The following is a 144,179-nucleotide window of genomic DNA, read 5'->3' as shown; positions in this document are numbered from 1 at the left end:
CCTCAATGACTGTGAAAGGATAAAACACTACCTTGACAATATTAAACAACCATCCTGTTGGACTTCCCCTTCTCCTTTTACTCATTTATTCCTGCCACCTGTTCTTGACACAGAACTGTTAGATCTCTAATTATGACCCTTGTTTAGATATCTATTCTGAATATTATAGGTCAGTATGATTTAGCATGATAATCACCAAGGCCCAGCTTGTACTTAAACTCATTCTGAAATATAAGAGTAAGTGAATTGTACACTTAACTTTATGTTCAGGTCTTCAGCAGTAATAACTAACAAATCAGTAAGAAAAGCACAAACAGAAAAATGCCCATGGAAAACTGGCAAAACTTCCAGTCAAGACGGTGTAAGTAAACACGGTACTGTCATCCCCCCACAACCATATCAAAGCTAAAGCTAAGCTACAGAACAACCCTTGCTCAGAAGCACCTGAAATCTAGCTGACTGTAAGTCCTAAAACTAGGGATTTAAAGGAGCCACATAGAGATTGGTAGGAGGGGTGGAGACACAGAATCTGCTGGCCCCACACCCATGTGTGGCAGATAATAATCAAGAGGGATGTCTTGGCTGCAGAGGTCCCACCTGACAAGCAGGGGATCCCAGCCCCACACCAGGTCCCAAAGCCCAGGGTTCTAGTGCTGGGGAAAAAAAGTTCCCATAACTTCTGGCTATAAAAACCAGTGGGACTTGAGGCTGAGTGAGATGGAAGGCTACTGGAGTCCCAGGCAGTTCCTCTTAAAGGGTCTGAGCACAAACTTACTTTGACTCACTACCTCTGAGATTCAGAGCTAGGATGCAGCTCAAAAAGCACGAGAGACATCTGGGAAGGAACTGAATTGTTTGGCATGAGGGCAAGAGTTTGGAGTGGGGCAGCTTTCTCCTAGACAAAAGTACTGGCAGAGGCCATTGTTCCTTTGATGAATCCTCTCCCAACAGAGCTGGCAGACGGGTGCCATTTCTGAGTCTCTATCAACCTGGCTGTCACTATTTGCCTTGGCCTGGTGAGTTCCTGAGACCTTGCCCCACCAAACTTGCAGGCCTACCCGAGCTGTTTCCAGTGGCTTTGCCATAGGAATGGCCTGTCTTGGCTCATGCTTCAGATTTTCCTAGTCTCTCAGACAAGCAGCATCTGGCCTCAGTGTGCCTCGTACCTCTCACTAAGTGGCACCATGCTTGGCACTAGAAGCAGCCACCCTTGGTTCATAACTTGGCCTCACCTGGGCACCTCCAAGCCCAGCACAAGTAGCAGCTATCTGAAGATCGCGTTATAGCTCATGCTAGGTGGCCCTGGGCACAACACAGGTGGTGGCTGACCTTGGCTTGCATCTCCCAGGAGGCCCCAGAGTCCTTGCACATGGTGGACAGCTTCAGACCATATTGAATCGCCACCCAACAACCTCCATGGCGACACACTCAAGAAGCAGATTCAACCATCACCAGAGCCCTGCTGAAGTAAGTTCTGCTCTGTGGGGCAGGCCCCTGCACAGCTGATTCACCATGGCGGTTGTTGGTCATAGCCAGTCTTGAAGCTGATCATCCTGGAGGTAATCTCTCCCATTGACGTGCCAGTATCAGTCAAGGCTCGACTACAATAGGAGGCTGTATATCTCACATGGGTGAGGGAGCACACCTCAAGTACCCAGTTTGGGTGATGAGGGAGTCTATGCCACTGGACCTTACAGAACAACTGCTATATTAGGCCACTCTACCAAGCCTGGTGGACATAGCAGCTTTACTTAATACATAGAAACAAATACAGGGAGGCTGCGCATAATGAGACAAAGAAACATGTCCCAAATGAAAGAACAGAAAGAAAGAAACTCCAGAAAAAGAACTAAACAAAATGGAGACAAGCAATCTACTAGATGCAGAGTTCAAAACACTGGTTATAAGGATGCTCAATGAATTTAGAACGTCAACAGCATAAAAAAGGACATGGAAGTTATAAAGGAAACAGTCAGAAATGAAGGATACACTAACTGAAATATAGAAAAATTTACAGGGAATCAGCAATAGAGTAGTTAAAGCCAAGAAGCAAATCAGCAATTTGGAATGTAAGAAAGCACAAAACACCCAATCAGAGCAGCAAAAAGTAAAAAGAATCCAAAAAACTAATGCTAGTGTAAGGAATCTCTGGGACAACTTTAAGCATACTAACATTTGCATCATAAGGGTACCAGAAGGAGAAGAGGGAGAGCAAGAAATTGAAAACCTATTTGAAAAATGACAGAAAACTTTCCTAACTTGGTAAAGGGAATACAAGTCCAGGAAGTGCAGACAGTCACAAATAAGATGAACACAAAGAGGCCCACACCAAGACACATTATACTTAAAATGCAAAGGGTTAAAGACAGACAATCTTAAAAGCAGCAAGAGAAAAGCAGTCAGTCACCTATAAAACTGTCAGCTGATTTCTCAACAGAAACTTTGCAGGCCAGAAGGGACTGGCAAGAAATATTCAAAGTGATGAAAAGCAAGGACCTACAACCAAGATTACTCTATCCTGTAAAGCTGTTATTTAAAAGGGGAAGACAGATGAAGAGCTCCACAAACAGAGAAAAGATAAAGGAGTTAATCACCACCAAACCAATATTATATGAAATGTTAAAGGTCATCTTGAAGGAGGAAGAGGAAGAGGAAAAATAGAACTATAGCCCTGGCCAGTTTGGCTCAGTGGTTAGAGCGTCGGCCTGCGGTCCTGAGAGACCTGGGTTCAGTTCCCGCTAAGGGCACGTACCTCGATTGCAGTTTGTCCCCGGCCCCATTGGCATCCTCCTCCCTGCTCCTCCCACCACCCTTCTCTTTTTATAATAGCCATTTTAACAGGTTTGAGGTGTTATCTCTTTGTGGTTTAGTTGTGTATTTTCCTGGTGATTAATGATGTTGAGTACCATTTCATACACATGTTGGTCATCTGTGTGTCTTCTTTGGAAATTGCCTATTCAGACCTTCTGTTCATTTTTAAGTTGAATTGTTTGATTGTATGTTTTGCTAATGAGTTTATGAGTTCTTTATGTAGTTTGGATATTTACCACTTATCAGAGATATGATTTGCAATTTTTTTTCATGTGGTAGGTTACCTTTTCATTTTGTTGATGGTGTCCTTTGCTTTGCAGAATCTTTTTAGTTTGATGTATTCCCACTTGTTTATTTTTGTTTTTGTTGCCTTTGCTTTTGGAGTCAGATCCAAAATATCATCACCAAGATCAACATAAAGGAGTTTATAGCGTATGCTTTCTTCTAGGAGTTTTATGGTTTTAGGTCTTATGTTCAGATTTTTTATCCATTGAGATTAATTTGCGTGTACGGTATAAGGTAATGGTCCAGTTTCATTATTTTTCATGTGGTTGTCCAGTTTTTCCAACACCATTTATTGATTACAGTACTGTTCTTTTTCTATTGTATATTCTTAGCTCCTTTGTCATAAATTAATTGACCATATATAAATTAATACTGACTTTTGAGATAACCCTCTCTGAGGGCTGTTAATTGTGTTAACTATTAAGCTAACTAAGTTATCATTTTAGCCCACATGAATTAGAGGATAAGGAGATGAGTGGTAGAAGTAAAATATTAGGGTCAAGTTAGAATTTATTGTTGGTATTGCTAAAATTTCAAAATTCTGACTTCGGTGTAGAATTGTCAAAGAGACTTTTCATATAACAGTAACAATGGTTATTACTTACTTCATTAAAAACAATCTAACAATGTTTACATGTGCAGAAATCTACACATCATTCAGGTCTTCATTTGTGCAGCAAGCAGTTACATCTAGGATTGAATAAATAACCTCACAGGATATTTGGTTATTTGCCTGGAAGTCTTGCCTGTGTCCTTAGGAAATGGAAAGAGGAAACTGATAGAAGTACTTATGTGTCTGATTTCTGGCTTTAACTTTCATTCATTTTACTCCTAATCCTGTCCTTTTGTGGCATCATATAAATAATCAGCAGCATTTAGATGTATGTTCTTTGAGAGCAATGAAGGGATTGTATTCAGTTTGCTAGGTAGTTTCTGGGCACTCTCTCCCCATCATGCCCCTCTCATCTGTTCTGTCTACCTTTCCCAGACCCCACAACTACACTGCCTGCTCCACTCTATCAGAATACAGTGAGTGATGGTTCCTGGGATGCTGGTCATTCCAAGGAACAGCAATCTGAAACAGGGAGTGATCATGATGGTGAGATGCCTCTACACTAAAAGCATCAAAAAATAAAATAAAACTCCTAAGACATTTGAAGTGGCTAAATACCAAATACTTCTTAGTGAGATAGCTTGGAATAAAGGGAGGGAGAGAGGGAGAGAGGGAAGGAGGAAGGGAGGGAGGGAGGGAGGGAGGGAGGGAGGAAGGAAGGAAGGAAGGAAGGAAGGAAGGAAGGAAGGAAGGAAGGAAGGAAGGAAGGAAAAAGAGGAGGGAAGAGGAAGCAAGCTAAGTTACTAATATAAACCTGAGAAATGACTTTTCCCATCAGGATCTGATGTAACCCTGCTTGCAGGTATGTTTGATGGGATAAGTGAGAGTGCTATATTTCTTGAATACAAATAATATATGGGAGTTAATAGTGATACTTGTAACTGGTACATTTTTATTTTTCTTAGTGAAGCTAAAATTTATTCCTTAATGTTTTATGGCTGTCTGTTCATTCTGATATATGGTGTGTTAATCAGCTTGGTCTGTTGTAACAAAATATCATAGACTGGGTGGCTTAAACAACAGAAATTTATTTCTCACAGTTCTAGAGGCTGGAAGCTTTAAGATCAAGATGCTGGCTGATTCAGCTCCTGGAAAGTTCTCTTCCTGGCTTGCAAATGACCACCTTCTCACCATGTCCTCACACTGCCTTTCCTTAGTGCTTGCACATGGTTCTTACAAGGCCACCAATCCCAGTGGACTAGAGCCCCACCCTATGCCCCCATTTAACTCTAATTTCTCTATCTCCTAAAAACTCTATCTCCAAATATAATCACATTGATGGTTAGGGCTTCAACATATGAATTTGGGGGGGAAGGGACACAATTCAGTCTTGTCATATGGTCTTATGATAAATGTTTGATTATTCCCTTAAATTAAATGATAACTTGGGTTAAGAATCGTGTTTCTTGTTTTGATCTATACTGGTATATCCATTGAAAATAACTGTCTTGCCCTGGCTGGTTTGGCTCAGCGGTTGGAGCATCGGCCTGCGATCCAGAGAGACCCGGGTTCGGTTCCCGCTAGGGGCATGTACCTCGGTTGCAGTTTGTCCCCGGCCCTGGTTGGGTTGTGTGGGTGGCAACCATTCGATGTGTCCCTTTCACATTGATGTTTCTTTCTCTCTCTTCCTCCCACTCTATCTGAACAGAATATCCAAAAAAGAAAAAAGAAAATAACTGTCTTAAGGAAGTATACATTTCAAAAGAGTAAAATGCATAAACCTAGAGTCAGATAAGCACAATGACATATTTTAAACATGAAAATAACAGGAGTTTCAACCAAAGCCAGCAGAATTCACCAATATGCATCATATATCTTTTATACAATAGCAGCCTTGACGGGTTGCTGTTTTCTACATAGTTTCTAGTGTGCTGGTGCTGTCCCGGCAGAAGGAAAACCGAGTTTGTCTAGGCAGCGAAGCCACACCTAAGTCCTCTGGGATGGTACCACTGTGCTGTGGCTCAGAGCAGGGAGGGCAAGTTCTTCAGGCACTCTTTACATAATTGTCTTTAGTATTAATGACTGGGATAGGAAACATTCATATGTTTGTGTTTAGCAAGAATCTTGGCATAAATTGTATCTGATAGTGAATAAAAACTGGATATACATTGGGTCCTCTTGAGAGGAGTGTCCTTATTTACACAAGTTCAGAGGTCTTTATTTGTACTAGAAAGTTAAGAACAGGTGGGGAAAAGGCAGTTGTAGGATTCGTTCTTTGCAGAAAGATGGAGTGGGGTGTTAGGGAGACAGTCCCAGCAGACATATCAAGGACGGGGGGCCATGCCACTTCAGAGGATAGCCAGCAGCCTGGGGAAGATACCTATTGTGGTGGAAAGAAATGATGCAGGAAGATGCCCCTCTGTCCCTGGGACCTGCTCCTGGTGTCACTGCTGATTCGGGCCTCCAAAGCCTCTCATCCACACTCCTAGCACAGCCTGACTCACATTGCCATGGTGACTTGTACGTCTGTGCCCTCCGTCCTCCACCTGTCTCTTCCTCTACTCCTTAACCACTTTCTGGCATGAGGCAGGGAACACACATGATCCTCTTTATTACGCAGCTGACTTGAGATTTTTATTCTTGCTCAACTGAGTTTCTGAAGCTCATCAAGTGCCTGGCTCCTAATAGGCAGGTTAAAATTAATCAGTGATTGGAATAAAAGCTTGACTGGTGATATTCTGAAGGGGATATCGAAACTACCTTTTGAAAAAAAGTACATCAATGATGAACTCACAGAAAGAGAAACTGAAAAAACAATCCCATTTACCATCGCGCCAAAAAAATTACGATACCTAGGAATAAACTTAACCAAAGAAGTAAAGGACCTATTTGCAGAAAACTACAGGTCATTGAAAAAAGAAATAGAGGAAGATATAAAAAAGTGGAAGCACATACCCTGTTCATGGATTGGAAGAATTAACATCATTAAAATGTCCATACTACCCAAAGCAATCTATAGATTCAATGCAATCCCCATCAAAATACCAACGACATATTTCATAGAACTAGAACAAATACTTCAAAAGTTCATATGGAACCAAAAAAGACCCCGAATAGCCACAGCAATCTTGAAAAAGAAGAACAAAGTAGGTGGGATCACAATACCAGATATCAGGTTATACTACAAAGCGACTGTAACCAAAACAGCCTGGTACTGGCACAAGAACAGGCATATAGACCAGTGGAACAGAACAGAGAACCCAGAAATGGACCCAAGGCAATACGCTCAATTAATATTTGACAAAGGGGGCAAGAGCATACAGTGGAGTAAAGACAGCCTCTTTAATAAATGGTGTTGGGAAAATTGGACAGCTACATGCAAAAAAATGAAACTAGACCATCAACTTACACCATACACAAAAATAAACTCAAAATGGAAAAAAGACTTAAATGTGACCCGTGAATCCATAAAAATTCTAGAAGAAAATGTAGGCAACAAAATTTCGGACATCATACGGAGCAGAATTTTCACTGATACATCACCTAAGGCAACAGAAATAAAGGAAAAAATGAACACATGGGACTACATCAAACTAAAAAGCTTCTGCACAGCAAAAGAAACAATCATCAAAATGGAAAGGCAACCCACTGTATGGGAGAACATCATTGCCAATGATGTATCAGATAAGGGGTTAATTTCCAATATATATAGAGTGCTCATACAACTCCACAAAAGGAAGACAAAGAACCCAATTAAAAAATGGTCAGAGGAGCTGAATAGACACCTCTCCAAACAGGACATACAAATGGCCAAGAGACATATGAAGAAATGCTCAACATCACTAATCATCAGAGAGATGCAAATTAAAACAACAATGAGGTATCACCTCACACCTGTCAGAATGGCCGCCATCAACAAATCATCAAACAACAAGGGTTGGCGAGGGTGTGGAGAAAAGGGGACTCTAATACACTGCTGCTGGGAATGCAGACTGGTGCAGCCGCTATGGAAAACAATATGGTGCTACCTCAAAAAATTAAAAATTGAACTTCCATTTGACCCAGTGATCCCACTGCTGGGAATATACCCTAAGAAGCCTGAAACACCAATCAGGAAGAATATATGTACCCCCATGTTCATAGCAGCACTATTTACAATAGCTAAGATCTGGAAACAGCCCAAGTGTCCACCAGTAGACGAATGGATAAAAAAGCAGTGGTACATATACACAATGGAGTACTATGCAGCAGTAAGAAAGAAAGATCTCTTATCGTTTGAGACGACATGGAGGGACCTGGAAAGTATTATCCTAAGTGAAAGAAGCCAAGCAGAAAAAGACAAATACCACATGATCTCACTTATATACGGAATATAATGAACATAACAGTCTGAGGAATACAGTAGACCCAGACACATGGAAGTAGGGCACAGACTGACATCCCTCAGAAGAGGGTATGGGGGGTGGGGGGGTGGGAAGAGATAAACCACAGAACTTATATGCATGTATGCATGACCAACGGACATGGACAACTAAGCCGGGGACAGGGTGGAGGGGGGGTGGGGTGGGGGGTGCCAATGGGGTGAAAAGGTAAAATATCTGTAACAAAAAAATAAATAAAAATTCATAAAATAAAATAAAGAAAACAAGTAAGGTGCTAATCCCTGAAAGTTGAACAGACAGGATTTCAAGTGGCACAACAAAGCTGTGGCCATGGGAAATCCCAGGATTTTGCTCAGTTGTATATTCCTGGAATGGGAAATAAGCCTGGAAAGTTATGTTCGAATCAAATCTCTGAATGCCAAGCTAAAGAATTTGAAATATACAGAAGGCTTAAAGAATTATTTGCTTTTTCAGTGCTTTCATTGCTTGGGTATGCTGCAGCTAAATGCAGTAACTGTTTATTTATCTGAATATTAAAAAATAAGAAATGGCCTGTCACGAACCTTTGGGTCATTCTTTCTCTTTTTGAGCCTGCCTGCCTTGTGGCTAGATCCCTGCTGGTTAGGATGGAAGGCGAAGGAGAAAGGAATGGAGATAATATGTCATAGGCAAATAGATCAATATTAATTTATTACAATCAGAATTATATTGCTTTTAGCCAAAGGCTGTCTTAAGACAGGCTAAGAGTAGGGTAATTTAATTTTGAAAGTAAGTTATAAAGATCAAGGCAGTACAAAGAGTACATTTCTGAGTGGAAATTTAAGTAACATTGAGAATTAGCTTTATAAAAAGAGTAATGTGATAAATATATAACCATTATGTATTAACCAGTGTCTAAAGTATCTTTTACTCTGATCTTTAAAGCACAAATGCAGTTACTGAGTATAATGGGATTTTGAATCACATATGGGTTGTATTTATCCAGTTTCCTGTTGGTCTGATCAACCCTCAGAATCTAGAATACCTTTAAGTACCATAAAATATCACATACTAGATGCAGAGACAGAGTTTAAACTGGTTTCCACATGCCTTCACTACAATATAAAGAGAAAATGGAGACTTGCTGCCAACACTTAAATTATAATGTGCCAACATGAAAATGCTCATTATGAGGTCCCAATCTGCATATATCTGCCAATTTTGTTATTTATTGCATTTCTGTTTCCATGATGATGTCTCTCTAGCTCTCTTTAAAAGCTAGGTGATTGTTTAATTAAGGGATAATCATTTCCCAGTATGAATTACTCACGCATGATGTAATTTTTATCAATTCATGATGTACCTAACCATATGCACAAGGACCAAAGGTGACTGGGTTAAATGGAAACATTGATTTGATTAAGTGATGGGATTGTAGACAAATTCTGCCCTTGTTTCTTGCTAATTTTTTATAATAAGGTAAAATGAATATATATTTTTTTTAAATTCCAAGCTTGGAAAAATATTCATGAATTGATCATTATAATACATTGTATTCTAAGAAACACTTTGCTATGATGATAGTGAATAATAAATATTAAATGATAATAGGACTTTTAAGTCTGCCATCTCTTTCATCAGTGCAGAATTAGCAGCCACAATAGGAACCACCATCTGGAGGTGTTTTAAACAGCACCATTACATGCCTTCCAGAATTCGAAATGCATGAGTTGTAAGAAAAGATTTAGAGAGAGTGGCCCATTTAAAAGGGAACAAAGGCTCTGGCCAGTTTGGCTCAGCGGTTCGAGCGTCGGCCTGCGGTCCAGAGAGACCTGGGTTCAGTTTCCGCTAAGGGCACGTACCTCAGTTGCAGTTTGTCCCCGGCCCTGATTGGGTCATGCCAGAGGCAGCCACTCAGTGTGTCCCTTTCACGTCGATGTTTCTTTCTTTCTCTCTCTCCCTCCCACTATCTGAACAAAAAATGCAAAAATGTCCTTGGGTGAGGATAGACGGGAACAGTGTCTCAGTGTGGCCACAAACAGCAGTCCTTGAGGAGAAGTATGGCTTTCCAGTGGGGAAACAATACTCAAATCCCTCCTCTGCCGTGTTCTCATAACTTCCCAGCCCGGCACTCTGGCCTCTCCAACCCTCCATCACATTGCCTTGGACCGTCTCCAGTTTTCTCCTTAAAACTGTTGCTGAAACCTCTGGTAGGGCCCATTGAAGTCATCCAGCATGCTTTAATATAATCTAAAAGTGACAATGTGCGCTGGCATGTACTGCCTGAAAGCCACCCTCTCAGGGCCTAATTTAAGGTGTGTTTAGAGCAATAAATGCCTTTCAAATCTGCCGTTGAAAATCATCATGTGTCCTAGTTGAGAAGAACTATATGGGCCCTCTAGTGCATGCGTCCTCAGTAGCACTGTTCACCCCTCAATTCTAGTATGACTTAATGTTCAATGTTTACACATCTGTTTCTCCACACCAGATTGCCTAGGGCCTACCAACACGTTCCTGTCTCTGTGACCCTGCATCCAGCACAGTCCTGAGAAGAAAGTAGACCTTAGTAAATAGGTGTTGTATCAGCGAGTGGAAAGCAGAGAAGCATAAATTTGGAGGCAAGCATATGTGGAACCCAGTCTTGGCTTTATCTACTATGTGATTTGGGGCGGGTGCCTTCATCTTTCTGAGCCTTGTTTTCTAAAAACAGGATACAGTAGCCAGTTCACAAGTAGCTGGGAGGCTGAGAATAAGTAATGTGGGAAAAGCGCATATTGTAGATGCTTAAGTACTCACTGGTTGTTCATTCATTTAACATAACAGAACTTTGCTGTTTATTGACTATGCACCATTAGACTTGTGCTAGGTGCTGGAGAACTACAGAGATGAAGATAGGTTTCTCCTCTCAGTATCTGAATAGTCCAACATTTTGATTTCTCTTCTAAGTTATTATTTTTGGGTGAGGGAGCTATCAGGCTTAAACTTAGGTGGAACACTTATTAAAAGCATCAGTTGGTTTCTAACCCCTTGTTTCTTCTGCATGGACCTCCTCACCCTAAGAGAGAGCACCCAGTTCCCATTGTTCCTGTTGTTCATGGTACACTACCAGCAGTTTTGCCAAGTTCTTATTCTCTGCTGCATGCTAGGATGGGGTGATGTCATATACCAGCAGAATAAGAATCAGGAAAGCCTCCCACCCTAAAATTAGAAAGTAGCATATTTTGTTATTATAGTTAGTTAACTATTCTTTATGGGGAAAGGCAGCTAACTGAAGCCATCCATAGGGAGAGTGAATTCAGATGTTTTCCAGGGCACTTAAAAGTGTATCCGATGGGACTCTGTGCTCACTGCTAGAAGTGAGCTGATTAGAAGACTTAAGAGGTTTGTTAGAACAATGAATTCCATTCCAAACATTCTTCAAGCTCACCTTAAGCAAGAGAGAGAAGGAAAGTGGTACCTCAGAGAGAGTCCCTAGTGTCAGATCATGTGGCTATGTTAATGGGATGGTAGAAAATCCCAGCACGTGTATAATTTTTATAAAACTCATGTAGCTTTGATATCAAAATACATAATTAATGTTTGACAATGTTAGGATGTAAAGAAGGTTTTTCCCCATGTAGATTGCCTGTTAAATGGTAGGGAGATGTGTGTGTGCACAGGTGTGGGTGCACGTGTGCGTGTGCACAGGTGTATGTGTGTGTGTGCGCGCACGTGCATATGCACGTGAGCATGCATGTCCTTGAGTGTGTATGTACTTGGGCATGCATTGTTTAGATTCACAGTCCCTAAGCCCCAAATGGAAAACACTTCTAACTAGTAAGCATTCACTCTAAATATTTTTTAATTAAGTGCTTTGTTGATAAACCGTTGATCACAAGTGCCATTAATGACTCCCCTTTCTATAGCTAGGTCAGAAATTTGTTTTGTTTTTTTTCATCAAATATTTTAAGTTCCTACTCTGAGCAACACTTGTGCTAGGAGGGAAGCAGAGGTACAGATAGACCCTGGACCTTTGGATGTTTGAAAACTTTAGGAAATTCCCAAAGTCTAAGAAACTTCATTTTGTTAAAAGGAACATGAATTTTCTCAACTTTCACTAAATGTTGATCATCCCCAGGTTTAGTTCCAGGTCCAATTCTGTTCTCATCCTCTCCACGGCTTCAGTTACCATCTAAATGCTTCTGTCTCGCAGATGTGTACCTTTAGCCCACTCACCTGCTTTGAGCTCCGGACTTCTGCCCCACATTAAATCTATACTTGAATATAGACGGTACCCCAAATTCACTGCATCCAACTAACTCTGGGGGTGTTATCCAAGTGAATTAACCATTTATCCAGTTCTGTTTCCTTCATTCCCAATGTCTGGTTCACCACCAAGTCATGCTGATTTTATTGGTTAAATATCTCTTAAATCCACACACTTCTCTCCTTTTTCATAGCCACTACTCTAGTCTTGGTCACCATGATCTCTTGCTTGGATGACTTCAGTGCCTCTTACTGGCAGCCTGTCTCCCGTCTGGCTCATCTCCAGTACTCTTCAAAATGTGAAACTGATCAGGTCACAGTCTTTGCATAAAACCATTTAGCAAGTCCCTGTTGCTTATACACAAAAACCCAGAATCATCAATATGGCCTTCAAGACCTACTTGGCTTCCTTGTGTGTCTTCCTATCAAAGGGCCTAGAATAATCTTCTTCTGACTTTTTCATCTGGTTAATTCCTGGCTGCTTTCTAGACCATACCTCATAAGAACCTTCCACAGTAAAGCCTCCCCTAACCCCTTAAAGGGTCCATAGCACTTACCAAAGTGTGCAGCTGTACATTTAGTTGTATGATTACTTTTCATTGTCTTCCCCATAAAACTGAAGGTCCACAGAGCAAGCGCCATGTGTGTTTACTCACCAGTGTATTCTTAGCTGGAGAGCTAGCCGGAGCTTTGTACTCAAGGATGTCCTACGCCGAGTGAAGCTATTTGGAATTTATCTTAAAGGCAGTGGGGAGTCCTTGCAGGATTTTAAGCAGGGAGCAGTGCTTAAATTGGATGCTCACTTTGGAAGAATCATCTTGGATGAGGTATAGAGAAATCCAGACAAATACTCCCAAGTCAGAAATGAGGCAGAGTCACAGTAACTGCAGATACCTGCCGTTCTTTCTCTGTTCCACCTCTCCAGTCCCTCCTCTCTAAATCCAGCCCAGCAGGTTACCCACCGACCCTCGCAGACAAATGCTTGATCATATTGAGGCTCTTGAGCATTGATTGAGTTCCTAACTGTGTGCTTGACCCTAGGAATAATAAAAGGAGAGGTGGTCCAGGCCCTGGTGGGAGAGACTGCTGGATAAGCAGAGAGTCTACTCCAGCATGGAGAGTGTTACAATGGAAGTTTGAACGGAGTTCTCGAGTGCAGGGAGGTTATAACTAAAACAATTCCCTGGTAGAGCAAGAAAATGCCTCCAAGAGGAAGAGGCATTTGAACCGGAATAAAGTAGGTAGGAATGGTGGATTTTGTCAAGTAGAAACAAATGGGAAGGGCATTGAAGTGGCTGGAACAGTGGAGTAAGGCCCGGAGCTGAAAGGGCGTGGCAGACTTGGGGATGGCGTGGCCTTGCAGTGTCACAGCTGCAGAGAGGATGATGGGACTGGGGAGGAGGAAGATGGTAGGAGATGGAAAAAGACTGGTACGTTGGGCTACTTTGTAAAGGGCCCGGTGTTCTTGACTCTGGCATCGGGCTATCGTAAATCACTGGGCCACTCTTAATATCTCTGGATTAAAAAACAGTGCATGAGCCCTGGCCGGTTTGGCTCAGCAGTTAGAGCGTCGACCTGCGGTCCAGAGAGACCCAGGTTCGGTTCCTGCTAAGGGCGTGTACCTCGGTTGCAGTTTGTCCCCGGCCCTGGTTGGTTGTGCGGTGGCAACCACTCGATGTGTCCCTTTCACATCGATGTTTCTCTCTCTCTCTGTTCCTCTCTCTCCCTCCTACTCTACCTGAACAAAAAAATGGAAAAATGTCCTCGGTGAGGATGATAAAAAAACAAAACAAACAAACAAAAAACAGTACATGAGGAAATACTTTATATTAAAGGTCGAATGGTTTATTAGGAAAGCAGTGACTGAGCCAATGAGAGTGATGATCTTCTGAACCCAAGAAACCCAAGAATGACTAAGTCCTGAGGGAAGTAAATTGGGATCCAGGCCTCCAGGGAAGAGAGGGCCATGGTCCCAGCAGGCTGGCCGGGCCTGCCATGGAGAGACTGCCTGAGCCTGGCTGCCGTATGGGCATGCTCTGCCGTGACAACAGTCTGGATTTGTGTTTTGCAGTTCCCTGGAGAATGGGAGACCACCTGATCCTGCAGACTGGGCCGTGGTGGATGTCGTCAATTACTTCCGAACAGCAGGATTTGAGGAGCAAGCTAGTGCTTTTCAGGAACAGGTAACTAACTGGGTTTAGAGAAACACATGATGAACACAATTACCTCCCTTCCCACAGAGGCAGAAGGGAGCGAGGAAGAAGAGGACCAGAGAGCATGAGGCATCAGTGAGGCCTCGTGTCCTCCGTACCAAGTCCTAATCATATCAGGCCCTGAGAAGCCGAAGAGGGAGGGAAAGGGAAGAAGAAAAGTGACAAGCTAATGATTCCTCCCTGCAGGAGAAAAACCCAAGCCCTGAAAAATAGTTGCAGCTGCAGAGAGGAGGGCTAAAGCTTATTTACATCCGTATATTCTGAAAGATGGAACAGCCCTTCCTTCAACACAAACACACTAGAAAGCAGAAACAGAAAAGAATGAAAAAGGAGGGATAAATTGGACTAAGAGACATGCAGCCCTCTTCTACTACTGGCCTTTGCACCAACTGAGCTTATAGCCCCCTCCAATTTGCTTTCTGGGTGCTTAGCAAAGCACAGTGGAAAGAGCACAGGATTTAGTTAAATCTTGATTCTTCTAAACTGTGTAACCTGGACAAGTTACAACACCTCTGAGTCTTGGTTTCACATCTATCACATGAAGCTATCAATACCTCACTTGATGGGGTGGTGGTGTGAGGATTCAAGGACAAGGTAGTCACAGTCCCTAGGATAGGTCCTGGCACAGTGTTGATAACCCCAAAATGTTAATTCCCTTCCCTTAGGTCCAGGGTTGGTATTAGAAAGAGGGAGGGAGAAGCAGGGAGTCCTTCCCAATTGTCTGGGAGATTCCTGGCCCCATTATTCAGGCTGGGTCAGATCTGTGAGGATGGTGCTCCAGGGGCTATGACCACGAGGAAGCAAATTAGGGAAGCACGTTGTGGTCCACACCAGACCAGCTCTGGGGGGAAACAGAGTTTCTGTCTCCCTGTCAGTAAATGCTGCTGTTTTCTGAGCATTAAATCTAATATTATAATATAATGGAGAACATTATGAACTGAAGAATATGTCTGGCTGCTTCTTCAATATGCTTTTAGCCCTTTCTTATTCTCTCAAACCTGATCCCTATTTTTGTTGTTGTTGTTAATTTGGAACATTTGCCAAAATAGCAGCTTGAGTCACCTCACACCCATCAGAATAACAAAAATTAGAAAGATTCACAAACCCAAATGTGGGTGAGGATGTGGAGCAACTACACTCTGCTCCATTGTTGGCGGGAGTATAGCATAAACACTCATACATCTATCCCATGACCCAGCAATTATCTTCCTATTTACCAAAGGGAAATGAAAACAGTGCCCACAAAAGATTTGTTCCAAATTGTTCTTAGTAGATATATTCATAATAGTCTAAAACTGGGAGCCTGAGTGTCCTTCAATAAGAGAATGAAGATACATACTGTGGTATAGTCATACAATGGAATACTACCCAGTAATAAAAAGGAACGAACTGATGAATATACATTTGGGTGAGTCTCAAAACATTATACTGAGTGACAGAAGCCTTACACAAGAGAGTTCGTACTGAATGATTCCTGACTCAGTCCATTTGTGCTGCTGTAACAAAAATACCATAAATGGGTGGCTTATAAACAACAAATATTTATTCCTCACAGTTCTGGAGTCTGGGAAGTCCAAGATTAAGACACCTGCAGATTTTGCATCTGGTGCACGTTCACTTCTTTGACAGCTGTCTTTTTGCTCCGCTCTCACCTGGAACAAGGGGCGAGAGAGCTCTCTGAGACCCCTTTCATAAGGATAGCAGTCCCATTCCTGAGGACTCTGCCCTCGTGACCCAGTCACCTCTCAAAGGCTCCACCTACTAATATTATTACTAATACCCCTATTAGCTGATGGGGATTAGGTTTTAACATGTGAATTGGGAGGTAATTAGATTTAGACGAGGTCACAAGACTGGAACCCTTCTGATGGGATTAGTGCCCTGAAAAGAAGGGGCCAGAGAGCTGGCTCTCTCTCTCTCTGGTGTGAGGACACAGCAAGATGGCAACTGTCTGCAAGCCAGGAAGAGGGTCCTCACCAAGAATCCAACCATGTTGCCTCTGTGATCATGAACTCCCAGCCTCCAGAACTGAGAAATAAATATGTGTTGTTTAATCCACACAGTCTACGGTCAGAGCAGCCTGTGCTGACCAGGACACGGACCCTGGTACCAGACTGCCCCGTCAGGTAGGCTCCCTTCAGGAGAGTGTCTGCTTCCTGCTGTGGTCTCACAGCACATAACTGGATACTGTGTTGCTGTAGCAACCAGACTCGATGTGGCTTTCTAGCAGCATGCTCCCTTGGAAGATGTCAGGCCATTCAGTGACATTCCTGCAAAGGACAGGAATGGCGCCCGTGTTCCTGTGGTGTGGAGAGGCAGCTGGAGTAAGCTGGTGGTCTTTGCAGCCTCCTTTCTCTGCGCAGGTAAACTGCCACATGACAGGTATTTCCCCTGGCACAGTTATCTCCATGAAGTTCTCTCTGGCAAACCTCTCTGTAACCTTTTGTGTGAGTTATGCTACAGACCAAAAATACTGTCAAAAGGAAGGGCCTGGGCTCCTGTGCAGCCGCCTCCTGCACCCTCCCGGTGACCCCGTGTCAGTAGTTGTGTATATTGGGCTGCGGGACAGTTCTGGCCAGTGTGCTTTTATGATCAGGGATGTCACTGTCCCGCAGGTTGGCATGTGGTTTGTGTCATCCAGGGAGTTGGCCCACTGGCCACGTCAACGCTGTGCTGCAGAGGGTTCGCTGCCCCCGGAGCAGGAGGCAGGGCCCCCCTGAAGAAACTGCGACTCCTGCACTGTCACTGCTGCTGCTTTCCCGCAGGTTCTCCCCCGTGGCTTCTGGTAGACAGACCTCTTAGGCCGTGGCGAAGGGCACGGGCGAGAGTCATGCCTCCTGGCTTCTTTCCCCCTGACTGACTCAGACTCACTGGATGGTCCTGTCTTTCTAGGACTCAGATATCTATAGTGAATGTGGAGTTAAACAAGCAGAGTATTGCACAAGCTCCTGCTTTAGTAGGCAAGTGTGGTTTTAGGACTTGTCCTCATGAAGTATGCTTTCAATGCACAGCATAGGACACAAAACCACTTCAGATGTTGTATATACACAGTTGAATTTTCATGACTAGATGATAAAAATTGGCACTTGTCCATGGATATAGGTTGGCTGGTTTTCAAGGGTCAAAGATACTTAGGAAATTTTACTTTTTTAAGAGCTTTAGTTTGTTGTTGTTGTTTTTTCCTTTATTGATTTTACAGAGAGAGGAAGTGAGAGGAAGAGAGAGATAAAAACATCGATGAGAGAACATGGATTGGCTGCCTCCTGCACACCCCCCACTAGGGATCGGGCCCACGGCCTGGGCATGTGCCCTGACCAGGAATCGAACTGGTGACCTCTTGGTGCATGGATCGATGCTCAACCACTGAGCCATACCGGCTGGACATAAGAGCTTTAGTTTTTAAGAGAGAACCTTTTGAATAAGTTCATTAAAAAACCTTGCCACCTTCCTCACACAGAGCATCAAGGACCAGATTCATTTTGCCAGACTCTGAAGGCTAAATGAGCACCATTCTTTGGCATAAAGCCGCCTCTCCCAACAGTGCTTTCAGTGTCCAGTGAAGGTATCTGGCAGCACAGCAACTTCCCCACCTCAACTTGACCCCAGCTGCGAGCCACAAACACAGTCTGCCCATTGGTAGTGTAGTCACTGCATTTCTGCCTTTATCTGTCTGACTCACATACTCATAATGTATATACTGAATACATACTCAGAAGCTAAGAAGGAAGGTGAGATAGAGATCTGCCATTTAGTCAGTGTCATCTACCTTACATTGTTCAGATCCGTTGAACTTACAAGTGAGTGACATCAGTGATTCTGTTTTTAGATCAGACAATTTTTTTCTCAGAGCATCATGACAAAATAATATGCAACTCAAGGTGACAAATTAACTTTACTCTGTTATCTCCTCACTTTCCCCAGATCACATGAATAAGAATAGTATTTTACTCTGAAATGCCCAGCTGGTTGTTTAAGCCATTTATTTGAAATGCAGAGATTGGCATATCTTTTCAGATGACTTTTTTGCTATTTTGATATGTTTCTGAGGCCACTGACGTAATAAATCTAAGTAAAACTTTTTCCTGCTACAAAGTGCCAAGTAACACGAACCAGATGGAGTAGTCAGGTGGGAGGCCCATCCGGCAATCCTGAGCATGTGTTCTAAGTCATGGCCCGATGGATTCAGCTCACTGCTTTCAGACAGGTAATTTCTAATAAGACCCAGGACAAATCCAGGCTTTGGAGGCCTAAAGTTTATACAATTCCAACAGACTGCCTTGGGGGAAAAATTAGAAAATTACGAACACAAAATTGCTGAGGCAAAACTTAAGCTTCATTAGCTTCATGGTAAATCCAGCTCCGAACCAGCAGCTGAAACCCCACAAGTTGGAAATACCTTGTATTACTTTGTCAGCATTTCATAGTACCTAGTACTGAAAATATTTCTTAACAATTGAAGGCTTCTGAAATGCTTAAAATATTTTGTAGCATAATGAAAAGGGGAAGTGGCGACTTAAAACTGCCGATGTGTCCTTTCAGCCTCTGAACATTTACACGAGAGTTCAAAAACAAACATAATACTAACAGTAAGAAAATGGCCAAGAGAATTGAAAGCAAAACAGATAAGGAAAGAATCTTTTGAATTTTGATTAAAATAGATTTTTTTTAATCCTCCCTGAGGACATTTTTTGATATTTTGTTCAGATAGAGTGGGAGGGAGAGAGAGAGAGAGAGAGAAACATCGATGTGAAAGGGACACATCAAGTGGTCGCCACCCACACGACCCAACCAGGGCCAGGGACGAACTGCAACCGAGGTACATGCCCTTAGCGGGAACTGAACCCGGGTCTCTCCAGACCGCAGGCCGACGCTCTAACCGCTGAGCCAAACCAGCCAGGGTGAAATAGATTTTTATAAGCCAAAAATCCCAAAAGCTGTTTAAGTCATTTATTTGGAATGAGAACAGTTGTAAGATGTGATAACATGGACAGGTGTGTGGTGCTTCTTTGGCTTATTCACATTGTTTCCACAGCTTTTTCTAACATTCATTAAAATAAATATGACGGTTATAGTAAAAGGATGCTCATTATTACAAGTATTTTTTTAGTTTAATAAAGCCACCTGAAACCATTATAGGTATGAGAACCACCTGAAGGAGGCACAGAGGATTTCTGGCAGAAGGAGGATCAAATACCAAGGCATGGGGACATGAAATAACAGATTATCTTGAGAACACCAAGTGCTGTGGAGTAAGAGAAGCGGTCCAGGGAATGCCAAGGGATTAACTGAAAGGAAAATAGGGGTCCAGGTAGCAGTCTGGTTTGCCTGGCAGAGAGGGCTTTACCTGATAGGCACTAAGAAACCACTGAAGGATATAAGTTGGGAGATAGTAAAGGCAAGAAAGCTGCTATAATAGTTCTATTAGGGATGGAAAGTAAGTGATAGATTAGAGAGTCTAGGAAGACAGTGAAAATAATTTAGTGGATCACTACCAATGTAAGTGAAGATTTGTCTCATCCTGCTTCTCTGCTGCAGCCCCAGGACTGAGCTCAGTGCTCACAGGTGGGAGACCATGGAGACTTGCTGACTGCCAGGTTTCCAGGTTTGGTGGTTATAAAGTACTGCCATCAACCAGGATGTTTGTGGGAAAGTTTGAAAGGGCTGTAATGAGCACAGTTTGGGGCACGTTATATTTGAGGGACTGTAGGTCATGTAAGTGGGTATGTCCAGTACACAGCTCAGAGGACAAGTGAGGCCTAGACACAGAGATGTGAGAGTCCTTAGCTCATAGGAGGGTTAAGAATGAGAGATGTATTTATAAGGAGATCTTAGAAAACGGCCAAGGATGCCCGGCCTGTGTGGCTCAGTGGACTGAGGATCGTCCCATGGACTGAGGCGCTCCAGTTCAATTCCCTGTCAGGGCACATGCCCGGGTTGAGGACTTGACCCCCGGTTTGGGGCAAGCAGGAGGCAGCTGATTGAGGTATCTCTCTCACATCAGTGTTTCTATCTCGCTCTCCCTTCCTCTCTCTCTAAAAAAAAAAAAATCAATAAAAACATATTTAAGAAAAAGAAAAAGGCCAGGTAGGACACCAAGCAAGGTTTTAATTGTTAGGAGGAGAAAGGCAGCTAGCAAAAGCAACTGAGAAAAAACACTCAGGGAAGTGGAGAGAGAACCAGTAATGACAGGCTGTATAGAAATTCATAAAGGGAAGAGTTTCAGGGAAAATGCAATAATTAACAAGGTCAAATACCTCAAGTGAAGCCAGTGGGGTCTGTGCATAACAGTGGAACGGGAGGAGGAATATGGATGACCCTTTCCTCCAAGTTGAGGGAGTGGGAGGCAGGCAAGTGGAAGAGAACCAGTCGCTGGAGGGTCATGTAGGCATGAGGGCGTTTTCCTCATAAGAGAGGAGACAAACTTATTAACATGCAGGAAAGAAACCAAAAATTTGGACAGGTTAAAATTGAATGGAATTGAAAACAGTTAAATGAAGCAAACTCCCTGAGGATAAGGAAAGGGGTGAGATCAAACAAGTATGGAGGGGTAAGGACATGGAGAAATTGAAACCCTCATGCCTTGCTGGTGGGAATACAAAATGTTGCAGCTGCTGTAGAAAATAGTTGGGCAGTTCTACGAAAAGTTGTGTAGAATTGCTGTATGACCCAGCAACTCCACACAAAAGAAATAGAGAGGGACTCAAACAGATACTTGCACACAGTCGTCATTGTACCATTATTAACAGTAACCAAAAGGTGGAAACAACCCAAGTGTCCATGAACGGATGAATGGATAAGCAAAATGTGGTATATACAGACAATGGAATATCATCGGTCATTAAAAAAGGAAGAACTTCTGATACATGATGCAACATGGATGAACCTTGAAAGCAAAGTAAAATAAGGGAGTCAAATTGTATATGACTTCATTTATATGAAATATCTAAAACAGGCAAATTCATAGAGACACAAAGTAGAGTAGAGATTATCAAGGGCTAAGAGGAGGCAGTTATTGCTTAATGGAGTTTCTGTTCGAGGTGATGGAAGAGTTTAAAAAATATTGATGATGCCCTGGTTGGTTTAGCTCAGCAGTGAGAGTGTCGGCCTGCGGACCAGAGAGTCCCAGGTTTGGTTCCCACTAAGGGCACATACTCAGTTGTAGTTTGTACCCGGCCCCAGTTGGGGTCACAACCAGTCAATGTGTCTCTCTCACATCGATGTTTCTCCCCGCCCACCCCCGCTCTATCTGAAGATAAATGCAAAAAAGAATACTGGTGATGATTACACAACATTGTGAATATAATTAATGCTACTTACTGAATTATACACATGAAAATAGTTAAGCCTATTTCATGTTTTATGTATTTTTCCACAATAAAATGTAATGTTAGCCATAATATACATGGTGGTTCAATTTGGTCAATAAAAAGTTTAATAATTATTTTTTTTAACAAAAAGAATATAAAGGGATTAAGTCTGAGCAAGACAGGGATATCTTCCTCTCTTCGTCCTATCTTTTTTCTCTCCTTCCAGTGCTCGGGGGCCTATGTGAGAATGTATGTAGATACAGCTCAGATTGCCCTTGTCCTCAGGGACATTGAAGTCGTTGCTGCAGTCTCTGTTTCCTTTGTTAAACAAGAGGTAAGCTCCTCTGCCTAGAATGGACAGGATAGGTAGATGTTTAATGAGGAACTAGAGGAGAGCAAGTGAAGGTTAAGAATGGCCACCAAGGGAAATGGAAGAGGGAGCTGACCAAGGATATAATAAGAGAACTGTTGAGGTATTCTACACCCAGCTGATACCAGTACACGGCACAAGTATCGTGTTTCATCTCCATGGTTTCTTGATTCCACCCCCCACCCCCCGCTGCACCATGTATAGAAGTCAGAAAAGCTGCATTGCTCCTGGATGGGATGTGTGTGGCATGGGTACAGTAGAGGGCTAATAGTCTAAGAGGGCCAACCAGGGGGTGCAAACTTGGTACAAAAGAGGATCCTAAGGGGACTTATGACCCTACAGAAAGTAGAGTTGAGATGAAAAGGTGGGTGTAATGGGAGTGAAGAGTGAGAGAATAGATATTGAACTTTCAGTGTTGTAGGAGTAGGACTCCTTGGGTTGATGACATTACAAGAAAGAGCAGGCTCTAAAAGTGAAGGTGAATTTATGGAAGCAGTTGGTGTATTAGAATAGACTAACCCCTGTCACAAGTAGATGGAAACATGTATAAATACCTAATTACAGTAGAAGTTTGTTTCTTGATCATATAAATAGTCCAAGGTTGTCAGTGGGGATGTCTGCTACACAGTAATTCAAGGACCCAGGATAGAGACTCTGTCATCTTCAACTAGTAGCTTTCAAGATTATCTGAGCATTGACATCCAGTTAGTGTAAGGAAAAAGAGCCAGGAGGAGTTCACGTAGGTGGTTTTATTGGCCAGACCTAAAAGAGGTGCACATCATTCCCTTCACATATCATTGACCAGAATGTGGTCACATGACCACACCAAATTGCAAGGAAGTCTGGGAAATGTGTAGTCATGTGTCCTAGGAAACCAGCAGCCCTTGCTACCTTGAGCTTTAAAGACATTTTTAAAGCATTTGTTATTGTTATATTGCTACTTAGTTTTGTTAAGTCCAGAGAGAAATTTCAAAAAGGCTAACTTTAAAAAAGCAACTGAAGTGAAGAAGCCCATCTGACCATATGTTCATTTCTAATTCTGTTCCTTAAACCTACTCTTCTTTTTTTTTTTTTTTTTAAATCTAGGCAGATATCTCTATAACCCTGTTACCTCATTTGATGAACTGTTCCATTCTTTTTCCATCATCAGAAATGTGTACAAGATTTTTTGTGATAGAGCACCTTTATCTCCCACTTTGTGCCAGCAGCAAATATTAAATAACACAGGGAAATACCCATTAAGTCAGTGAAGGCATTAGCCCTTACAAATGATCCAAAATGAATTCTGTGCCTGATTTACATGCAACACCCATTTTGCTTCAGACTGTTACTTTAACAAATGAGGTAAGACTTCTGTTTGAGCCACACAAAATGTTCTCTCTCTGTTAACAAGTTGCTCAGTGTTGGATTTTTAAACCCAGTGAAATCTCCCCAGCATTTATATACTATCCACCCCAAAATTTCCACCAATAGGAATACAAGGCAAGCACAACATCAGCTGAGCGTCACTGGCTGCTAATGTTCAGTCACAATCACTCCACCTGCAGTGAGCTGCAGCGAGCAGGGAGGGGTGGAGGCACTGCAGAGGACACCTACACGGAAGAGGAATTTCTCCCCCCAGAGAGACTTTGTCCCAGGAACCATGTGATAAGATTCACAGGGTCTTGATGTATACTTGAGTAATTCACCATCCTACTTTTCAAAATTATATGGAAATTTTTCAGAAAAGAAACTGTGTCTTGGTGAGGAAAGGTCCTTTAAAGAAACATGGTGAATTATTACAAAGTATTAGGGGTGCCTCAGAATGCTTCCTCCTCTGATATTAAGAAGGCTTATCACCAGTTAGCTCTTCAAGTACACCCAGACAAGAACCCAGAAAACAAACGGGCAGCTGAGGAGAGATTTAAACAAGTAGCCGAGGCCTATGCAGTCTTGTCTGATGCCGAGAAACGCAGCGAATATGACAAGTCCAGAGGGAACCACATCAAAAGGGAAAACAGAGGGGATGGCAGAGACAAAAACAATTTGGAGGAGGAACTGTGGTTTGAGAGGCCAAACTGTGGCTTTCAAAATACCTTTGAAGATGAAGACCTCTTCTCGGGGGATTTTTTCCCCAAGAAAAAGTCCGGCCATGTGGGTAGAGCCAGGAGAGTCCGCTCTTCCTTCTTTGATGTGAACCCCATTCTGGACACCGGATTTTCCACTTTTATATCCCCGGGCTCCAGACCAGGTGCTCGTTCCTCTGGGACATTTGTCCCCTTTGTGAGCAGTGGAATGGGAAACTTCAGACTGGTCACCACTTGTAGCCAGATGGTGAATGGCAAGAGAGTTGTTACAAAGAAAGTTCTAGAAAATGTGAGAGGGAAGACTGAAGTGGAAGAAGAAGGCCTGTTTCATCAGCTTCCACTACGTCACTGGTAAGGAGTTGCCGCTGTTCTTCCACAGGCAGCCTTTCCTGTGAGGCTGGCGAGTCTGTGCCCATCAAGGACAGAACTGGAATCTGAGAGTGTGTTGAACTGGAATGGACAGAGGTCAGCTTAGTCCAAACATCCCATTTTATAGAGGAAGAGAATAAAGGGGCAGGTGTTATCTAAGGAACTAGGAAGCATCAGAGTTTGGCCTTTAGGACTAAGTCTTCTAATTCTAAATTGACCCTTCCTACTTGCACTTTTGGGGACAATAGAGACTTCCACCACCACAAATATGACCTCCTGAGCCAGGGCTTTCCCATCATAAACCCCCCTGACTTCTCTTCGACTCTTTTCCTGCTCTGCCTTACTATTGTGCAGTTGCTGCTTTCTTGATGGTCACTCTCTTTCTCTTTCTGACCTTTCTCTTCCCACCTCATCTTTCTTCCCATACGTTTCCAATGGACCATGTCACAATTAGGCTCAATTGAAAGTTACCTAGGTATAGATTGTTAGCACAAAGAGTGAAAAGTAACTGGGTTAAGATTTTTCATATACTTTTTTTAATAGCATTTATTGAGTGCTCAGCAGATGTCAGGAATTCTACTTCACATGTGTCATCTCAATAATACTTCAGTATTGATAGACAATAACTCCTTTCCCCTGTCATACAGATAAGGAAATGAAACTTAGAGAAAAATAACATGCCCAGGCCCCGCCTAATAAGCAATAAAATAGTGTCTTACTCTAAAACACATGCTTGTCTACTGAGCTATAACATCTATGGATCCTACTCATTTACATTTAGATCTAGGGTCTTGCTCTCATTGGAAATTTACTCCTGTCGTCTCTAAACCTTACTTCCATGCATGAGTACTTGCTAGAACTTATTAAGTATGCAAACATTTTTAATGTTGTTGCCCAACAGGCACTTGGTTACTCTTACATGAAAACAGAAGACAGAAGCAATGTAAACAGCCTCACTGAAATGATTATCCCTTAACACAGACATATAAACAGGATCCCAAGATGTGAATTATCTTTTTGTTTGGGCTTTAATCATGATGTACGTGCAATCATGAGATTTTTTGTTTGTTTGTTTAACTAGATCTGGTCACACTCTAACCCTTTCATTTACACTAAATGAATAGGGTCCAGAGGAGTGGTTCCTTATGGAAAGTTACTGGTGGAGTCTACATTAGAATGTCTGTATTCCAATTTCCACTTCAAGCTCATTCTAGTACACCCTGCTGACTAGCCAAATTTGGATTTCATTGGCATCACAAACTTTTATACAAGTTATGTAACAAATGAGTAGCTTTCTTTTTCTTTTTCTTTTTTATTATGCAAAAACAGGTTTATTTGTACACATGCTAATGAAGGAAAGCAGTCTTCTGTCAAATGGAGATTAAGATTCTTAAGTAGCTGATTTTGGGACCTACTACAATAGGAAGACTTGCTTTGTTGCCTTCAGATGTTATGTCTCTTTACCTGACACTTGAGCAGGCTGTTTAAATAGGTTTTCCTCCTGGGCCTGCTTTTCTACTCCCTTATGATATACAAGCTGGTGTTCCAGGTAGCTTGTGTTCCTCTTCTTTATCCAGGTACTTGCCCTTGAAGTGTAAGAGATCAGTTTCCTCGATGGCAGAAGCCATGGTCTTCAGGTTTAGCAGGAGGTTGGTTAGCTTGTTCTCCAACTCCAGAGCAGACTCTAGAGCTTGTACTCCAGTTCCCCAGTTATCAATGTCAGGCCTCTTCATCATTGGAAGGCAGATTTTACTCTCATGTTTTCTTAGATATCTTAGAAATTGCTTTGCATGTTCCCTCTTCACCTCAACTTGGTCTTCAAAGACTGCGGCAAAAAGAGGTGCTCCCACATCTTCATTGTAATAACAGGCCTTAGATAAATAGGCATCACTCATGTGCAGCTCATAAGATGCCATGTGATTAATAGCAACCCTAACATCTTCAGAGAGGAGGTTGTGGCCCTGGGATGCCATCTCAGCATTAGAGAAAACCAGGTATAAACAGTGCTCATGAGTAGCTTTCTTAATTCACGGCACATTTCCTGTGTTTGAGATTTTTTTTATTAATTTATTTTTGTTACAGATGTTTCTCCTTTTTTCCCCATTGATACCCTCCTCCTGACCCCCCCCCGCCCCACCCCATCCCATCTCCAGCATTGTTGTCTGTGTCCATCGTTACGCATACATGCACATAAGTTTCGTGGTTTATCTCTTCCCCCCCCCCCCCACTGCCACTCCTTCTTCTGAAGTTTGTCAGTCTGTACCCTACTTCTATGTCTCTGGGTCTATTTTGTTCATTAGTTTGTTTTGTACATTATATTCCACAAATAAGTGAGATCATGTGATGTTTGTCTTTCTCTGATTGGCTTCTTTCACTTAGGATAATACTCTCCCGGTCCCTCCATGTCATCTCAAAGGATAAGAGATCTTTCTTACCTACATAGTGTTCCATTGTGTACATGTACCACAGCTTTTTTATCCACTCATCTGTTGATGGACACTTGGGCTGTTTCCAGATCTTAGCGATTGTAAGTAGTGCTGCTATGAACATGGGGTACTTATATTCTTTCTGATTGGTGTTTCACGCTTCTTAGGATATATTCCTAGAAGTGGGATTGCTGGGTCAAATGGCAGTTCAATTTTTAACTTTTTGAGATAACACCATAGTGTTTTCCATAGTGGCTGCACCAGTCTGCATTCCCACCAGCAGTGTATTAGAGTCCCCTTTTCTCCACACCCTCGCCAGCACTTGTTGTTTGATGATTTGTTGATGGCAACCATTCTGACAGGTGTGAGGTGATACCTCATTGTTCTTTTATTTTGCATCTCTCTGATGATTAGTGATGTTGAGCATTTCTTCACATGTCTCTTGGCCATTCGTATGTCCTGTTTGGAGAGGTGTCTCTGTAGGTCCTGTGCCCATTTTTTTTTTTTTTTTTTTATCATCCTCACCCAAGGACATTTTTCCATTTTTTGTTCAGGTAGAGTGGGAGGGAGAGAGAGGAACAGAGAGAGAGAGAAACATTGATGTGAAAGGGACACATCGAGCGGTTGCCACCTGCACAACCAACCAGGGCCGGGGACAAACTGCAACCGAGGTACGTGCCCTTAGCGGGAACTGAACCTGGGTCTCTCCGGACCGCAGGCCAATGCTCTAACCGCTGAGCCAAGCCGGCCAGGGCTGTGCCCATTTTTTAATTGGGTTCTTTGTCTTCCTTTTGTTGAGTTGTATGAATACTCTATATATTTTGGAAATTAACCCCTTATCTGATGTATCGTTGGCAATTATGCTCTTTTATATAGTGGGTTCCCTTTCCATTTTTTTTTTTTTCCATTTATCTTCAGATAGAGCAGGAGGCAGATAGGAAGGGAGCGAGAGAGAGAAACATTGATGTGAGAGAGACACCTTGAGTGGTTTCCACCCATGCAACCAACCAGGGCTGGGGACATACTGCATCCGAGGTACATGCCCTTAGTGGGAACCGAAGCCGGGACTCTCCGGTCCATGGACCAATGTCTAACCACTGAGCAAAACCAGCCAGGGCCCCTTTCTATTTTGATGCTTGTTTCTTTTGCTGGGCAGAAGCTTTTTAGTTTGATGTAGTCCCATGTGCTCATTTTTTTCTTTGTTTCTTTTGCCTTAGGCATGGTATCACTGAAAATTCTGCTGTGTGTGCTGTCTGCAATTTTGTTGCCTACATTTTCTTCTAGGATTTTTATGGATTCATGAGTCACATTTAATTCTTTTATCCATTTTGAGTTTATTCTTGTGTATAGTGTAAGTTGGTGGTCTAGCTTCATTTTTTTTGCATGTAGCTGTCCAATTTTCCCAGCACCATTTATTGAAGAGGCTGTCTTGACTCCACTGTATGCTCTTGCCACCTTTGTCAAATATTAATTAAGCATAATGACTTGGGTCTATTTCTGGGTTCTCTGTTCTGTTTCATTTATCTATATGCCTGTTATTATGCCAGTACCAGGCTGTTTTGATTATAGTGGCTCTGTAGTATAATCTGATATCCGGTATTGTGCTCCCTCCTACTTTGTTCTTCTTTTTCAAGATTGCTGTGGCTATTTGGGCTCATTTTTGGTTCCATATAAACTTTTGGAGTATTTGTTCTAGTTCTGTGAAATATGTCATTGGTATTTTGATGGGGATTGCATTGAATCTATAGATTGCTTTGGGTAGTATGGACATTTTAATGATGTTAATTTTTCCAATCCATAAACAAGGTATATGCTTCCACCTTTAATATCTTCCTCTATTTTTTTTTTCGATGACCTATAGTTTTCTGTGAAGAGGTCCTTTGCTTCTTTGGTTACGTTTATTCTAGGTATCTTAATTTTCTGTTGTTGTTGTTCAGATAGAGTGGGAAGGAGAGGAAGAGAGAGAGAGAGAGAAAGAAAGAGAGAAACATTGACGTGAAAGGGACACATCAAGTGATTGCCACCTGCAGGACCCAATCAGGGCCGGGGACAAACTGCAACCAAGGTACATGTCCCTAGTGGGAACCGAACCCAGGTCTCTCTAGACCACAGGTCAACGCTCTAACCGCTGAGCCAAACCAGCCAGGGCTAGGTATCTTAATTCTTTTGCCACAATGGTAAATGGGATTTTTTTAAATTTCTCTTTCTGTGAATTCATTGTTGGTGTATAAGAATGCCATCGATTTCTTGAGGTTAATTTTGTATCCTGCTACTGTGCCAAATTCATTTATTAAATCCAGTAGATTTTTTATGGAGTCTATAGGGTTTTCTATGTACAATATGTCATCTGCAAATAATGAGTTTTACTTCCTTCTTTCCAATTTGGATCCTTTTTTTAAAAATGTCTAATTGCTGTGACAAAGACTTCTAGTACTATGTTAAATAAGAGTGGCGAAAGTGGGCATCCCTGTCTTGTTCCTGTTCTTAAGGGAAATGCTTTTAGTTTTTGCCCATTGAGTATGACGTTGGCTATAGGTTTTTTATATATGGCCTCTATTATGTCAAGATATCATCCTTCTATTCCCACATTGCTGAGCGTTTTTATCAGAAATGGGTGCTGGATTTTGTCAAATGCTTTTTCAGCATCTATTGATAAGGTCATTTTTATCTTTCATTTTGTTTATGTGGTGTATCACATTTATTGATTTGTAAATATTGTACCATCCTTGCATCCCTGGGATGAATCCCACTTGGTCATGATGAATAATTTTTTTGATGTATTATTACTGGATTCAACTTGCTAATATTTTGTTAAGAATATTGGCATCTGTGTTCATCAGGGATATTGGCCTGTAGTTTTCTTTCTTTGTAGTGTCTTTAATTGGTTTTGGAATTAGGATTGTGCTGGCCTCATAAAATGAGTTTGGAAGTCTTCCCTCTTCTTGGATTTTTTTTGGAATAGTTTGAGGAGAGTGGGTGTTAGATCTTTGAATGTTCAGTAAAACTCCCCCATAAAACCCCCTGGGCCCAACCTTTTGTTTGCAGGGAGTTTGTTGATTACAGTCAGCCGTCGTTTATCACGGTTAATCAGTTCCAGACTCTACCACGATAAATGAATTCCCTTGAAGTAGGATTCTTTATTTATATACAGTCATCCCTCGCCACTTTGCGCTTCGACTTTCCTGGCTTCACTCTATCATGGTTTTTTCAAATACTTACTATACGCGATAGAGTGAAGCCAGGAAAGTCAAAGTACGAAGTGGCGAGGGATGACTGTACATCCTCAATTTTCTTAGTTGTTATTGATCTTTTCAAGTTTTCTATCTCTTCCCAGTTCAGTTTTGGGAGACTGTGTGTTTCTAGAAATAGGTCCACTTTGCCTAGATTGTCCAATTTATTGGCGTATAATTGTTCACAGTATGTTTTGATGATCCTTTGTATTTCTGTGGCGTCAGTTATTTCTTCTCCTCTTTTGTTTCTGATTTTCTTCATTTGGATCCTCTCTGTTTGTTTCTTGGTGAGTCTGGCTATGGGTCCATCAATCTTGTTTATCTTTTCAAAGAACCAGCTCGTTGTTTCATTGATCTTTTGAATAGTTTTTTTAGTCTCTATGTCGTTTATTTCTGCTCTGATCATTACTATTTCTTTTCTTCTGCTTGCTCCGGGTTTTTCTTTTTGTTTGCTTTCTAGTTCTTTAAGTCTGTACTGCCATGAACTTCCCTCTCAGCACTGCTTTCGTTGCGTCCCGTAGATTTTGTGTTGTTTTCTGTTTTCATTGGTTTCTAGGAAGTTTTAAATTTCTTCCTTGATCTCCTTGGTAACCTATTTGTTATTTAATAACATGATATTTAGCCTTCAAGTGTTTGAATATTTTTGTTGTATTTGATTTCTAGTTTCATGCCATTGTGATCAGAGAAGATGCTTGATATGATTTCAGTTTTCTTGAATTTGTAGAGACTTACTTTGTGTCCTAAAATGTGGTCTATCTTTGAGAATGTCCCTTGTGCACTTGGGAAGAATGTATATTCTGCAGCTTTAGGGTGAAATGTTCTCTAAATATCAATTAAGTCTAACTGATCTAGTTTGTCATTTAAGGACTGTGTCCCTGTTAATTTTTTGTCTAGAATATCTATCTAGTGGTGTCAGTGGGGTATTAAGTCACCCACTGTGATTGTATTGCTATTGATCTGTCCTTTGAAGTCTTCCAGAAGTTTTGAAATATATTTTGGTGCTCCTGTGTTTGGTGCATATATGTTTACCAAAATTATATCCCTTTGATGGATTGATCCCTTTAATATTATGCAGTGACCTTCTTTGTCTCTTATTATAGCCCTTGTTTTGAAGTCTATCTTATCAGATATGAGTATTGCTACACCATTTCCATTTGCTTGGAAAATTTTTTCCACCCCTTCACTTTCATCCTGTGTGAGTCATTTGTTGTGAGGTGGGTTGTTTTATGAGATAGATGTTTTATGTAGTCTTTGAATTTTAAAAATTTTAATAAATGTATTGAACTTAACAGAAATATTCCTGTATCCCTCTAGCAATGGGCAGCATTCAGGCAGAGAGTGGTCTTCCCCAAAGGAAGCAGAGATGGATTTGGATTGAAGCATATCTCGTTTCTTTCAAAGCGTATACATTTCCACTTAGTAGTCCTTGAGAACCTCCTCTGTGTCAGGCACTGTGCTAGTTAGTTGCCTTACGTGATGCATCATTTAAATCTCCAAACCATTTCACAAGGGAGGAAACTGAGGTGCAGGGAAATTAGTCCCTTACCCAGGGTCACACAATAAGTTGTGGAGACAGGGTTTATCCACACTGTGGTTTGCTTGAGCTAGAAGCTCACCTTTCCATCATGCTGTTTTCTACTCTTATTCCTCTGGCTGCTGTAGTCATGATTCAATAGAAAGTTTTGTTGTATGTGTGAACTCTATTCATTTCAAAAGTTTTAAAATGAGGATTTCCGAAGAGAGCTTTCTTTAAAAACCCTAGTCTGAGGTGAACTTCATTGTGGCTACTGAACAAAGGGAAAACCAAATTGGAGCGTGAAACATCATTTTCCATTTTGTCTTAAATAAAAATCCAAATTCCAGCATTTTCCACAGACATACTTGGCTTTTGACAGAAATGCTGAGTTGTAGAAGCACTTTTTGCCAGCAAAGATTTTTTAAAATTCACTTTCAGTTAATCAAGGAAGTGTTCTCGTTGTATAGAAATGAAAGCAGGGTCATCTCTGCCTGATGCCTGTTTCAAACATGTAAGAAGTGCAGTAGGAGCAAATGCCAGCCAAGGAGAGAGGGTGAGCAGGAGGGGCTTTGCGGCTTTCTAAAGCATCCCGAGTGAGTCAGCGCGGGTCTCCCTGCGGACGTTGGCGCGTGAGCTTTGAAGTCCCCCGATTCAGATTCCAGCGACCTCAGTGCCTTCAGAACCGCCACCATGACTTCCTCTGCCAACTCTCGTCCTTGCAGGTTTTACTGATGGGCCACCTTTAGGATTACTGGCTGCTGAAATAGAAGAAAAATACCTTAGGATTGGGAATTCAATTCCTGTGTCCTTAGTCTCCCCTCTTGCTCTATCACCCAACTGCTTTTTCTTGCACTATGGTTTTACATAGTCTCCTCCTTTTTAATGGGAGACATTCTGTGTCCTAGTAGATGATGAAATAAAGGTCTCCAACACAAACACGCCACAGACCAGTTAGAAGTAAGTCCTTGTCCTTTTGCTCTGGTTCGTTTTGGGTGTTTGACAAGTGAAATGAGGACCCACGATCCTGTCAAGAAATAATAATGTTTGTATAACTCATAGCTCGGAGCATTTGCAGGGTGTTATCTCATGGAATCCTATCAGAAACCCCTTATCCCCCACTATCCACTGAAGAAAGAGGGGAAAAGGGCTTGCCGAAGGTCACGAGGTGGGTGTTTCTTCAGCCCCCCAGCCTAGTGCTATTTCTCCCCCACACAGAGACATTCAAAGCATATTTTCTTCCCAGCCTAGCAAAATACATGAGAGAGTTTGGAGAAATGACTCCTTTGGTCATGGTGTATGAGGGAGTCACAATTTATGTAGCTACAGTTGCACATTGTGTCCCTTTGTCTGTCCACCTGTGAGGAAGGTGGAATGGGTGTATGTGGGTAGAATGATGAAACAGATATGTCGAGGCTCACCAAGCATGCACAGCTGGCCCATCTCTTGAACCCAGGTTCCCTAAGAACTAGCTCAGCTTCTCCCCACAATAAGTGATAACAAAAATAAGGTGGTCGCCCTGGCCAGTTTGGCTCAGCGGTTGGAGAGTTGGCCTGCGGACCAGAGAGTCCCAGGTTCAGTTCCCACTAAGCCCTAGTGGCTAGGGGCACGTACAAAATAAAATAAAATAAAATAAAATAAAATAAGGTGGCACTCAGCATTCTCAGTGCTTCCTTTTCAGAAGTGTCACACCGCTTTGCATGCTCAGGGTCCTCATGTCTTTCCTGAGAAGCCCTGTTTTATTTCACCCCAAAGCTCAGTCTTCAGGGTAGCTGGAATGCAGGACACCTGGTTGAATACCTAAAGGGTGGGGGAGTGGACCTGAGGAGAACAGGGGAGGGAATCGGGAGTGGGCAGAGCCTTGTCCCTCACTACCTTACTTGAAATCTCGAGGATCCATGAAGAGGAAGTATGGTCAGGCCCTCAGCATGAGAGGCTGATTTTCAGATTGAGGCAGGATGGTTCTCCTTTGAAAGGATAGGAAAGACTTTGTTCAACGTGAGTGAGTCATTTCTCCAATGTTCATTGTTGTGATTGACAAGATTCTAGAAAACCTAAGTCCCCAGTGGTCCATCTAAACAACACATAGGTACTCCTAAGTGTCGAGAGAAACCGGAGGAGTTATGAAAAGAACATGGACTTTGTCTCTGGGCAGGTGAGAGTTCAAACCCTTGGCACCCTTTCCTCACTTCTTGATCTCGATTCTTGACAGGTTCACTTCTTGCCTTGATTCTTTGTTTGCCTGTAAAATTAAGGTGACAATCCCTGCCAGTTCTAATTTGCAGAGTTATTTTAGGAACTAAGTACCCAAACTTCTGCATTAACTATAATATATTTTATAAATGGAAAGTGTCATTATTCCTTTCGGAAGAAATATCTTTGATCCTTAAGGGTACATACACCAAGCTTGCTGTCAGTTTCTTAAAGCATATGTGATGTGATCTTGAAAATGAGAACAGCTATGAATTGTATGTAATCCAAAAATAAAAGTAGAAGATGGAAGATAAAAATGGAAGATCCCATTTTTTTCCATTTTGGCATAAGTGAAAAAGTGATAATTTTAGCTTGGAGACAATCAATATGACTTTTTCCTTTGAACTTCCTTTTTGCTTCATTATTTTTGAGCTTTTGGACTTACATGTTGACTTTACCCTCTGCTTCCATTATAGGAAATTGATGGAAAATCCCTGCTATTGATGACAAGAAATGATGTATTGACAGGACTTCAGTTAAAATTGGGGCCTGCTCTGAAAATCTACGAGTACCATGTAAAGCCTCTGCAGTCGAAGCATTTAAAGAACAACTCTTCCTAGTACCATCACATCGGGGTCTCAGACCTCAAAAATACATAATGACATAATTTAGTTTCATGTGATGAAACTTTGTAAACAGAATACATACATGTGTATATGTAAAGAATTTCAACCAAATGAAACGTTATCCTATTGGATAGACTAGGCAACCCATCAGCTGGCCTGAATTCAGCTAGGAGGAGCGAGGAGAACAGGTGGGCAGCATGGTTTTCCTGGTGAGTTTGTCAAAGAGAGTAAAATAAATTAATGTTTGGCATGATTAGATACCCTTCCCCAGAAAAGCTTTGAAGTCACAAGGATTTTCTTCATTTCTTCATAGATGGCGTTCCCAAAATTCTTTTAAAATTGTAGTGGTGTGAGCATCTTTTGGTTAGACTTGGGGAAGGGCAGAAAAGAGAAAGGAATTGCTGTCTCCCTTGAATTCCTCTGCTCCTTAGAGCTTGTGTTATTGGGATGGACTTGCCGACACCCTTTTTTACAGAGGGTCCTCACTTGACCTTATTAAGGTTTCACTGGGATATGCTGCGATGTTGGAAATGAGCGTGTATCTTGGCCCCTTCAGAAGCAGACCCGTAGCTCTGAAAACAAAAACCGTGTTGTGTATTGGGGATATCCATCCATGTTCAGCTGGCTTTCACAGGGGGTAATGGTGTTTTCTGCATAGAATTGCGTTTAAATTGGTTCTTTGTTTCCGAAGAAAGCATTTTTTTCACTTTATGGTTGTATTTATAATAATTTGTTTCTGAAGAAATTTGCCAAGAGTTGCAGATCAAAAGGCCTTGTTACTAGTACAGAATATTTTTATATACATTCCTTCATGATGGTGTAATATTTTTTTAATTGCTCTGATGCTTTGTTTGATTCCTGGTTTGAGTACTTGTTTAAAGAACTTGAAGAAGTCAGCTTGCTACATCTCTGTTCAAAGAGACATTTGTTCAATCTCTGTGTGTCAACGCCTTGTTGGATTGGTGCTTCGTGGTTGCAATAAAGTTGCTTCAGTTTATTCCTGGTGTACGTTTGATTTCTTCTGCAATTAGGATTAAGCATTAAAGTTGCTCCTTAAAACCATGGTAAGTTAAACCTTAAAAAAAAATACTATATATATATATATATATATATATATATATATATATATGAGAAACATATAGATCTATATGTGGATTTAACTTCTTTAAAAATGAAATTGTCCAAGTGTGCTTTGTTCCTTCTCATCTCCACCCAACAACAGATTTTAGGTGTCCTTTCAGACAAAGTTTTTTTTCTTTTTTGCTGTAGGCCATTTGGGGTGTGGTCGTGATTTGGGAGGATATTCTGATGAAAATTATGGAACATTCTCCAGACAAATGCCCAAATTCCCACATACAAAAATTTGCAAAGTCGATGGATTCCCTGAAGTTCCTTCTTCCTTTTTCTCAAGTTAGGAATCACTATTTTAAAGAGTGTTACAGTTCAGTCCCCTCCTGCGGTCATTTTTCTAAAGAATACAGAAAGTCTGAAGATGAGAGTGAAAAACATAGCAAATGTTAGTGTGAGTGCGGTTCAAGATACATTCCAACTTAATTGGAATATGGACTTTATGGAGTATCTGAAATTTAAGGAATGCTTTCTTTTACACTTTAAATGGGAGAGAGCGTCACAACAGAGACATTTTCTATCCCAAGTTCTCAGTCTGCCTGAGACACCAACCAGAAGCATAAGAGTGAAAGGCAGAACACAGTTAGCATTGTGGAGAGAGGGTGGTGACAGAGAGGTGTACCTGCGGAGACCTCGGCGGGAAAGGAGGAGCAGGAGCTCGGGCAGGAGGGAGATGGAATGCGGAACTTGGTTACCTTCCTGCGGAGTTCCCCACAAGGGAAATGGTGATGACGTTCGAACCCTCTACCTCAAGGTGATGGCGTGAGGAATGTCCAGGCGCTGCTTCGGTGCATCCACCTGACACCTCTCTCAGCGCAGACTAGGGCTTGGCTGTGAGTGATGAAAACTGCCTCCCCTGCTCTTACCCCACCTGGACAGGTAATGTAAACAAAATAGAAGCTTGCTTCTCTTCGTGTAAATGTCCAGATAGGGGACAGGCATTCCTTGGTATGCCCTCCCATGACGTTAGGGACACAAACTCTGCCTTTCTTTTTGCTCTATTATGCATGATACTCATTCCTAGAATTTCACAGCCCAGAATGGCTGCTTCGTCTCTGGCCATCACTGCTTAAATTCCAACCAGTGGGAAGACAAAAAGGGGAAAGGTATATACTTCCTTTCTTTAAGGATGTTTCCAGAAATTGTACTTAATACTTCCTCTTATATCTTGCTGTCAAGATTCAGTCACATTGCCATAACAAAGCTGCAAGGGAGGCCTGAAATATTTCTTCTGAGAGACCACGGGCTCAATTAACATTCAAAAGTTTTATTCAATTTAATTTTATTAATTTTATTCAATATAAAATTATTCTATAGATAAAGGAGAAAGAGTATTAGGGGATGATTACTGTCCTCAGTCAGCTGGCCGTTGAACACTCTGGACAAGTGACACTGAAAGTGTGTCCTTAGTTGTACTTTTCTCTAGATTTGAACTTGAGCTCATACTCCTGGATGGTTTTTTATCACATTCACCTTTCACAACTATTGGAAATTTTGTTCACTAATCCCAACCTAACTCAATGAAGCTTTAGACCTGTACTGCTCTATAGATGCCTGTCAGAAAGGGGGTGAGGGGAGGAAAGTAAAATATCTTAATAGAAATGCAAACTATTGCCCACATTCCTCTCCGGGCACGCAGATCCATGGCTTCAGCCACAAAACCATGTGTCTGGGGGTAGATACAGAGACCTAGCGTCCTACTGCCCAGGACTGCATTTCTGCACTAAATCCCCTATTGAACTCATTAACCGACAGGCTGGACTGCCTGCCTCATCCTTTGGTCTCTCGGCTCCTTTGGTGTTTTGAGGTCATTTTGCATTTACAGCCCTCTCTCAAAATGACTATTAACACCATCAATGTGAAGACAACTTGATAAACTACATATTTTTAAAAATTAAATGATAGAGAAAATTGCGAACCTTGATGTCAGCTAGGAAATGCGGATTCTGAGGTCACGAGATGACAGTGGGATATTTTGCAGAGAAATACTGATGTGGAAAGATTGGTCCATGTAAAAGATTGCATGAAAGATTCCTTCCAGTGGGCCTCAGAAGAATGCCTTCTGTCTTGGAAATGGTAGGGTGCAGAATTCTCATCCCTAACCCCGATGAGTTGTGGAGAGCAGCAGAGTCAGAACGCAGGCATCAGAACAGGCTGAACCGGATGTAGGATTTGGTACTTGGCCTTCTATTTATTTATCATATGAAACAAGTGATAGAAGTTCATTCATCTCCATTACCGTTCTAGTTTGTATTCGCTCCTTGGCTCTCTTGTTTTCTTTTATCACCACCAGAGCATTCACCATACCTACAATAAATTAGTATTTAACCAATAAAAAAAAGGAAGGAAGGAAGGGAGGGAGAGAGAGAGAAAGAGGAAGGAAGGAAGGAAGGAAGGAAGGAAGGAAGGAAGGAAGGAAGGAAGGAAGGAAGGAAGGAAGGAAGGAAGGAGAGAGAAAGAGAGAGAGAGAGAAAGAAAGAAGAAAAGAAAAGAAAAAAGAAAAGAGAGAAAAAAGCAAACAGGAAAGGATCAAATCATTCCTCAGCCTCTGTTGACAGCTTTCAGGCTAAATTGGCAAATTAGAGTCCGCCTTTCTTCCACCCAGAGCGAAGGCCTATGACAGGCAAGTCCGAGTGCCTTGGCAATACCTGAAGCTGCGTTCCTTCCCTCCCCTGACCACCCCCAGTCACAGGGAAAAGCAGTGTGATCACAATCGGCCACAGAGAGTGGCTGGAAGTACTTGAAATTCAGCAGGTAGGCAGCCTTTGTCTCCAGAAAGCAGTAAAACCACAGACGTCTGAGTCCTTTTCAGATCACACTGGATTTCTATCAATGTGATCTGGGTCTGCAACTAGTATAGCAAATACACATGCCACGCGGGGAAGCACTTTCCCAGTGTAGGTGGGAACGAGCATGGCTTGATGCCAACGGATTTTATGTGAGACCTGTTTAATGTTGAATTTGATTATTTTCAACCACAGGGGCCCAGAGGATATCAGAACCACAACGGAGTCTAAAAAGTAATTGCCACTCTACCTCCTCTCCCCATCCGACATTTGAACCTCCATGATTCATACTCTAGAAACGACATTTAATGAAGTGATTTAAAGGCACGGTCACAAACGGGTCGCTTTTCAGTGGAATCTAAGCTGACATGCTTTCCTTTGGCCAGTGAAGAATGAGCATGTTTTTACAACTTCATCTGCACTCCTCTGGGTGAGGCTGAATGCTCCCATTTATAGCAATCTTTTAATTCTCTAATATTTTGCAACCAGCAAGTGCACACTTTTACATTAACTGTCTGGACCCTGAAGGTATAATGAAATTTAGACTCCTGATCTAAAGCAAAGAGCATACAGAGAGCCTCCTGAGAGTAAGTTAATTCAGGAACTGGAGATTGCAAGCAGATCTGGTTGAAAACGATCTGGCATATTGCATTGGAATGTGCAGCAGATATAAGCACCATTTTTTGATGCTTAGTGGACCTGATGAAAAAGAGACCAACTACTGGCAATCTCATCGTTCTGTCCTCAGCTAATATCCCATGTGAGCATGGATTTTGTCCTCCTGAGCTTAGTATACCCTGTCAGGGGCACACGCTGTGCTTCCATTGCATTAGTGAAATATATCTGTGGAAGAATTTAATTTGGACAAGTCTAATGACCCACAGTTGCTCAGCCGCTCCCATATTTGGAAGCTGAACGCAAAAAGTACTTACTGGTGGTGATCCATCTGCCTTTGACGGTCATTGCAAATGGGATCTGCAGGGGTCAGGTCTGGGCCCAGAGCCATTAAGTGTTTTCTGTAATGATTTGGAGGACGAAGTTAAACAGTCAAAGAGCTGACTGCAGTAGGACAGATATGCTTCTTAGGAGAAAACTTGTTAATTCTGCTTCTAAACCAGGAATGGAAGCCACAGGAAGGAGGGAGAGGGCTTTGGGTGCATTAATGAGCAGCTCGTTAGCTTCATGCTGTAGCTCCATAGGCAATTAAATAGTTTGGGTAGCATTTCTGGCCAGTGGTTGCAGCAGTTCTCCAGAGAGAAAAAGAGATTAAAACGTCACATCCAAGTTCGTTTGGTGACTGTGGCTGTCTTGTATCTCTGTGCACCTCAAGAGAAGAGTTGTGTCTGGCCTATACCAGGGCAGAATAACGGGGGAGCCTGTGAGTAAGGCGAGAGGAGTCTTTGATCACCCACACGTAGGTAGCTATATTCATTAATGTTTGTTTACCTCAGTTAGGCAGGGTGTTCCTGTCAACAGTTGTCTCTAGGGGGAAATCAGGAAAGCTGGGGATGTCAGGCAATCTCCAAACAGAAAATGTGCCCCTCCTCCATAGAACAAGTACATGGGCAGACTACCACCTTTATCATAGCACAGGCGGAAAGAGGTCAGTGAGTAAGTGTAAATAACACCGAACATACTTATTACCTATGGAGCAGGCCACGGCCCCGGGCAGCCAGATCTATAAACAAGATAAGGGAACATGTACCACAGGATAGCACATGCTGTCACCTAGGTAGCACCCATGGGACATTTTAGGTCACAGAGCTTAGAGGCCGTAAGCTTCCAGAAAAGCCAGGTAATGCCACCAAGGAGAGATCTGCCCCAGGGGTCCCCGGCTCTGTCAGCTGTGGGACATGTCTATGGCAAAGCTTTCAAGTTGAAATGTCTTCTTTCTGAATTAAAGGTGGCCGAATCATTCCATCAATTGTGTTTCATTTTGAGGAAAACTCAGTAAAACTCTTCAAACAGCCAGCATTTCCTGCCATTAAGAATCAGTGTTTGGGACAGTGGTCTCTCTCCGGTGCCTGGAGTCGGGAACAGCAGAGGGTACACTGTGCGGCAGTGGGTAGAGCCGCGGGCGCTGGTCCAGGGCAGCCTGAACTTGAGTCCAGCCCCACCCTTTATTTGAGCGGGAACCTGGGTAAGCTGTACGGCTCCTCTCCGCTCAGGCGCCTCAGCAGAGAGCAACGCGGCCGGCCTGGCACTGGCCAATAAAATACAACACGAGCCACATAGGGAATTTTCAAAAGCAAAAAGAAACAGGAGAATGAAATAATACATTTAACCCAAAACATCCCAAATTTACCATTTCCCTATGTAATCAATATAAAGTTATTAACTATACACTTAACAATCTTTTTTTATGTCTTCAAAATCCACTGTGTATTTTATTCCTCCAGCACATCTCAATGAGGACAGAACAGGCCGAGTGTGTCAGCCAGGATTACTTTCCGTCGAAAACCCACACAACAGTGACTTAGACAAGACAGAATTTCTTGGTCATGTGTTTGAGGTCTGAGGGGAAGCAGATCAGTGTTGTTATGGCCACTCCATAACCCCTGGGCCCCAGACTTCTCCTAGAGGGCTGCTCCACCCCCCCCACCCCCCCGACACACAGCTTCCACACAAGATGGCTTCTTGAGCTTCAGTTTTCACAACTGTGTTCCAGGCAAGAAGAAAAGGGGGGAAAGTGCATATAGCACTTTCACTTACATCCTTTTAACAAGAACTTAGTCATTTGGCCATACCTAAGGGAGGCTGGGAACTGTGGTCTTTGTTTCAGGCAGCCAAGTAGCCAGCTAAATAAAGACTGGAGGGTGGGCACGGTGGGCAAGCTAGCAATCCTTCCACGGTGCCAGTTTCATAAGGCTGATGGAGGATTGAATGAGACTATGATATACAGTCAATGGTACTATATGAAAAGTGAATTAAAGTATGGTTTTATTACTATGATCTCACTCCAGTTCAAGCCCAGCCAAGTCACGAACCCAAATACTGCTCATCTGATGCATCCTAAAGGCAAAACAAATACTTTCTTAGGTCCTTAGATATTGGGTGGTTCTAGAGCTTTATCTTTATAAAGGCACATAAAAGAGGGGGGGGCTCCCTGCATTATTTAAGCTCCATAAAAAAATTGTTATGTTGAGTTAAGTGAAATATGCTAAGCAAAATGCATATTTCTACTGGTCTCCAAAGACCTAAATAAGTTCATTTGAGGCATCTGTGAGTTCCAAATACATCCTGTCTCTAATTAAAAATGAACATTCAATGACATTCAAAATAGTTTTTCGAGCCTAATGAAAGGGAGATTTCTGATACCTTTGGGTTAATAACAAATAGCAAAAAAAGAAAAAATAATAAAGTTTTAAAATCTGAGTAGACTTGCATTCATTAATTTGAGTCAATTAGGTTGACATCAGTTTGTTTAATTGTCTATTTGGGCAGATTTCATAATGAATTTTTAATGCTAAGGTGACTTCTCCCAGCCACCAGAATGCCGGTTATTCATCAGTCTTCTGTATGGTGTGCATACAGAATGCAGAGTAAGTTAACATTGCCTAATCAACACATGGTTAAAAAGGAGAACGGAGTTATGAGCTCACAGAGGAGGAGCAAGGGAACACTGGATGAGGAATCAGGAGACTGGGGTCTGGTCCCAGGTCCACTACTGACTTATCTGTAAGACCTTGTACAAATTTCTTAGCCTCTGTTGGTTCAGTTGCCACCTATGTAAAAATCAAGTCCAACTGGAAGTTTACTTCAGCAGGTAATTTCTGTGAGTTTCTGAAAATCAAGTTATTTAAGCTATATATATCACTGTTCCCCTTAACCAATCAATGAAAACTCACAGCATTGTCATGTCCTACAGCGTCATTTCCCCTTCACAGATGTTCTAAGGTTTCAGTCTGGTTGATTCTCTCTTGGCTGTGCAGTGGGCTGGGAACAGTGGGCTTGGGAATGTTTGAGTTGTCTGGTTGTACAAGCCTACAGCTTTAAGTTTAAGTCACTCTCAATGGATCTCCTGGTGGAAGTATCTCCCTTTTAGGAATAAGATCCACAATCAGAGCCTAGAGCTGAGAGGATGGAAGAGCATAAATTTCCCAGTGGGTCCATTCTCATTTCTACCCTTTGGTTACCAGACCCATGCTTCTACATCTGGGGACATAACATCACACAAGAGCCAAGTACTTGATGGATATGCTGCATCCTGGAGGATGGTACTCCATCATTACTTGGCATCATCACTGAGCTGGCACCTCAATTGTGCCTTTAAAAGACCTTTCATTTCATTGCTCTATCAGGTCAGCAGCTTCTGGGTGGTGCAGTATATGACAGGACCAGAGGATCATGTGGTCATATACAGACTGCCATTTTATTTCAAAGTAAGTCCCTTGGTCTGAGCAATATTATCCAAGATTGTGAAAAACCATTGGATAGTACTGCCAGCTGAGTCCCTGTAGGCAGGAAAGGCAAACCCGTATCCAAAGTATGTACCATTCTGGTGGTGTCACTGCCCCTTTCAGAGTGAAAGGGGTCCAATGTATTCAACTTGCTGCCAAGTAGATGATTACTGTTCTCAGGGATTGGGTGGCATATGAAGTCCCCACTTGATGTTGGTCTCTATTGCTAGAAAGTTGGATATTTATTAGTAACAGTTATGATCAGTAATGGAAGGCAGAATCCCATGCTTTAGGGCCTATGTATGGCCTCCATCCCTGCGACTATGACTACTGTATTTATGAGCTCATTGTGCCAGCACTAGAATCACCAATGACAAAGGATGACTAACATCAACTGGCCAAGTCATTCTGTCCACTTGATTGGTCAGTGCTTCTTCTGTCATTGATGCCCTTTGATCAACATTATGCAATACAAAGATCTTCACATTGAACATCCACTCCCACCATGACTCTTGCTCAGGTCTTCATTTATAAAGATGACCGAGTAACAACATGGAGAAGTTAATGCCATTTAAAGAAGAATTTATTATTTATATTTCCTGAGAAAAGAGGACATGCCACACCATGCAGGGCCACAAGGAAAGCATTAGGTTTTGGTCAGGAGGCAGACTCAGGAGCGAAGGGGAAGCCTAGGCCAGAGCCTTGACTGGAGCTGCCATGGGAAAGGCCAAGCAGGACAGGTAAACAGTTTGGAACTGGCTGATTTGAGTAATTGCCACAGGCTAGGCACAGGGGCTGTCTCTAGCTGTCTGGTTCTTGGCCCTGGGTTGACTTAGGGCAGGGAACCTACTGGCGTGGTATGTCAATTAGGTAAAGGAGGCGGTTAGATTGCATATGAGAGGTGTGCTCCCAAGTAAGTTGTAATTTTTATGAATTAGCTATCTCCGAGAAGGGCAATCTCTCCCTGGGTTTCTAAAAACATCTCAAAACATCATAAAATACAGAAAATAAAAAACATGGTTAATACATACAGATGCATTCACAAGCCTCTTTCTTCTTTCTAATCTGTCAATCTTGCTCTTTCTAAGACCCTGACCAACCAACTAAGCCATTTGCCCATAAGTTTTTATATATTCTTACCTAAGGCTACTTTTCTTTACACACAAAGTAGATGATCCTTTGGTGCATTTCCCAATTCTTTACTCACTGGGAGGATTTCCCTTTGTCACTGTCTTAAAAACTTTCCTCTTCTATGGCCCACTGATGGATGACATGGAGGATGAAGTCCACATACCTTTCTTGTGCCCTCTAGCCCTACTTGTATCTGATCCCAGATCTATCATTTCCATCTTACAGTGAATTCCTGCTGGTATCACCAGACCCTAATGTTTGGTAGGTTTAATGGAAACCTGTTCATGATAAGCAGCTCTGGCCACAAAGTCCCTTCATGTTGCATAGACAAACATTTGTCTTTATTAAAACCCAGTAATATACTAGGAGCTAATTTTCAGATAGTGAATCATTTCTCTTACAGACAGCATGCTCCGAACCCTAGGAGTCTATGTTGTAATTTTCTTATTAGAGCTTGCTATAAGCCTCAGATAGCATCTTCCCCAATCAGAGATACTTCTAATAGAATAGGGTCTCCTAAATCATATGGCCCAAGGATAGGCATGTTTGTACCCAGCCTGAATCTGCTGCGCAGCCTCTTACTACTTTGGGCCTCACACAAAGCTGGAAGCCTTTCTTGTCACCCAGTGAATGGGTTGGACCAGTATTTCTACTGGAATATGATACCTCCAAAACCTGAAGAGGCGTTGAGGCATTGTGCTTTCTTCTTCATGGTAGGAAGTTGGAGATGTAGTGATATGTTCTTTAGTTTGAAAGAAGTGTCCTGAAATGCCCTAGACCAAGGTTTTTCAAACCTTTTCAATAAAGAGCCAGAGATTAAATATTTTAGGTTATATGGGCCAAATAGTCTCTGTCACAACTATTCAACTCTGCCATTGTAGCACGAGAGCAACCATAGACAGACAATACATAAGTAAATGGGCCTGGCTGTGTTCCAATAAAATTTTATTTACAAAATACATATGGTGGGACAGATTTTTCCAACTCCTACCCTAAACCACTCCTAAAACTGTCACTAATATGGTGGGCTCCTGATAGGTTTCTTCACCATTCTCTGATGCACAAGCATCACTTCTTGTTCCTCCAGTCCAATTAGCGTGATGATATAGACACAATGGACCAATGTGATGTTCTGTGGAATATCCAGATGGTCAAGATCCCACATACTAACAGCAGGAGACTTACTATAGTCCTAGGGTAAGACCATAAATGAATACAATGGTCCATGTGAATGGAAACTACTTCTGTTCCTCCTTCTTGATTTGAGAGTCTGATGGGTTTTATCCAATACCCTCAGGATTCGGTCTCATGTGTAGTCCTCTGGCTCCTGTATTATTGATTGAGTCTTTGCCATTCTTTTAGACTACAATCCTTTTCCCCCCTGAGTAGACCCAGCATGTCTCTATCAGGTTTTAATGTGACTTGATCCTAGCTATAGGTCTGATGGCCAGGAAGGGAGGTAGGGATAGATCCCAAGGGGCACCTTGCTAGGCAGAAGCCTCTGTTTTGTCTTCAGGCAGGAAGGAGCAGTGCGAGCTTTTAACAGAGAAGTAGGCCAGAGAATTCAGGGAAATCTGAGGATTCAAGGTTCTAGGTACATCAATCAGGACCCTGACCTTGGTGTGGAGACCTGTCAGGATTGAGAATGCAATCTTTGTTGGAACTCTTCTATTCTTAAATTGAGTCCTGGGCTTGATCCTAAGATTTTTTTCTGACATCTGGCTGAAGAGTCCGTTTGTATGGGGTGGGGCAAAAGTAGGTTTATAGTTGTGAGTACGTGAAGCAATTTATTCTTGTATTATTATTTATTAATTATTGTATTATTTTCCAGAAAGACAACTGTAAACCTACTTTTGCCCCACCCTGTATGCTGCCAAGGAGGCCCTCTCAATTTCATGCTTTGCCTTATATTGGTTGTTAATTATCCTTTAATGTTTTAATTCTTTTACTTTAATGGTCCCCAGCAACACCCATCCAAATTTTATTGTCCTTGTAATAATGATTTCTCCCAAACTTCTCAATCATCTGAGATTTTGCCCCTGCCAGTGTGTTCCTTTCTTCTAGTATTCCCTTCCAATTCACCTTTTAACAAATGCATGACTACAACATTTCATGGACTCATTGCCAGCTGGCCAGTGAGTGGTCCAGCCCCCAAAATCACATCTTAGGGTCTCCTTGGTAGAACTATGCCTGGTATCCCAGGTTGGCTTGCTTGTGAAGAACACAGTGAGACCCTGAGATTTTCATTCAGGAGGTTTGTTGAGGAGTGCTCTCTGGAACAGAGAGGGAGCAGTGAGGGAAGCAGGATTGGACAGAGGGTGAAGCTGAACTGTGATGCAGTTGCAACAGAGGCCTCAGCCAATCAGGAGCTTGGGAGCTGGAATGTTCCTGCAGAGTTGTCCCAGTTGAGGCAAGGGGGTCAGGATTTTGCATCTCCTGCAACGACTAGCAGGGGAGAGGGTTTTAACTCCCATGAGACAGTTTCCTTTAGCCAAGAGCGATTTCTGTATAGGGATCTAACTATAAGCCGTCAGAGGGAAACACTCCTGGCATCTGAGTGCTTTGGTCCCAGGGGAGATCTGGATGATGCATCAAAGGATCTTCAAAGGAGCTTTACTGCCCATTTCATGGGGACACTACCACACTGAAGATGGCAGAGGAAGGGACAAAATGAGCCTGAGTACTTGTGCTGTCACCAAATGGACAGACCATTCCCGGGTTAGTCTATCTCAACTTCTTCTTCTTTTTTTAAAATCTTTATTGTTGAGTGCATTACAGATGTTCCTCATTTTCTCCCCCATTGACCCCCTCCTCCCCACCCCTGCCCCAACCTGCCTTTTCCCACACTATTGTCTGTGTCCATTGGTTATGCATATAAGTTCTTTGGTTTATTTCTTCCCATCCCCCCCAACCCCTTTCCTTTTGAAATTTGTCAGTCTAGCAATGAATTTGTACTTCTTAATCCCTTCACCTTTTTCACCCATTCCCCCAACCTCCCTCCCATCTGGCAACCAACAAAATGTTCTCTGTATCTATGAAAATGTTTCTGTTCTGCCTGTTCATTTTGTTTGTAGATTCCATTGTCGATAGATATGTATTCATTGCCATTTTGTTTGTTCATATATTTTATCTTTTTCTTCAAAAAGACCCTTCATCATTTCATATAATAACGGTTTGGTGGTGATGAACACCTTTAACTTTTTCTTGTCTGGGAAACTCTTTATATGGCCATTGATTCTAAACGACAGCTTTGCAGGATAATCTTGGTTGTAGGTTCTTGCTTTTCATCACTCTGAATATTTCTTGCCCCTCCCTTCTGGCCTGCAAAGTTTCTTTTGAGAAATCAGCTGACAGCCTAATGGGAACTCCCTTGTAGGTAACTAACTGCTTTTCTCTTGCTGCTTTTAAGATTCTCTCTTTGTCTTGAACCTTTTGCATTTTGATGATGATGTGTCTTGGTGTGGGCCTCTTGGGGTTCATCCTGATTGGGACTCTGTGTGCTTCCTGGACTTGTATGTCTGTTTCCTTCACCAAGTTAGAAAAGTTTTCTGCCATTATTGTTTCAAACAGGTTTTCAATTTCTTGTTCTCGCTGTTCTCCTTCTGGCACCCCCAAGATGCGAATGTTGGCACGCTTGAAGTTGTCCCAGAGGCTCCTTACACTATCCTCATTTTTTTGGATTCTTTTTTCTTTTGCTGTTCTGATTGGGCGTTTTTTGCTTCCTTATATTCCAAATTGATGATTTGCTTCTTGGATGTATGTACTGTACTATTGAATCTGTGTAAATTATTCTTTATTTCAGTTAGTGCCTCCTTCATTTCTGACTGTGCATCCAACATTTCCGACTGGTCCTTTTTTATGCTCTTGAGGACCTCACTAAGTTCACTGAGGTTCTCACTAAGTTCATTGAGCATCCTTATAAGCAGTATTTTGAACTCAGCATCTGTTAGGTTGCTTATCTCCATTTCGTTTAGTTCTTTTCTTGGGGTTTTGTTCTGTTCTTTCATTTGGGACCTGTTTCTTCGTCTCCTCATTTTGGCTGCCTCCCTGTGTTTGTTTCTATGTATTACTTAAAGAGAGGTATGGGGCTATCTGAGACCAGATGCTGCTTGTTTGAAAGAATTTAAGAAAACCTGAAGCAGGATCCAAGACAGGCCAATCCTATGGTTAAGCAACTGGCAACAGCTTGGGTGAGCCTGAAAGTTGGGTGGGGCAGGGCCTCAGGGAATCACCAGGGCGGGGCTACCAGTGTGAGCCAGGTTGCTGGAGTCCCAGATATGGCAACTGTCTGCTGCCCCAGGGAAGGGCTCACCAAAGGAACAGTTTGTCTGTTCCTCTAACAGCACGTTTGTCCCAGAGAAAGCCCCCTCTCCAGCCCTCGCTCCAGTGCCAAACAGCTCAGTTCTTCCCTGTGTGTCTCTGGTGCCCTTGGAGCTGCCTCCCCTCCAAGCTTAGAGGGAGAGAGTCCGATAAGTCCGTGCGCGGGCCCTTTAAGGAGCTGCCTGGGGCTCCAGCCACATCAGCCTCCCTAAGCCTCAGTTCCCGCTGGTTTTTCCAGCCAGAAGTTATGGAGACTTCTTTTCCTGGCACTGGAACCCTGAGCAGGGCATCTGGTGTGGGACGGGGACCCCTCAGTCCTCAGGGAGGACCTTCCCAGCCGAGGTGTCCTCCTGATTTTTATCAGCCATACATGGATGTGGGACCAGCCCCTCTGCCCCCGCCCCTCCTACCAGTCTCGATGTGGCTGCTGCTTTAATTCCGTAGTTGTAGGACTTCCATTCAGCTCGATTTCAGGCGGTTTTGAATGATGGTTGTTCTGTAGTTTAGTTGTAACTTTGATGTGGTTGTGGGAGGACGCGATACCGCGTTTACCTACCCGCCATCTTGACCGGAAGTTGTTAGTCTATCTCAACTTCTTAAGTAAATGAGGTGTCCTTTCAGTTTCAGACACTCAAGTATTCAGGTACTTGAAGCCAACAGCATTCTTCTAACTCACATATGCATTGTCTCAGTTACTCCTTGTTTCTCTGAGGTAAGTATTATCATTATTGTCATCTCAAAATTGGAGAACTAAAGTTTAGGGTAAACTGTCCAAGGTCACACAGCTAGAAATTGGTGGAGCCCAATCTAAAACTTAGCACTATCTGCATCCAAACTCCACACTCTTCAACTTCTATAAACATCTATGTGACAGCTGATCAGACTGGAAGGGGAATGTCACCATCTCCAGATATGAAGGGAATAGTAGCCTGTGTATACCTAAAGGTCAAATAGGTACCAGAATAGCTGCCCTCAAGATGCTCACTGTCCCGTCCCCTGACTTGTTACAGTAGGTTGAGTGGTTGCCCCAAAGTCTTAAATCTACGTCCTAATCACCTGAACCTGTAAATGTGGCCTTAGGTGGAAAAAGGGGACTTTATAGATGTCAATAAATTCAGGATTTTCAGATGAAGAGATCACCATAGGTTATCTGGATGGGCCCTAAATCCAATGATAAGTGTCCTTATAAGAGTCACACAGAGGAGACAGACAGAAGAGAAAGAGGTTGGGGTGGTGGAACCCCAAGCCAAGGAGCCCCTGAAGGGGCCAGAAGCTGAAAGAGGAAAGAGCAAGGACAGAATCTCCTCTAAAAGTTTCAAAGAGAGCACAGTCCTGCCGACACCTTGCTTCTGGGCTTCTGGCCTCCAGGACAATGAGGAACAAATGTGTGTTGCTGTGCACCACCAAGTTTGTGTTCCTTTGTTACGAATACACCTGAGGTCCTTCTCTTTTATTCTAACTAGAATTATTTCCCCTTCTCATAGAAAGGAAATCAGCAGGCCTTTGTCCTAAGCTTGGTTGACTATATTCCTTATGTGGTAAATTCTATTGGAACCCTTGAAACTTTAAGGATAGAAAGTAAAATACTTCCTCAGCAGATGTTGTGGCACCTCTGGGCATGTGAATGAGCCTTTTCCTGAGAAGTAGGTCCATAGCCATTATATTCTCAACAGGGCTTCAGTAAGACCCAAAAAAAGACTAAGAATTTATGAGAAAGAGTTTGGGCAAATGGAAGAATGAGAGGCAGCGGAGTTCTTTGAGAAATGAGAACAAAGAATATGAAAATACAAAGAGATTTGGACGCAGAGAGAACCCAGTATGTCTGGTTAGAAGGCTTGAAATCCATGTCTTTAGAAAGAAGCTTTGGTTTCCTTGTACATGCAAGTGAGGAAGCAGAAGCTGCAAAGGTTTTACAAAGGACACTACAAAAGGCAGGCTCCGTTGAGCCCAAAGTCTGAAGGAAAGGGAATGCTCTTTCTGGACAGAGGGTTAGGAGGTTAGAGAGAAGTTAAGACTTCTGTAGCTAAATCTTGCAGGTGATTGAAAAAGATATATACCCTTTCAAGGACAAATGAGTAAAATGTTGTCTCAAAAGAGTTATTTCTCCTGGGAGAAAAAGCAGGTTACTAAAAGTGAAAAATGATATGACCTTAAGTCTGACTCTTTTTAAGGAAAAGGAACAGGACACATTTTCTGAACCCATCTCGGTGAAAAGTCATGAGATAAAATTTAGAGGATTTGGAACAAGTCTTAGGCAGAGTCTTGGCTGCCAAGACCACAAGCCACAAACAATGGCTACTCCTTTGTGTGCTATGCAAACTGCCCCCCCGGTGGTAAATGCACCTGCATTATTCCCCCTGAAAGTACTTGAGACGGGGTGGGGGCGAGCGTGGGGAAAAAGAGGGGAGAGTGTTGTGAGAGCAGCTCTGCTTCCCAGAAAATTGGAACACAGTCCCTGTAGCTTTCCGCTGCAAAATTACCAGGTGTTGGGTTTGCAGTTCAGGCAGCCTGCTCTGTCTGCCAGCCCTGAAAGGAGCCAGTGAAACCCAACGCCTGTTTGCAGCACATAGATTACAATCCTAACCAAAAAACAACACCCTTCACTAAATAGGAACCTGGCTGAAAATGCACAGACGACAGGCTTTCCTGCCACACATCTGGGATATAGCATCTGGGACATAAGAGCTCACTGGCAGTCCATTACAATGAATGTTCTAAGAGCTTAAAGGAAGCAAGTGCAAATATGTATCAAGTGGGCCAGCATTTCTAAGGATTCTGTTCTAGCATGGATTTCTCCCCTGAAGCCACTGCGGTGTTTCTATAACTTGCATGAACAATATCACGTCAGACGGGCCTGATTACGTTTTTTTGTTGTTGTTTGCTTGTTTGGGAAAAATCGTGTTAGACTCTAAATTCCTCTTTGAACAGAATTATCAAATCAGCAGAGGAATAAAATGCACTAGCTACTGGGCCACGCAAGCTACGGGATGTGGAAGCACATTTTGTGACATGAGGTCCATGTAGCACAAAACTTTCCTTATCAAATGATTCCAGCCTTCTCCTCTCAGGCTCTCTTCAGCACTAGCTGGTGAACGGCTTCCAGGGTTTGCTGTGCAGACCTCCCAGCTCTCACCCCCCTACAAAGTCCAGTGATGACTTGCTACTTGGGTCTAATAAGAAATGAGAGGAAGCCCAGCCTGTGTAGCTCAGTGGTTGAGCGTTGACCCATGTACTGGGAAGTGGCCAGGTCCCGGAAAGGGCACGTGCCCAAGTTGTAAGCTGAATCCCCAGTGGGGGGCATGCAGGAGGTGGCCAATCGATGTTTTCTCTCATCGATGTCTCTCTCTCTCCCACTCCCTTCCTCTCCCTCTAAAATCAATAAAGAAAAAAAAATTTAATAAAAAAATGAAAAGAAAGGTAGGATATTTCTTCTAACAAACACATAGAGATGTCTGTGTCAGGCATAAATACTATAAAAGAGCTTTATAAACATTAACCCATTTAATCCTCATAAAACCTATGAGGTAGGTTCTGTTTTCACCTCCATTTTTTACATGAGAAAACTTCTCATATAGCTAGTAAGAGGTGGAACCAGGATTTAAGTGAGTCTGTGAAATTAAATATAATATCATGATACCTTAAGTAGTAAATATTATAAAAGTGAATTATTGTTATACTAAGTGCTTATTGCAAGCATTTATTAAAAATTAAGATAAAAAATTTAATAAATGGAACTTTTTCAATAGAGGGAGGCAATCTAAAATGTTCATGTGGACAGGTTTTCAAAAATTATAGATTATGAAGCTTTATGATACATATACAATAATAGAGTTAGTCAATAATAACCACTCCAATTTGTATGCATCTTTAAATCATCAATTATATTTATTTCTCTGGTTATATAAGGAATAAATGTTCATATTTGGAAGATTCAGAAAAGCACATGGCCAAAAATAATAATCATTCATAATCCCACCATCCAAAAATCGTCACTGTTGATATTTCCATATACAGAGTCTCTGGTCTTCTTTCTACATGTATATTCATCCATCGGTGTATTGACTTAGCTTTTATTAAATGTGCCTCTTTGTGACAAAATGATGCATTGTTCAAAGAAAACAATTCATACTTTTTTACACAGCCCCAATGTGTACTCAATATTCTCTAAGGGTTGTAAAAGTCATAAAACCAATACATTAAGATTATGAAAGTACTTTTAGAGTCAGAATAAACTAGAACATTCTTAAAAATTCAAATATTCAGTCTAATTGAAGTCACAGTGGTGCTATATTTCAAAATATGATTTTGTCATTACATTTTCTGCACCATCCAGAAGCAAAGTTTTAGCATCAGCAGAATAAAAACAATGCTTTTGCCTCTAAATGTGTGCACAAAATTGATATGACACTTCCATTAAGTCATGATTATTTTCTTAGTGAATTGATTACAAAGCTTCTCTAAGATAGGAAGGCACAAGACAGCTAAAAAGAAATATTAATTTATGATTGTTCTAATACTGCTCAACATTTGTGAAATAGACTGAGTCCACAAAGCATGTGAAAGTTACTAATCATAAAACACCATGCTGAGCTAGGTGTAGAAGAATTCTTTCATACAGGAGGGAAATGCACACTATACCTCAACGTACTAGGTTGAAAATTTGCATGGTTACATGCTATAATTTTTAGCATCACAATCGGCTTAAGGAAGTCTTCAGCTGGAGGGGAGTCCAACTGGTGGCTGCTAACTCATAGCTTTGAAGGCAGCTTCCTCTTGACTGTGCCAGTAATTCTGCCATACGGATTGTCTGATGGTAGCAAGACCTATAGAAAAACCACATTGTAACTTCAGAGACATTAAAATAGACCTCGCCTTTATTCTGTGAATCAATATTAAATCAATAACAAAAGCAACTCGCTGAACAGAGAAATGTATAGGCCCTACAGTGGAGTTTCTTCAAGCATGGCCACGCCTTATTTTTCTGGCAACAGTTGAGAGATGAGTCAATTCTCCAGAAAATTTAAGAGTTTTAGAAAAATTTTAATCCTTGGGATATGAATGTTTCTCAAATGCATTATATACCCCTGCCTTTTAAATAGAGGGTAGTGAACATGATTTGGCCTTTGCTCGATGACTTGTTTTGAGCATCAATCACGGTGCAGTGCTATGATACCGCCATGCCCTGGGGAGCATCTGAGGCCCACAGGGCTGCTATCCCAGTGCTCAATGGCTCCAGACAGCTGTGCATTTAGAGTTCTTCTTCCCACCTTGCCATTTATCACTTCTCTGCTGTTGCCAGTGTGTCCTGACTCCCTGCTTCTCATGTGTTGCCTGCTCTTTGTACACACCTGCCGGGTGAGGGTCTGAGAGCGGCTCCAGCCACTCAGTCACTGAGACACTCACGTGCCTTTACGCAGAGCCCTGGCCAAAAGGAACACAGGACTTGTTGCCTTCGGGTCCTCTGCTGGACTCCAGGAGGCAGCTCCGGTCTGACTTCTTGCAAGGACACTGTGGCCTCAGCCCGTGGGCAAGCCTCTGAGCTGGGATCAGTGCAGGCTGAAGGTCAGGGGGCCCTGAGGCAGCCCTCCTCCTCTGGGGGTGGGGCGGGGTGGGGCGGGTCTGACCTATGCATTGCTCTAGTCAAGCCGCTAAGCCTTTTTCTGTTTGGGGCACATTTGTTTCACCTTTGGTGGCCATGGCCAGGATTACTTTTAGGTTCCTCTCCTTTAGAAGGTAATCATTTAAAAAGTCTTTACGTCCTGATTAACGGCACTCTGATAATCAATATCCTTTCCTTCCTCTGAAGTACAGGGTGCTGCCCGCCTTCCTCTGAATGAGCGGCGGGGGTCCGGTTGCCCCCCTCTGCGCCCCAGGCCTCTGTGTCCGCTCCAGCCGCCCGGGTCTGGCCTGCGTTCCCAGGGCTGCCTCTCAGCCTCCACTCACCGGGTGGTGCACAGCCGGCCGGCGCAGCCAGCAACGTGCAGAACAGAGAAACCGGCCTCGCCAGGAGGGTGTGACTAACGGCTGCTGGGTCCGTGTCGTGGAGGCAGAATGTAGAACCTTCTGGACACACTTTCACTGGTCTTTGTTCACCAAAAGATCTGACTCTATGGCAGCAGAGCCATGTTAATAGATGGCCCCTCCCTAATTCATTTCCTCCACACACTTAAAAGCTACCCAAAAAGTGTTTTTCATATTCCGAAGCCTGTGGAAGGAGGGATAAAATAAAGAAATTCAGCCCAGCCGGTGTGGCTCAGTGGTTGAGCGTCTAACCATGCACCAAGAGGTTGCTGGTTCGATTCCCGGTCAGGACACATGCCCAGGTTGTGGGCCCAATCCCCAGTGGGGGGGCATGTACGAGGCAGCCAATCAATGTTCTCTCTCATCAATGTTTCTCTCTCCCTCCCTCTCTCTCTCCCTCTGTCTCCCTACCCTTCCCGCCTCTCTCTCTGATATCAATAAAGAAAAAGAAAAAAAAAGAAAGAAAGAAATTCTGCCATTCTGAAAGTGGTCCAAGGAGGGCAGGACAGTTCTGCTCCCCCAGGTTTGGCCACCACAGGACCTCAGGCTGTCTACTCAGACACACGGACTTGGTTTAAGCCCCTCCATGGCTAAGAAGAAGTCAGGCTAAGCGCTTTCTCCATGACAAGATTTCCTTTCAAAAACCAAACTCCCCCACTTGCCTCCTGTGATTGCGAGTGGAAACACAAATGCGCGTTCATCTTTCCTGTGTATATTGTATGCTACCGAATTGACTACTTAATCAAAAGTTAGAGATGATGGACGAAATGAAAACTGAACTTTTTATTTCTCTTTATCACCTCATGATGAGAAAAGAATGAAGCTGTGACCTCCTGTGGCGCTTCCCAGAGAGGAGCTCTCAGAGCTGTTTCCTTGGGCACATGCTGCTCTGTCTTTGTCTTTCTCTCTCTGCGACTTCCAACCCTTCTCTACAGTCACGCCTTCATTTTCAGGGTGCTCCAGCCTCAGATAGTGAGAGGCCCAGAATCTAAGGGCTCTAGTTAGTGGCAACTATAAATATCCCAAAGGCAGCAGCTCTTGAGAGTTTTGGTCAATGATGTTATCATTCCAATTTTATAAAGGGGTGTGGGGAGTGTAGATATGCTTTTAAGTATTTTTAAATTTCTTACCTCGTCCTTGTTGATCAGCCCCATTTTGGACATGTCTATGGTAAAGTAGTGAATATTTGGCAGGCTGACTTCCATGTCTTCTATCTGGAATCCACAACAGAACACATCACATTGGGCAACTGTGGATCTATCTACCCACCACTCACCCCTTCCCCCACCTCCCCGTTAGCCGTTACTCAGGCTCCACCTCTGTCTCTGAAATGCCTCCTCCTGGTCCTATTATTAGATGGTGGACCCCCTTTTCTCCTGCCCATGTATAAAACTTGCTTCTCAGAAAAGCAAGAGCGTTTTGGATCAGAAACCCAGGAGACCTCTTTAGCATCTAACCGGCCTCCTGGGGCTGGCCAGTCAATGTCCGAAACCCCTCCTCATTCCACTCCTACTTCTCCAGGCTTTCCCTAACATTTGTGGGTCCTGGGGTGAGAGTATAATTGGAGGCCATCATACCTCAGCTGTCTAAAGATTTAAAAGTTATAAATCAATCTAAAAAACTTTTACATGAAATATTTTCTATCCTTCTAACTTGGCAAATATACCTTCATAACAACCTGGAAGACTAGGATCTAATTTAAAATTATCTGACTCCTTCAAATGTCATGCCAGGACATGGTAATATGGGAAGAGTCAACCTCCAGCTCTGGCTGACTTGAATTCAGGTGGGTAGATAACCCAGCTTGCATATCTAGTTCCATCCACACCTCCTGCAAACACCTGATTTTTTGCCCACTCTCAGGCCTAAGGGTGCACACACCAGTGGCATGATCTGCCCTCCAGAGGATGGATCTGGGGAAGAGACTTGCTCAAGTTCTGGAATTAGTTTTAAGGTTATTTGGGCAGGAAATTCTGGATTACAGGTATCCAGAGAATGGTCCAGAAGGAATGCATGGGCTCCTAAAGGATTTTTTGCCTTGGTCTTACTGACTCTTGACCCAGTGGAGAGAAGCTCAGCCAGAGGAAGTCCTGAAGCAAGCCTCCAGGGTGCTGGGCCAGGGCAGGAGTCCCTTCTGCCCAGGTCTAAGGGTGGTACTCTTCCTGTCTATCCATTCATGGCCTGAGGTCAGACCCCTTTTCCAGATTTCTGAAACAGCCTCTCAACAGTTCTTCTTGTCTGCCATCCATCATCCTTTTAACTTATTACACTTCTTTCAATGTACTCTTCCTGGAGCTCACATCTGGTGGCACCATACCTCCTTGAAAACCCTGGGAGGCTTCTAAAAATGTCCAGGATAACATAAAGACCAAATAAAACCACAGAGTCTCCCCTGATGAGGGTTAAGGTTGGGGTTACTAGGCACAGGGAAAGACTTCCACTCGTGGAGTTTCACATACAGCCGACCCTCAACAGTAAATGACTGTTCCATGTTGACTCCTGTCTCCATACCTACTTTGCTCCCTCACTTGTGAGTGTGAACCTGGATAACCCCAACTTGTCCCTTAAGACTCAACTCAAACACCTCTCCCTTCAAAAAGCCAGCTAGCCCTATCCCCTATACCTGAGTTAGGTGTCTTCCTCTGTATTTCCATAATGCTCTACTGTTGATTGTATTCTTAGTTTACTTATTTGATCCTTTCACTGAATGATAAGATCTTAGAGGGTAGGGACCGAGTCTAATTTATCTTTGTATTCCTCATGTTTTGACAGAGGCATAATAACCATTCGATAATGTCAAATGGATGGGTGGATAAAATTACTCCGCATCTATTCTTCATTCTCTGGATCTCCTGAAACTTAACTGTGGCAGGATGAAGAGACTGGAAGTATTTTCAGCAAAACTAAGGTATAGCAGTGGCCTATATTTTTGGGTTGGACAGATTTTTCCATTTTTTGCTCTCTCCTCACTTGCTATAACAAGCTTTTGAACAACAACAGATGTCATTTTTCATGTGTCTTCCACTTCCTTATTATAACTTGCAACTCTTTTTCAGAGCTGACGAGTTCTCTCCATCCTCCGAATGGCAAGTGATCAAACATACCTCAGGAATCTGGCTCAGGGACAGCACCTGGATGTCATAGAGGGTCTTCTGGACAGAGGGCGAGTATTCGCCTTTGTCATAAGGTCCAGCAAATTTCTCCAGGACAATGTCCCGAACAGTGTCCCTAAAATACAGAAAAAAACCCTGAAGGCTCATAGGGTGGTCTTTAGGAATGTATTATAAAGCTAAGAGGCAGTGACCTTCCTGTCCCTCAGAAAACAATTTTATTATTGACTTTAGAATAGATTAGTATATTGTAATAGCAAAATATATATATATATATCAATTATGTGTGTGTGTATATACATATATATGCATATATATATGTGTGTGTATATATATATAAAATTTCCCATTTTCTTGCACACACACACACCACTCAACAAACAGACTGAGCGTCACTAGGCTGTCTTCCTCATCTGACACCAGGCCCAGTGGAAATCCCAGGATAAATCGGCCATGTTTGAAGAACCTCTGAGGAACCCCCCCAAGTACCCCAGCACTCTTACTGCTCAGCTTGGCTGGTTCCTTGAGTAGTTGTTTTAGGGGTTTTTTTCTCTGTGCTAAATATTTTGTTTGATTACTTATTGAATTATCTTACTATACCTGAAGGAGGTACTGTTATTATCCCCAATTTACAAAAGTGAGGACTCTAAGCTTAAAAATTAAATGATCCACTTTAAGTCCTTCTTCTTTGTGGGAGGCCCAACTAGCACCCTGACTCTGGCATGCTCAAGTTTGTATTATTTTCCATATAAATACATCAGGCTGCTAGCAGCCCGTGGGAAATACCTGAAATAAAAAGGGAAAATAAGATTAAGGTGAGGTTCTCTTTAAGTATTTCCCACCCTATCACATAATCAAAGGAGCAGAGCAAATTGTACCATGAGAGCAAGCTACCGGGGGCGGCTTCCGTCTCATCATAGAGTAGAAGTTTCTAACAATTACAGCTTCAGGAAGGACATGAGATGCCTGGTCAAAAAGTAAACTCTGGGAGTTCAGAGACCTAATTACTGCTTGTAAGGACATTATTATAATAATCATACCTCTGTATTGTTAAGGTATTTATCATTTATGAAGTGCTTCAGTGAATATTCTCTCATTTTGAGTGTACCTAGGGTGACCAACTGTCACAGTTTGACTGGGACCAAAGGGTTTCCTGGGACATGAGACTTTCAGTTTTAAAATCAGGAAAATCCTTGACAAACCGGGACAAGCTGATCACACTAGTTAAGCCCTTTCTGCATCTATGATAAGGTAGTAAAGCCAACTCTCATTATCCTCACTTGATACAGAGGTTCTTGGCAGTGGCCCCTGGTCCAGCAGTATCAGCATCACCTAGGAGTTTGTTAAAAATGCAAGTTCTCAGGCCTCACCCCAGATCTATAGAGTCAGAACCTTTGGGGGTGGGCCCAGAGACTTGCATTCTAACAAGCCTTCTGTGTGTTCTGAAAACACAACAATGTTTGAGAACTACTGATTTAATCTATTAAAAGCAGAAGGTCATGGAAATTAGGTGGCCCAGTCAAGGTCATTATTGCTAATAGAGTTTAAGATTCAGGTGCAGATTTATTAACTCGAATTAAGATTATTGGCTTTCTGTTATCCAACAGAAGGGATTTTGAACAGTAGGGAAGTTGAATTGAATGGCCTCTAAGTTTCCCTTTCAAATCGAACACTTCGCGAACTCCGGGCCCCAGCACCTGCTCATACCAGGTAGCCTCAAAGTCCACCTCTCTGCTCCGGTGGTAACGCCACTTGCAGTACACTTGGGTGGCAAAGCACCGGTCCTTCACCTCAGGGAGGGTGGTGAACTGGTCCTTAATGAATCCTTCAAATCCAGACTGGGTCGTTTTCAAGACCTTGAGGTCTTTGATTCCAGAATGAATGACTGGAGGTTCTGTTTTAAGTAAAAAGGTGAGAGGGGATGGGGTCAAAAACAAAACAGTGCCTTCTTATTGATACCTAGCCCTGAGGAAGTTGTCATTAAAACATGGGACACTATGCTTATACAGAGAACTACATCATTGCCTATGTCTTCTGTCTCCCTGACTCCTCTGAAGGCAAAATGACAAGGATGGTGTGCCTTTCCCTCTGTCTGGATTCCATGACTCCCTGCCCTTGGAAAACTGAAGGTCAGAGACTAAACCTCCATGTTGTGTTGAAGCCCACAGAAATTAATACCTTCCTCTCACTACATGTAGGGTTATCTTATAGGCCAAATACCTTCCAATGTTTGAGCTGTTTCTCATTCAACAGATAATCATGCTGAAATAACTTAATAAGCTCCCACAGAGCAGTTCTGTGTGCTGCTGTGACTCCCTTTATGGGGACAGTCCTCGTGTTGATTGCCTATACGGACTTATGGCTCCAGTCACCATCAGACCCTCAGTTCCCTTGTGGTTATGAGCTCAGCAAAACCAAACAACTTCCTGAATGGACAACAGTGTGAGCCTGGCTGAGCCTATATAGAAAGTGGGAAAATGAGGCTGATGACACACTAGGCATAGGTCTGCCTAAGTGGTTACCCAGAAAGGCTTTTGTGTTCTGGCTGAAGGAGGAAGGACAAAGTTGGTTCGTGAGGACCTGGGAGAGAGAAGGCAAAGCTGAAAACAGTGGAGGGGATGATGCGGCCCTCCTGCAGCCCCTGATGTCACCTCATGAGGCGAATGGGGGAGGTGGAGGTATGATAGTCACATCTGAATAAGCTTTTTACTTGTGTGCCAGGCAGTTTTAGCTAAGGGTCCGGGTGGCAGGTGGAGCACAGAGTTACTGAGGGAACAATTACTTTTTTCTTTTTCTGTGTGGACCACACTGTAGCTCCAACAGTTTGGTGATGAGACCATGGCTCCAGGTGACACACTGAGAATCCCCAAGGTACAAAGCTCTGTGGAGGCGTCATTCTTCCCAAGGAGCAGTGATAACTGGTACAAAAAATGCCCAACAGAGCCAGTGAGGAAGAAGTTGTACCCAATGTTGCCAAATTCTCCCTGAGCACATGAGACAGACCCTCAGGCTGTCAGAAAGAGGGAGGGTTTAGCTGGAGAGGCCCAGAAGTTTTATAATGAGAAGCCTACAACTTCAGAATTAACATCACTATGGTCAATTTGTATGTGCAGTCTGGTGAAGCTGGACGTTCGGGGGACACTTGGGTACACACCCCCAACAGCACAGTGCCATGGCAAGATGACAAAGGTCACCTGTTTTCAGTATTGAAGTTAGTCTTGATTAATATCTAACCTTCCTGGCCTGCTTAGTGTATAAATCTAGGGCTGGAGATGTCAGGCATCACTATTTGTGTATGATCTCAGTTGAAGAAGAAGAATGTAATTCATGATCCTCAATTACAATCCAGGAAAGCTCTTAATAATCCAGTGGTTTACATCCCCTGAGTGGTTTAATTGCTGTAGTTAATTCAAGAGCTGTGGGGTTTCAGAAGTAGACAAATAACGACTATATTTTTCTATTTTCCTGGCCACCTGCATGCATCTAGTAGAGAGAGCAATGACCAGTGGTTACGGGTAGATCTGCTGATTAAATACGTACTGATTAAATAAGGTGTTCTGGCCAGAGTGTTCCAAGATAATGTGGTGAAACTGAAAACAATATTTATTTAACCTTCTGAAGTTCTCATTGGAAGCTATATTTGCAAAAGAATCAGGAGAAAGACACCAGCAATGCCTTGATGCTTTTAAGTTGGTTGGGTTTGTCAGATTCTAGATGTAGGAAGACATGGTTCTGAAAAGGCCAGCATTTCTAAATGCAATGTGGAGCTGATCCAAATGAGTCTAAGTCTCAAATCCGAGAGAACTGTAGAAGTAGTCCATAATATCTGTTGAATGAATGAGGGGGTGAGTGCAGCAAGACTGGTTCACATCAAGAGATGAGTATCTCACAATTTAGCCTCCTTTTCTCTAGACAGTTCTCCTCCATCAGTCTTTACCATTCCCTTCCTGATCACCCCCACCCACGACTCTACTACACAGTGTGGCGAGGGAGAGGGGGAGGGCATCAACATCCGCTAAGAATGTCTGGACTGTCAGCATGAGTTTAGTTGCTCCCTGTTTCAGTCTTTACCTTACTTAATCCTCACAACTCTATTACATAAGTGGTTTTACACAGGAGACTTTTGATCATTTGCACATAGGCACATGGCTAGGAACTGGCAGAGACGAAGTTTGAAATCAGGACCCCATTGCGAGATTCCAGGCTTCTCTGGATTATTCCCATCCACACAAAGTTTTCTCCTTCCTTTAACTCTCCCCATTTCTTTACAATAAGAGGTCTTTCCAGGAGATAGAGATGTTGCCACTTTCCATTCCATAGTGTGCTTTGAGGGTCTCTGCTAGAGCCCCAGACTGAAAACTACATTCTCCATTGGTCTGAAATGGAGACTGAAACATCACTTTTAGAAGTGGCCCCTATGTGTCTTGAAAACTTTTTATTCCTTTAGAACTTCTTATTGAAATACAAAGACCCCTTTGTCCAGCCAGTGTGGCTCAGTGGTTAAGTGTCGACTCATGCACCAAGAGGTTACCAGTTCGGTTCCCGGTCAGGACATATGCCCAGGTTGTGGGCCCAATCCCCGGGGGGGGGGGGGGGGGGGGCATGCAGGAGGCGGCCAATTGATGTTCTCTCTCATCAATGTTTCTATCTGTCCCTCTCACTTCCTCTCTCTGTAAAATCAATAAATGAAGGAAAAAAAAAAAAAAAGAAATACAAAGACCCCTTAAAGAACCTGCTCCTTAAACCTTTACAAATTAACATTATAATCTTTTCCAACAGTAAGCCCTTCTTTAAAAATCCTATAGAAATGTAAAGTGAATTTGCAATCAGGAGTGGGGTTTAAAAAGTAGTGGTAATCCTTGAAGGGAGTTAAAGAGAAGGTGAAGAAGAACAAAAGGCAAACTTGACCTATTTCATCTTTTCCGAGACAGCTGGCCTTGATCGCCAGCGACCGTGTAAGTCAGAAAGACTTTGGCTCCTCCAATGGTCTTAATCAAAAGAGGATTCCTGGATACATGGCTGCATAGTAGTTGAGCCCACAGCCTTGGGCCTCAGATTCCCTAAATTCACATCTAATTGCTCTCCGTGCCTCTCCTCCCCAATTTATAAGCATTGTCCCCTGAGAAAATTACTTAGCCTCACCCTACCTTAATTTTCTCATCTGTCAAGTGGAGATATTTTCTAGAGTTGATAGATGTCTAAGATAATACATGTAAAGGACTTAGGAGAATGGTTGCTCCATAGAAAATGCTCAATAAAGGTTTGTATGATGATTTTACCATAACGGACTTCTTCTTAGAACTTCAACCACCTGTAACTAATCCCCGTGTTTCAGAAAGGCTCACTAGGTCCTGAAAGCTATTTCTGATGAACTGTCACTGTCCACCTCCGGCCCAGGAGGGGATGTATTTATCTTCCAGGAGTGTCACTCCCGCCAGGCAACTTTGAAATGATCTACTTTCTTGCTGGAATCTGAAAATGAAGAAAGCAGTTGCGTTTTCTGATGTGTTTTGGCCTCAGTTTCACACAGAAAAAAATGTCTCATGTTCCCAAAGACAGTTAACTATTTGCTACAGTTTTGGTAGAACGCAAATCATCTATCTGCTCTGGTGCACTCATCATTCTGTGAACAAAACAACAACAATAAACCTATCCTCTTTGAATGTGATTTTTTCTCCTTGGCATACATTAGACCCTCTGGAGAGCTTATTTTATCTCTTCTGTTGGCAGTACTCCAGCTTTCTAAACACTGGTAAGAACCTGAGCCTTTCAAATCCATGGACCCATCAACTAAAAATATGATGCCTCACACTCTAAAAAAAGATTCAAATTTAGACGAACAAGAAGTAATTCAACCAAAAAAAGACTGTCCTTTCCTAGGTTACTTCCCATTAAACCATTTAATCAGCTTTTTTTTTTTTCTTTTTCTTTTTCTTTTTTTCTGCCTCGGTTACGGAGTAATGCAAACGAAGATTTTCACATTGCACTCTGCTAGAATATAATCTTCTCCAGCTTTTAGTGTCCTCCTACACACTTAACAGATTGCGGCTTATCTCTCAGAGAAGCACACCTCCTCCCCTTTGGTTCTCTAAGGGAAAGAAACGCACTGCAAATTAATAGAAAAGCCCAATTCCTTACCTACGCACCAGGTGTCACAAAGCACAAAGCTTTCCTGAGCCAAGAAAAAAAAATCCTGTCATGAAGAGGATAATTGCTTCCACATTTAACACCTCCAAAAAGGACACAAATAGCTAAAAGCAGAATATTTTAAAACTATATTAAATCATTCTAGTAGAAAACCTCAAACTTGTAAAGTGCTAGAAAAAGTGAAGATCAATTAAATATCATTTGCTTTGAGAGTCCATTTAGCTCATGGAAGGAGAACGAAAGCTCCCTCTGCAATTCTGGGTAGGGCTTTTGTATAACTAGGTGATAATCAAGATGCTTTTAAAAGACCTTGGGTTTGCCAAGAACTCTTTTTTTTGGAAGAATTAAAGAGCACTTCAGTCTTGGTATCTACAGGACATAAATAGCCCTCTTGGTCATGGCCATCTCTATCCTGGGGTCTCCCACCTGCCCCATCTCACTTCTATGGTCTGCCCAGCTTGACATCTCTTAAATCTATTCTCGTCTATAACCTCAATTTCATCATCCTTTCCTTGAGACCCACTTCCTACTCCCACTAGTTTCCATAGTAATAGATTATTTTTCACTACAGTCTTAGTTGAGGCCTCATCTTCATCTTCCATTCCTCTACTTAGCTATGAATTTTTGTAATTAGATTGGGAAATTTTTGATGAATTGTATTTCAAATAGTGCAGAGATTTGGGGCCCAATAGAGTTCCAATTAGTAACTCAGCCATTCCAGTGACTTCAAGGCTTGGCTAAGCTTGTAGTTCACCGAGACGCAGAAAAGAAAGAGTTTGGAAGATCCAGACCTAAACCAACAGCCTGCAGCCCACATGCAGAGCCTGGCTCTCCTCTCTGGGCTTGGAAGTCACTGACATGACAGTCTTCATCCCTTTGGGTGAACAATCTTCTTTCTCTCTCCAGATTCTCCTGTGGAACTAGCAGACTTTGAGGCAGCCAAAAGCACACGAAATGATGCACTGGCACTTTTACAATTCTCGGGGCCTAAAATGGTACTCGAGATTCAGTAGGCTTTCTATAAATGTTTGCTCAACTGATAAGAATGAATCCAATCCACCAGGAGAAACCCAGTTACATATTCTGCTGGGGAAAGTTTATTTGGGAGTTGTATGGCTGAATTTATGATTAAGTGCATGTGTTTGAGGGGGCAGAATTCTCACCTAGCCAGCCCCCAACTAAAAGCCCTACTTAGAGATTTGTAACAACAACCTTCACACTGTGGATTGGCGCGCGCGCGCGTGTGTATGTGTGTAGTGTGTGTATGTGTGGTGGTGTGTGTGTAAAATAATGATTATTTTCTTCAGTTAAGCCTATGCAAGGGCATGTCTTATGACAATAATTGTACATTGATTCAACTCACAGTTTCAGTTCTTAGATAATAAGCAAATGAAGAATTTGACTTTGTTGCCCAAAGAGCACAGATCTTTCCACTCTAAAGAGGTACAGAGTACAAAAGTCATCTTCATACACACAGCACTGGAAGATATGCACACTCATATATGTGTGGACACACATACTTCCTACCCTTAAGGCAACTGATGCTTCTTGCCCTAGCCTGACCCCTCCAGCCCCACGGTATCAGAGGTGCGCTGGACTCTGGGGGGGTCAAGCTGGAGCTTCTGGGAACACTGCCACAGTGACCACAATACCCTGGGAGCTTTGTAGCTTTCTGCAGAAAGAAAAGGCATTGGCCTGATTATAGTGGCTAGTTTTTCCACCCTACAGCAGCCAGGTGACTACAATTCAGGCTGATGATAATGCCTGGAAAGAACAAGGGTGTGAATAGCAACCTGTTTTCTTGTGATCAGGAGAACCCTACACCTGGCCACTCCACTTCCACCTCGAGGGCTCCGCTAAGACATTCTTTGTGGAAATCACCAATGACCTATTTGCCAAACTGCACAGTTTCTCTTCAGTCTTCTTTTAAGCTTCCTGTGGCAGAGACTGCTAGCTGCTCATTAAACCTATTTCCTCTTCTTCCTGGATACCTGGCTAGACTACATTTCCCAACCTCCCTTGCGGTTAGGTGAGGCTAAGTGATTGGGTTCTCTCCAGAAGATGAGTTATGTGCTACATTCAGGCTTGATGTTATTGTAATTATGTTCCACAGTTAACTTTTAAATTTCTTGGTAAATAGGAAGAATTATATAATTGCCATTGCTATTTTTGTATGTTGTATCTTTTTTTATTTATCTTTATTGTTGAAGGTATTATAGATGTCCCTCCTCTCCCCTCCCCATTAACGCCCCGCCATTGTTATTTTAAGTGAGGTTCATTTTTATAGTAATAATATAAGTATTTTTATTACTGGGCAAATAAAATGTCAGGGAAACTTGATTGGTATTCACAAGCTATTTCCTCTAAAGGTTGTTATAATTAAAGCTGGGTTCAGTACTAAAAGTACTGGTCAGAAAGTTCAGAGATTTGGATTTTTGTCAGCCTGGGCCTTTTGTTCCCCTTACCTCAAACTGGGTAATAAAAATGATCTACTCTATTTAACTCCCAGATTTGTTGCAAACAGATTATATTTCATTTTTATATTTTTAAGATAAAAAGTAGATTGTTTTTAATATAATCCAAAGTCACAATGCTCATTCCAATTTCAGATTTAAAAGTCTTCAAAATTCTCTACAGTTCTCCAACAAAACAGAGTAGTTTAGAAGGAAAAACACGGAAATTGCTTTAGCAGAATCAAAGCATGAAAAAAATGTTCTTACCATTCCTCATCTGTTCAACCTCACAGAAATGCGTTCCGGTGGGAGTGTGAATAAATGCATGGACATGCTTAACTCCATTCTAAAAATTAGGAACAAAGATCGTTTCCAGTAAAATTTCAGCATATGTCATAAAGCCAATGTCTTTAATTAAACTGAGAGCACAAATAAGTGAAGTAACCTTTTCAAAACGCTTCCAAGGGACTTCTTCCATGTAGACTTGAGCTCTGATGACGTGGTTAAAAGAAGAAAGGAAGTGTTCGCAGATATCCAAGGCAAACGTTTCTATGCTTTTGATCTGTAAAAAGAAGTAAGATGCTAGTGGTCAGAAATACTTGCCCCACTTAAAAATAATTTTTTAATATCCATGGAGCTCTCCTTCTGGATCAAGTGCTTTCTAGATTCAGAGAAATGGAGACTTAGAAAGAATCTGAAAAGATGAATTGGTTGTTGTTGCTCCAATTTTTCATAAGGGCTCCTAAGTGTAATTAATAAATCACCATCACCAAGTGAGACTATTCTATTTTTAAAAGAAACTTGTTTTGTAGAAGATGTGTAAGCCAGTGGATGAGCAGAGAGTAACTTAACATACAGATGCTCCTCACGGTGAGCTCAGCCATTACCTACACCAGCTCCAGTGTCCAGTATACTCCAAACACTCGGCCTCTTTACAATGTTGGCAAATAGGCCTCCCAGTTTTCCAAGGAAAATGGTAAGGAAGGGCCACTTCAGCTTTCTTGCCTTGCCAACAGGCCTTGCATTGACCACCCTCAGCTCTCCACCCCCATAAAGTAGCTTTCTACTTCCACACAAATTCATATTAATCTCTAGGCAATGTTTTATGGTACTATCATAGTCTACAGGTTATTTATGGCTTTGCCTGTAATTAAGTTGGACTATTTGTACAGCTTTACTCAGGATATTCTGACATTTATGAGACATGTTATACCTGTTGTCCCAGAATAATTATTAATAGCATCCTACTTCACTCTCAAAGTGTCTTGGTTCCGAAAATGAAAGCACTAACTTGAAAAGATATATGCACCCCCCACGTTAATCACAGCATCATTACAGTAACCAAAATATGGAAGTAATCTAAGTGTCCATCAATAGATAAGTGGATAAAGAAAATGTGATAAATATATTGAAATATTATTCAGCCATTACAACAACAAAATCTTGCCATTTGTGGCAACATGGATGGAACTTGAGGGCATTGTGCTAAGTGAAATAAGTCAAACAGAGAAGAACAGATGCTGTATGATTTCAGTTATATATGGAATCTAAAACAAAAGCAAAAACAAAACAAGCAAATAAAACCCAGCTCATACAGAGAACAGATTGGTGATGCCAGAGGCGAGGGGTGGGGGTGGAAGGGTGAGCAAAATGGAGTCAAATGAATAAAGGGAGTCAAAATGTACAAATGTCCAGTTGTAAAATAAGTCACAGGGATCTACTGTGCAGCATGGGGACTATAGTTAATAAGATTACATTGCATATTTGAAAGTGTGCTAACAGAGGAAATCTTAAGAGTTATTACACAAAAAAATTCTGCAACTATGCATTGTGATGGATGTTAACTAGGCTTATTGTGATCATTTTGCACTATATACAACATCAAATCATTATGCTGTCCACCTGAAACTAATATAATGATGTATGTCAAGTATACTTCAATTTTAAAAATAGGAAAACAGTTGTCCTGTTTGGGATTTTAAAAAGTATATGGTAATTCTATCTAAAATGAATTAATTTAAATAGTGTTTAACATCCAGACTGATTTCTTCACTTTTCTGCACCTCTCACACAGTACAGAAAACATAAAAATCTGTGCTACCCAGCTCTCTTCTTTTTGGCGCAGTACACAAATTATTTTTCAGTCAGTTTATGTTTTTTTTTTATCCTCACCCGAGGACATTTTTTCATCTTTTGTTCAGGTAGAGTGGGAGGGAGAGAGAGGAACAGAGAGAGAGAGAGAGAGAAACATCGATGTGAAAGGGACACATCGAGTGGCTGCCACCCACACGACCGACCAGGGCCGGGGACAAACTGCAACCGAGGTACGTGCCCTTAGCGGGAACCGAACCCGGGTCTCTCTGGACCGCAGGCCAACGCTCTAACCGCTGAGCCAAACCGGCCAGGGCTCAGTTTATGTTTTTAAGAGAGCAATGCCTTTTCCCAAGGCTGTGTCTGTGCTTGCTGGGTTATTCTGATTAGCAAGAGAAAGGTTCGGGTGGAAATATGCCTTGCAGAATTTATATTTCAATTAATTTGTTCATTTCGTGGGTGTGAATTTCATGCAAAAGCATGCAAAAAGAAACTTTCCAGTCTATATTTCTTGTCTTTTTAGACTTCTTAAAAAATAAACAAATTATCTTGAATTGCCCAGAAATCTGCTGGTGGTCCAGCACAGGTTCATCCACACTTAAAGAAACTGGCGGTGAAAGTGATAACGTATCAGACTCTATCAGTTCTAAGGCCCTTTGAAAGGGTGTAATTGCGGAGTGGAATTCCTGCTGCTGAACTTTGGGGGCCTGCTGGGAACAGGACTTCTATAAGGACAAATATGTCTGGAAGGCTGTGGTCCAAGGCCATTTTTGCTGGTTATAAACGGGGTCTCCGGAACCAGAGGGAGCACACAGCTCTTCTTAAAATTGAAGGTGTTTATGCTCGAGATGAAACTGAATTCTATCTGGGCAAGAGATGTGCTTATGTGTACAAAGCAAAGAACAACACAGTGACTCCTGGTGGCAAACCAAACAAAACCAGAGTAATCTGGGGAAAGGTAACTCGTACTCATGGAAATAGTGGCATGGTTCATGCTAAATTCCGAAGCAACCTTCCTGCTAAGGCCATTGGACACAGAATTTGTATAATGCTGTACCCCTCAAGGATTTAAATTTATTGAAAAGTAAATAAAATGGATTTGCTCTCTTGTGTTTTTGTTAAAAAAAAAAAAAAGAAAGAAAGAAAGGTGTAATTGCACCATACATGGATATTAAATGTTCACGGAGTTGGGAAGATTAGGAAGGCATTAAAAATTAGACAACTAAATTTCAGCGTATCTTATACTTAAGATTTTTCTCTATAGCAACACCAAGAAGAGAAGTGGTATTTTCTTCTATAAATGCACACCATTTTAAGAGAAAAAATAAATAATAAGACTCAAAAAATACATGACAAAAATGTATAAATTTCTGACCTGGAACATTCTCAGGACCTTGATTTGCCATCATCCTAATCAAGAGATAAGTATAAAATTCTATAATAGGATTTTCTACCTAAAAGATTTTGTAGAGAGTTGAGATTCAAAAAAAGAGATCAAAGAGGTGAGTTTTAAAAAAAACACTAAGTTTTTCTGTAAGGCTGGGAATTTTAGAATAGAAAAGAATTTTTTTAAATGGCTTAAATGGTCCGGCTGGTATGGCTCAGTGGTTGAGTGTCGACCCATGCACCAAGAGGTCACCAGTTTTGATTCCTGGACAGGGCACATGCCCAGGTTGCAGGCCCAGTCCTCAGTAGGGGGCAAGCAGGAGGAGGCCAATTGATGTTCTCTCTCATCGATGTTTCTATCTTTCTCTCCCTCTCACTTCCTCTCTCTTTAAAATCAATAAAGAAAGAAAAAAATTTGAAAAATAAATAAATAAAAACGGCTTAAATGTAAAATAGAGTTAAAAAGCAAAGGGAGCTTGAAATAAATAAGTAATATCATATTATATAATAGTGAATTCTTCATCGATTGGCAGCATCTAAGAAGAATAACACGTACTCCTTTAAACTTTGCCAAGACGTGGACTGTGTTCTTGATGGTGTCTGTAGGGATGATGTCTGAATTATCTCCATGTAGATAATCTTTTTTGGAGCTCAGAGTAAGTTGCACTGAAGCTGCCACCTCTTTAATGCGGTGATATTTTCCATCTCGCTGAATTCGGAGAACTTTTACCATATCCTTTCCATAGCCAGTTCGGACAAACTCCACCTCATCATTCTGCAATGAAAACATAGTCATTGAAAAAGGCTAAATGAAAGCAAAGATCAATTGCCATTTCTTTAAGCTTTAATTGTATCATATATAGCAGGTCTTCAAATAACGTCATTTTATTATTATGTTGATCAGATGCCATACTCACATAACTCTTGTTCATATCAATTAGCCTGTGGTAAAACTAGTTTCATAATAATGTTTCACCATAGTTCCAATAACCTATCAATGTTAAGTGAGGATTTACTATAATTATAAAAGGTGAGAATCAGAAAGCAAGATCACGTCTTACTTTTGAAGAATGAGAACTTGTATGGAGAAAGGAGATTCACGAGTAACAGATGAAACTATATCAGATTGGCATGCAGACAGACAGGTAGATGGTTTTCGTAATAATAATAACAATTGTACCTCATGGGCCAAACTACTCTGTTTTAGTTAATCCCTGCTAACTTAATCCTTATAACAGCTCTGAGAAATAATATTATTCCCATTTTACAGAGGGAGAAAATGGGGTTCAAAGAGTTTAAGCAATTTGCTCTAGTACACATAGCTAGTAAAGGATAGAGCCACGGATTCACACTCGGGTCTGTTGACTTTACACTGTGTCCCTCTAACCACTACATAAACTGCCTTTCTTGTTACTATGTTAGCTGGTAATGATTTATTCCCTTTTTTTATGGAAAGTGATATTCTGGAGAAAATGTCCTGTGATCAATAAAAACAATTTGAAAATTGCTTGTCCTACTTGTTGCCAGGAAGAAGAGTAATTAGTGACAGGGTCCAGATGACCTTCAGGAGTGCAGAGCCAGGGCCATCTGGCCGCAGCCAAGGCTGTGCTCTAGCAAAGAGGCACTTAATAAAGGCTCGGTGATTGATTCGTCAGTCCTCTTGTCTGGAGCTGCAGCCCTTGCTAGCAAATGTGTCCGTCTCCACTGCTAGGGTTCACAGCACTTGCTCCTGGGCTTTATTGGTGTTTGAGAGAAGAGGCGGAAGGGAGCAGGGGACAAAAAAATTTGTTTTATTTAACAGTGAAATTGAACATGAAAACAGTAATGGACGAAGGGGACAAACATAAAAGTAAACCAAAAGCAACATTCAGTGAGACTCTGGGGAAGGGCACAAGGAAGGAGACTGACCTACTTATCGCACATAGGGTTGCCTAATTATGTTTGCAGAAAAAATCACCATGTCCCCTGGGAAATTTTAAAATTCTAGCCAACATCAGAAATTATTGTAATGTTCTTAATCAAAGTGAAGGATGGGAGGCTGTCTCAAATCTTGGGGGTGGGGCTTAGAAAGGCCTGGGGCAGACCCTCAGGATTTGCAGTGTCTAAATTGGGTCCATACTCTGTGGGAGGGACACATTTAAGGGACAATGTGCAGAGAGGCCCCTCAAAAGCCTCTGACCCAATCTTTGGGGGACTTGTCTTAAAAAAAAATCAGTGAGAAAACAGAAGGAGCAGACTAAGAGAGCCTGATAAGAACTGTGACAGTGACAGGGAAAGAGGCACTTTGTAGGGTTGCAGTGGCTTTGGGATCAGAGCAGGCCCAAATGCCACCTTGCTACTTATAGCTCCGTGGCTTGTGACAAATAATTTGATGTCTCAGTTTCCCCATCTGCAACAATGGAGATAAGCACCTCTTCTTGTCAGGTTGCTAGTGAGTGTGAAAGGCCTGGCTCAGTTCCAAGTGGTCACGTGGGGTCTAGCTGTGGGCGCAGCAGCAGCACGGGGGCCGAGGGGACCCCGAGAAGGACACTGTGTCTGGAGTGCACAGCGCTACCGGCAGAGACCCTGACGTGCCTTGAGCAGCAGGAGAGCCTACCTGGAGGAGAGAGGCGCTTGGCTGGTGGGGCCCCTGGAGGATGTGGGCCAGGGGTCTCTGAGATTAGCCATCATCCCCAGAACACAGCAGGACTCAACACATGTGTTTCCTCAGTTCCATCCCCCGCCACAAAATGCTCAAGGTACAGTGGGTTAGTCTGTGAAAGCAAGTGGTCCCTAAGTGACATACAGAGAAGTTCCATGATAGCCATTCTTCCCATCCCCAGCCCTGTTGTCCCCTCTGCGTATCTGGCCACGCGCCATCTCGCACTGCAGCTGTTCTGAGCTCGCCCCTGGGGTTGCCGGGGCTCTGCCTGTTTTCCAGCCTCTAGGCCTTTGAATTTGCCCTTCCTTCTTTCGTGAACACTCTGTCTCTTCCTCACTACCCGGCTACCAACCTCTTCACCTGCCTAGCTGCTTCCAGTCGTCCTTCAGGTCTCAGATGTCACTTCTCCGCAGCCATCCGCCCCAGCCCTTCGGGTCTGGAGCAGGTGCCCCGCCTGTGTGCGCTCAGGTAGCTATGGCCTAGCAGAGCCTTCATCACATTGTGTTGCAGTTGTCACGGCAACCCCAGGGCTCCGCACAGTGCCTGGGACACGAATAGGTGTTTAATAAAGTGCTTAATAAATGTGTCATGAATGAGTGACTGGTGTGCCACCACCTCCGCCCCTTGTTTGATGTCACAGAATAGTTAATGAAAATACCCCGAAGATTTCAATACAGGAAGAGCTGCTTTGGCTCAGACCCCAATCAGGAAGTTCCTCTTCCCGGGAAAGTGGGGACGCCCCTTCTTTCCTCTGATCACCGCAGCCTGGAGATCACAGGCACAGCTGGCCAGAGAAGAAAGGCCCGGGAAGGGCGGAACGAGTGTAGACAGAGGCAGCGACGCGCGCGAAGTGTTCCCTTGCCTGCAAGGCGGAGTCCGCGGGGGCCGCCCCCAGAGGTCAGCCTCTGGAGCGAGCCTCTGACGAGGCCCTGGCCCCAGCAAAGCTTGAGTGATCAAGTTTGCTGAGCAGCGAGTCAGAATAAAAAGGACACGCTCTTCTGAGGCTGGAACGGAATAAAAAAAGAAAGGCGTGGGGCACCCAAGGGTCGCTCAGCAGGACCTGACAAAACAGATACTAGTCTGGGCCACAACTGAAGTCGTTCTCTTCAATGAGGCGTCCTCATTTCCATAGTCAGAGAAATCAGAAGTCAGTCCCAGAACCCTATCGTGCGGAATGCACAGGGTGGCTCAGAGACCCATGTCCAAGGGAAATGCAAAGGTCGCCCTCATCGGGAGCAGGGGACAGCATGGGCTCCGGCTCGGGGTCAGGCCGCCAGGTGTGAATCTTTGTTCTGCCACCTGTTAGCTCTGCAGATGGAGGCAAATTTCTCCATCTGTAAAATGAGGGTAATAGTAGTACCAACTCTCAGGATTGCTGTTGTGGGGATTACATAAGAAAAAAACAAAAAGGACTTAGAAAAGTATCTGGCAACTCGTAAGTGTTCAATAAATGTTAGCTGTAATTATCATTGATAAATAATCATTCTATGTCAAATGTTGCATCAAAGGGTCCTTCTGGTTACTTTTAGTGATGAATACCGAGAACACACACTAAGTTAGAGCCAGGGTAGCAAGAACCAAAGTCTGCTGCTCTGATAGGCCAACGTCAGCCTTCACGCTCCTGTTGTCCCTCCCCGGGCTTGCGTGAGGACACAGTTAAAAAAAACTCTCAATTTTCTAGAGTAATACTCTGGACAAAATACCAGTAGGAGTAAATCTTTACCTGGCTCTACACAAAAAAATTCTCTTTTCTTAGACATGTTTTGAAATATAAAGCTATGGAGAATTATCATTTGCCCACGAGTAACACTGAAAAAAATTCTCAGATTTTAAGTAAACCTGACAAAGTTTCACTTCTGTAATGAGACAGTGAGTGTCTCTTATTCCCAAGCCACACTGAAAGTGATGTACATTGTCACCGCAGGTCTCGGGGTTCTTAGCCTGGAGTCCGTTAACTTCTGCAAGGCCCAGTGGATGGATTTGAGGCAGAAAAATATTAGGAAAGCTAGGTAGAACTTTTACAAATTTAAATTTTAAAATAACTAGAATTTTCTTTCAAATCCTAGAACAGCCTCTCTACCCTCCATCACAGAGAGGAATACAAAAGCAACTCAGGACCCCTCACCCAAGTCTGAGTGTCAGTTCAGCCGCAGCGTGCTGTGACAGATGGGGACTATGCACGGCCGCAGTCTCTCTCCATCCCTGGAAGGTGGAGATGTTCTTCCGGTTCTCTGCTCAGGTTTTCCCTTCACCTGGCTATTTCCTTGGACATTTGTGAACAAAAGGACTTCCGAGGAACATGTTGAACTAACATAAGAAACAGGGTCACTCAGATGAACAATATTAATATCACTTAGGTGAATTTTAACAATGCAGAGCGATAAGAGCAATAATGATGAATAACGACCTCACAGGCAGTTGGTATTTCTTCCGTTGCCTAGGATCTACTAAATGTCAGATGGAAAAATACTGATATGTAGTGGAAAATATCACGTTGCCTTGGGCTACAGAGTAGTTTATTTTTGCTATCAAGGGAGGATGCGCCCTGAGTTATGTTCAGAGGGTGACCCTAAAGGGATTTGTCAAGCAGGTGTTTCAGGAACAGTACAACAGTTTGTGCGCATAATATGGTAGAAATAGTGACCTGTTACTTAATGAAGACTCCATTTACAGGTGCTCAGTTATTTTCATACTTCTGCCTGTTACAAAAGGAGAGAGCGTCTTCATTAAAAGCCAGGAAAATGCTAATTTTCTTGCCAGCCTCACCAGGGCACCAACAGCCTTAGGGAACTGAAACAGGCCCTGAGGAGCCTCTAGAATTGCGGGCAAGAAACCTCACCACAGAGCATAGATGAACACCTCCAAAAAGGCAGTTGGAAGAAAATTTTACTGAAATGTGTTCTGGTATTTTTTTCAGTAAGAGATACACTAAAAGATATCTTTCCTAATGCATGAATCTGGAAAATAAAAGCAATAATAGCAGCCATTTAGTGAGGGTTTGATTTGTGTCAGGAAATGTGTACGCATTATTTTCTTTAATTCTTTATAAAAACCCTGTGAAGTAAGTAAGTTATCCAAATTTGATAAAGAAAGACAGTAGGGTTAGGAAACCTGCCAAGGTCACAGTTACCAGGTGACAGAGGCATGAGGAGAACCCAGCCCATTTGGCTCCCGATGACAACTCTTTTCCACTACATCAGAGTCCCAACCCCACCCCCCTATGGTAAACCCTACCACTCAGGTCAGGGGAAAAAAAGCATCTAATCCAAATAGAAGGAAGGAAATGGCCATGCTATTGCAAAAATCTATATTTCTACACCATTTAAAAATTTTTCCACCCAATGAGACCTACTTTATCTTATCTATTCCTCACAAAAACCTTGTGATTTGGTGGAAAGACTCCCTATTTTAAAAATAAACTATCTCAGAGATGTTAAGTGAGCTGCCCAAAGTCTCACAGCTGATAGGCAGACAGATGTAGTAGAAAGAGCCCTGCTGAGACTGTAAGTCTTATTCTACTTGCACCACACTCAGGCAAAACTCACCCAACACTGAGAGATGCACCCTGCCCAAACCATCACTTTTTCTAGCACTTCAGTCATTTTTATTAAATTACAGGGAAAATTCTAAGCTCAGATGGACTCTGCATTTATTGCAAGGATGTTTAAACTGTGAAGTAAGGGGAGACTCAAAGGGTGATTGCCCTTTGGGGCAGGACAAAAACTCGGCTTCATGCCCTTAACAGGGCACTACGTTTAAATCGAACATGGACTTTTATCTGGCTAAGGACCATTGGGAACATGAGTGATGCAGGATTATTTGTGTTCATTAGAGCTATATTACCAACGGACTGTTTTTAGTCCATCTGTGAGGACCAAGAAACGGGTGCATCATGGAAGAAGAGGAAACTAGGTGGGAAGGAACCAGCATTGAATGAGAACACGTTCTGTAGCAGAGGCTATGCACACAGCATCTCATCGAATCCTACTAGCTCTCTGTGAAGGTGCAGATCATGAATCTCACCTCAGAAAAGAGAGCTGATGTTCATGGTGTTAAACAGATTGGTCAAAACCACATGACTAATGAGGTCGAGGGCAGGCATGGAACCCAGGTCTGCCCGATTATTTTCACAATATCCAGCTACCTTCCTGACATGACATTACAATGAAGTTCTTTATAATGGGACTTAAAATATGTATTTTATTGATTTTTTAGAGAGAGAGGAAGGAAGAGAGAGAGAGAAACATCAATGTGAGAGATACATCAGTCGGCTGCCTCCTGCATGCCCCATTTTACCTACATAATCACTTGTATTTATTTCTCTGATTAGTTTTAATTAATTCTAAAGTCACATAACCTCAAATAGAGGACTCTCAAACCCTTTTTTCATTCAATTCCTACATTCACCTGTATTTATTTAGCTCCTTCTATGTGACAAGCACCACAGTAAGCTCTGGAGATACAACAATAAACAAGGCAGACACTGTTCTGCCCGGATAGAGTATACACTAGAACAAACATTTTTGGTAAAGAATAAAAAAATTAGTATTTTAGGCTTTGCAAGCTATACGGTCTCTGCTGCAACTGCTCAGCTCTGCCATGATAGCATAAAGTAGCTACTCAATACGTAAATGAATGGACATGGCTGTGCTTCAATAAAACTTTATTCACAGAAATAGATATTAAGCCAGCTTTGGCTCATAGGAGTTTGCTGACCTCTGCTTTCTAAAGTAAGCGCCAGAAAAGTAATCAATTAATTAGAACACATTCTGATAATTAATTTAATTGAAAAATGCAGTATTACAGGGACACCTAACCAGACTGAGAGTTTAAGGATGGCTTCCAGGGGGACTGGCATTCACAAAGCCACCTGAGTAATGAGTAGGAATTAACCACATACAATTTTTCTGGCCCTTTTCCACTTATGTTTTCCTTTAACCATATTTCTATTGAACAATTCTTTAGTTTACAAATATCTGAGTCTTTTTTGCTTGTGTCACCCCTTTTTATCAAAATAATTCAAGTCCCCTTCCCTTCTTCCCTCAAGAAGCACATCAACTTTTTCCTTCCATCTGTCACATTCTAGATTTTACTCCATATATCAATAGTTTTGTAAAAGTTTCAACAAAAATAAAGTTGAACTTAGATGAATTTTGTGGTATGTTAACCACACCTAAAAAGGCTATTGAAAATAAATAAATAAAGCCAAGAGTCCTTACAGGATAACTAAACTTTGACGAAGCCAGCACAGACCAGGATCTGGAAAAATTTAACTTCATCTCAATCTCAAAAAATTCTCACAGATTAAGCTTCAAGGATTATGAATTCATAGCCTCAAGTCAAAAGTACACAAGGGAGCAAGGTATCATGAGAGATAGTTGTAAAAACAACAGATAGTAAAGGGTGACCTGCAAAGGTCAGATATTGCCATTATTGAACATAAAATAGAAAAATTGTATACTTAATATTTTTACAGAAATAAGAGAGATTGGATTTATATTGTTCTTGAGATGGAATAGGAGTAAGAAACAAGGAACCATATAAAAGACCAAGTACATTTAAAGTAGACCTTCTAGAAATGCATTGATAAGTGGATTAAGGAACAGATTAAATGCAACTAAAGAGCTCAGCTGGTGTGGCTCAGTGGATTGAGCATCGTCCCATGGACTGAGAGGTCCCGGGTCTATTCCCAGTCAGGGCACATGCCTGGGCTGCAGGCTCCATCCCCAGCAGCGGGTGTGCAGGAGGCAGCCTATAGATGTGTCACTCACATAGATGTTTCTGTCTCTCTCTCCCTTTCTTCCTCGCTCTAAAATAAAAATTTTAAAAATCCATAAAAACATATTTTTTTTAGAAAAAAATGCAAGTGGAGAAAGAATTAGTTATTTGGAAAAGATAGATTAAGTAATAGTTAAAAGTTACCAAAAAGAGAATGAGAGAACTGGAAGATAGGCCCAAATAAAGAATCAAGGATTAATGCAGACACACAGGAGATAGAACATATGAAAGAGAAATAAAATGTGCTAGAAAGATGTAATAGCGAAATGTGGAAGAGGCAGAATTCCAAGAAATCAAGACTAAGATTTTCTGGAATTACTGGATGAATGAATGTAAACTTTCCACCATAAAATAAGAAGTCCATTAACAAGTGAAGAACTCTTTCTTGCTCAATATGTTATAACAAAGGGATGTTCTACTATTTTTAGAGGTGGTCATGTTGTGAGGCAGAAATGGCATTTTCATAATATTGCATTGCTTGGGCTTAAAAAGTAGGTAATATTGTGAAAACCATTCTGTGCAGTTTGCATTTTCTCCATCCACCAAATTCACTGTGCTTCTGTCCATAACATTACTTTGCTATTTTTAGTAAAAGATGGGATACATTGGAATCTAGGCCTCAAGGTGAAGTTGAAATCCCTGGAGCCCCTCAGCATCCGGTACAGTGTTCAACACCTAGTGATTGCATAAGGAAGGTTGTTAACTGACAGTCAGCATGATCATGTCAGCAACGATGGGAGATAAGAAAGTTTACTGAAAGCAGCATCTGAAAGAATGTAACCTAACAGGATTTTTCCAGAACTTGAAATAAAATTAGATGTAGCAAAATCCATCTTAATGCAGAGGTACCCCAGCCCAACCACAGAAAGGGCTCAGGTTATGGTAAAAATAACCTTAGCTAATATTTGTGGGTCATTTTCTATTTGCCAAGCACTGTGCTAAGCATGTAATAAGGAGAAAACAGAAAATACTTTATATCTTATTTAAGAAATGTCTAGCCTACATAACTGACAACAAGATGCTTATATTCTCTAAATGCATCACTGAATCCTAAGCCTGGCATACTCAACTATTATAATACCAAAAGGTATCACAATGCCCTGGCCGGTTTGGCTCAGCGGTTAGAGCGTCGGCCTGCGGTCCAGAGAGACCCGGGTTCGGTTCCCGCTAAGGGCATGTACCTCCGTTGCAGTTTGTCCCCGGCCCTGGTTGGTTGTGCGGGTGGCAGCCACTCGATGTGTCCCTTTCATGTTGATGTTTCTCTCTCTCTTCCTCTCCCTCCCTCCCACTCTATCTATACAAAAAAATGGAAAAATGTCCTCAGGTGAGGATAAAAAAAAAAAAAAGGTATCACAAGATAAATGAAATTAATTTTATTTATTTTAACTTAGAAAAGTAACCTTCATGCTATGAAAAATTTTTTTAATTGATGAAAAGGTTGGGGTTGCTGAGATAGTTCTTTCTGAATGCAGTAAAAACATATATAAAACAGAGCAACGCCCATGGAGAAATGGTCAGAAAAATGTTGCTTGGTTTACCAGTTTGGTAGGTTGTGCATTTACCAGGTACAGAATGGTCTTGGCCTCAGGGCTCCAAGTCTCAAAGTTTCAGGTACACCAGCATCACCAAAAACCTTGTGGAAAATGTAGGTTCCTGAACCTAACTAGAAGGGCTCTGACTTAGCAAGCTTGAGTTGGAGCCCAGAATTCTGCCCTTTTCACAGGCACCACAGGAAAATGTGAGTGGGTGGTCTAGCCATCCTTCACAAAACTCTTGTTTTAGAAGAACTAGAAGCCCAAGCCCTCCCTTTCCTGTGAACCCTGAGAACCCGGAACAACTTCCACTTAACCACAGAACTGATCCGATTTGCAAGGTCCAGTTTGGTCTGAATCCCTAAGTGGCTCTGTCCTGGATCCATGAGTATAGGGACAGAGCAGAGCCTTAATGATTTCCGCATGAGCTAAACTAATATTTATTACAACAGCACCTTTAATAATGGATTCAAAAGCATCATGCACTTAAAGAAATTCTTTCCATTTGGTTATCTACCCCTCTCCTCCTCTAAAAAGAGAATGGTCTCACCTTCTTATAGTCGTTATGGTACTGCGCCATTTTCTCTCGGCCTCGTGCTTCAGGTTCAGGCTCAAAAATGAGAAAGACTAATTTGGCAAAACAAATATTTGTAACATTTCTTATGTGGCCTGAAGAGTGAGCAGTCAATATGTTTACCTGATTGCACGACAGCCAATTGGACACAAAATACTCATGGAAGTACCATGTTGAGTGGCTAAAACCAGGAGGTGGAGAGCATATGCAAACATCTTTGGTAAAATATAACAGAATTCACTCTTATTTTGAAGCAACCCTTTGAAATACCCTTCAGGGACTGTTTCCTTAACATAGAGAATATTACAAGTAATAGATCCCGGCTATTATTAAACCATTAGGTCTTGTCTTTTTTGTTTATTTTTATTATTTTTTAATGTTTCTTTCTTTTTTATTTTTTATTTATTTTTCTTTATTGATGCTAGAGAGAGAGAGAAAGGGAGAGGGAAGAGAGATAGAAACATCGATGAGAGAGAACATCAGTTGGCTGCCTCCTACATGCCCCCTACTGGGGATCAGGCCCACAACCTGGGCATGTGCCCTGACCAGGAATCAAACCAATGACCCCTTGGTGCATGAATTGACATACAACCACTGAGCCACACCAACCAGGCATCATTTCTGTTTAATGTGTGAACCACAAGCATTTGCTCTCTCATAGAGAGACAATCATGAGGGGAAAAACATGAAATATATTTAATTCAGCATCTGTTTATCAACATGTAATTCCCCTGTCTACTGAACTTTGTATCACACAACATTCATTCCAAACAGTTAAGTATATATCCCTTTTTTCTCTCTAGAACTTTTTGATGACTTTGCGAACCAGTCAACGATTCAGCACAAAGGCATCCGGAGTCACGCTGGCCTATTGTGACAGAATCACAGGACTTCATGGGACTCATTCCATTCTGAAAGGGCCCAAACCACAAACAGCAGAGGTAAATGAACGCAAGTGTCAGAGCCAGCACAGCATGAGAGAGACTGGAAACTCAGACTCACAATCTACGGGAAGTTTTCTGCTGTGGCATGGAGTAGAGGTGACAGATGGAAAATGACAGCAAGTCTTCTAAGAACAACCCTTGCTTTGCTCTTCCTTGGCCTCTTCGGGGTCCTGGAGACGACAATATCGTGCAGAAATGAAGAAGGTGATGCTGTGGATTGGTAGGTAAATGAAATGTAAGGTGTGGTGCATGCAAATAGAAAGCCAGAGTATGGAGGCAAACTGGTTCACTGTGAATTTCCAAAAGAGACTTCCACCCCACCTCTCCCTTAAGAAGAAAGGAAATTAAAGTGTGTAAGTGGGCCAAATGTCCAGATAAGGGTGGGCTTCTGAGTGAGGGAGCTTCCCCCTGAGAAAGAGCTAGTAGTCCCTGCTCTCAGCGGGGCAAGGCTGGTGGACACAGGTGTGTGCGGTAGAGCTGCCAACTTCTCTCGGTTGGCAACTTCCTTTCATTGCGTTGTGGCTTTGCTAACATAACCCTCCCAACATCCTTTTAGAGACTGACAAAGGAGGGAATGCAGGTTACTTTCTTTTTGACACTGGAGCTTACCCTTCTCATTCTGACAATGAAAAAGAGGGCATGATCATACACAGTGCTGTTTGGTTAACCTCATTTATTAGGCAGCACAAGCAGCTACTGGAGTAGGGGATAGGTCAGTGGCCTCTTGAACAGTGTCAAAAAGACTAAACACAGCTTTGTATCATAGTCATGGATTCCCCTAAAGCTTTAATTACTTTTTCACTCTTTAATTAGGGTATTTTGGTTTGCCATTATGGTTGGCGTCAAGCTTTGTGTAAACTTCAGACTGAAGAATACAGACACACTCACTCAGTCCCTTGGCAAACAGTCACTGAGCTCATTCATACCAGGCCCTGTGCTGAGCTTTGAAAATATAAATATGAACAAAACATAGTTCTTGCCCTCAAGAAGCTCATAGTTATGTGGTGAGGGTGTGGATGGGCACTGGGGCTCATAGTTATGTGGTAAGGAAATAGATGGGCACTGGGGTTCATAGTTATGTGATAAGGATGTAGATGAGCATTGGGGCTCATAGTTATGTGATAAGGGTGTAGATGGGCACTGGGGTTCATAGTTGTGTGATAAGGGTGTAGATGGGCACTGGGGTTCATAGTTGTGTGATAAGGGTGTAGATGGGCACTGGGGTTCATAGTTATGTGATAAGGATGTAGATGGGCATTGGGGCTCATAGTTATGTGATAAGGGTGTAGATGGGCACTGGGGTTCATAGTTGTGTGATAAGGGTATAGATGGGCACTGGGGCTCATAGTTATGTGATAAGGGTGTAGATGGGCACTGGGGTTCATAGTTGTATGATAAGGGTATAGATGGGCACTGGGGCTCATAGTTATGTGATAAGGGTATAGATGGGCACTGGGGTTCATAGTTATGTGATAAGGGTATAGATGGGCACTGGGGTTCATAGTTGTGTGATAAGGGTATAGATGGGCACTGGGGCTCATAGTTATGTGATAAGGGTATAAATGGGCACTGGGGTTCATAGTTATGTGATAAGGGTATATATGGGCACTGGGGTTCATAGTTGTGTGATAAGGGTATAGATGGGCACTGGGGCTCATAGTTATGTGATAAGGGTGTAGATGGGCACTGGGGTTCATAGTTGTATGATAAGGGTATAGATGGGCACTGGGGCTCATAGTTATGTGATAAGGGTATAGATGGGCACTGGGGTTCATAGTTATGTGATAAGGGTATAGATGGGCACTGGGGTTCATAGTTGTGTGATAAGGGTATAGATGGGCACTGGGGCTCATAGTTATGTGATAAGGGTATAGATGGGCACTGGGGTTCATAGTTGTGTGATAAGGGTATAGATGGGCACTGGGGCTCATAGTTATGTGATAAGGGTATAGATGGGCACTGGGGTTCATAGTTGTGTGATAAGGGTATAGATGGGCACTGGGGCTCATAGTTATGTGATAAGGGTATAGATGGGCACTGGGGTTCATAGTTATGTGATAAGGGTATAGATGGGCACTGGGGCTCATAGTTGTGTGATAAAGATGTAGATGGGCACTGGGCTCATAGTTATGTGATAAGGGTATAGATGGGCACTGGGCTCATAGTTATGTGATAAGGGTATAGATGGGCACTGGGGTTCATAGTTATGTGATAAGGACATACATGGGCACTGGGGTCATATTTACGTGGTAAGGGTATAGATGGGCACTGGGGCTCATAGTCATGTGGTAAGAGTGTAGATCAGGCGCAAAAGGCTTCTTTGAGGAAGTAGTTTTGAGCTAAGTTTTAAGAATAAATATGTTAGAAAAACAAGAGAGATGCAAGAGCATCTCAGGCCAGTGAAGGAGCCATGAGGAGATCCAGAGATAAGACACCAGGGGGAGAGTTTGGGAGCAGTTCAGTATTGCTGCCACTTCAGAAGCAAGTACGGAGATGGTAGGAGGTGAGCTTAGGGAGATAGGTGACGGCCAGGTCATGAAGGCCTTCATGTGCTGAGCCCCAGAGTCTGAACTTGACATTGAAAGGGAGCTACTGAAGGACTTCAGGTGGGGACATGATGTGGTCAGATTAGCATTCCAGGAAGCCCACTAGAAGTGCTGTGAAGGCTGGCCAGCTGGGGACCAGTCTAGAGTCACGAAGGCCAATAGGACCTTTGTAGCAATAGGACCTTTGTACAGGTGAGAAGAGGTGTGGAACCAACTCAGAGAAGGAGTGATGGAAACAGAGAGAGGGAACACTCTGAGAAGACTTGGTCATGGATGGCTGAAGGTCGTGGGAGAAAGGGAGAGGATAAGAAAGACTTTCAGTTGCTGTTTCTGCGACTGTGTGGATGTGTTCCCTAACAGCAGGGAATGAAAAGATTCGGAGCAGAACATCACAAACTTGGTTTCAAAAATATAAAGATGAACCTCTCAGGAACATTCCTACATTTAGGTTTATTTGACCTCGGCATGGAGATCTGGGCTAGAAATCTATTTGGAATCTTGAACATATCATTGGAGATTGTCACCCAGGTGAAATAATTAAAAGCACTTGTTCTCAACTGCTGTGCCATGGCACACGGCTAGTTTGCACACCCTTCACTGGGGGGCCACCAAATTGTTATCAGTCTTTACAATGCTTTCTTGCTGTAACTAAATGGACATATGACTTAGCAATATCGGTCAGAAGGGATGCTGAGCTGAGCAGGCGGTGAGACAGTCTCCAGTTGCTACAACTATGAGAGTTCAAGGACAGAGTAGTAGTAAGTTAGCACCGAAGAATGATGTCTTGCTTCCTGCCACATGTGAGACTCTTACCCTGAGAGTAAGAAAGCATGGTCAGGGCAGGACAAGTTTACTTCACTAGAAGCAGAAGACTGAAGAAAACCAACAGTGAGAAGCTGTTGTGGGCAGTTGAGAAACTGCTGCGTAGTGAATTCATTACAATGTTTGCTTTACTGTGAGTGTTGGAGGATTAAATGTAGGGTTTGTGCCACTAGGAAGTATTTAGTGAGACTGGGGTGATTTTGCCCTCAGGAGACTTTCAACGATGTCTGCAGGCAGTTTTTAGTTTTTTTCTTACCCTCACCCGAGGACATTTTTCCATATTTTGTTCAGATAGAGTGGGACAGAGAGAGAGAGAGAGAGAAACATCAACGTGAAAAGGACACATCGAGTGGTTGCCACCCACACAACCCAACCAGGGCAGGGGACAAACTGCAACCGAGGTACGCGCCCTTAGGGGGAACCGAACCCGGGTCTCACTGGACCGCAGGCCGACGCTCTAACCGCTGAGCAAAACCGGCTAGGGCGGCAGGCATTTTGGATCAGCACTGCTGGGAAGTATTACTGGCATCAAATAAGTGGAGGCCAAGATTGCTACTGTGCACTGGAATCTCCCCCATGACAAGGAATGATCTGGCTCAAAATGTGAATAGAGCACATTGAGAAACCCTGAGCTAGATGATCCAAACATGCCCACATTTTATATTGGCCCAACCACCTCTCCTGCCCAAAGGAGACGTGCAAGCAGGAGACAGCAGTAAAGGAAAGCAAAGTGCCTACTTAATTAACCAGCCTTGGCCCCGAATTCTCAATGCACAGCATTCTGATCATCTGAGTTAAAAAATGTGGCTTAAACCAGAAGCTCAGGGGAGTCTCCACCTACCCAAAGCCCAAACCCAAATCTCAGACCCAGTCAGCCAGTTGCAGAGATGAACATGCCAAGAACTTCGGGCAGAAGAGAAACACACATTAAAGACCTCCCCAGTCCAGGCCGGGGCCTTGGCCTGCTGCCCACTGTGGCAGTAGGGACCGTGCAAACAACAGGGAGAGGCGCTCTCAGCAGGCGTGCACTTTCACTGCAGAAATCCCACCCACCCGGCCAGTTAGAGTCTTCGAATATGTCCAGTCAGATCGTATTTCCTTCTCTGGAACGAGCAGGAATAAGGGTGGGGGAAAGGCTAACAGCTTGAGCACATTCCTTTCCTTAGACTTAGAAGCCTTTTGTGAAATGCAAGTAAAATGAGATATTTAAATGCTTAACACAGTGCTGCCATCAGGGAAGCAGTCAATAAATGTTAATTGCTTAACACAGTGCTGCCATCAGGGAAGCAGTCAATAAATGTTAATAATTCACAATTATTTCCTTTGCTAGGTTTACCTTTTATAAGTTACCTAAAAGGCAAGACAAGGAAAGTAGGAAGACTGGGTTAGAGTACCTATACCTAGACTCCACAACCAGAAGCTGGAGGAGGAGTAAGCAACTAATGAATGCCACCAAGAGTGTTTTGGGAAGGACCTTAGAACAGCTGTATGAAGCATATGCCTCCAAGGTACATTATAGTTAATTATTCATTTGAATCATGTAAAATGCATAAAACCGAATTCAAAGCTTCCAAAAGATTTTAACTGCTCAGCTACCTAACTCCCAATCCCAGCAACTTAATTCATAATCTGAATCAGTTCAAGCAAGACCTTAGGGAATATGTAATTAGACTCTACAGCAGAGATTTTCAATCGGTGTGCCTCAAGAAATTTTAAAACATGCAATATCTGACTATTTAGTAGGGGCACTGACCTCTTTTTCCTTAGGTTGTCAAATAAAAATTACAACAGCCAACACAACAATAGCCATCTGGCATGAATGAATCCAAATTTTACCTTTTTTTTTTGTCAGATCGGCAAATAATATACTTTTTGGTGTGCCACAGGATTTTAGTAATTAATTTATGTGTGCCATGAGATGAAAAAGGTTGAAAATCGCTGCTCTACAGTAGTGTCAAATTGTGTTACATTCGACACCATGTTCTACGGTATCACTGGGTAAGGGGTTGAAGCCTCTGGCTGCCAAATTCTGCCAATTTGCTCAGTACTTGAGATCTTATCCTCCTAGTGGGAATAGGGTGAAGAGCCCTCTCCTGGTACACTGCAGTGCAGATCCTTGATCAATATGTCATGGTCATGGGGTTGTTTATGCCATGCTGGTGATGAGTGGGGGTGACATATATAAAAGGTCACTCAGTCTCCCTTTTATTTAATCCTTTTCAAAATGGTGGGTTGAAGGCTAGGACTCTAGTTCAAGACCCTCGAACTAACTTGCCTGAATGGAGATTAAACCTGCTATCTGGACTTCATCAGGAGGTGAGCTATCTAACCAAGGAGACACAGGTTAAGTAGGCCGGCTGGCTCCATGGGGTAAGTCTCCCAATGTCCCAGGCACCGTCTGTGGTTCAGTGACAAGATATTGCTTTCCAATCAGGAATGACGAGTAAAATAAAAAAAAAAAATCAATATCCAATTGCACTCGTGTACGCATTTGCTAACGAACAACTTATAGAGAAGTGAATACATAAAATGACTCAGCACTTACAATGTGCGGGGCCTTTCCCTAGGTAACTAACTCAGTCCCCACGGCGTCCTGCTAGACTCTGGCACTGCCGCACTTGTGCATCTGAGTATTTATTTACAAAGTGCACTGTGTATGCTAATACTCACCTTTTCCACTTGTCGTTGAGACCAGCCTTCAGAGCCAAGTTACACAGTCAGAACTTGCTTATAGGCTGTTTGAGTACCTGTGACGTGCCAAGCACTGTTCTAGACACTTTAAAAAATCTATTTTATCTCAGCAACAACTCTGTTGTTTTTTTATCCTCACCCAAGGACATTTTTCCATTTTTTGTTTAGATAGAGTGGGAGGGAGAGAGAGGAAGAGAGAGAGAGAGAGACATCAACGTGAAAGGGACACATCGAGTGGTTGCCACCCGCACAACCAGCCAGGTCCGGGGACAAACTGCAACCGAGGTACGTGCCCTTAGCGGGAACCGAACCCGGGTCTCTCTGGACCGCAGACCGATGCTCTAACCACTGAGCAAAAGCGGCCATGGCAACTCTGTTTTGAATTAATAGATTATTATGTAAAATCAAAACTGCCTGCAGCTACTTCTGCTTTCCAAAGTTGGGGCTGAAGACCCAGAACAGAACTCAGCCGTGAGGAAACACACACTTACATTGTTCCTTTCCCCCACTCGGAGACTGAGAAGAGTGTGTGTGTGTGTGTGTGTGTGTGTGTGTGTGTGGTGGGGGGCGTATTGTAAAGCCTCTGGCAGATGGTTCTTCGTTTGGCAGTATATAATAATGATCTTTGGAGACTCAAAAGTAGCTCCAGAGCCAAGGAAGGCAAGAGAGCTGAACTGCTCTGCAATATAAAAAAAGGGGATAGATAGGAGCTAGGAATTAAAAAGGAGAAGAAACATGGAGGGAGACTGTGAGCAGGTTAGTGTGATAATGTACAATCATTCAAAGCTCATACCTTCAGTAAAACCTGCTCATACACAATGCCTTGAGTGATGGATTCTAGGGGAAAAAATTATAGTAAAGGGGCTGATGTCCATGTCTGATTGGCATGGAGCCAAAAGAACAACAATAACGGTGGGTGATGTCCAGGTAAAATTGGGTGCTTTTTGGAAACTGTGACCATGAGAACGTAATTTCCCCACCTCCTGATCTGGAACTGAACTTCTAACTGAGAGTACAATGCAAGATCAGACCAACTGGTTTTAAATCTCAAATGTCAAGGTGACCTAGGCTAATATCTAGATTACATTTAAAATTGTTTCTCTTCTTTTACCTTTGTAAATAAGAACCTTCCATACACTTTCATAATAACACTCATCAAACTGGGTCGCAGTGGCCTGTACTTGCCTGTCTCTATTCCCTGCTAGACTGGGGGCTGAGACCATACCCTTCTTGTTCAACATCCACTAGTCGAAATAATACCCAACATGTGTGTTAAAGGAATAAAGCTGTCCAAAGGCACATGCTTACGTTTGCCTATTCTTAGGTCCATGGTCTTTCCTCTGCATCAGAGAGCTCCTCTCCCCACTATAGATCCAACCCCTATAACTTTAGCTGGCTGTTCAAACCTGGTTGAATAATACATGTCATCTATTATAAAAATAAATTTCCTCACTGAATCTTTCCAGAGCCTCTCCGCATTGCACCTCAAAGATACACAATGGCCTCATTACCGCATTCGCTGCGGGCTTAAAGAATAACTAACTGACTGTCAGAGGTCTCCACGGAGGATAGAAACACCAACAGTAGCTATGGTCAATCACGCAAAGTGAGGGGGAGAAAACAGCTTACTTTCCTGGTTTTCCTAAACACAGTAGCCAAGAACACTGCACAGATTATGTTCAAACTTTTTTACAAATGTTTTTAGATTACATCAAGTAATTACACAATTGTAAGAGATTCAGTTATTGGCTTTTTTTCTGAGAGAAAAGCAAGGGCCCTTTTAAAAAAGGAAATGGATTGTCCTTTCCTGCTTTTAATGATGTCGCTGAGATTTTTTTTTTTTTTTTTAGTATCGACATTATTGACTTCAATAAACATCACTGCTTCACGACACAAATGAAATGAAACCACACAGAACGAATATAAGTAACTTTCTGAAGCATGACACTGAGATACTCTCAAAACAATAGCTGCATTTGGGAGAATTTATTAGTATTTGGCATTACCAGAGGAAACCCCATTCCACACGTTTAATTTCACCACTTTTCCTAAACAGGGAAATGCCAGATTAGGAAGGCGAAGTGATGCAGAAAGGGACCAAGGAAAAATCCTCTGTCAGTGAGGTAGGGGAGCTGAGAAAGAGAAATCCTGATCAAACACCAAACTGTGGCCAAGCAGCAAAGCACAAAGTAGGCAGGGAAGCTGGATCCTGACAACCCGTTCTGCGTGGTGCCTAGAATATCAATGGAAAAAACCCAGGTGTAATCCTCGGCTGGTTGTTCCTACTTCATTTCCTGAACAAATATTTAAGCACTTTTTTTTTATGATGTACTGGCTGCCAAATCAGAAACATGGATCCAAAACAACAAAGAGCAATAGGAATAGCACCCTCACGAATATAGCACAATGGACAGGGCTCCTGTCACACAAGACAAAGCCACGCATGGTTGAGAATGGACTTCCTGTCCCTTGTCTTGCATGTCCCAGAATTCATACTGGTGGGGAAGCTGCCTGTTAAGGGAATGAATGACTTCTCATGTGTATTAATGAAAGCTCTGCATTGCAGGCTGGGTAGCTGGTAGAAACGTGAGCATTTGTAAGGGGATGATTTACACCATTGTAACCCTAATGTGTTCCTGCAGAATAACAACACGGCCTATCTAGTATACAATGATGGAGTCCCTAAATCTGTGAATTACAGCAGAAAGTATGGACACACCAAAGGTATGACAGAGGCTCTTAGTTTCTCTTTCCTACTGGAAATCAACATTTTCTTAAAAATTCCATCTTGAATATTCTTATATTCCACACTAACAAGATAGCTTTTCTTTTTCATGCTTTATTTTGAGTTATCAAAACACGTGATTTCTCTATCACGTTATAATTACATAATTTGATTGGGCAATTTTCTTTTCACAAATGCCTTTTTCTTTTTAATATGTTTTTATTGATTTTTTTAGAGAGAGGAAGGGCGAGATAGAAACATGGATGTAAAAGAGAAACATTGATCAGCCTCCTCCTGCACGCCCCCTACTGGGGATTGAGCCCACAACCCGGGCATGTGCCCTGACAGGGAATGGAACCAGGACCTCTCAGTCCATGGGACAATGCTCAATCCACTGAGCCACACAGGCCGGACACAAATGTCTTTTTCTTAATATATTCAGAGGGTTCCAAGCCCAGATGTCTTCAGGGACAGGCAAGCATGTCAGCAAGTGAAGTGGGCTGAATGAGCAAGGTAACTGGAAAGGGGAGAGTATATGCTTGGTCTCAAAGGGCAGTCACTGCTCAGCAAGCCTTTCAGAGGTGGGGAACGTCCGGCCCACGGGCCTTATAAGGCCAGAGAAATCAATACCAGCTAACATCACACACCTCACCAAATTAGCCTGACCAAATATAGCAGGCTAATTTTTAAGATGACAATTTTGTATGACTCACGAATTATGTTATACATTGCATTCAGTGAATGCATTTTTCAGAGGATGTTGAAAATTAGTATTTGTGGGAAATCTCCCCAGTTTTTAAATGTTGGCAATGAATTCAAAGTTTTAAAAAATACTCTGCCAGCATAACAGTATGTATCTGCAGCCCAGATTTGCCCTGTGGGCTGCCAGTGGGCAACCTCGGATTAAGAATATAATCTGCAATGGCTGTCAAATGTCATGAGCATTGAGTGCTTTTGATTTAGCCAAGTGGCCTTCTTGATGGTCCTATTTGCACGGAACCCAACAATTTTTATAATATGCCACACTCTCCAACTTCTCCACCAACAACCTCCCACCACCACTCTCGTTCCACTCTTTTAGTTACTACAAAGGTTTGGGATAAAAGACCGGAAAAGGATTGGGGCCTAATGTCCCGTGGAAGAGTTCTCTTTGCCAACAGGTGCCTTGACATCCTGTGGCATTTATACCTGAGGGTTAAGATTTCAGCCAACCAGCACACTCATCTGGGCAGAATACAGCCCCTGAAAGTTATCCAGCTCAGATAAGCAACAGGATTTTGAACATTTTCTACCCACACACAGTTATTGATTCTATGCACTGAGAGAGCAATAGTGTGCTTTCTTAAAGTGTGTTTTTGAAAGAGAAACAACTGGCAGGCATTTGGTTTCCACTTAACAATAAGGCAAACATGAATGAGTTTTATGTTTGCATGGCCATATGCAAACTAGAAAGTCTTGTTAGCATACCAAAACTCCCCTGACATATTTATAAACAGAGAAATACCTGTTGGGCAGGGTTCTTTTAGTCATGTCACAAGATGATGAAAATCTGTTTTCTTCTTTTCTGGTTTCCATGTTATTTTGCTCTAGAGATTTTTACTAAACACAATGAACTGAAATGATTCAGCATGACTTCCCTTTTTTCTCTTTGATTCCTCTTTTTTTTTTTTTTTTCGGGCTTGTGGAATTGGGCGATTCTTCAGCAAATAAATGAGCATCCGTTCCTTACAACAAATTACTGCAAGTGCATTTCTTCATTTGATATTTTCTCTTTCAACTAGGCTTTTCAGCCGGCTTTTGAAGATAACTTAGCTGCTTAGCAGTGAAGACATACCTAAAGCTTGCCAGGTGGCTGTATAATTTAACAAGGTCAAATTCCAAGTTAGCAAATTTGCATTCTGACAAAACAAATTTTCTTTGCGGCTTCAACATGAAATGTCTCTGAACTCTTCTCAGGACAGCTGCCCTGGATCCCCTGTGTGGTGGCTTATTATCAGAAATGGGGTAGTGTTATGTGTGCCTGAACTGATGTTGAAATCTTTGAAAAAACTAGCTTGTGATTATCAGCCTAATAAGATATTAGCCTGAAATATAAACGGGCTTAACTGTTGTAACTTTGAACTCTATTCGAAAAAGGAGCTTTGTTTTTCTGATGTGTCTGTATGAACTGTATCTTTGGTAGGTTTACTGCTGTGGGACAGGGTCCAGGGGTTCTGGTTGATTCATTCCATCCCCCAGTTTCCACCAGTTCCTGAAGAAGGCTATGACTATCCACCCACCGGGAGGCGAAACGGACAAACAGGCATCTGCGTGACTTTCAAGTACAACCAGTATGACGCCATAGGTAACCTTAGAGCGTGTAAAAGAAGAGATAGCAATGTTGAAGAAGGGGTTATATTTATATATTTGGGCTGTATTAATAAATATGTCACTTCATGTTTTATTCATAGACTTTCTGGTCTCTACATTCTAATATTGACTTTACCACGAGGAGACCTGGGGCAGGCTCACTTACAGGCACTTGGTTTCCTGGTCCTTCGATCAATTCTATGGACTTGATCAGGGGTAGTAGTTTCAAATATCTACAGAGGCCAGGCAGGTGACAGAAATGGGTGAAACAGGTGCATGTTGCATGGGCAGTGGGGATAGTGACAAACTGGGGTGTTGACTTCCCCCCAGCTAGCCTCACAAGCTTCGGTTCTGTCGTGTTGTAGCTCTGCAGGAATGTGGACCTCATGGTTACAGGTGGCCACATTTTTAAAGAGTAACCAGAAATCTAGGGTTTGTGTGTGTGTGTGTGTGTGTGTGTATGTATGAGAAAGAGAAAGAGAGGTCCTGCTTTTAAAATATGGTCGCAATCTAATTTTTTAAAATTGTATAGTCATCCCTCGTTTGTCACGGTTAATCCATTCCAGACTCTAGTGGTTGCACCTGGCATTGAAGGATTCCTGGGGTGCTCCAATACATAGGCCTACAGTCCAATGTTCAGTAATTTTACCTTTTTTTTTTTTTTTCTTGCATCTTCAGGGGGATGGAGAAAGAGAACAAGAGAGAGAGAGAAAAATCGATGTGAGAGAGATACATCAAGTGGTTGCCACCCACATGACTCCAACCAGGCCGGGGACAAACGGCAACTGAGGTACATGCCCTTAGCGGGAACCGAACTCAGGACTCTGTGGTCCGCAGGCCGATGCTTTAACTGCTGAGCCAAACCGGCCAGGGCAATAATTTTAATTTTAATTGTAATTCAGGGGTGTATAATTGACTCAGACAACCGAGTGCACACTGTATCATTTTCACTGTCTCAATCAACTTTTTACTGAATATATTTGAAAAGACTGCGATAGAGTGAAGCCGCAAACGTACAAGCACGAAGTGGTGAGGGAATACTGTACAGATCTCATGTGCATGTAGGCTGCCAACCTGACCCTTCTGAGCCCCAGGTGATCTCTCTTTAAGGTCTCAAGCTCAAATGGTCCAATTACTTGGCTTTGGAAAACTATGATAGGGGCGGGGTAGCACAAGGAACACTGTTTACCAACCACTTTTTACTGAGGTGGCTGCTAAACAGCGGCAAAGAGTGACTTGCCTCCGAATAAGAGAGGTTTAGAAATGTTTTTCATCCGATTTTCATCTCATGACAAGGATTTCTGAGCCAAATCAAAGTCCAGGCTAACTAGTGGAGTTCATGTAATGATTAGACAGCTGAATAACAGAGCTTAGGCGTGCACATCATGAGTCGATCATTCCTGGAGCTGGATGATGGGTACAAGGGAGCTCTCCATTTTCACATATGTATACGTAGAAGAGACATATGGCCTCCAGTGGTCGACTGTCTGGGTTTGAACATCAACCCCGTCAGTTACAAGCTTTATAACCACGGACATTATTCATTAATTCATCCATAAAATGAGGATAATGGTAAACAAACTCACCTAATAATACGATTGCTAGGAAGATTAGTTAGTAAATCCACATAAAACTCGTAGAACAATGCCTGCAAAGTAGGAAGTGCTCAGTGGGTGTCAACTATTGTAACCCAAGAGTTCTTTGAAAGCTATTGGCTTAAAGAAGGGAATACTTTTATTCTGTTGTTGTTTTTTTAATTCATAAAAAGTCTGTAATATCAGTAAGATTTTCGTTTATATTTTAATTCTCAAATTTTCTTTATTATTTCTTTTCTCAGGTTCTCAGCTCTTGATCTGCAACCCAAACATCTACAGCTGTTCCATCCCGGCTACGTTTCGCCAGGAGCTTGTTCACATGCCCCAGCTGTGCACCAGGGCCAGCTCCTCAGAGACCCCTGTCCGGCACCTTGCCACTCTTCAGTCAGCCCAGGGACAATACTTCCTCCATTTTGCAAAGTCTGATTCTTTTCTTGACGGTATGAAAGACCATCATCAAACAATATGCTATATAACTCTGCTACTGAACTCATTTTGGATTGTGTAGAGGAAATATCCTGATTATTCAGGAGAAAAGAAATAGAAAAGAGAGGGGGAGAACACTTTTAGACACTAATGTCATCTTAGTAATAATAATAATTATAATAATACTTTTATTTGCATATTACTTTAGTGTTTACAAAATGTTTTCCCATCTGTGATCTCAATTATGTTGTTGTTATTGTATTTGTGACATCCACATATCAGGGATGAATGTTGATTTTCATTCCTGAGGATATTTTCAGAGATTTATCTAAGTATAAACACTAACTTCAATATCTTTCTCCTTATAAACTGTAGATATCTTTGCAGCCTGGATGGCTCAACGGTTGAAAACACACTTGCTTACTGAAACCTGGCAGCGAAGGAGGCAAGAGCTTCCTTCAAACTGCTCCCTTCCTTACCACGTCTACAACGTCAAAGCAATTAAGATATCTGGACAATCTTATTTCAGTTCTTATCAGGATCATGCCAAATGGTGTGTTTCCCAAAAGGGCACCAAAAATCACTGGACATGTATTGGAGATCTAAATCGAAGCCCACACCAAGCCTTTAGAAGTGGAGGATTCATTTGTACCCAGAATCAGCATATTTACCAAGCATTTCAAAGATTAGTTTTGTATTACGAGGACTGTAACTAAATTGGACATATGTACTATTATTTCCAACATTAACGATGGGTCTTCTTCCATTAGACTCATTCTTTATATATTAAAAGCCTGCAAAGGTACTTATAATCCACATATTGTCAAGTAGAACATTTTTCTTCCATGTTTGCCATTTTATCTTCTAATTAGTGGCAACTTATCTATTTGCATTTATGTTTTCTAAACATAAACTATCATATATAACTAAAATGAGAATAAAAGAAAAAATATTTGCTTCAGATTAGTCAACTCTCAATTGTTCATGAACTGACTGGCAATTTTGTAGATTAAATTTCTCCTTCACAAAGACTTCCCTTCTGCACACCTTTTTTTTTTTTTTTTAAGGGCAAAACATCTCTTTCTCTATGTACTTCATACTATTTACTCCTGTTCCTCTTAAATTTCTTCCTCATTGGTTTATGGTTAAGCCATGTCATTCTCGCAGCTGCTACTTACTAACTGTGTGATCTTGGTTCATTCACTGGAATTCTCTGAGCCTTGGTTTTTTATCTTCGAAATGGAGATAAGCTTAACACGAAGTTGAGAATACTAGTGGAATTTGACTTTGAATTACTATATCCAGCAAGCAAAGACAAAAGGAAGTTTAGAAATTAAATAAAAAATTTAATCAGATTAGGAGAAAGAAATAAAAGAGCATCTAAGCACATCCCATCAATTAAAGGATAATAAAGAAGTGTAACATAAAACAACCAAAATCAGATCTAATAATATTTATTCCAGGATGTTTCCTTTTCTGTAGTTCTTATGTAAATGAATAATAGTAAATTTGTATTAAGTACTAATTGGTTAATAAAGTTTGAGATATGGTTCCTAATTTCAAGAAGCTTATAATCTAGCAAAAGTGATCATAACATCAGGAAGGATTGCAGAATAAGTTTTCTCTTTTTTATTTGCATTTCATTCTTATTTTAAAATTTATTATTATCATTTTTCTTTTTAGTAGTGTCCTTGCCTGTGCCTTAGTGATGACAGCTGGTGGCCTTGAACACCAGAAAAACAGTGCTGGGTCTAAGGGCCAAGCTTCTTAGGCTTGTTACCATTTTCTTTGCCAAGAACACTGTTCTGATCAGATGTGTCTCTGCCTTTCTGACTTGGTGGCGCCCACCAAAATGAACATCCTAGTATTTTGAAGGAATTAACCTAACAGTTTCCAAAGTATCTCTTTTATCCTCATGGAGTAAGACACTTTTTCTGTAAAATGTGGCTTTTGACCTTGATACTGAAGACTTAACTTACACCCACCCACTACATCCCTTCCAAGTATTATTAACATTGCCAGCGTCCCTTGAGAGGTATAGAAGTTCAGTGTTATCATGTGGCACTTGCTAATTTTTTAAAAATTGCATGTCCGTCACTTAGATGCTGCTTTTATTGTTTTATACCTATATAGTAGCACATGATTTAATGGGCATAAAGCAAGTATAAATTGAAAGAGGGTTAATATATATGTAATTATCTATACAGAGAGAATAGACTAAAATGTGCAGCTAAATTATATATAATCTGGTTTTTCAAGTGTCAAATATTTAAGAATACTTTAAGCACATTTTTTTTAAAAATGTGCCTTGATATAGGCAGTTGACTTTAAAACATTCCTATTATTTTGTTGTGATTTTTAATGTGTATTCTGACCCCAAAGTTTGCATTATGATGCAGTGTGTCAGCTACAGTCAGAGCATGTTTTGTTCCAATAACACAGACCAAAGAGTTAATCAAATATGGTTTAGCTGCTACTATTGTGTGATTAAAAGGCGTTTTAATCACACCAAATTTCCATAGCCCAAATATTCGAGCCCTGACATTTGTTTTCTATTTCAGGTTGGAGTAAATTTGCACTTTTAATCATATAGGTCACTTGGGGGCCTTGTTCTTTTATACTGTGCCTTGTTAATGAAGGAACTTATAGAAACAACAAAAAAATATCACAATAACTAGAACTCGTACTTACTGAGTATTTACTATATAGTAAACATTCAACCACATGTTAATCTTGTTTTAAATTTTTCAATTACAGTTGACAGTATTACTGTATATTAGTTTCAGGTGTATAGTAGAGTGGTTAGACATTTATATAATTTACAAAGTGATTCCCCAATAAGTCTAGTACCCCCTAGCACCATACATAGTTATTACAATATTATTGACTACATTCTCTATACTGTACATCTTGGTAACTATTTTGTAACTACCAATTTGTACTTCTTAATACCTTTACTTTTTTTAACCCCATCCACAACTCCTTCCCATCTGGAAACCATCAGTTTGTTTTCTGTATCTATGAGTCTGTTTCTGTTTTATTTGTTCATTTACTGTGTTTTTTAGATTCCACATATAAGTAAAATCAAGGTATTTGCCTTTTCTGTCTGACTTATTATACTTAGCAGAATACCTTCTAGGTCCATCCATGTTGTCACAAATGGTAAGATTTTATTCTTTTTTATTGCCATGCCTATATGGTCAATTAATGTATGACAAAGGATCAAGCATATACAATGGGGTAAAGACAGGCTCTTCAATAAATAGTGTTGGGAAAGTTGAACAGCTGCATGGGAAAAAAATGAAACTAGCTCACCTTATTACACCATACACAAGAATAAACTCAAATGGATTAAAGACTTAAATGTAAGATGTAAAACCATAAGAAACAATAGGCAGTAAAATCTCTGACATTTCTCTTAGCAGAATTTCTTTTCTAATATAACTCCTTGGGCAAGAGAAACAAAAGAAAAAATAAATAAATAGGGCTACATTAAACTAAAAATTTTTTGCACAGCAAAGGAAACCATCAACAAAACAAAAAGACAATATATTGAATGGAAGAAGATATTCACTAATGACACATCTGATAAGGGGTTAATAACCAAAATTTATAAAGAACTCGTGCAACTTAACACCAAAAAACAACCCAAACAATTCGATTTAAAAATAGACAGAGGATCTGAAAAGACATTTCTCCAAAGACAGCATACTGGTGGCCAATAGACATAGGAAAATAAGCTCAACATCACTAATCAATCATCAGGGAAATACAAATTAAAACCACAATGAGCTACCACCTCATACCTGTCAGAAAGGCTGTCATCAAAAAATCAACAAACAAGGGTTGGTGAGAATGTGGAGAAAAGGAAACCCTCATGCATTGTTAGTGGGATTGCTTATTGGTGCAGCCACTATGGAAAACAGTAAGGAGGTTCCTCAAAAACTTAAAAATAGAACTACCTTATGACACAGCCATCTACTTCTGGATATTTATCTGAGGAAATCTTAAGAATGCTATGCAGTGGGAACTGTTAATATCCACATTTTACTGATAAGGAAATTGAGGCCTAAGGAGTTTCAGAAACTAATACAGTATCAGAAGTCTATCTGGTCGCAAGGTTATGCTCTTAACTTCTATTTCAAGGGACAGTAAAAGAAAATAATGTAATATAGGATGATATGTATCTTGATATCTCAGTATCAACCAAGATTCATGAGATCTAATGGCACTGGTTTAATGACAGAAAGAGATAAAGCTAAGCTTATCTTCCTATCAAAGGCAAGCATGAGCTATGGGTATGTTGAATACAAAAAGGTTAACTTAAATGCTAGAAAATATGAAAAGGCTAGAAAAATATGTTTTGGCCTTCCAAAGAGCATCTGAGCTTAAATAATTCCAATAAAATAGAGAGAAACTAAGAAGTACACAATACTGACTTCAAAGGCAAAGAGGTTCAAAACCTGATATAATAGTATAGAGAAGAATAAATGAAAAGGTAAAAGAGAAAGCAAAGGTGAAGAAATTCTATTGGATGAAATATATACAATAAGTATGAGCCTACTCCCCCAAAAGGCAAATCCATACTTTCTAGAAAAGTGCTTTTATTCCAAGGTCTCTCTGGATATCCTTATGTTCAAGATGATAATTTGAATACAGTCCAATGAAGTTATGCATTATTCAAGGGTAGTGATGGTGGATCTATGTCAACTTGAAAGGAGGTTCTTGGTCCAGTTTAATCCATCAAACATACTCTAGACTAGACACATGGTGAGTAAAAGAAAAACACTAGCCCGGCCGATGTGGCTCAGTGGATTGAGCATCATCCCATGGACTGAGAGGTCCTGGTTCAATTCCTGGTCAGGACACATGCCCAGGTGGTGGGCTTGATCCCCAGTAGGGGCCATGCAGGAGGCAGCTGATGAATGTTTCTATCTCTCTTTCCTTTCCTCTCTCTCTAAAAAATCAATAAAAACATATTAAAAAAAAACAACAACACTGAACAAGACGGTCTCTGCTCTTACAGATCTTATATTTGAGTCTGTCCTGAGCTTTGTTTCATAAATATTTTTAGATGACTTTGGTGAGTATTCAGAAGATATATTTATTAAATTTGTACATGACAAGCAGGTAAGAGGAATAGTAGATCCAGCAGATGATGACATTGCACCCCAAGGAAATTTGAAAGGCTAGTGTCATGGGTTAAACCAAATAATAGTAAATATAATAAGTGTAAGACTATGTCCTTAAATCTAAAACAACAACAACTATCCACAATGGACATCACAGAAGTATAGGTTGAAGGGAAATACAGATTAGCAGCAGATGATATAGAAAATAATCCAGAGATTTTGGCAGAAAACTCAATATGACTAAATAATGTGATTGACCGAAAAAATAAAAATAAAAGGTAATACAATCTTGAAATGTATGACTAGAACGCATATTAGAAAGTAAGAAACAGACATACTCTATCTTGTGTTAATGGCCTAGGTATGACCTTTATGAGGAACATAGAAAGAGTGGAGGATGTACAGAATAAATTGGCCAGAATATTGATGGTTCTTGAGGCAGTTGAAGGAACAGTAGAAAGAAATGAAAATGTCTATTTCTCAAAAGGTCTCACTGGGGACAGGATAGATATCTTCAAATACATAAAAGACTATTCTGTAGAGGAAGGTCTACACTTGTTCTACATGATGTCTAGAGGCAGAGGTTCAAACCTCTTGCTTTGGGCTGTGATGTACCCTGGGCTCCCTCTCCAGCTCTCTCTCAAATAGTACACTTCACCAACTGCCCAACCCCACCCTAAAGATGCATTTGTTGTTCTGCTGTCTGAAAAACACTTCTCCTAGATATGCACAGGACTAGCCATTTCTCATCATTAAGTCCTTCAGCGATCAAGTAATTTCTCTGTTGTTGTTGGTTTTTATCCTCACCCAAGGAGCAGGAGGAAGAGAAAGAGGAAGAGAGAGAGAGAAACATCAATGTGAGAGAGACACATGGACTGGTTGCTACTCACACGACCCCAACTGGGGCCGGGGACAAACTGCAACCAAAGTATGTGCCCTTAGCAGGGACCGAACCCGGGTCTCTCTGGTCCATGGACTGACGCTCTAACCACTGAGCAAAACTGGCCAGGGCACAATTAAGTAATTTCTTATGAGAGGCCTTTCCTGGCCACCCTCGCAATATTGGTATCTCCAGTTACTTGATAACACAACATCCATCTTACTTTATTTTAGCATTTACCACTCATTAAATGATATTTTCTTCATGATAGAACATGGATTTTGTGTTTTGTTCACTGTCAAATGCCCAGGTCCTGGTGGAATGCCTGGAATATTAGGTACTTAGTAAATATTGGCTGAATGCACATAAAAGATGGCAAGATCTGTCTAGATACGTTTGATGAAGAGCAAAATGTCATTGGGAGAGCTGTGGTAGATGGGATTCACACATAAATTGAAAGGCAGAACTGGATGATCTTAAAGTCCTTTTCAACACCAAAATGCTATAATAAGCACTAAATTTTGGGATGTATTATAATTACACTATTGGTTCAGGGAGGGGTAATTAAGGCAGACCAGTTAAGAAGGCTTCATTGAAGAAGTGGAAAATCAAGGGCTCTTCAAGGGTGGGTGGAGTTGGAATGGGAGAAAAGATGTCCTAGAAGAAAGCAATATTATGAGCAAAGGCTCAGAGGTAGACCTGGGTAGCACATGAGAATGAGACAACTCTAAGGAATGAGGAATGAAAGGAGAGGATGTACTTTGGGAACTTAAGAAAACGAGACTGGCCCTGGCCAGTTTGGCTCAGCGGTTAGAGCGTTGGCCTGCGGTCCGGAGAGACCCGGGTTCGGTTCCCGCTAAGGGCACGTACTTCCGTTGCAGTTTGTCCCCGGCCCTGGTTGGTTGTGCGGGTGGCAGCCACTCGATGTGTTCCCTTCACGTCGATGTTTCTCTCTCTCTCTCTCTCTCCCTTCTTCTCTCTCCCTCCCACTCTATCTGTACAAAAAATGGAAAAATATCCTCGGGTGAGGATAAAAAAACCCAAAAAAAACAAAAAAAAAGAAAACGAGACTGGATGGTAGAGTAGGGCCACAATGCGATGTGGGACCCTAAAACCAAGCTATGAACTACACTCAAGGGTATTCTTGAGGAGATAGATGAATACCATGATAGAGGTGATAGTTTCAGGGAAGTTAGATTATGATAGGGTCTGAGAGACCTTTAAAAAAAAAAAACTGTGAGGGTTTCACAACTAAATTAATAATAATTGTAGTTATTTACATAATGCGAGCCTGACATGTAGTAGGTGCTCAATAAATATTTGCTTACTACCATAAAAAAAATCCTGTTACTGAACAGTGGCAAGATACCTACAAGCCTTTGTGTAAGAAAGACAATGGATTTACATATATTTTGTCACTCAGATTCCTTCGTCATCAGTGTCCTGCAGGGGGCTGGCTGATTGTGGTCACGTGGACAGATGTCCTCTATGGTACAGAGATGGCCTCTATGACCTATACTAGAATTGCACTCCACTCAGACCAGTTGTTATAACCTTGTATGACCAGACCAGACCTATATAAGGCAGCACAGTAAAGGGATTAAAATTATTCCTTATCCATCTTTCCAGCACTTACACATTCAATGAGTTGCAGTTCTTTTCAATTAATTACTTTAAAAGCCCATTCCTTAGTCTCATTCTTCCCATCTGACACTTCTCTTTTAAAAAATTTTCAGAAGCCACATACCAGCCAAACAATAAAAACGTCTCGTCACTGTGGCCAGTGGCCCGTGCCATGGAACTCTCTGCCAAATCTCCCTCATATCAACACAGCCCCCACAGTGCACAGTGATGGTTAGACATCTAGATCCCAGCTGTCTCTAACCCCATTTCACCCCCTTTTCCTTGTTGACTGGCCTCTCTTTCCACATGACTGATTTATTTCTAGTATTTCTTGATTTCTGTTATTTTTCCTCCCTCACATTTTTTTTTTTTTTGCAAAGTTCTTTAAAGGAAATGTGTAATACATTATTGTTACTTGAATGAATTTAGTAGGCCACCCCATGAGAGCCCAGCTGAATTTGGGAGGGAGCGGAGTCCAGTGTAGCAGCTCTGGGTAACAGTATAACAGGCTGGGTTTGAAACCCGGCTCTGCCGACCTTGAGCAATTACAAGCTGTGTGACCTTGAACACATTATTTAACCTCTCTAAATAATTTTCTAAACTGAAAAACAAGAATGACAGAAATAGGAATAAGATAACCTAAGCAAAACACTTAGTGCCTAGCACATAAAAATGTTCCCTTTTCTCCCATTTTAAATGATCAGAACAATAATAAATATGAACTATCTTAATTAATCTTATGAATTCAGAGGTTGAGGGCAAAGTAAATGCTCTATCTACATCACCTTCTAACAACGACTCACTTCTGTGAAGAAATCAGTCTCACAGATTGGTGTAAATAAAGCAAAGGAACCAAGAATGCTATGTGAATTGTTCCCTTTCTCCATGGTGACAGTGCTTCCTCAATAACAAATAGACAAATGTATAAAAGCCAGTCATTTTTTACTTTGACTCATACTTGAGGAATCAAGAGGAAATGAATGAAAGGAATATTCTCAAAAGAAGAGGAAGGCACAAGCCTTACAATCACGGATGAGAGCTCTTTGCACACGCTCTCGGTACAACATTGACAAGCCGACTAAAGGGCACTGCTGTCATTATTTGCGGAGCAAACAGGCGTGAGGCCATTCAGGGGAGCAGGGCTTTGGAGGCTTAAACTCCGGTTCTGCTATTTTCCATGTGGCCAGGCCATTTATCCAAACCCTCAAAGCCTTGATTTCCTCATTTGTACAATGGAGAAATTAAGAAAAATCGTATATGTAAAGTTCTTACACAGTAAGCAGGCAGTGTGCATCGTATCACTACTCCCTTAGGGTAATGTTAGCTCAATAAAACCATGTGTTCTGATCAGGGTTTCTGGGCTGCATCACCTGAAATGTACATGGTGCTTTGGTACAAAGGAGGACTTTGTATCTGAATAGGAGGCAGGCAAGTGTTCAATAAATATTTGATCGTTTGTTTTGGCTTTCATGGAAACACCTTGTGTACCTGATACGTAGGTTAGGATCTCCTTCACAACCTTTGTAGGTAGAGAAGCTACCAGCTTCTTAGGTTTGCCCCATCTTCGCCTAAACCCACGATCGCATCTATTTCATTCACTACGGTTTTCCTTCATTTCTTTTTTTTTTTTTTTTATCCTCACCTGAGGACATTTTTCCATTTTTTGTTCAGGTAGAGTGGGAGGAAGAGAGAGAGGAACAGAGAGAGAGAGAAACATCGATGTGAAAGAAACACATCGAGTGGCTGCCACCTGCACGACTGACCAGAGCCGGGGACAAACTGCAACCGAGGTACATGCCCTTAGCGGGAACCGAACCCGGGTCTCTCAGGACTGCAGGCCGACGCTCCAACCGCTGAGCCAAACCGGCCAGGGCGGTTTTCCTTCATTTCTGAGAGTCCCAGAAAGTGTCCACTAGTTTTGCAGGAGAGCTATCCATGGAAGGAACTCTTGTTGATATATTTGGGATGTGTTAAGCTTCCACTGTGTGTAATTATCACTCTGTGGGAGGTATTTCAAACAAAATTGAAGGAAGAAGAGGAATTTAAATGATTGTCCTAAGCAGTAACTTGATATCTGTGTCACATATCTATAACCTTCTGAAAAGGGGGCTAGCTCCCTCTTTTCCATTTTGTGTGAGAGACTGTTATAACCCCTAGAGGTCATTGGTTCACGAGGAGGTGGGGAGCTGTGGACTTTGGGGACAGGGCTGGTCTGAGCGACTTTCTGTTAGCCAAATGACTAGAGTGTCAGTGAGTGGTTTGGGGGTGGTCCTGTAGAGTAAGAAGGCAAAGCAAGAAAATAGAAGTTTCACCCTTTGGTGCATGTGTTATGGAAGAAAAATATAGAAATCAATTTTGAAATAACTTTATCTCATAGATTAATGTTTTGCATTTGTTTCATATTTTTAATATAGTTTTAAAATTATTTTTAAGTTTTTAAAAGATTCTTTTTTATTATTTTTATTTTTTTTTCTTTACTGATTTTAGAGAGAGAGGAAGGGAGAGGGAGAGAGAGATAGAAACATCGATGAGTGAGAACATCAATTGGCCACCTCCTACATACCTCCCACTGGGGATCAGGCCCACAACCTGGGCATGTGCCCTGACTGGGAATCGAACTGGAGACCTCTTGGTTCATGGGTCAATGCTCAACCACTGAGCCACACCAGCCGGGCTAAAACAGATTTATTAAATTTGAAAAAGCAATATCTGTACATTGGAGAATATGGCAATATATAGATAAGCAAAAGGAAGAAAATTCAAAGTACTTCACAAAAAAGCAGATCAGTGGGCCCTGGCTGGTTTTGCTCAGTGGTTAGAGTGTTGGCCCACGGACAAGAGAGTCCCCAGTTCAGTTCCCGCTAAGGGCACGTACCTTGGTTGTAGTTTGTCCCTGGCCCGGTTGGAGCTGTGTGGGTGGCAACCACTTGATGTGTCTCTCTCACATCAATGTTTCTCTCTCTTTCTTTCTCCCTCTTCCCTCCCGCTCTATCTGAAGATAAATGCAAAAAAATGTCCTTGGGTGAGGATAAAAAAAAAGGCAGATCAGGAGCTGGAGGTTGGGGGAGGTGGAATTGAATAAAAGGGACGTAAAGAAACTTTTGGGGGAAGATGCAAATGTTTTGTCTTGCTTGTGGTGATGATTAAAAATATATATACAGCCCTGGCCAGTTTTGCTCAGCGGATGGAGCGTCAGCCTGTGGTCCAGAGAGATCTGGGTTCAGTTCCTGCTAAGGGCATGTACCCCGGTTGCAGTTTGTCCCCGGCCCTGGTTGGGTCGTGCAGGTGGCAGCCACTCAATGTGTCCCTTTCACGTCGATGTTTCTCTCTCTCTCTCTCTCTTCCATTGTACCTGAAAAAAGAATGAAAAAATGTCCTCGGGTGAGGATAAAAAAAAAAATGTATACATTGTCAAAATTCATAGAACTGTATACTTAAATGGGTTACAGCATTTCATTGCATGTAATTTATACCACTATAAAGCCAATTGATATTTTTCAAAATACTTCTATCATCACCCATACAAAATTACTGTTAATATTCTTATGTGCATTTCCTCAAATGATTTTCTATGTGTTTATATATACACTTAATTCTTTACACAAAAAAGACATAATTTTTTATCTAATTAGTTTTTATCAATTTCTATTTTTCACTCTCTTACCTGGAAGTAGATGTTACCACCAATACCAACTGCTCCCACAAAGCTCCCACAAAGCTTACTACATGACACCCAAGGGGAAAAAATTGCTTTGAGGAGAGAGAAACAGGAAGCTATTCTGACTTTTGCAGCCTCCATGATCTCATTGCTGAGTATTTAACAACCACTGCACACTTATAGGCAGGGTCTTGCCAGATAAATCTTGGATAGAGCCCTGGCCAGTTTGCTCAGTGGTTAGAGCGTTGGCCCACAGTCCAGAGAGTCCCGGGTTCAGTTCCCACTAAGGGCACGTACTTCGGTTGCAGTTTGTCCCCGGCCCTGGTTGGGTTGCATAAGTGGCAGCCAGTCAATGTGTCTCTCTCACATTGATGTTTCTCTCTCTCTCTCTCTTCCTCCCTCTTTCCTTCTCGTTCTATCTGAAGATGAATGCAATAATAATAATAATAATGAAATAAATAAATGCTGGATAGAAACATTTGCCATCAAAATTTAATGGCAGCTGACCGCTGAAAAACCCATTGGCAGCGGCTATCAGCACCCTTGACTACATCACATCTGCCTCTGAAAATGTGTTTCTACTTACAGTATATGTTTGCGCCGAATGTACACAAAACCCTTTGCACCTGGCATTTCACCGAGCATTCTAAAGAAGACAACAGAAAATTCTGACCCTTTCTTTCAGGCAAAGCTGTCATTTTCCAAAAGTAATTTTAAGGGAGGCAAAACTTGACCTCTGCTCTCAGCATCTCCAGCTGGGTCGAAGACTGAAACTGAAGTAAGACAGAATGACAGGATAAAATTGTACAAGCCTTATTTCACATAGGCTGTATGTGACATGGAGACTTCATTAGGAAATGAAGACGCTAAGAAGTGGAAAAATCTAAACGCTTTTTCGCTAAATTAAACAAAAAGAGGCCATTGTGAAAAAGTAACTATAATAACTGGAGAGACTAAAAGAAGAAAATAGTTATTAGAAAAAATGTTTAAAGTAAAATTAGAATGCTTCCTCTTTTTTGCCCAGCTGGTATGGCTCAGTGGATGGAGCGTCGTCCCATGGACTGAAAGTTCCAGGTTTGATTCCTAGTCAGTGCACATGCCCAGGCTGCAGGCTCGGTCCCCAGTAGGGGGCGTGCAGGAGGCAGCTGATAGATGTTTCTCACATGGATGTTTCTATCTTTCTCTCTAAAAAAAAATCAATAAAAGAATGTTTTCTTTTTTATTTTTCAATTGCAGTTTACATTCAATATCATTTTGTATCAGTTTCAGGTAGCATAGGGGTTAGACAATCATATACTTTACAAAGTGATTCCCCCAGTATTTCAAGTACTCACCTGGCACCATACCCAGTTATTACAATATTATTGACCATATTCCCTATGATGTAATTTAGATTCCATGGCTATTTTGAAACTACCAATTTGTACTTCTTAAGCTCTTCACCTTTTTCACCCAGTCCCCGAACCCCTCTCCTCTGACCATATTCAATCTGCTCTCTGTGTCATGAGCCTGTTTCAATTTTGTTTATTTGTTTCTTTTGTTCTGAAAAAGAGTTATTTTAACAAGATCTGTTTGTACACAATTCTCTGGGCCTCAACTCCCCAAGTATGTTTCTTTCCTCCCGGTATAGGTAGGATGTGTTTCACATGGGAGTTTTATTGCCTACATTTAGGAAGAAAGGGGGGGGGTCAGAGCACCCTTCTTATACCTGCTCTTTTTCAAGTGCCTTTAGCTCAAAATAATCCTTAAACCAAAATGTCATATGTTGGGGGTGACATATTCTGATTTCCTTCATAATTCTGAACCCCTGAGAGCCAATTCCCCCTCTTGCATGTGAGATCACAGGAGTAAGTAAGGAGCCAGAGGATATAAAGTCAAAACCATCCCTGCAGTTAATATGGATGTCGGTATAAAAGACTAATTGCAGGGGGGCAGCAGCAGTTACCACCTAACTCCGTCCTCTGCTCTTGCAGGCACCTGTGTGCAGGTGGGCCATCCAGCCAAAGAGAGAGCTGTACCTTCTACCGGGGGGTGTAGACAAAGATGCTAACTCTGGGGTAATCTAATCTATCCCTGCTGTAGCTGGTTCCTAGAGAGCAGGAAGAGAAGCCATAAAAATCCATCCACTTTTACCAGGGACAAAATAATTTGGCCCCACTGACAGAAAACAAAAATAAAACATTGGTCAGATTTCATGACGTATTTACAGCAGTGCCCGGTAACTCAGGACCGCATGCAGGTGAGGGATTAATCACAGCCTCCCCGCGACTCAGGTCTACACACCCCCCAGAAAAGGAAGAATGCCTGGTCACTGCGGGGAGGCTGGGCCACGCTGCGGGCCCGCCAGCTGTGTCTCTACATCTGAGAAGTCAGACTTGCAGCAACCTGACTCCCTCCTGAAGCCCAGGAGAGGATTTGGAGGCAGGAAGGCCAGACTTCCTTTGAGTCAGGACTCTGCATAAAAGCACCTGAGCAGCTGGACAAGTTGTCCCTGTGTCTGTGTCTGCACTTTGGGGATGGCTGGAGCCGCTCTCAGACCCTCACCCAGCAGGTGTGTACAAAGTGAAGGCAACACATGAGAAGCAGGGAGTCAGGACACACTGGCAACAGCAAAGAAGTGACAAATGGCAAGGTGGGAAGAAGAACTGTAAATGCACAGCTGTCTGGAGCCATTGAGCACTGGGATAGCAGCCCTGTGGGCCTCAGATGCTCCCCAAAGCATGGTGGTATCATAGCACTGCACCGTGATTGATGCTCAAAGTGAGTCATCAAGCAAAAGCCAAATCATGTTCAGAACATTTTGTTTAAGAGGGCAAAGTAAAGCATTCTGAAAAAAATCACTTTCCAAAATAAAATTTTTAAATTGCCATTTGTTTGGATTATATTTTATTGGATATTAATAGTACTTTCACTTAAAAAAGGTATATTCAGTGTTACTATATTAAAAATCCATTCCAGTGAGAATTGATATACACACACACACACACACACACACACATATATAGTCTTACTGATGTGTGTGTGTGTGTGTGTGTGTGTGTGTGTGTGTGTATCCACACATACCTATTTTAAAATCAAAACTTCTATCTTCCTACCTCTTCTGGGACCTAACACCATTATTTATCTCCTCCCACATCATCAGCCACTTGCTTTCTCCTACATCTTTCTCTTCAGCATATAAACATGTTTAAGTGTCTGCCACCTTGAAATCAAAACAAACAAACAAGCACCTGCCTGGGTCCCCCAGAACCTCCCCCTCCCCCAGAACTAACCAATGCCATTCCTTTCCTTCACAATTTAACTTTTAGGAAAATCTCTGATTCTTATGTCCACATCTCCAAAGAATCTTCTTTTGCTAATTTCCAGTGCTTTCTTTTTTTTAAGTTTTAATATTACCTTTTGCACATTCGCATTTGCACGTTTGAAGGTGCCTGCCCCTTTTCTCAAGTCGTGCTTTCCTCCAGGTCTCTGCGGAGCTGGTTTGCTTTATTTTCTGTCTAATTCTGTCTTATCAGTGTCTCCTTTTAAGTTCCCCTTCCCCTCTCTGAACCGTCAGTGTTGATATTTCTCAGGATTCTGTCTCTGGATCTCTTGTGACTTAAACATTCTCCCTAGATAGCCATGTCCACTCGGCTTTGATGACACCAACATCTATATTTCAAAGTGCCCACTTGTGTATGCATGTGTGCATGAGTGTGTAAAACAGTGCAGTGAACCTCTCCACCTGGACGGCACCTAAAATGTCCCAGATTCAAGCCTCCTTCCTGCTCATCAGACCTGCTCCTCCTCGGTTTCTCCCTCTCTGAGAAACACTCTTCCAATAACCCAACTTTGGAGACACCACAGATTCTTCTCTTTTCCTCACTCTCTCATGCAAACAACTGCCACCTCAGTTTTTCTGAAATCTATTTCCTCCCTCCTGTCTCCTCCTGTGTGCTACTCCACCTGCCCCTTGTATCAGGGAGTCTTCAGCCCTCACTATGCTTCTTCTATCTGCCTTTTTTATTATTATTTTTAACTACATTTTAGTGCCTCATCACATGTCCAGTAATTTTAATCTTATGCCAGACATTAGTCAAATCAAAAAATGTTATCTTCTACCAGAGAGGGTTCCCCCTTTCCTCTGTTAGGCATAAAGGGTAAAAGGTTGGTCACTTCAATTACATGAGAAATTGAGGTGTGTTGGGCTTGAATGTCAGTTTTACTAAGACTTGCTCTACCTCTAGTCTGCCTCTGCTCCCAGAGCATGGCCCTCCTGAGTCTGTGAGTGTGAGCCTGATGCTCATCTCTCCTCAGCCCTGAAGACTATGGGAGACCCAGCTCTGTTCTTCAGAAATTCCAGCCAAGTTCTTCAGCCTCCTGTCCCCCACAGGGTCAATATCTGGTAAATGCCTTGAGGACACACTGGAGGCATTTTGAGGCAAGGCCCTCCCTAGAGGACCTGTGTTTTCTAAGCATTTCAAGACTATGTCTTTTAGAAGCTGTATCCCTGTCCTGTGCAGCACCACAATTCAGCAAATGTTATGGGGGAAAGCAGCCATGTGTTTTGAATCTCCTCCTTCCTATTTGTTACATCATCTCTTTAAACTTGTTAAAAACTTTACTGGGCTTCTTTTTTTCCCCTTTTAACCCCAGCAGAAGTTCTCTTCAACCCACAGTCAAGATCAGCCAACGCCCTAGGGAAAAAATATCAGATAGTGTCAGCTCAATTTGGAAAGGATTCTGCTTTCTCTGGAATTTTAGTTCATCTAATTTTCATTCTTCCATAGCAACTTGATGCCTTTAAAATACATTTTTTTTGTCATTTATCCAGATTACCCTAGTTGTTGTACTACATCTTACCAAGAATAAAGTCTTATATGAGACTTTTTGATAACTAGCTCAGTATTTTATGCATTATACACAACTTGCCAAGTGAATTTTTAATTAATGAATAAAGAAATCATTTAACTTTTTAAAGCATCATTTCCTTTTAGTGAGACAGTAATATTTTACATGAATTTAATGCTTACTGGTATACAAAATATTTATTCAATTCAAGAAAGAACGTGATCCATATTCCATATTCATTTAATTTTTACAATACCCCTTCAGTAGGAGTTATAATAATGATGAGGAGGATAAAAATAGACACTGTTTATTTACTCTGTGCTAAGCACTATGCTAAGTACTTTACATACATTATCTTATTTAGTCCCTATAGTAAGCTGAAATACCTCTCCCCTTCTTCCACGAGGAAACTAAGGCTGGAAAAAGTTAAATGACTTGTCTAAGTGCTCACAGGTGGCAAATGGAAGAGTTGGGATTCAAATACAGTGTGTCTGGTTCCCAGTGCAGGATATTTTCACTACACTTCAGCTTTTTCTCTGGTATGCTATCAGTTTCCCTGAAGGGTTGGACTAAAATGCCTGATATCCTTCATTTATAACCCTTCCTAAGAATTACATGAATATAAAATATAGTTATGATTTACCACAAGACAACACTGAAAACACTTGAATTGGCTGCCTCTTATCGATGGAGACAGTTTTACCTTGTTTAGATGACATTTCATTGTCTGGTCTCAGATCTGGACAGCAATAATAATTTGTAACACAAATAATTAGGTAAGATGAGGGATGTGTCTCTGGCCATAGCAATGAATAAATTTAAACCTCACAGGAATTAAATGTATTACTTTGACTTCATTAGCACTTCACTTTGAACTTCTGTGTTAGCCAGCCACAGGTCAAATAGATCAAATAATACTTTATACTGGTAAAAATAAAAGCTATTCCATTTGTTTCTTTAAAATTCACTACTCAAAGAAACAGCGATCCTAATGTCATATGTTAAATTACTTGTCATTTGGAAAAAGAAAAAAGATTTACTGGGGGGGAAAAATCAGCCATTTTAGAAACTAAGTGATTAAAATACATATATTTTTTAATCTTGCTGAACTAGATTTCTCTTTATTCAGAATCATGTATTTTTTATTATTTATTTTTGTGAACTGGTGAAGTGTTTATCAGGTATATTATTAGATAAGGATGGGTGTGTATTATAAGCTTTAGTTAAAACAGCCTCTTCTTTCCTTATGAAATGTGCATGAAAAATAAGAAATATATACTTCTAATGAACAAAAACTTCTAATGAACAAAATGAGTTGTCGACCAAAAGAGATCCAGAATCATGAAAGTAGGGAACAGACTGACAAACCTCAGAGGGGTGGGGAGTAGGAGGGTGGTAAGCGATAAACCAAAGAACTTATATGCATATATGCACAACCAGTTGACATGGACAATACTCTGGGGAAGGCCGGACTGGGGTGGGAGTGGGAAGAAGGGGGTCAATGGTGAAAAAAGGGGGATACCTGTAATACTTTCAACAATAAAAAATAAAAAAGAAAGAGCCCGGTTGGTGTGGCTCAGTGGTTGAGCATTGACCCAGGCACCAAGAGGTCAACAGTTCAATTCCCCGTCAGGGCACATGCCCAGGTTGTGGGCCAGATCCCCAGTGGGGGACATGCAAAAGGCAGCCAATCGATGTTCTCTCTCATCAATGTTTTTATCTTTCTCTCCTTCTCCCTTCCTATCTCTAAAATCGATAAATAGAAAAAAAAAATTTTTTAAAGAAATACAAACTTCTTCTCACCAAATAAAAATTTTAAAAAGGAACTGATATCAATAGATCCCTGGATTCTTTATTATTTCTGTCTGAAAGCTATTATTATTCTCAGTGAGTAAGTAGAATAATTATTATAAGCATAATAATATTTTCAGAAAGAATTGTCTTTACCTGTTCACCTCTTGTATGTGTGTAGATTTATAGATATAGAAAGATATATAGATTTCATGTATATCCCTGGCCGGTTTGGCTCAGTGGTTAGAGCGTCAGCCTGTGGTTCAGAGAGACCTGGGTTTGGTTCCCGCTAAGGGCGTGTGCCTCGGTTGTGCTTTGTCCCCGGCCCTGGTTGGTCGTGTGGGTGGCAGCCACTCGATGTGTCCCTTTCACATCAATGTTTCTCTCTCTCTCTCTTCCTCTCTCTCCCTTCCATTCTATCTGAACAAAAAATGTCCTCAGGTGAGGATAAAAAAAACAAGAGATTTCATATATATACACATATTTATGTATATATATATCTTATATAGATATAAATAAATCTATTTAGCTATATATCTATATATGTTCATATACACATAAGGTATACATGCATTACACATTAGACATCTATATATGGACAGACATATGTGTTAAACTAGGTCTTTTGTTTAAATTATTATATAGATATTTCTTGATTTTTCAAGGTATTTTTAAATCTATTATATATATATAATTTCTTCTCCACATAAGTGTGTTATGTTAATAACAGAAGAAATCATAATACAAAGAGTTAAGCTAAATGTTTTGTCCATGATCACAGAGCAGAATCCAGATGACAGCCCGGTCTCCAGATTCTTCCTTTTCACGACGCTGCCATGCTTGCTCGATAGGCTTCCCTCCAGCTGAGTCTGGGAAGGACACCGTGTCCCCATTTCGATCTCCCTGAATCAATTCACTCAAACAAAAGGTCATTTTAGACAGAAATCAGTTGGACTGATTTCTTTCACTGTATTGCCCAGTTTGAATAAAATGAGCACATCAGTGCCTTTGTTTCTGTTACACACACAGCCTAAATAAACACTGACCGGGTGCTGTAACACCAGCCTCTGTGACCCATTTTAAACCTCATCTTTTGGATTAAATGAACACTTCTCTCTCTAATTAGAATATGACTGAAAGGAAGGACAGAGAAGATGAGAAGACGGCAAATGACCCCTTTCTAAGCCAACACTATTGAATTACAAAAGCAAAGAAAGCTATTTTTGAAAATTGCAACCACGAGGGAGCAAATTTATCGATCGTATCATTGTTTTTTTCTGCCTGTTGCTAGGACGTGGTCTATATTAAAGATAGTTGTTGCCTTGGTGAAAATCTTCCCAGAGCAAAGTAGTAGTGCTCCCCCTGCTGACCAAAAAGCCCAGGCTGTGTTGTTTTGTTTTTCAATTAAAAAAAATTAGGCAATTAGGTGCCTTCAATAAATAGCTTTGGACATTCCTTGAAAAATTGCATTCTAAGGATATTAGCAACTATTTACATGACACTGCAAATGTTCTTTCCTGTTGCATGTGAAGAGACATAAGGCAAACTCTGCCCAGCTGCTTGGAGTTCTTCCTTTGTTTCCTCTCCTTCAATTCAGGGTGATTCTGGGGCAAAGACCATTCTCACGTTTACATACATTGTTATGCTATTTGGGTGCCATTTATATTTTGAAAGGGCTCAGGGCAGGAAATTTCATATAACATTAACTACTGATTTTTACTAATAACTAGTTACTTGTAATAGAGGAGAGGGAGAAAGAAGGAGGATTCTATTAAGATCTTAGTTTCTGTCACCATGTAATTACTGAAAGCATTTAACAATTAATCTGAGAAGTGGTGGTCAGTAGGGAGAGGCAGGTGAGCCTCCCTGAATTTGAAGCACCTATAACCTATCAAGTTAGCTATTACCAGAAGGAGTAGAGTTTCGGAGGGGAATTGTGAAATGGAGTTATAGATTTAAAAATCATCAATCGATGTCAGAGTTGAAATCAGACGTATGAGTGAGATCATTCCAAAAGTAAAATAAAGAAAATAAAGAGAAAAGGGCTCAGCATGAAAGCTTGGGAAACATCACTAATATTTAAAGAATAGGCAGAGAGGAACCATTAGTGTAAACTGAGACAGACACCTCAGAAATTTTGGAGAAAACGAAGATCAATTATTACTAGATCAACCAAAGGAGGAGAAAAGTTCAAGAAGAAAAAAGTCAATAGTGTCAAAAGCCAAAGATAAGCCAAGAAGCATGAGAAGTTATTCCATTGGCTTTATTAGTTAGGAGGTGCCTGGTGACCCCAAGAGAGTTTCAGTATAGTGGTGGGAGTGAGAGCCCAGTTTTAATGACAGTTTAAATGAGAAATGAGGGGAAAAAATGTAAAGAGGATAAACAATACTACTGAGAAATTTGGCGGTGACATAGAAGAGAGGAACAGAGTGGTACCCAGAGGAGACAGTAGTGCAGGAGAAATTTTCCTAAGACCAGTTGACTTGAACATGTTTGAAGACTAATGAGGAAGAGCCGATGAAATGGAAGAGACAGAGAACGGTTGGCTCCAACGGGTTGGAGTGGAAGGGATGAAGAGCACAGGTGGAATCCTGGTAAAGAGTAAGAACACCTTTCTTCTGGGACAACTGGACCATAGGGAAAAATGGACAAATGAGTTTTGAAGGGTGGTGGGGATGGCGATTTCAGGAGGATAGTACTGAGAAGAGGGTTTAAGGAGACTGGTCAAGGTTTTATGCTAGAGCAGTTGCTATAGGAGGAAAGAAAAATCCAACCAACTAAAGATTTGTAAGAGATTCCCTGGGCGGTATCAAGGGGACTGTAAGATGGGAAATATAAGCTGAAGGAGATGAGCATCAGCATGGCTGAAGGGGTTTTCTCCACCAGCAACAGGCAAACCAAAGTCATGAGAAGGAATAACAAGTAATTGGCTGATTCAGAGTTGTAGATGGCCACAACCAATGAAATGGACAAAAGAGCCATGTCCTGGTGAGATGTGGCAGTGAATAATTTGGCTGTGACGTGCAGGAGGAACAGGTAAGGACATGAAATTAACATGGAGAAAAGGGATGGGGTGGAAGGGTGGAGAGAGGAGGGGTGTGGCTGCCAGTTTGGGAAATAGATCCAGAGACCAGAGGTACCAAAGTGACAGAAAATCTCAGTTAGTGGGAGAGTGAACTTGGAGAGAGAGGTTGAAGGACAGAAGACGGAGTCTTTAAGGGGTTTTGAGCATTCAGGATCTTTGGGATGGAGCAATTCTTAGTCTAAGGGCTGCTGAAAGGGAATGTTCATGAGGCTCTCTGAGGCAGAATAAAACTGAGAGCTGGATGCCAAAACCCTCAAAGAATTCCGCATAGACTCTGGGAAGACAAACGTAAACATCAGGTTATAATGACTATAAAGATGGGAATCTATAATAGATTCCTATTTTTTAAGCTCCTGCTATGTGCCAGGCATTCTGTGGAAGCAATTTGCCAATGTTACCTCATTTAACTCTCTTTTCATTGTTGCTACTCAGAGAACTTACTATTGCTCCCACTTTACAAAAGACGAAACTGAAGCTCAGAGAAATTAAGTGAGTTGCCCAGGTTTTGCAGGTAGTAAAACAGCAAAGATGGAATGTGCTTCCTCCCCAGGCCATAAGTATCGTACTGTGTGGTTCAGCAGGTAACAACGCCAGACACACTTTAGGAACTTAAAATATTGTCCCAAAAAGAAAGAAGGAAGGAACAGAAAGGATAAATTAATAATAATAATAATAATAATAATAATAATAAATGAAAGACTTGAAAGCCCATATGCTTTCCTCGAGTCTATACCTATGACCTCCCCAGAAGGGTGTGGTCAGATAGGATGGCACAATCTAATTCCCAGCACTAAAAAGCAAAGGAGCCCTTCAACTGTGCCCCTCCTCTGCCCCTGCCAGGAAACTCAGAGTTTTGTTTTTAAATCATAGTCTAAACTGAATTAAATTTCCTACAGCAGGCCTTTCTGATTATCTTCTATCTGTCCAAAGTTGTCATGTGGGCCACATAAATAAATAAAATAATCTGTCCTTCTCTAACATGAACCTTTCCAAAAATAATCACCACTATCAGTTTTGTGCCAGTCCCCCCTCCACTTCCATTAAACTAATGAAAATGGACTTCGGTTCCTCTGAGGACAGAGGCAACTGATGTGAGGCGAGATTTTGCTGGTCAGAAGCTCAAGTGAGAATGAGAAATGTTTTGTGTCCTTGCAAACTCACAGTAAGTGCTTTCTCACCAGTCACTGGAAAGGAGAACATTTTCACAAGTCTCTATGTTTCATAAATATTTTTAAGAGTGTCATGTTGTAATAAGAGAAAACTTAGCACTTGCGTGCAGGTGCTCGGAATAGTTTAAAGGACCCTGTCTCTCACACGTGGCCTCATGACTCTCACTATGGCAAGGTGTTGTTAAGCCTGAGAGTGCCAAGAGGCTGGCAACTCACCCTCCAAGTAGGTTGGAGGCAGGTAAATAGTCTCAAGTTCATGAGAACAGAGATCAGACCTCTAAGAGGCAGGGGAAAATACAAAATGAAGCTCTTGGGCAATCTTCATCTACACACCAGGCAGTTTTCAGAGGTCCATGCAGGAGAGTGTTTCTGTGGTGTCTCTGGGCTGCGCTGGGGGTGTGGAAGGTGAGAAGTTGGAGGATGGGGATCCATGGCCCCTCTATCTAGCACAGCTCTCCTCTTACTTGTTTTATACACTGGATTTCCAAATAAGGTTTCACTTCAGCAAAGATCATGCTAATTCAAACAAACCGAAACAGAAAAGCTCTAAGGTTCTTTCTAATTCTAAAAATATGCCATTATTATAAAGCTATGGAGCAGCTACCCAGAAGGTGAAATGCTGTGATATTTGGAGACTCACAAGGATTTGTTTTCTCAAAAATCTATTCTATAAAAATCTAGACATATGACTAAAGGGTAAAAGGTGGTTAGGAGAGGTTCAGATTGTTCTGGGAAAGAAGAGGAGCTGCCCAGTCACCCTGAGAGGACCAAAAAGAGCCTAGGAAATCACAGGGACCCTGATGGCCCATAAGGAAGAAGGGCCTTGAACAAGACTATAAGCAACCAAGGAAAACTCCATGCTTTAGCTAAGACTGACCCTAAACCCAGCTTAAGTGAAAAGCTTAAATTGGGGGCAACATAATTCAAGAGACTCAGGTGGTAATTCCTCCTGGAATTGACAGAGAAACCCCTCACAGGCTTGAATACTGGGTTTGTGTCAAGCGAACAAGCTTGGCTAATCAGAGGAAGTAAGCAACTATGATCAGACGAGATGAAATAAATGTTTAAGAACATTGGGCATGGATGGAAAGTGAAAGGATAAGAGACAATAGATCTTTGTCTATTGTAAGCTTGAGGAGGAGAGAAGACAGTAATTCTCAAACCCAGATTCAATATAGAAAAGGTAACGTTCTATATTTGTAACATTTTATGTGACTAGGATTCCTTTTTAGTTTATGAATAATAATGCTTAAGGACAAGGGTCAAGTTGTTATTAATAAAACAGTATACACTGAAGATAATCCATGCATTTGCTAAGCTATTTCTTTTGATTCTTGAATATCTGTAGCCTCCCACAGTAGCTTGCACATAGTAGGTATTGAATAAAATACAAGGGTGGGGAAGGTGAGTTAATAATAATAATAAATGATGCAATAATTAGTAAATAAATAATAATACAAGAATAAATTCTGTGTTTCGTGTACTCACAACTGTAAACCCCCTTTTGTCCACCACTGTATGTTGAATGAACAAATAATGTAAGAATTTTGTGAGTATGAAGCCATGAGAGCATTGAAGGCTTTTCTTCCCTCGGGTCGCTGATAGCTTCTTCTGGGGACATGATGAAAGTCCCCACATCAGTGTTAGCTCAACATAAACACTACTATAGATGTTAATACTGAAATTAGTACCTGTGGATGAGGTCAAGGATCTTGGCAGAGCTAAAAATGTGCTAAGCCTTTATTAACAGTGTATACAGAAACCACAGTTTGCTTTCAGGGACTAGCTTTGGGGGTAATAATGTTTAAGTTTTCCCAGCATTAACTATAAAGTTAAATGAATTGAGTATAATGGTAATGCATTGCATTTAAAAGAATTCTAGAAAAACACGGACAGTTGTCATGTAAATCAAGACTTTGCTGGAAATTAGAGCTGGAGCAAAGGCTGTGTTTCCATACATAAAAGAAAGCAAGTTTTATTGTGTCTCTTGTTAAAATATCTTCCTAGTTGAAATTTTTAGACCAGACTGACACAGTCAGGAAGGGGTTGCTGCCTTAGAGGATCAACATTCCTAAATGTCTTCAATTTCTTTCTGCATAAGTCACAATTTAATAAAACGGGGTAAGTTTCCACAATCATGGAATATTATTTAGAATCATATTTGTATTTCTGTTTCCCAAATCTAATCATTCCTTTGTTTTAATAAAAATCTCCTTGATGATTACTGTTAAATATTCTAAAATATATTCCCTCCTTAGTGTTCAAATGTTTTTACTATGAGGTAACTAACTTCTCTTTTTTTTTTTTAATCTTCATTGTTGAATGTAGAATGTATTACAGATGTTTCACATTTTTCACCCATTGACCCCCTCCTCCCCACTTCCGCCCCCCTCCCACCTTTCCCCACACTGTTGTCTGTGTCCATTGGTTATGTATATAAGTTCTTTGGTTTATTTCTTCCCACCCCCCAACCCCTTTCCCTTTGGGGTTTGTCAGACTAGCAATGAATTTGTACTTCTTAATCCCTTCACCTTTTCCACCCATTCCCCCAACCCCCCTCCCACCTGGCAACCAACAAAATGTTCTCTGTATCTATGAGAAAGTTTCCGTTCTGCCTGTTCATTTTGTTTGTAGATTCCATTGTCGATAGATATGTATTCATTGCCATTTTGTTTGTTCATATATTTTATCTTTTTTTTCCAAAAGACCCTTCATCATTTCATATAACGGTTTGGTGGTGATGAACTCCTTTTACTTTTTCTTGTCTGGGAAACTATATGGCCATCGATTATAAATGACAACTTTGCAGGATGGAATAATCTTGGTTGTAGGTTCTTGCTTTTCATCACTCTGAATATTTCTTGCCCCTCCCTTCTGGCCTGCAAAGTTTCTTTTGAGAAGTCAGCTGACAGCCTATGGGAATTCCCTTGTAGGTAACTAGCTGCCTTTCTCTTGCTGCTTTTAAGATTCTCTCTTTGTCTTGAACCTTTTGCATTTTGATGATGATGATGATGTGTCTTGGTGTGGGCCCCTTGGGGTTCATCTTGTTTGGGACTCTCTGTGCTTCCTGGACTTGTATGTCTGTTTCCTTCACCAAGTAAGGAAAGTTTTCTGCCATTATTGTTTCAAACAGGTTTTCAATTTCTTGTTCTCGCCTTTCTCCTTCTGGCACCCCCAAGATGCGAATGTTGGCATGCTTGAAGTTGTCCCAGAGGCTCCTTACACTATCCTCATTTTTTTGGATTCTTTATTCTTTTTGCTGTTCTGATTGGGCGTTTTTTGCTTCCTTATATTCCAAATCGATGATTTGCTTCTTGGATGTATGTACTCGACTATTGAATCTGTGTAAATTATTCTTTACTTCAGTTAATGCCGCCTTCATTTCTGACTGTGCATCCATTATTTCTGACTGGTCCTTTTTTATGCTCTTGAGGCCCTCACTAAGTTCACTGAGGTTCTCACTAAGTTCATTGAGCATCCTTATAAGTAGTATGTTGAACTCAGCATCTGTTAGGTTGTTTATCTCCATTTCACTTAGTTCTTTTCTTGGGGTTTTGTTCTGTTCTTTCATTTGGGACCTGTTTCTTTGTCTCCTCATTTTGGCTGCCTCCCTGTGTTTGTTTCTATGTATTGCTTAATGAGCAGTATGGGGCTATCTGAGACCAGATGCTGCTTGTTTGAAAGAATTTAGGAAAAACCTGAAGCAGGATCCAAGACAGGCCAATCCTATGGTTAAGCAGGTGGCAACAGCTTGGGTGGGCCTGAAAGTTGGGTGGGGCGAGGCAGGGCCTCAGGGAATCACCAGGGCGGGGCTACCAGTGTGAGCCAGGTTGCTGGAGTCCCAGATATGGCAGCTGTCTGCCACCCCAGGGAAGGGCTCACCAAAGGAACAAAGACCTCCGACAGCATGTTTGTCCCAGAGAAAGCCCCCTCTCCAGCCCTCGCTCCAGTCCAAACAGCTCAGTTCTTCCCTGTATGTCTCTGGTGCCCCTTGAGCTGCCTCCCCTCCGAGCTTAGAGGGAGAGAGTCCGATAAGTCCGTGCGCGGGCCCTTTAAGGAGCTGACTGGGGCCCAAGCCGCGTCAGCCTCCCTGAGCCTCAGTTCCCGCTGGTTTTCCAGCCAGAAGTTATGGAGATTCTCTTCCTGGCACTGGAACCCTGAGCGGGGGTACCTGGTGTGGGACGAGGACCCCTCAGTCCTCAGGGAGGACCTTCCCAGCCGAGGTATCCTCCTGATTTTTATCCACCACACGTGGGTGTGGGACCCGCCCCTCGCGCCTCCGCCCCTCGCGCCTCCGCCCCTCGCGCCTCCGCCCCTCCTACCAGTCTAGATGTGGCTGCTGCTTTAATTCCGTAGTTGTAGGACTTCCATTCAACTTGATTTCAGGCGGTTTTGAATGATGGTTGTTCTGTAGTTTAGTTGTAACTTTGATGTGGTTGTGGGAGGACGCAATACCACGTTTACCTACGCTGCCATCTTGACCGGAAGTGAAGATCTAACTCTTTATTAATAACAAACTTTAATCACAAGTACCCCTGCGCACTATTACACGTTCTCAGTTCATGAGGGATGCACAGTCCAGAAAAGATGATGGGATGCTTATAAAATCAACATCTAGTCTTCTAGCCATTCTCTATTTTCATGCTTTCCTGATTTCATTCTATTTTATTTAAAAAGGAGTCACAAAGTCTCACTCCTCTGTTCAAAATTCCATAATGGCCTAAAACCTTGCCGTCACTCAAATGAGCCAGTCACGTGCTCCCTGCTCAAGAGCTGTGCACGTGTTATCTGTGCATGGGACATTCTTCTTTCAGCTGTCACTGTGGTTTGCTGTCTCTGCTCTTCCACAGCCTCACTCACATGCCACCTCCTCCACAAGGCCTTCCCCGCCACCCTAACATCATCTTACTCTTCATTCTGGATATTGTCTACCCAATTTCTCTTTTATTTTTCCTGCTTAGCACACTGATCACCATCTAAAATAATATATATTTTACTTTAGTATCTTTCTGATTTGTTCCCTAACTAAAATAGAAGCTCTAGGAGGGCAGGGATGCTTCTCTGACTTGTTCCCTGTGGTATCTCCAGCATCTAAAAGATTGCCTGGTACCATGAGGAGCTGAATAGACACCTCTCCTAATAGGACATACAAATGGCCAAGAGACATGAAGAAATGCTCAACATCACTAATCATCAGAGAGATGCAAATTAAAACAACAATGAGGTATCACCTCACACCTGTCAGAATGGCCACCATCAACAAATCATCAAACAACAAGTGTTGGCGAGGGTGTGGAGAAAAGGGGACTCTAGTGCCCTGCTGGTGGGAATGCAGACTGGTGCAGCCACTATGAAAAACAATATGGTGTTACCTCAAAAAATTAAAAATTGAACTTCCATTTGACCCAGTGATCCCGCTTCTAGGAATATACCCTAAGACGCCTGAAACACCAATCAGGAAGAATATATGTACCCCCATGTTCATAGCAGCTATTTACAATAGCTAAGATCTGGAAACAGCCCAAGTGTCCATCAGTAGACGAATGGATAAAAGATTGCCTGGTACCTAACAGACATGCATAGATATTTGTTGAATGAATTGTATGATGCCAAATAGAACCAATCTCCTGAACCAAGAAAAAGTAGGAAGAAGATGAGGAAATATGTCACATATTTATTAAAATTTGCTACTTTACATCAACTGCTTTAAAACACCTGTATAATTTTAATGTTTTGATTAGTGGATTTTTTTTTCAATTATCCAAAGGTTCTTTACTTTTTTTCCCAGAAGAACTTTAAAGATGAAGTAACAAGTAGCAAAAAAATTGCTTTGTATTTCATCTACTTTCTCTATTTCTTTCCACCACTTTAAAGGCATAATGAGAGGGATTAGGAGTAAGAACAAAAAATATAGATAATGTCAAACTGGGCAAACAGTCCCTGGAAAAAAGATGGTTGGTCTTATCAATGAAAATAATCAAATGTGGGCACAAAGAAATTTTCTTCAGTGACGCATCCTATCTGGTTTGTGTTGTTTAAACCACTATATTTAAGTAAAAATACTTTTTAAAAAATTAGATAGACTAATGGACTAGAAGGTAATTCTCCTTACACAAGGAGGCAGTGTTGCTCAGGAAAACCAGAGTCTCCTTCCTCAGCTAAGTCATAAACGTGACTCATCTTCAAGGACCCAAAGTCTCTATGGAAAGAACCAGCATGATTTTCTTTTCTTTTTTTATCCTCACCTGAGGACATTTTTGCATTTATCTTGAGATAGAGTAGTAGAGAGAGAGAGAGAGAGAGAGAGAGAGAAACATCGACATGAGAGAGACAGATGGACTGGCTGCCACCCACACGACCCCAACCGGAGCCAGGGACAAACTGCAACCGAGACACGTGACCTTAGCGGGAACTGAACCTGGGGCTCTCTGGTCTGCGGGCCAACACTCTAACCGCTGCGCCAAATCGACCAGGGCCCAGCATGATTTTCCATGTGACTACTGGTCCAGCTTCTTCAAAACTCATTACCTTCTGAACAAAAACTGATGTTGCAAAAAACAAAAAAAACAAATGCCTTTATAAAGTCCCACAGGAAGTGCTCTATATTCACTCAAAACAACCTTGGTTCAGATCAGGGTTTTGTCTTCCATAACCTTCTATAAGATTTTCTTTCTTTTTTGTGTTACGTGTTTTTCTTCCATTGAATGTATTGGGATGACATTGTTTTGAAAAACCATACAGGTTTCAAGTGTACAACTCATAAAAAAATGTCATCTGCACACTTCATTTGCTCCCAAGCAAAGTCTCTTTAGGACTGCATTTAAAAAGGTAACTTGAAATGCAAAAAGTAGATATTTAAATTATACAATTTTCGAAGGGTTAAACTTGTTTCAGCAGGAATTCAAGTCTTCATTTAAAGCGTCTGCAAATATCCAGGGTTTTGTTGGCGATGCTGGTGATGAGGACTGAGGATTTCCTGTCTCGTGCTCTATCAATATTTTATTAATTCACTCTTAGTGTTGAGGAGGTATGCCTTGGAGATTAGAGTTACAGCTGAACAAAGTCACCAATCAATTTGAGCAATGAGTTCTGCTTGTAAAATCAACTTTCAATTCCCTATGTGGATTACTATTAGGTAGATTTTCCACATGGAATGCTCATACCAGGCTGGCTTTCTCCTGCTATCAGCATTCTCCAAACACACCTGGGCCAGCCCCAGCTTGTGGGTGCTTCTCAAAGCCGAGTCATTTTAAATACCACTTTATCTAGAGCAAATAATGATGAGGAGGGGAAATCCACTGCAGGACAATAATATAACACATCCTAAGGGCAAACAAGCTACTCTCTACTTTTAAATGATAAGCACCACATTCCTGCTTCCCATGAAACTGAAAAAACTGGTGTTAATAGAATTATATCATTTTTTGAAGACATGATCTTATAAGCATACACCCAAAGACCTAGTTCAGGACCCTTGGTAACCCAATAACTTGTATTTCAACAACTTGGTTCTGGTGAAAATCAGGGTATATTTAGAGCCCTCCTTGGATTCTTAAAATACTTATTCATGTGTCTTAGAACACAAATCCTAGGAGTACTCTGCCAATTGTTCCTTATCTCCGTTTCAGTTCTCCTCTCTATTCCAAATCAAGGTTGATGTGTTTTAATCTGATGAAAAGTAGCTTGCAGGAAACTTTTCCAATCTCAGGATCATCTGGGCATGCTTCACTATTTAAAACCAGGAATTTTTTTAAAAAGCAAATATGCAAGATGCTACAAAATCCACTGAGGCCAGATATAATAATTTTTTTTCTATTATATTTGAGTAAGAGAGCTTAAACATGTACTCCTGACTATCAACAAAAACAAGAAAACTGGAAGTTTTCAAAGAGGCCTAATACTTCGTTTCAATATACAAATCACTAAAATTCAAGGAATGAGCCATTGAGTACAGGGACATCCTAGTGACTTTATGTGAGTCCAGGCTGAGTGCCTCAGGTTTGGAGAATAATATTGTCGCCCTTGTGCTATAACTATCCATGAATGGGTATCTGACCATAACTGCAACATTATTTACACTCCAGTTTCTTTCTGAAACTGGAACTCTGTATATACTGCTGCCAAACTCACATTGGCAGCTCACTGACCAGGAATAATATTTAATAAGTGTTGCCCCTAAAATATGCTATCCATTAATTTCTCTTGATCAGTAATTTTTCACTTTTAAAGGCAATGATCTTTTTTTTCCCAAAGAAATCCTACTTGGCACCCCAGTTTTTAAATAGAGACTACCCTAGTTGAAATGGAAGTGGAGGCTTAGACCCCTTTTCACACTCACCACTACCAGCTCTCAGACCCCAGCAAAACCCCTATACAACCCTAGAGCTCTGCAGGGAGTGGTTTAAATCCATTGCTCAAGATATTGTTAATATTATTACTAGAGCAAACCAAACATTTAGAGAGATACACATTTGAACAGTGATTTGGACCTTTATAGAATTGGTTGAAAGTTCTGAATCAAATTCACTCAAATTGCATTGAGGTACCTTGTTTTTAAATTAAATTAGACTTACTTAAAAAGTAAACCAAGAGGCCCTGGCCGGTTTTCTCAGTGGTTAGAGCGTTGGCCCTGGGACCAAAGGGTCTCAGGCTCGATTCCCGGTCGAAGGCACAAACATGGCCTGCAGCTTCGATCTCTGCCCCTGGTTGGGGTCATGCAGGAGGCAACCAACTGGTGTGTCTCTCTCACATTGATATTTTTTTTCTTTTTCTCTCCCTCCCTCCCTCCTTTCCATTCTATCTAAAACTCAATGGAAAAATATCCCTGGGTGAGGATTAACAAAAAATTTTTTTAAGTAACTCAAGGGCCTTGGCCAGGTAGCTCAGTTGGCTGGTGTGTCATTCCCATACACCAAGGTTACAGATTCAATCCCTGATCAGGGAAAATACACGAATCAATGAATGAATACATAACTAATGTGTACCAGGCACTTTAAAATATTAACTATTAATGTTAAATAATATAAACTTCATAATAACCCTTTGAAGTAGATTCTATTATCTCTATTTTACAGAGGCAGAGAGATGTCAGAAAACTTGGTCAAGATCACTCAGCTAGTAAATGATTACCCAGACAGGCCCGCTGCAGAAGACAGCTTTTAACCACCCTGAAATGAGCCCTCTCTTTCGAAGTATGAGAGAAAGCATGTCAGAGCGGGGCTTTAAGGGAATTAACCTGCTAGCAGGAAGTAGGATGGACAAGGAGGGAGAATAGTATTACAGTAGTCCCACCTTATCCACAAAGGAAATGTTTCAAGACACCCAGTGAATGCCTGAAACCGTGGATAGTATTTTACCCTATAGATACTATGTTTTTTCCTATATATATACCTATGATAAGGTTTAATTTATAAACCGGGCACAGTAAGATACTAACAACAATAACTAATAATAAAATAGAACAATTATAACAATATATTGTAATAAAAAGTATGTGAATACAGTCTCTGTCTCACTCTCATAATTTTTATATTTTTCAGTCCAAATCTATTCCTGAATCTGAGCAACTATCCCTTACTTGCAGTAAACAGCTTGATGTCACTCATTTAAGAAGCTCCTTCATTGAAGTCTTCGTATAGGCTCAATGTTTTGTGGCACAACATGTTGCTATCAATAGGAACATATTTTCTCTTTGTGTCTCCACCCAAAAAATGGAATACCTTTTCCATCTTTACTAACCACCCAGCATGTGCTGTGGCCATGGCTTTGCAGTCTGACATGAGGCAGCAAAACTAGAACACATTTCTTTTTCCTTCTTCATGATTTCACAGATTAAAGAGTTGTCCTTACTGTAGACCTTAGAAATCTCAGCATACAATGTTTTCCTTTCATTTTAAGTTGAGAGCTTTCACCTCTTCACTTCAAAGAAGCACTTTACGGCTTCTCTTTGGTGTATCTGAATCGCCAGCATCACTACTGGTGCACTTGGGGCCATTGTTAACTAAATTAATAATTACTTGAACACAAGTACTGTGATATTGCAGTCGTCCATCTGATAACCAAGAAAGCTAATAATGGGATGGATACAAGCGTGGATAAGCTGGGCAAAGGGGTGAGTCATATCCCAGGCAGGAGAGAGCAGGACACTGCAAGATGTCATCACGTTACTCAGAATGGCATGCAATCTAAGACTTACGAATTGTTTATTTCTGAAAATTTCCACGTAATACTTTGGGCCCTGGTTGACCATGGTAACTGAAACTGCAGAAAGCAAAACTGAGAGAGGAGACTGCTGCGATTACTAATCATGTTGAACACCGATTACCTGCTAAGCACCCTGCTGAGCATTTTACATACACCCTGATATTTAATTTTCACAACTCTTTAAGGCCTCATTTTACAGATAAGGTAACTGAGGGTCAGGGAGATTATGCCATGACACATAGGTAGTAAGCCCCAGAGTTAGGACACAAACTTTGCTCTGCCTGGCTCCAAACCCGTGTTCTTAGCTGCTCTCAAAGTATGACTTTATGTGACATCTGTGAAAAATAACAGGAATAAAATAAAACTGATGTAAGACATACTGCAAAGAAGGAATCCATGGAATTCAGCAACTGTTTCAATGCATCGAGGAAAGGGGAGGAATCAAAGATGACTAAAGTCTGACGTGTGAGTCAAGTGTGGAGAGCAGTGATTGTTCACAGAGAAAGAGAAGTCAGGAGGAGCCCGCCTCTGCCAGCAGGATGAGTTCACACTTGGCCAACACTCATGTCAGAGCAGGAAAGGAGAGCGTGGAGCAAAGTTCTCATTCTCATATTAAAAGATCTTATTCATCCATCAGATTTTCCAAAACCCCTGCTGTGGCCGACTGAGACTCCTGGTTCTTGCCTGTCCAAACAGATTTTTCTAACCTCCTTTATTGTTGGAGCAATAAGCCTGATTTTAAAAGTGAAATCAGAAGGAAAAATTAAAGACAAGTGTTAGCTTCTTAAAGAACAGGGTGGTAGCCTTGGCCTGTTTGCCTCGGCGGTAGAGCATCAGCCTGTGGACCAAAGAGTCATGGGTTCGTTTCTGATCAAGGGCACATACCTCAGTTGCTTTTCATCCCCAGCCCTGGTCGGGGTCATGCAGGAGGCATCCAGTCCAAGTGTCGCTCTCATGTCGATATTTCTCTCTCTCTCTCTCCCTTTCTCTCCCTCCCACTCTATCTGAAAATAAATAGAAAAATATCCTCAGGTGAGGACTAAAAAAAAAGAACAGGGTGGTCTTTTTCTCCAGAAGTTTTTGGTCTGTGTCTAACCCTAAAGCAACCAATCCATACCTCTGCACGACAGCCACTAACATGTTGGCGTGAGATGTACAGGGACAATCATAACAGGTATTGCCATCTTAGCACAAATAATAGTTCCACCTTTTTGTGAAAACTTCTGTTCCTTCTACACCCCTCATCCCCACCCCATCCCACCACCAAAAGATAGTAAGGGACATTTTTTTTTTTTGAGAAAAAGAAATCATGATTGTTAAAAATCTCAGGTTTCTGCTGTTAATTAGTTTGTGACCTAGACAAGTAACTTGACTTTTCTGTGTTCATTTAGTCTCCTCCTCTATAAATTAAGTAGGTTGTCTAGATTAATTTTGCTCTGACTTAACTAATGTTTACTGAACGGATGCTAGGCTTCTTTCCACAGACCATTAATCAAAACAGAAGAAAGGAGAGACAAAGGGCCTTAGGCCCAAATAGACACTACAGCTAATAGTGCCACTGCAGCTCATTTCATGCAAATTCCCTTAGTTTATAAATCAAGAAAATGAGGCACAGGGTCTTGATTCATTCCAGGTGAAGAGCTGGTTAGAAACCAAATCTGATCTAGAACTGAGATCCTGACTCTCAATCTTGTGCTTTTCCCACAACACCACAGTGTCTTTTCTAATCGTCTGGTTTAGAAATGTTTGCCTTGGATGAACTCAGAGGGAATTACAAGGGGCGGGGGGGAGCTACACACACATACCCACAAAGCCTCGCTGACCTGAGAGAGATTTATGTGTTGGACTGAAGGTCCTTATAAAATGAAATCCCATAATACTTCAACTGCAACATAAAAGTATCAGACGGTGTTCTGTGATTTTTATAGCACAGCGTAATGGCTGAAGCCTTAGACAGAACTTCTGGTCTCACCACAGCAGACACATCATAACCTCAGAAAAGTCGCTCCAAATTCTCAGCTCCCAGGACTACAAAAAGGAGGCAATGGTGCCCTCCAGTTGGGGAGTGCCCTTGGCTAGGTCTGCATTTGGTTCCCACTTTTGCTTTGCTGCTGGAGGAGCAAAGAAGAGAAATAGACATTCTGAGCTGGGTAGGCAAGAAATAAAGTGGGTGACCGAAGGGACCGGTAGAGCAAGTCCTTTACCAAAATTCCAGGTCCCTATCTTCAAGTACCCCTCTCTTTACTGCTGGCTGTAAGAAGGATACAGAAATAGAGAAACAGCAAATACAAAATGTAAGAATGAGCACTCTAGTGAGATAAGTTTGGCACTGCCTAAGGAGCTGTGTGCAGAAGCACACTGCCCAGCCCAAGGGTGGGCTCTGCTCACAACCTGTGCTGAGCTGTGAGGTTTAATACCACCACCTGGTGTATACTGTGGAATTTTTTAGAGACAGGCACTCAGTGCACACAGAAAAGACTAATAAATAAAACGAACTCACTCTTTTTATATGTCATAATCCTTTTACCTTCTAAACAAGAGTGAAAATAAAAAAGATGAAATTAACCACATGCCTCTTTTGAGGCAAGAACAATCTAAAGCAGAATCAATGCCCACTCTGAACATGGAGGAACATACCTCTTCTGACACTCGGGTGCTTCAAGTCTTTCTCACGGTCCTTTTCTGAATGATAGCCTTTATGATATTCACAATCCCAGGTCCAACATACTGACTGTATCTCTCACTTTAAAGTAATGTTTTAAAATCACACTAGTATTCATTCATTCATCTACAAATATTTATTGAGTGCCTCCTACGTGCCAGGCACTGATTTGAGTGCCAGAGAGAGAGCAGTAAATGAAAGAGACTAAAATCTTATGCTAATGGAGCTTATATTCTAGTTGAAATCTCTCCTTCTGTATTTTCAAAGTGCCTAATTTAATAACTGTTTATTGAATTAATTATAAATAATAATTGGGGTAATACGTGAGAATCGGGTGAATTGCAGTATAAAGATGGGTTATGAGCCATATAAAATCTAAACTAGAATGTATGTATTTATAAATCAACCCTTGAATTTCATCTTCATTGCCTTTCAACTCTACTTTTTTGGGGGAGAGAAGTAATTTCTAAGAAGTGTTTCTCCCAACGCACTGAGTAAATTATCAACCAAGAAAAAAGAACCTCTTGAAAGAGTAAAAAAAGGCCCTGGCCAGTTTGGCTCAGCAGTTAGAGCGTCGGCCAGCAGTCCAGAGAGACCTGGATTCGGTTCCCGCTAAGGGCACATACCTGGATTGCAGTTTGTCCCCGGCCCTGGTTGGGTCGTGTGGGTGGCAACCACTCGGTGTTTCATGTTGATGTTTTTCTCTCTCTCTCCTTCCCACTCTATCTGAACAAAATATCTTAAAAAAAAAAAAAGTCCTTGGGTGAGCATTAAAAAAAAGAGAGAAAGAGAAAAAAAGAGTCTGCTAATGATCACCCTCATTCAGTGATGTCCTACATTTAGAGACCTCCAGCTTCTGAGCCGAGCATCAAAATTTTAAAAACCCAACGAAGTGGCATCTCAAAAACCAACACTAAAATAAGTAATAATATGTCTGAAAACTTACTTCAAGGAGGTTCAGAGATGACCTTCCACAGCCTGGCTTTTGGGGTTCCATGCTTGGTTAAATTCATCTGAACTCAGCAGATCACTACTGACTTCCAGTCAGTGACAACTTCATCTTCATAATGTCCTCTCCTGGGTGGTGCAGCCTGTGGAGGGATGGGTCAGACAAACTCAGGTGTTTCATAATGCTGTCAGGCACGGAGCATGTCCTTTTGCCTCCAGGAAGTAAAGTTATGAGGTTAAGAGGTTATGAGGGAAATCACCTCTAGCATCAAGAAATGGCAACAAATATGGGAACACAGACTTCAAAGCCTGGGTAATTAGTAAAACAAATTTCCAAAGAAAGAGATTCCATCATCGGAGGAAGCCACCTCTCACTCTCCTCTTCTAAGCTGATTGTATGAAAGAAAAAAGAGATTTATTATTATATCAGGACGTTAAAAAAGAAAGAAAGAAAGAAACACCAGAACACGACAAGCAAATGACATTTGCTAGCCTAAATTATGCCACCTTCATCTCAGTGTGGCCTCTCCTAAGAAGGCAAACCTATAATAAAAGAAATAAACTATGCTTTCTTTGCCATTCTCTTGAGAAAAGTACCATCTGTATTATCATCAGCTACGTTCATATCCAGCTCAAGCTAAACATACGTTTTTAAATAACACCAACAATATGCAGGTTAAAAAAATCATTAAAAATTAAATAGAAACATGAACCAGAATAATGACTTTATGAAGTCCAGAGTACAAGCTTACCTCCACCCTGAGGATAGTAGTAAGATGTGGGTTCAAACCTTAATTCCCTGGTGGATCGTCCTCTCAGGCAGTCCCTTGCAAGGATAATTTCACTACTACTAATGATAAAGCAGATAGAAGTAGTTCTCTTTTTAATTAGAGGCACCCAAGTAATGATGAGCCATAGCTCTAATACGTACATTGAAAATAAATGTTCAAAACCACTGTGGCTTTTGTGAACTATCATTTCAGAAAGGCCTGAGGAGGGAGAGGGATGGTGGGGGGGAGGGTGCAGATGGAAAAGGAGGGAGGAGGGATACTTGACACTTTTTTGATGACTAGTTGGAATCATTTTCTTTTGAATACTTCAAAAATATTTTGAAGATTGTTTGCCCCTCTTTCAAATTTTCATTCTTCTCTTCAGCTTTCTTTACTGTTTTTTTCTTCTTTTGTTGCCTTTTCTCTTTCTCTTTGCCTCCATATTCTCTATACTGCAAAATTCCAAGTTTCTGTGGCAAAAAACAAACAAACAAAAAGGAATGAAATGAGAAGGAAGAATGAGAGAGATTGGGATTAGAGGAGAAACCATAGGTGATGTATAAATGATGGTTCTTAGCTGGGAAGCAAACCAAACCTGGTTTGAGAATGCATTACCTCAGCCAAGTGGAATTTGCTGGAAGGTGGTGGAAAAATTCAAGGTATCGAAATCAATATGGGAGCACTTAGCCTCAGAAAGGGAAAGACTAAGGTATTCTGGGCATTTCGGTGACCTGAGTAACAGGAAGTATGGACTTCCTTCATGGTGCTGACCCCAAGTGGATCGACTATGATCTTTTCCCAGCTTTGAGTCACTCCTCACAAAATTTAAATTCCTGGAGGAACTGAAGAAACCTTGCTCAGATCCCTTGCTCAATGTTCAGCTAAGGAGGGTAGGGTAACTTGTTTGATATTTGTAGGAGATTGCAGGCATTGTGGAAAGTTAAGCCCCTCAAAGGAAAATCAAGGTGCTATTACAAAAAGAAAGAAAGAATGGATGCAGGGCAGACATAGACAATATATGCCCACTACAGACGTCCGCTTTAGATATCTCATATGCTTGAATACTTTTTAATATATTATTCATGTGTGATAATCAATTAGAAAAAAGTTGGAGTTCAATCTGTCTGAGCATTAACTTCATTGTGGCACTCCCCTGCTTACAACTATTCATTGACTATATTCCCAGTGCTGTATTTTGCATCCCCATGACTATTCTGCAACAATTAATTTGTATTTCTTAATCCCTTTACCTTTTCACCCATCCCTTCTTTCCCCCTTCCATCTGGCAACCATCAAAATGTTCTCTATATCTACGAGTCTGTTTCTGTTCTGCTTGTTTTTTATTTTGCTTTCTAGATTCAATTGTTGATAGATATGTATTTATTGACATTTTACTGTTCGTAATTTTATTTTATTTTTTTCTTCTTATACTTAAAGAAGACCCCATTTCATATAATACTGGTTTGGTGGTGATGAACTCCTTTAGCTTTTTTTTTTTTTTATCTGGAAAGATCTTTATCTGTCCTTTGATTCTAAATGATAGCTTTGCCAGGTAGAGTCATTTTGATTATAGGTCCTTGCTTTTAATCTCTTTGAATATTTCTTGCCAGTCCCTTCTGGATTTCAAAGTTGTAGGTAACTAACTGCTTTTCTCTTGCTGCTTTTAAGATTCTCTCTTTGTTTTTGTCTTTAACCTTTTGTATTTTAATTATGATGTGTCTTGGTCTGGGTCTCTTTGGGTTCATCTTGTTTGGGACTCCTTGAGCTTCCTGGACTTGTATGTCGATTTCCTTCACCCGATCAGGGAAGTTTTCTGTCATTATTTTTTCACATTAGTTTTCAATTTCTTGTTCTCCCTCTTCTCCTTCCAGCACCCCCATTATGCTAATGTTGGTATACTTGAAGTTGTTCCAGAGGTTCCTTACACTATCCTCATTATTTTAGAATCCTTTTTTTTTTTTTGCTGTTCTGGTTGGATGTTTTTTTGCTTCCTTATATTCCAAGTCACTGATTTGATTTTCAGCTTCATCTATTTTACTATTCAGTTCCTGTAAATTATTCTTCATTTGAGGTCATGTATCCTTCATGTATGACTGGTCCTTTTTTTATGCTATTGAGATTCTCACTAAATTCATTGAGCATCCTTATAACCAGTTTTTTGAACTCTGCATCTAGTAGATTGCTTGTCTCCATTTTGTTTAGTTATTTTTCTGGAGTTTTGTTCTGTTCTTTCATTTGGGACATGTGTCTTTGTCTCCTCATTTTGGTTGCATGCCTGTGTTTGTTCTATGTATTAGGTAAAGCTGCTACATCTCCCAGGTTTGGTGGGATGGCTTAATATAGTAGGAGTTTTGTAAGATCCAGGGCACATCCTCCCTGATCACCCAAGCTGGGCACTCATGTCTGCCCCCTCCCCTGTATGGGCTGTGCATACCCTTCTGTTGTAGTTAAACCTTGATTACTGTTGGCACATCAGTGGGAAAGATCTACCCCAGGCTGATCATCTGCAAGGACTGGCTGCAACCACTGACCACCAATGTCCAATCATCGTGGAGGATCAGCTGTTCAGGAGTCCACCCCACAGGGCAGGACTTCCTTAAGCGGGGCTCTGGTGCCCACTGAGTCTGGTACTCACTGAGTGTGTTGTTTGTGGAGGTAGTTGAGTGGTGATGCTTTGATGTGATCTGAAGCTACGCACTGGGTACACTAGCTCTGGGGCCAAGGTCAGCCACTATCTGTGTTCTGCCCAGGGCCACCCAGCATGAGCTACAAAGCAATCTGCAGGTGTTTGCTACTTGTGCAGGGTTTGGACATGCCCAGACAAGGCCAAGCTGTGAACCAAGGCCAGCTGCTTCCAGTGCTGGGCCTGCGGCCACTTAGCAAAAGATACAGTGTATGCTGAAGCCAGATACTGCCTGTTTGAGAGATTTTTGGAAAATCTGAAGCATGAGCCAAGACAGGCCATAGGTATGGATAAGATACTGGAAACAGATTGGGTGGGCTTGAAAGTTGGGTGGAGCAGGGTCTAAGGAATCACTGGGATGGGGCAAACAGTGTGAGGCAGGTTGATGGAGACTCAGATATGCTACCCATCTACCAACTCTGTGGAGAGAGGACTCATGAAAGAAACAATCAGGTCTGCCAGCACTTCTGTCTGGGAGAAAACTTATACCCCACCCCACCCCCACCCCAGCTTTTACCCTGATGCCAGACAATTTAGCTCCTCCCCATATGCCCCTGGTTCCCTTCAAGCTGATGCCCCAGGAATGGAGCTCAGAGGGAGTGAGTCCAATTAAGTCCACACATAGGTCCTTGATGCAGAACTGCCTGGGACTCCAGAAGCCCTCTGTGTCCCTCAGCCTTAATCCCTGCTGGTTTATACAGCTAGAAGCTATGGGGACTTCTCTTCCTGGCACTGGAACCCTGAGCTGGGAGGCCTGGTATGGGGCTGGGACCTCTTGTCCTCAGGAGTGACCTCTTCAGCTGAGATGTCTCTTCTAATTTTTGTCCACCACACGTGGGTGTGGGACCAGTTCATTCTGTGTCTCCACCCCTCCTACCAGTCTCGACATGGCTTCTTTTTTAATTCCACTTATCTAGATTTCAGATAGTTCTGAATGATGGTTATTTTGTAGTTTAGTTGTAATTTTGATGTGGTTGTGGGAGGAGATGACTACTGTGCATTTACCTACCACATTACATATTTATATACTAGAGGAGCATGAAGGAATTCCTTGGAGGCAAATGACATGCTTCTTTCCCTCTCCACAAGCTAAGTCAAGAGACACAATTTAATTACTTGTAAAGATAAGGAATGCCTACAAGATGGAGATATGAACATCTCATTGCTGAGTTGAACATCTGTTTAAGTAGTGACTTCAGAGCCACTCTGAGCAGCAAAAAAAAAAAAAAAAAAAAGAATTGGAGAAGAAAGAGAAGTGATACCAGTGGCAAGATGTTTTGATTTTCAGAAAACACACACACGCACACATACGCACACAAGCCAAGTTTGAAATAAATTGCTGATACCTTCCCAAGAGGGCCATACCCCAAGCACAGGGACTCTAATACCAAAATGCTTTGGCATACATTGCTACTAAGGTAAGGTGTCAAAAGAGGTGGCCCCTCCCACATCAGAGAACTGTGCAGAGGCCTTTGCAGGACTTTATTAGACAGAGGCAGCATTTTGATACCTACCAAACACAGTATATCAGCAGTGGCTTTGATTAAGTGGAAGACAGTTGAGGCTTTTCCCCAGCCTTCCACTAAGGCCCCATTTGTCAGGGAACAAAGGAAGAGCAATACTAGAGAAGGTAAGAAATGCTTACCGCACTTCTGACGATGTCCCCCAGTCCTCGGGTCGTGACTGAACTGAAAAGTTTTTAGGGATGGAAGTAAGCAGAGAAAGGTTTAAATTGGGTATAAGATTGGACAGACAGGATTTTTTAGTAACAGAATATGATCTAGAAGCTATGATTATCCGCTGGAGATGTTGTTAAGGAATTTTAAGGGAAATTGTAACCAGCACATTTGAATACAGTAGTTAACAAAACAGTAGAATCCTTTTCATTCTACTGAATTCAGTCCCTTCAATCTCCTGATTATATAATCAATCAGAGACTCCTTTCTACTTCTGGCACTCTTGGTCCTCCCACACTGGAGCCACAGTGCTCTTGCAAAACACAGACCTGAGTATTTCATGACCCTACTTAAACCCTTTCATTGCTTACCATTAATTCACGTGGGATAATGATCTAAATCCTTACTGACACCAGAGCCTTGCCTCTAGTCTAATCTGATCTGCCTCCCCTCTCTGTACTTCATTCATACTGGTCTCTTCAGGCCTCAGGCACACCAAGTTCAGCCTTCACATATGCTGTTCCCCCTGCCCATATGCCCTTCCCCAATCCTCCCTTCCCACTCCTTCAGAGTTCAGCTCGAACATCACCGCCTCAGGAAAGCCTTCCCTGAACTAGGGAGGCATCCCCTTACTACATACTCTCAGAGCACAGGCTATGCCTTCATAACACTCATTGTAATGATTATATGAATATTTATGTAAGTATTTCTTTGATGAAAGAGGAGTCTGGGTGTTTTTACTTACTTTTGTATTCCTGGCACCTAGTACAGTAGCCAGCAATGGGAAGGCACAAGAAATATTTGATGAATGAATGAATGAGTGAATGAATTTACCCAAAATCATTAAGTAGATCTCCAGCTGAAGCATCACTGATCATCTATTTTCCTCAGTGTCAGCAATGAGGTGGGGCTTGCACTCAGCTCCAACACTGAGCATGTCCACTATGTTTGTCTTCTCTGGGAAATCTTCTCTGATTATAACAGTAAACTAGTACTAATAGGAGGTACTTAGTGAGAGCACACTAAATGGCAAACACATTGAGGTAAAGTTGTTTCGTACATTATCGATCTCATCTAATCACCACAACTCCTCCATTGGGCTGGGTGTGTTCAATATCTACTTTTATAAAAGAAAGGAGAACAGAGGCTTAGAGAGGCAAGGTACTTGCCCCAAATCACACAGCTAATCGAGTGAACCCAGATCTGGCTGACTCTAAAACCTGTATTCCTCAATTGCCAACCTATGAAAACAATTTAAATGCCCAACAATGGATGGATAGATAAAAAATATATGGTACATATACACAGTGGAATATTATTCAGCCATGAAAAAGAAGTGACAAAATGGATGGACCTTGGGCATACTACACTAAGTGAGATAAGTCAGACAAAAATAAGTACTGTATGATATCACATATATGTGGAATCTAAAAAGTTACACCTGTAAAAAACAAAGAGTAAAATTGTGGTTACCAGGGAGTTGAGGTGGGGGAAGGAGATAAGAGTGATGATGTTTAAGAGTATAAACTCGCAACTAGTAGTAAATAAGTCATAGAGATCTAAGCACAGTTTAAAAAATATAGATAATAACATCATACTATAAAAACTTAAAAAATTAGCCATGGCCAGTTTGGCTCAGCAATTAGATCTTTAACCCATGGACCAATGAGTCACGGGTTTGATTCCAGTTAAGGGCACGTACCTCAGTTGCAGTTTATCCCTCGCCCTGGTTGGGTTGTGTGGGAGGCAACCAATGTGTCTCTCTCATATCAATGTTTCTCTCTCTCCCTCTCTCTTCCTCTCTCCCTCCCTCCCACTCTATCTGATGGGGAAAAAAATGAAGTAAAAACAAACAAACAAAAAACTTAAAAAAATTAAACCTGGTTTCTAACCATTATAATATATTGCTTCCAAAAACCAGGGCTCTCTCTTTAATATTAGTACTTACTGATAGACATAATCTTCTAACTTCTACAGTTCTTTTGCAGTGCTATTCAATGCCTGAATTGAGGTATAAGATTTTATAGTGCATGTTTTGAATCTTCATTATATTTTCAGTTCCTTGCAGAAAGGGGCCTTATGTTGTGTGTTATTCTTTGGCTTCCTCACAATGCCACGCTTGGTTGTGGGGGGTCTAGAAATATTTGTAGAATGAATGAGTAAATAAGTACTGGAATCATCTTACTTAATAGTTTATAGGGACTCATTATGCCATATTTATTAAATACATTTCCAGGTTTAGGGAGACTTCCATTTTTAGTGAAGATGCCTGTGGATTAATACCATGACTCCTATTTAACTATGTGATATACAATATGATGCTCCTCTACATATAACACACTGTGTTTCCTTATCTAGAATATCAAACCCTGACCACTCTATGTTAGATATTAGTTTCACAGCAAATGCTGAAATGTTTATGCTAATTTGAGATAAAATATTAAATTGATGGTATCTTTCATCAGCTATGTAAAGTACATTAGGTACATCTTCATTTTATAGAAGGCTAGGGACACAGTGTCCTAGCAATTCAAATGCTAAACCTCTTGTTAGCAGCTCAAATATTAAACCTCCCTATGAATGGTTTCAATGTAAAATCTAATTTAGGTATTTGAAAACTATTTTATTCCTAAGAGAGAAACCTGGCCTCTGACCAACAACTTTGTAATTGTGTCAACCAAATAATTTTCAATTTAGTACCTCATTTCAGGAAATCATAAAAATAATTCTTTCCCACGTTCTATAATTGGGACCCCCGGAAGTAAGCCTGCCTAGTTTAATTATAGATCTGGAAAACAATACATCAAATATACATATTTTTGCTTAAACTCATTTTTCTGAACTTGTGTCAACCTCTACCATCTTTGTGATAGAAATCATGGGATGAAATAGTTAAATGAAAAACAAATATTGCTCTTACATTTACTCCTCTCAACTTCATGCATCTGCCTCTTTTGAAGGATCCACATTGCACTTCATCAAGTGCTTTGTTCCTGAACATGCATTGCAGTCAAGAAAAGAAAATATGCAGATGTACAGGGTTGTTCACTTAACAATTCATTCTAAGTAATTCAGGTAGATCTAAGGGTATGACACATGATTATTTGAAAGAGCTAGGGCCTAAGAATTATGATTCTTGGTTTATCTGGGTGTTATTTTTAATCTCTTCAAATTTCCATTTTCCCACTGAAAAAATGGGGATAATTCTTGCTTTGCATCCACTTATAAAAATTTTAGAAGGATTGAGATGATATATTGAAAACGCTTTGAGAATCTCTAATGTTAGATGTATCATTATTCTTGGCATTTTAAAATAGTTCGGGCTTTAGTTTACATGAATATTACCGAAAAATGGGAGATAAATGGTTTCTTCTATTGCTGACCTGTTTCAGAATTTCTCAAGACATCTACAGCCAGAACAGGATAACATTTGTTATCCTTGACTACCTTTAAAAACAAAATACAATAAAACAAAAAGCATAAAAGAAGATTTATAACTTTCTGTTCAGCCCAAATTTTATTTTAGAAATGTTAACTTTACCATGAACTATTCAACTTCAGCCTTGAGTGTATTTCATATAGATGATTAAAATTTTTGATGTTCTGGTTTCCACTGACAAATTCTGCATTTTGACAAGCTTAGATGAAGTCTATTCACTCTAGACAATTTATGCAAACTTAACTTGAATAGTTAGTTGATTTTGACTTTATCGCCTTGAATTCCTAGAATTGCTCTGAATACATTTTAAAGCATAATTGCAGGTAGCACATTGAGTCAGTTGGTTAGTCAGAGACATCTGAGCTCTGAATGCCTGCTTCCTGCAGCACACTACGTTAAGTGCTCTGGAGGAGGGTGGGGGTGGGTGGGATCAGTCATCCATGAAATTATTTGAGGATTATTATTAAAACAACATATCATCAAGTGCAAAGTACTCAAGTGGAAGCTCTGTACATATAAGTTCAAGGAAGGAGAATAAATGCGTGTCCTAAATATTTAGAAAATGTGTTTTGTGACTACTAGTATCTTAATTTCTTTTGCCTGGAAATAATTAAAAACATTTGTCAAGTGAAGGATCAGGAAGCAATTTTTTTTTAAGAATTTGATTTTGGAATGATTTTAGATTTATGGGAATATTGCAAAAATAATACAGAATTCCTACAAACCTTCTTCTTATTTCAGCTAATGTAAACATTTTACATTGCCATAACACATTTTTTTTTTTTTTATTTTCAAAACTAAGAGCCAATATTGGCACATTATTATTACCTAAATTTTGGACACTACTCAGATTTCATTTGCTTTCCACTAATGTCTGTTTTCTGTTCCAGGAGTCAGTTCATATACCACATTGTATTTAGCAGAAAGAGATTTTAATGTCTTAGTGCTGATATTCAAAAATAAGCCATTTCTGGACAATAAAACGAATCACTGCCAAAATAAGGATGTGGACAGTAAAAAAATAAGCTAGGTGTCTAAGAGCCACTTGGGAAGGCACACCATAGTGTCAGATTCTTAACTAACTTTTAGCAAAAAGTAAACATGATCTTGTAGCCAGTCATTAATCTCTTTTTTCTGTTTATTTAAAAGTAATTTTTATTTTCAATTACAGTTGACATACAATTTTAAATTAATTTCAGGTGTCCTTGAATCCTATACCATCATGGCCAAGTTTAGAGTGTGCTGAAAAAAGTTATATGCCTCAAGGAAATTATTAGAAATTATTCCAAAGACATGATCTGAAGGCTTATTTCTGAAAGAAAATCTCTGGTTTCCTATTATGTCTAGTTTCTAAGAAGGCCATCACATGCATTATGTTTATTTCATAGTGTAGAGTATATAGAGATGATGGTATTCACCATACAATTATTGTCCAGATTTTAGATATCTGAAAAGTCTCCATATTCAGTCACTCTGATTCAGCTTTGGGTAGGAGGTTGTGTGGCTCTAATATCTCTTCACAAAATTATATTAATTCTATTCTTATTGACTTCAAGTTTTTTTGAAAGAGAGTTGACATTGTGGGAGTCCTATTGACACTATGAATCCCCGTAATCACTTTTTAACCAACCTTCTGAGTCTGTAAATCCTGGAAACAAACCTCAACAGTCACTAAGATAACAAGGTATAAAATAAACAAGAAAGAGAACTTTCAAAATTCCTTGATAAGTAGTTTAAATGCTAAAAATAGCCCTTGGATCTCAATGCAGTATCCACAGACGAGAGGCTAGTTATGTAAAATTCTGTCCAAAAAAATCCAGAGCTTTACCTGATACCAATCTTTTATTGATCAAGAAACAAAATGCTCACAAACAGGGACACCTAAAGCTACCAAAGGCTAGAAGCTTGGCTTTTAGCAGCTATCGGTCAGTCTATAAAGCAGTAATGAGGGAGTACATTGTTTTGTTATTGTGATTGGTTACTAGAAACTTAAAATCTTTTAAAGGTAGTAGAACTGTGTAAGCTTAATTGTGTATGTATAGCTGATTGGCTAGGAAGCTATAAGGTCACACTAATATGAAGAAAGCTTAAGTTTTGTTTAAGGTCAGAGTCAACATTTGGGGAAATCAGGGCAGTTTAAGTTTTGCTCACATGGTTATGAGGGTTGACCTACCTATATATTCGAACTGTGACCTCCATTTTGGCTTTTCTTTTGCAGCTCTCACCTGTTTTTACTGTATGGAATAATTCAAGCTCAGGAAGTATTAATTTGCTTTGTGTTTGTCAAAGATTTATATCACATTATACATTTTTTAAAAATCTACCCCCAAAACTGGTATCCCTTATTCTCATGCAATGGATGAACATTTTGTGCCTTTGGGATGATTTCTGTGATGTAAAGAGCTTAGGTCATATGTAATATAACAGATCAGATTTTCTGAACAGAATCTTGGTCATATATTTGTTTGGTTCATTGAACTCATCTGGTGTGCCAAAGTTGTATTACAGGGTCTCCAAAATGTCAGAACAAATAAGCAAAAAATATTTATTAAATATTAAAATAAGTTTTTTTTCAATCCTCACCCAAGGATATTCTTTTCCATTTATCTTCAGATGTAGTGGGAGGGAAGGGGGGGGGAGAGACAGAGAGAGAGCGCGAGCGCCAAGTTAGCCAGGCCTTAAAATATGTATTTTAATTTTAAAAGAATGTATACTCTATTGTAAAGGGCCCTGGAAATAATGGACAATGAACGCTTAGTAAGAAAAAGCAGATGGATGAAATGGGACTCAGATTGAGGAGCACTCTACATGGACCACTATTGCATACACTAGAATTGTGTTTCATCTTCTAAGCTGTAAGCCAATTGAGGGAAAACATAATGTCTCTTTTTTTCTCCACAATGTTTAGCACAGTCTCTTACACTTAGAAGTAATAATAAATAGTTAGCATTTATTGGGTGAGTTTCTTTATTATATGTTATGTCAACAACCTATATGATGGTATAATTAGCCCCAGTTTACAGATGAAGAAATTAAAGCTCAGAGATAATGTGATCTAATTGAGATTTTATAGCATCTAAGGAACTAAGTCAAGATCTGAATAAAGATATGAACATAGAACTCATTGTTTCCACCATTATCATTTGCCCTATTAATTTATTAAGTAGCATTTAATACATATTTGCTGAATTGATCAATGCTTCTCTGACTTCTTCAGCATCAGGATTTTATTTTGATCATAGAAATCCCCTCAAATACTCAAATTATAACTAAACTACAGGAAAACCATCATTCAGAAGAGCCTAAAATCTAGCTGAATGAAAGCCCTACAACCAGGGATTTAAAGAAGCCACATTGATACTGGTAGGAGAAGAGACGGAGACTTGTAAGAGGCTGGTCTCACACCCAGGTGTGGCATATTAAAATTGGGAGGAATATCTCAGCTGAGGAGTGAGAGGTCCCAGCCCCACACCAGGGCCCCCATACCAGGGTTCCAGTGTCATATCTGGGACTCCAGCAACCTGGCTTACACTGTTTGCCCTGCCCTGGTGATTCACTGAGGCCCTGCCCCTCCCAACTTTTGGGCCCACCCAAGCTATTTCCAATGGCCTGTCTTGGATCCTGTTTCAGATTTTCCTAAATTCTCTCAAACAAGCAACATCTGGTCTTAGTGAGCCCCATACCTCTCGTTAAGTGGCCCCAGGCCTGGCACTAGAAGCAGCCAGCCTTGGTTCACAGCTCGGCTTTGCCTGGGCACTTCCAAGCCCAGCACAAGAAGCAGCCACCTGCAGATCACTCTGCAGCTTAGGCTGGGTGGCCCCAGGTAGAACGCAGGCAGTGACTGACGTTGCCCCAGAGCCAGCACACCCAGTGGACAGCTTCAGACCACATTGAAATACCACCACCCAACCACCTCCACAAGGAGATGACATACTCAATGAGTGGACTCAGTGGGTACCAGAACCCTGCTGAAATAAGTCCTGCTCTGTGTGGTGGGCCCCTACACAGCTGATCCTCCAAGGTAGTCAGAGGCCAGTGGTCAGTGGGCACAGCCAGTCCTTGCAGCTGAGCAGTCTGAATAAATTCTCCCACTGATGTGCCAACAGCAATCAAGACTCAATTACAACAGAACGGTGTACAGTCCACATGAGGGGTGCACCTCGAGGGCCCAGCTACGGTGATCAGAAAGGCTGTGTCACTGGATCCTACAGGACACCTACAACAATAGGCCACCCTACAAAGCCTAGGAGACATAGCAACTCTACCTAATACATAGAAACAAACACAGGGAATCTGCCAAAATGAGGAGACAATGAAATATGTCCCAAATGAAAGAAAAGAATAAAACTCCAGGAAAACAACTACACAGAATGGAGATAAGCAATCAATCAGATGCAGAGTTCAAAACACTGGTTATAAGGCTGCTCAAGGAACTTAGTGAGAACATCAACAACATAAAAAAGGACAAGTCAGAAATGAAGGATGCACTAACTGAAATAAAAAATAATTTACAGAGAATCAATAGTAGAGTAGGTAAAGCCAAGAAGCAAACCATCGATTTGGAATATAAAAAAACACCCAATCAGAACAGCAAAAAGAAAAAAGAATCCAAAAAAATGAGGATAATGTAAAGAGCCTCTGGGACAATTTCAAGGGTGCCAACAATCACATAATGGAGGTGCTGGAAGGAGATGAAAAAGAACAAGAAATTGAAAATCTGTGTGAAAAAATAATGACAGAAAATTTCCCTATTCTGGTGAAGGAAATAGACATACAAGTTCGGGAAGTGCAGAGAGTTCTAAACAAGATAAACCCAAAGACGCCCACACCAATACACATAATAATTAAAATGCAAAAGTTTAAAGACAAAGAGAGAATCCTAAAAGCAGGAAGAGAAAAACAGTTACTTACAACAGGGCTCCCATAAGACTGTCAGGTAATTTCTCAACAGACACTGCAAGCCAGAAGGGAGTGGCAAGAATTTTTCAAAGTGATGAAAAGCAAGGACCTACAACTAAAATTACGCTACCTCGCAAAGCTATCATTTAGAATCAAAGGACAGATAAAGAGCTTCCGAGACAAGGAAAAGCTAAAGGAGTTCATCACCACCAAACCAGTATTATATGAAATGTCGAAGAAGAAGGAGAAGGAGAAGAGGAAGAAGAAGAAATAAAAAATATATAAAGTATAAAATGTCAATAAATACATATCTATCAACAATCGAATCTAACACATAAAATAAATAAACAAGCAGAACAGAAACAGATTCATAGATAGAGAACATTTTGATGGTTTCCATTTGGGAGGGGTGTTGGGGGGATGGGTAAAAAAGGTAAAGGGATCAAAAAATACAAATTTGTTATTACAGAATAGTCATGGAGATGTAAAGTACAGCCCTGGCCAGTTTGGCTGAGCGGTTGGAGCATCTGCCTGCGGTCCGGAGAGACCCGGGTTCGGTTCCCGCTA

General features: G+C 41.4%; 4 protein-coding genes and 1 pseudogene across 10 annotated transcripts in view; 3 read left to right on the top strand and 2 right to left on the bottom strand.

Moving 5' to 3' along the window:
• The window catches only part of SAMD13 (sterile alpha motif domain containing 13), a 49,403-nt gene extending 13,838 nt beyond the window's left edge, over nucleotides 1–35,565 (top strand). For 2 of the 4 annotated variants that reach the window (XM_036256679.1, XM_036256680.1), the window contains exons 3-4: nucleotides 14,327–14,438; nucleotides 34,419–35,565. In XM_036256679.1, coding sequence (XP_036112572.1) covers nucleotides 14,327–14,438; nucleotides 34,419–34,562 — 256 coding nt within the window. In that variant the 3' untranslated portion in view covers nucleotides 34,563–35,565. The remainder of the gene's footprint in view (nucleotides 1–14,326; nucleotides 14,439–34,418) is intronic. The other 2 variants (XM_036256682.1, XM_036256681.1) reach the window with 2 other exon arrangements.
• On the bottom strand, nucleotides 26,031–26,553 carry LOC118626675 (annotated as a pseudogene).
• A 17,516-nt stretch (nucleotides 35,566–53,081) lies between the features above and the next one.
• LOC118626625 (uricase) lies at nucleotides 53,082–80,072 on the bottom strand. Its single transcript, XM_036256592.1, has 8 exons — nucleotides 80,043–80,072; nucleotides 70,098–70,316; nucleotides 66,510–66,626; nucleotides 66,332–66,410; nucleotides 59,172–59,358; nucleotides 57,459–57,582; nucleotides 55,485–55,568; nucleotides 53,082–53,156 (listed from the first exon to the last, which is right to left on the bottom strand). The coding sequence occupies exons 1-8, from the start codon at nucleotides 80,070–80,072 to the stop codon at nucleotides 53,082–53,084; spliced, it is 915 nt and encodes a 304-aa protein (XP_036112485.1).
• On the top strand, nucleotides 68,860–69,262 carry LOC118626626 (60S ribosomal protein L35a-like). Its single transcript, XM_036256593.1, has one exon. It carries the CDS (start codon nucleotides 68,895–68,897, stop codon nucleotides 69,225–69,227), a length of 333 nt encoding a protein of 110 aa, XP_036112486.1. The 5' UTR covers nucleotides 68,860–68,894; the 3' UTR covers nucleotides 69,228–69,262.
• A 940-nt stretch (nucleotides 80,073–81,012) lies between the features above and the next one.
• DNASE2B (deoxyribonuclease 2 beta) lies at nucleotides 81,013–95,091 on the top strand. Of its 4 annotated transcripts, XM_036256481.1 has the most exons (6): nucleotides 81,013–81,230; nucleotides 85,709–85,886; nucleotides 89,712–89,793; nucleotides 91,977–92,138; nucleotides 93,981–94,178; nucleotides 94,540–95,014. In XM_036256481.1, exons 1-6 carry the CDS (start codon nucleotides 81,121–81,123, stop codon nucleotides 94,878–94,880), a joined length of 1,071 nt encoding a protein of 356 aa, XP_036112374.1. In that variant the 5' UTR covers nucleotides 81,013–81,120; the 3' UTR covers nucleotides 94,881–95,014. The 4 variants fall into 4 exon arrangements, with proteins under 4 accessions (XP_036112374.1, XP_036112375.1, XP_036112376.1 ...); XM_036256484.1 differs by lacking the exon at nucleotides 85,709–85,886 and having other exon boundaries at nucleotides 81,197–81,230; XM_036256482.1 differs by lacking the exons at nucleotides 85,709–85,886; nucleotides 89,712–89,793 and having other exon boundaries at nucleotides 81,131–81,230; nucleotides 94,540–95,091.
• The last annotated feature ends 49,088 nt before the right edge of the window (nucleotides 95,092–144,179 follow it).

This window comes from Molossus molossus, unplaced genomic scaffold, assembly GCF_014108415.1.
Source record: "Molossus molossus isolate mMolMol1 unplaced genomic scaffold, mMolMol1.p scaffold_m16_p_12, whole genome shotgun sequence".
NCBI lineage: Eukaryota > Metazoa > Chordata > Mammalia > Chiroptera > Molossidae > Molossus > Molossus molossus.
This window is presented reverse-complemented; position numbering and strand designations above follow the sequence as displayed.

What these genes read in the sequence shown, in the direction of transcription:
- LOC118626626 (XM_036256593.1), top strand. Translation starts at nt 68,895, where the DNA reads ATGTCTGGAAGGCTGTGGTCCAAGGCCATTTTTGCTGGTTATAAACGG.
- LOC118626625 (XM_036256592.1), bottom strand. Translation starts at nt 80,072, where the DNA reads ATGGCGCAGTACCATAACGACTATAAGAAG. An exon ending in GGTTGAACAGATGAGGAATG is followed by an intron (nt 59,359 to 66,331) that starts GTAAGAACATTT and finishes TACTTAAAACAG; the next exon opens with AACCTCCAGTCATTCATTCT. An exon ending in CCCTGAGCCAGATTCCTGAG is followed by an intron (nt 55,569 to 57,458) that starts GTATGTTTGATC and finishes TGTGGATTCCAG; the next exon opens with ATAGAAGACATGGAAGTCAG.
- DNASE2B (XM_036256481.1), top strand. Translation starts at nt 81,121, where the DNA reads ATGACAGCAAGTCTTCTAAGAACAACCCTTGCTTTGCTCTTCCTTGGC. An exon ending in AAAGTATGGACACACCAAAG is followed by an intron (nt 89,794 to 91,976) that starts GTATGACAGAGG and finishes TATCTTTGGTAG; the next exon opens with GTTTACTGCTGTGGGACAGG. An exon ending in CAACCAGTATGACGCCATAG is followed by an intron (nt 92,139 to 93,980) that starts GTAACCTTAGAG and finishes TTCTTTTCTCAG; the next exon opens with GTTCTCAGCTCTTGATCTGC.